This window comes from Linepithema humile, chromosome 2 (assembly GCF_040581485.1).
Source record: "Linepithema humile isolate Giens D197 chromosome 2, Lhum_UNIL_v1.0, whole genome shotgun sequence".
NCBI classification, from domain to species: domain Eukaryota; kingdom Metazoa; phylum Arthropoda; class Insecta; order Hymenoptera; family Formicidae; genus Linepithema; species Linepithema humile.
The window spans coordinates 14797941-14942119 of NC_090129.1; the positions used below are offsets into that span (position 1 = coordinate 14797941).

The window sequence follows — 144179 nt, forward strand, 5'->3', positions numbered from 1 at the left end:
CGATAGATCGTCTCTGACAATATTTCTTACAATTTGTCAGCTCACGAATAAATTGTCTTTGGCTCTCTTTTTTCTAAAAAAATGTCACCACTACAAACATATTTGTTTGTAGTGGTGACACACTACACCGACGTGCGGTTACGTCATCTGCGCGTCAGATGTTTTGTAAACAATGCTCGCGTTTTTTTCTTCGACTGAAATTCCGTAATAAGGCTACAATCAGTGATGCAAACTCGAGCCGGCCAGCACTCGAGCACCGCGGTAGGGGAAGCACGCACACAAACGAGAATCGTGACGTCACACGTACGTGTGCGCTTCGTCGTTCAGTTTGTAGAAGCGAGTGGACATACGTGTTCCGTCTCCTTTTTATCAAAGCGACGTTGCGCGCTTGTTGCGTATGACAACGTGAAATGCTTTTTCGAGATTTATGTGATCTTGTAAAAAGTAAATAATATTGATATTAATAAAATATCAGAACATTAAATGTTTATGAATTATTAATATGCGTTAATTGCGATAGTTAATACTTTAGAGTTTAATATTATGTTATACAGGGTGTCTCATAACTACCGCTTAATACTTTAATAATATCTTTTGGAGATAAAATAGAGTAAAGAATCTTAATACAAAAATATCAAGGCTACAATAGTTTTTAAGTTATAAACGATCAAAGATGCTAATGATGTCGCGTAGGACGCTCGCCTGGCACGCTCAGGTCCGCAATTACACGTACACGCGAACCGATCTGTCAACTGCTATTGATTTTTACAAGTCAGGTGATATTGATTTTTACTGCACAGCTGATTTTTCACGGACCTGAAATGCATGTGGATTTTCGTTACTCCAAATGTGAGAGTTGTGGCTGTTAACTACTCCTTCACGAGTAAAACGTGACTCGTCTGTAAATAAAATTTTATGGACAAAACCAGAATCTTTATTTTCATTTTCCAATAATCATGTTGAAAATGATGGGAGATTATACATGAACATTACGATATACTTATTGTATTTTCTGTATCAGATTAAAACGCTTACAATAAATACAATGTAACGCTTCTTTATCGAAAACATTTTCATCTAGAAGAATCTAATTTTATACATTGTTATTAGAGAATTAAAATAGAGATTCTGATTTGGTCATTAAAATTTTATTTACGGACGAGTCATGTTTTACTGGTGAAGGAGTATTTAACAGTCACAACTCCCATATTTCGAGTGACGAAAATCCACATGCATTTTGCGTCCGTGGAAAATCAGCTGTGCAGTAAAAATCAATATCACCTGACTTGCAAAAATCAATAACAGTTGACAGATCGGTACGCGTGTAGTTACGGACCTAAACGCGCCGGTTCTACACGATATCATTGGCAATCTTTGATCGATTACAAGCCTAATTTAAATCTCAAATAGTTTTATTATTAATTATTGAGTGGTCTTCCGCGCCACCCATGAGGTGCCACTTATAGCGCGTTAGGTTTTTCAACGTGGACCTTCGCCGGTAGCCCTATTATACCACATTGTATTTTAAATAGTAATATATATTATATTATGCCCCAATGTCTCGTCCGGATGGATATATAAAACTATGTAGTCGTGCCCCTGCACGCGCCCAGACAACAGAGTTCAAAAAACCGCGCTATATAAAACAAAAATTGGCTATGCGCGCGGTTCGTCTTTTCCTCACTGCTTGCGCTGCGCGCGCCCTCCACTTCATTGTGTTCTGTTCGTTCACCCAGACAACGTGTACTTTTTTTTTCACCTTCCTTTTTCAAGTATTTTTTGACTTCTTCTTCGCTATGCCAAAACATAAGGCAAAAAAGAAATATTCGCGACATTCACGCGAGAAAAGATCCCGGGATTCGTACGATCGAGGGCGAGATATTCACGAATTCTCGCGTTCCCGATCGCGCGTTCACTCGCCGGCCCATGGATCAAGATATCGACGGCGTCAGGCTCACTCTTCGGCGGATTCAAGATCCTCGAGGGACACATCTATCGGAAGATCGAGGTCGAGAGACGGGCTCTACGAGATGCTCGATCATATTCGAGCGCTCGTTTCCAGTAGAAACGGTAATCATAACCTAAATTTTCGTCGAACCAAGGAGGTTAGATCGCCTTTGCGCGACGCCACGCAGGTAGAGGAGGATTCGGCCTCAGTCTTGGTCGACTCTCTGACCTCACCTCAGAGCATTAAAGGACCGACGGTCATAATAAATGACCGGGGCGTTGTACCAGGTATGTCCTCTTGTTGACCCAGACGATTCTCTATTCCTGGCAAAGAGAGGACGTAACCGACGGTTACCTTTTGCTCTATTTTTTCTTTTTTAGTGGTGGCGGAGGTCAGAGATGAGGACGTCCCGTCCGCCCACAGCGGGTCCTTCATCGCTCCTCCTACCGTTGAGAGCGCAGAACCCCCCCTCTTGACTATCGACTCTGAGGCGCAGACCCTGGCCAAAGAACTATTCGGTGAGGTTAACGCACCAACGATACCCTCTACCTGGAACCAAACGGTTCTGAATTCGATCCAGTCCGACTCCCGCACAGGTCTGAGTCAGGATATTCGCGCCCATCTTTTATCAAAATACGAGGTAAAAGAGGCGCTAGCGAACTTGATTCCACCAAGGCTTAACAAGGAATTGGCCGCTGTACTGACCCCATCTGTTGTCAAGCGAGACGAATATCAGTTCCTGGCACAAACACAAGTCAGTGCTTGCCTTAATGCTTTTGGTTCAGGAGTATCCATCCTGCTACAACCTGAGATAGCGGAGGGTCTCAACAGTGCCTTACGATCAGCTCTGACGTTCTTTTCGGAGGGAATTCATTTGCTTGCTGACCACCAGTATCGACTTTCATTAGCAAGGAAGGCCTTTACCAAACCCTCCTTAAATATTATTGGAAAAAATGCAGCCGACTCAGCAATCATCGACGATTTCCTTTTCGGGCAGAATTTCGCTGAGACGCTCAAAGCCGCTCAGGCTTGCGAGAAAACAGGGCGCGAGGTATCAAAATCTCTACCTCAGATGGGAAAGAAATCATTACAACCCGTTCGCCAGTATTCACAACAGCGAAAGCAGCCTTACAATTCAAAAGCACGCCAATCGGGAAACCAGAGGACTCCTGCTCGCTCATATGCGGCTCGCCGGACAGGAGATCGCCTTCCCAAGAGCCGCTCCTATCGAGCCCAGTCTCGATCTCGGGCAGGTTGCCGCCCCTAAACGAGGTAAAGTCAGCGGGTCGTTTGAGAAAATTTTACACTCAATGGGCAGATCTTACTACAGATTGTTTGGTGCGGGAAGCGATACAAGGTTACCGTATTCCCTTTATCTTGCCGCCCCCTGCGAGGTTCTCCCTCGCCGAGCCAAAATTTTCTCCAGCGGATGCGACACTTTGCGACAGAGAGATAGAACGTTTACGAAGCAAGGGAGCCGTTGCCCCAGTAGAACCTCACGTGTTTCAATTCTTATCACCATTTTTTCTTATCGATAAATCGTCAGGCGGAAAACGCTTTATTTTAAATCTACGGGATTTAAACAAATATATTGTACCTCCTCATTTCAAATTAGAGGATTGGCGAACAGTCATTCGTCTCATGCTCCCAGGTTTTCACATGGCTACCCTTGACCTCGAGGACGCTTATCTTTTAGTCCCAATATACGAGAATCATCGAAGGTTTTTACATTTTCAGTGGCGTAACGTGACGTATGAATTTTCAGCATTGCCGTTCGGACTCTCCACGGCCCCATATATTTTCACGAAGATCCTTCGACCGGTGGTCACTTTTCTTCGTAATCAGGGCTACCAATCGGTTGTGTACCTCGATGACTTTCTCCTCTTGGGATCCTCCGCAGATGAGTGCAGAGCTAATATACTTGCATCTGTGAATCTTCTACAATCCTTGGGCTTCGTAATAAACTTTTCAAAATCTCATTTAGATCCATCACCTAGATGTAAATACCTAGGTTTTATCTTCAATTCCATTAAGCAATCTTTGTCAATTCCTGACACTCGTCGAGAGAATTTATTACATTTAACAAGACATTTGGCACAAAAATCTAGATGTCGCATTCGAGAAATGGCTAGCTTTATCGGATCACTCATCTCCGTTTGTCCAGCAGTCCAGTACGGACTTCTTTACACTAGAGCGTTTGAAAGAGAAAAATTTTTAGCGCTTCGCAGAAATAACGCGGATTATTCCACATTTATGGATATTCCCCTCGAACTTCAGATAGATTTTTCTTGGTGGATCAATATATTTTCTGACTCAAATCAATCCAACAAAATTCGCTCGAACAACTTTGTTAGGGAAATCTTCTCCGATGCCTCTTTAAACGGTTGGGGAGCAGCTTGTGGAGACTTACGCACACATGGATGGTGGTCCGAGTCGGATCAAGTCCTGCACATAAACGCCTTGGAGCTTAAAGCAGCTTTTCACGGCCTGCGATGTTTCGCGGCCGACCTTCGCGACTGCGACATTTTACTCCGCGTTGATAACACAACGGCCCTAGCCTACATTAACAAATTTGGTTCTATCCAATTCCCCCACCTTTCAGCTATCGCCAAGGAAATTTGGCAATGGTGTGAGGACCGGAATATATTTATTTTTGCCTCCTATATAGCTTCCATTGAAAATTCTATCGCGGATACGGAATCTCGAATCGCGGATCCTGATACAGAGTGGTCTCTCTCTGAGGGAGCTTTTCAGGAGGTGCTCAAGACTTTCGGGCCTTTTAATGTGGATCTATTTGCATCTTTAATCAACAATAAGTGCGATTCTTACGTATCCTGGTTCCCGGATCCGGGTTCGATCGCCGTAGACGCCTTTACTCTCTCATGGAGAGACTTCTCCTTTTATGCTTTTCCACCTTTTATTCTTCTGCCACGAGTCTTAAGGAAGATAGTGGAGGATGAAGCAACGGGTACTGTAATAGTACCGTGGTGGCCCTCACAGGCTTGGTTTCCGTTATTCCGCCGCTTATTACTAGCGGAACCTCTAATTTTGTCACCTAGTCATTCTCTGCTCTCTTCTCCTTTCAGGACCCAACATCCATCGTGGAGAACGCTTTCCCTGGGGGTCGGGAAATTATCCGGGAGGCCTTTAAGGAACGTTTAGTACCACCGGGGGCAATTCCAGCTTTACTAGCCTCCTTATCTGAAGCAACAATTAAACAATACTCCTGCCCTCTGCGGATCTGGTGGAATTTCTGCCAACGTCACCAAACGCCTCTCTTTTCTCCGTCGGTGTCGCAAATGCTGGAGTTTTTGGCTCACGAGCTGCCTCACATCTCCTCCTTTTCCAGTTTGAATACTATGAGATCAGCAGTCTCGTTGATTTCCAACAATGAGATCGGTAACCATCCTATGGTTAGAAGATTCTGCAAGGGCGTTGCGGTGCTCAAGCCGCCTCGTCCGCGGTATGACTACGTTTGGGACCCGGCACCAGTACTATCGAAACTTGCCTTGATCTACCCATACGAATCTCTCTCATTGAAGATTATCACCAAGAAACTGGCTCTTCTCCTCGTCTTAGGCTCGGGCCATCGAGCTCAAACCTTCGCCTCAATAAGACTTTCTCAAGTCTCCCTCAAGGAGAAGCTAATTATTCGTATTCCCGACCGTATTAAAACTTCAGCGCCGGGACGTTACCAACCACTTCTCTGCTTTGCACGTTTTCAGGATCATGACAATCTCTGCATAGTTCTGCTGATGGAACACTACATTAACAGAACTAGAGGATTACGTTCACCATCGTGTGACTCGCTTTTCATCTCTTATCGCAAACCGTTTAAGGCGGTATCCTCCCAAACTATCTCCCGCTGGATTAAACAGATACTAGAGGAATGTGGCGTCAACACCGCCGTGTTTTCGGCACATAGTACTAGACACGCTGCGACGTCGCGTGCAGCGGATAAAGGTGTCACCCTTGACATTATCAAGCGGGCCGCAGGTTGGACCGGGGAGTCACGAGTCTTCGCCAATTTTTACAACAGACCGATTGTCAATCCCGAGGATTTTAGCAATACGGTTCTTTCACAATAACAGCTTTTTTCTCAGGCCTACTACCAATCGTTACGTTTCTTTGGCCTTTTCGACTTACATATATATATATATATATACACTCTCTTAATATTAATCTTTTTATTTAGTAAGATACTTTATATAGCCTCGATTCTATGCGTATAATCTCTCTAATGTAATCTTTATAATCCATTATAAGTTCATGGCTTTAGATATCTTTCATTTTGTCAGTCTACATTTCTCAAAGTTATGTCTTCTCCCCAGGTCCTCTTCTGGGCAAATCACTTAGATTTGAACATCTACATAGTTTTATATATCCATCCGGACGAGACATTGGGGCATAATTGTGAGATTGAACGAACTTACCTAGTGAAGTTCGATCTGGATTATGCCCCTTGTCTCGTCCGGATGGAGCCTCCCTCCCGGGCCTTTTTTAGCCATTCCCTCCCTGGAGTTAGTGATTTGCCCTCCCTTTATTTGAACGAATGAAGTGGAGGGCGCGCGCAGCGCAAGCAGTGAGGAAAAGACGAACCGCGCGCATAGCCAATTTTTGTTTTATATAGCGCGGTTTTTTGAACTCTGTTGTCTGGGCGCGTGCAGGGGCACGACTACATAGTTTTATATATCCATCCGGAGGAGACAAGGGGCATAATCCAGATCGAACTTCACTAGGTAAGTTCGTTCAATCTCACAATTATATACTATTATATACTAACACTAATACTTTTTACAATTAGATTTACGATTGTATACTTGTATATTAATTAATAATTGTATTGTATGAAGTAAATAACTTACTAGCTTTATTTTTTGGTTGCTGCTGTTGCGGCTGTTCCTGTTGCTGCTGTTGCGGCTGTTCCTGTTGCTGCTGCAGCAGCAGCAGCTGCTGCTGCTGCTGTTGCTGCTGCTGCTGCTGCTGCAGCTGCTGCAGCTGATACAGCTGTTGCTGTGTTTCCAGCTGTCGTTGTTGTTGTGCTTGTTGCTGCTGCAGTATTTGCTGCAGCAGCTGATGCAAGGATGCATCTTCTTCTTGCGTAGTATGTTCTGTTAAAATAAAAAAGAAATATATATTTTATCAATTAGTAACATAAACATACAAAACAAATTATGACGTAGTTTTTTTAAAACATTTTTACGTCCGTTTTATAACAAAAATGAATAATAATAATTTTATTTATTACTTACGAGACAAATTGCCTTCCATTGCAAACGTTTTGCACTTTTGTCAGCAGGACACGGGTGCGGCTGACATGTAACAATAGTAAACCGCTGCGCGGGGCCGCGTCTGTTGTTCTATTGTTTGTTAAGAAGCACGGTTTATTTTTACTTCTATACTCTATATGTCGTTAATTTTTTTGACGTTCATTAGCCTGTGTAGTACTCTTGTTGGCTTATAATTGCGAGTAAACGTATTTCTTACACGTTTTATTAAATCGCAACGTTGATGAGAAAACTGAGACAGTCTCGACTGTAAGTTTTTCAGTATATTTCCATATATTTTCTTGTTTTTTCTTCTTTTAATTTTCGTCTAATTTAATTCTTCGTCTTTGTTTCTTTTTTCTTCTATATTAAAATGTGCGATTCTGTACAAAAAAAATCTAAGCGAAGCTTTTTTGAAGGCTGGCTTAGCAATGATCGGTATAAATCTTGGATACGAAAAGTACCGTTAAATGACAGTTTTTTTCATTGCACTATTTGTAATAAAGATTTTTCTTGTAACACGCGCATTTCTAGACATGCGGATTCTATGTGTCACAAAAATAATATTAAAAAAAAACACATCTGTTTTGTTAAATAATAATAATGTAAGTTTTAAAAAAAGTACTTCTAATATACTTAAATTTCAAAAAGAATGGTTAGAAATGGAGCATTTTCAACGATGGTTACGTGAAGCATCACATGATGAAAAATTATTTTTTTGCTCCATTTGTGAAAAATACATGTCTGCTAAATTGTCGCATATTTATGATCATGCAGAATCCGTAGCACACACTACAATAGCTAAGAAAAAGAATTTAGAAAAAAAGAAAACAGACGAAGATGTTAATATGACAGAATCATTTTTATCATTTGATGAGCGAAAGAAAACAGCAGAAATTCGATATGCTACTTTCATCGCCGAAAAAAACATTTCGCATCAAACTGCGACAGACATTCTAACATTTTTCCAACAAATAGGAAAAGATTCTGACGTATTACAAGATATGAAAATGAGTCGGACTAAGTGTCAAAAGATTATTTCGAACGTGTTGTGTCCGGTTGAAACGGATCGTGTAGTCGATATTATTCAAAATACTAAATTTACTATTTTTATTGATGAAACGTCTGACATTTCTAATCAAAAATGGATGACGTTTCTTGTTCGGTATGTTGATCCTGCAACATTAGACATTCGCTCACAATTAGTAAAATTAATAGATATTGATGCAAAAAATAGCAGTGCGGATAAATTGTTTGATGCTTTTAAAAATGAAATGTATAGACATCAAATTCCATTTTTAAATATTATTGCTTTGTCAAGCGATAATGCACCCGTCATGACGGGCAAATATTCATCATTTAAAAGAAAGCTTGAGGAAAAATGTAAAAACTTAATAACATTTCCATGCCCATGCCATTCCGCTGCACTTGTTGCACATACAGCATGTGGTAAAATTCCAGAGTATTGCGAAGAATTCGTAAAAAAATTAGCTAATTTTATTAACGGTAGTCCAAAACGATCTGCTATTTTTGAAGAATTTTGTGAATGTTTTCAGGAGACAAATCGCAAAATTCTAAAGTTGTCCGACACACGATGGCTTTCTCGGCATTCATGTATTGAAAGACTTATAGAGTTTTGGGATACTGTCGAGCATTTTTTAAGAGAAATGGTAATGAGTGAAAAGACAAAATCTGGAGAAAATTTATTATCTGTAATGCAAAAACCTGATGTAAAAGCATATTTATTATTTTTAAAACATATTTGGAATTTTTTTAACTCTTTTAATGCATTTTTCCAAGCTCTGGAAACAAGAATTCAATTATTGCAACCAAAATCATTTCAGTTCCTTACCATAATTTGTAAACATTTTTTAAAACCAGAGCTTTTACAAAATATAAATAATAATTTTGAGTTTTCAAAAAAAGAAAATCAAAAATCTTTAAACAAAGTATATTTAGGAGGTGAATGCGAAAAATATATTAACGAATTGATAATAGAAGGACACGCAGACGTAGTTGCAACAGTTCAAGAGAACTGTTTGCAATTCTACGTAACTGCTGCCCAAGAAATTTGTAAGAGATTACCAATAAATGACAAATTTTTATTAAAATTAAAAGTTTTTGAATCGGACACTGCTTTACGTGATATCAACAGAGAAACTTCATTCAATGATGTTTATTTTGTCGCTCAGACCATTGGCGGGTTTGACGAAAACGGTTTAAGAAAAGAATGGTTTGCTTTACAAAGTTTTACAGAAGCAGAAAAAGATAATTTGTCAATGTCAAATTTTGATGACATGTGGAAACAAATTTTAAAACATTCTCATCAATATCCCAATTTGAAGTCTCTTTTGAATGCTGTAAGATCGCTGCCAAATTCGAATGCCGATTCAGAAAGAATCTTTTCCTTGTTGCCGGACTTAAAAACGAAAAAACGAAATAAACTTTCGTCTGTTAGTGTCAATGCTACTTGCGTGCTTAAATCTGCATTGAAAGCGAGAAGGGAAACTGCTGTAGATATAGAAATTAATGAAAAGCATTTGTCTCTAATGTACACGGACAAATTGTATTCTGCATGTCCTAAGAAACAGAAAAGTCATCTAACATTATATGCTGCAAATGTTCATGAAATTGCTGGTCCCTCCTCGTCTAATGATATGCAATAATAATGTTTAAAATAAAATTTATTATTGCATTGCTCATTTCTAATGCTTATGCTAATGCTTCAAATGTTTAGAATATCATTTCTGTTACAGACATGATATCATGTACATTTGAACATTATGTCTTACATTAATGTATGTAAGACATCACACTTATAAATAATAGATATGTGTTAAAAATATCTTCCTAGATAGACATACGATCGCATCTTGAATACATAATTACAGTACTTATTAGCAGCATTAAATAGTGATTTGCAATTGATTATAATTGTATGTTATTATAATTATATAATAATATGCTAATTATTTAATTTAATTTTTGCATATTCTGTATTTCTATTTAATTTAAATTTCTACATATTTGTCTATCTAGGTTGTCTGCAAAAGATCACATTTGTGACCTACTAGTGGATAAAAAATACGTTGTCAGCAAAAAACCCGGTCATCACACCCTAGATTGCACATGTTCGCTTCATTTACATTTCCTAATCGTATCCAATGTTTTCATACAAACATGTGCTACTTGGGAACTGTGAACGACAGGTAAAACAGATAAATCTTGTCTGCAAAAAATATGAGGCATATATATATATATATATATATATATATATATGTGTATATGTCTCTTTTTTGCAGACATGAGACATATAAATATGTCACTTTTTTGCAGACACGAGACATATACATATGTCTCTCTTTTGCAGACACGAGACACACACACACATATGTGTGTGTGTGTGTGTGTGTGTGTGTGTGTGTGTGTGTGTGTGTATGTGTGTGTGTCTCTATTAAATATAAGTCTCTATATATTTATATATATACAGACACATATTCATATATATCACCCTTTTGCAAACATAAAAAAATATTGAAATGTGGTATAATAGGGCTACAGGCGAAGGTCCACGTTGAAAAACCTAACGCGCTATAAGTGGCACCTCATGGGTGGCGCGGAAGACCACTCAATAAATAATAATAAAACTATTTGAGTTTTAAATTAGGCTTGTAATCGATCAAAGATTGCCAATGATATCGTGTAGAACCGGCGCGTTTAGGTCCGTAACTACACGCGTACCGATCTGTCAACTGTTATTGATTTTTACAAGTCAGGTGATATTGATTTTTACTGCACAGCTGATTTTCCACGGACGCAAAATGCATGTGGATTTTCGTCACTCGAAATATGGGAGTTGTGACTGTTAAATACTCCTTCACCAGTAAAACATGACTCGTCCGTAAATAAAATTTTAATGACCAAATCAGAATCTCTATTTTAATTCTCTAATAACAATGTATAAAATTAGATTCTTCTAGATGAAAATGTTTTCGATAAAGATGCGTTACATTGTATTTATTGTAAGCGTTTTAATCTGATACAGAAAATACAATAAGTATATCGTAATGTTCATGTATAATCTCCCATCATTTTCAACATGATTATTGGAAAATGAAAATAAAGATTCTGGTTTTGTCCATAAAATTTTATTTACAGACGAGTCACGTTTTACTCGTGAAGGAGTAGTTAACAGCCACAACTCTCACATTTGGAGTAACGAAAATCCACATGCATTTCACGTCCGTGAAAAATCAGCTGTGCAGTAAAAATCAATATCACCTGACTTGTAAAAATCAATAGCAGTTGACAGATCGGTACGCGTGTACGTGTAATTGCGGACCTGAGCGTGCCAGGCGAGCGTCCTACGCGACATCATTAGCATCTTTGATCGTTTATAACTTAAAAACTATTGTAGCCTTGATATTTTTGTATTAAGATTCTTTACTCTATTTTATCTCCAAAAGATATTATTAAAGTATTAAGCGGTAGTTATGAGACACCCTGTATAACATAATATTAAACTCTAAAGTATTAACTATCGCAATTAACGCATATTAATAATTCATAAACATTTAATGTTCTGATATTTTATTAATATCAATATTATTTACTTTTTACAAGACTAGAACATCATAAGCGCGCGCTTCGCGCGCGCCATTGAGCTTTTCATTATAATACCTGGTCTACAATAGAATCGTAATTAAGTTGCAAGTTATAAGAAATTGACCAATAATTTAAATTAATTGTAATATATTAATCAATTAATTAATATGTATTAATAACACGAATAATATGCAAAGAACAATGACGTGGTTCGAGGACTCTCTTAAGGATGATGCAATTGTTGTTATGTTGCTCGGGTAACAAAAACAAGACACATCATCGCAGTCAACTAAAATCCGCTACAGACGACGCATTGAAGATTGAGATTAAAGATTGAGAATTTAGTCAATCAATAAGAAGCAATATTTGTTTGCTTCTTTCTGATTGGTCAAATACTCAATCTTTAATCTAATAGCTGGTGTCAAGAACTTTCCAAATTACTATAATAAAATATTTTTTCATTGAGTATTTTTCAAGTTATCATGAAGATAATACATGGTTACTTTTTTAACAAAAAGTACATTATAAATTACACATTTTGTGTTAAAGACAACTAAGCATTTGCTTTACATCAATTAATTCGTTTTATTATTCTGTGCATAAAAGTATTAGGGTAAGATTATCGAAAAATAAATATTTTACGAGATATTTTATATTTTATATCAAAATATGTTAAATAAGGGATAATGATAACTTGAAAAATACTCCATGAAAAAATGTTTTATTATAGTGTTTCGGAAAGCTCTTGACACCAGTTATTAGATTCTGGAATCAAAAATAGAGTGTTTCATTTAAAATTTTAGAGTTAACTTAATAGAAGTTTTCAAGATCACTGAAAGATCAAATGAATATCAGCATTATCTGTCTCCCTTCAAACCCTATAACTGTTGTTTAAAACATTTTTTCGTATCTTGCATATTTTTCGAGATATTTTGCCTGCGACAATTAAAATGGGATATTCTGTATAATCTTTTTTTAAAAATTTACAGGAAAAGAGAGATCAAACATATATTTCTTTATATACATAATTTTTAACTTGTTTATTTTCGCGTTGATTACCAAGATTAACTTTCAATGCTTGCCAAGAACGTACTCGTGAAAAGGCAACATAAAGTTGCCCATGATTAAAAACATCTTTGCGAAGATCTATTCCTACTTTGTCAAATGTCTGTCCCTGTGATTTGTTAATTGTCATAGCAAAAGCTAATTTTATTGGAAACTGTCTTCTTTTAAAAGTAAAAGGATATATATTTTCGCAATATAGCGTTATACGATTCAAAAAAACAATATCTCCTACTTTATCGCCTGTTAAAATTTTACATTTCAATAAATGATCAGCAAGTTCTATAATCATTAATCTAGTGCCATTGCAAAGACCTTCATTAATACTAAGATTTCTAATCAACATAATGATACAATTCGGTTTTAAACGCAATTCATAAGGAGGAAGACATGACGGAGATAAAGTATTTAAATATTCTGGTAATAAAATTTCACTAAAATCGCCATTATCACAATTTTCAGTACTATCTATACTTGTATAAATTCGTTCTTCAAACGTATCTAATAATTCAACAACTCTTTTATTAATTTCATCAACATCGACATTTCTTGCAGAAAGTATTGCACATTTCGTCATTTTATTAAATTCTTTATTGCGTATTAAATCACCATATATATCTTCTACAATATCGGCATTAATGTTTGTAACACAACAATCTGGAAGTTGTATATTATCATTAGAATCATTTAATATACCATCTCCCATATTTAATAAAAATTGTGCAAATTCAGTTTCTTCTGGAAGAACTCGCATATTTTCTATTAAAGAGAAACTTGTAAAATGTTTCCAAGTAGAACTAAACTTGATCGAAAGATTCACGATTTCACTTCGAGTACCATGTATTTTAATAGGGAGAAGTTGTCTAAAATCACCACCTAACACAATAATTTTTCCACCAAAAGGTAAATTATTATTCATGATGTCACGTAATGTTCGATCCATAATCTCTAAAGCATATCGTGGTGCCATTGGCGCTTCATCCCAAATAAAAACATCTGTTTTTTTTAAATATTGAGCTTCCTTTGATTGGATTTTAATGCTAGATGATGAATCAGCGAATAATGGTATTGGCAATCCAAATGTTTTATGAACCGTTTTTCCTAACGGCAATAATGTTGCTGCAATGCCTGTAAATGCCATTGTACATACTCGTTTATTATGAATTTTAGCTAAATAATAAATAGTTGTATATGTGAAAGTTTTACCTGAACCACCTGGACCATCGATATAAAAACAATTATTATCGTTATTATTATCTAATCTATTTAATACAAGATCTACTATTTCTTTCTGCTTGTTATTTAATTGTTGATATTGTTTGGTACCAACTTCCATAGCTTCTTCCAGTGTTACATAATCTTCTAGTTCATAATTTTCTATTAATTGTTCCATTTGTGGAAAATCAGCAAAACTTTTACCTTCACCAGAAAGCATAACGCCAATTTGTGTATAAGCTTTTTTTTGTCCTTCTATTATACCAAAATGTTGAACATAATCTTCAGACATTGCTACTTTGAAATTTTCCCAAAGTTCTTCAGGATGCAATGGTTGACAATGTAATAATATACGTACAAATAATTTTCGAAGTTGTCGGGGCATCATCCATTCAACAGCTTCAGTCATAGCTCGTTTCCATTTATCATCATCTTCAATCAAACCTAAAGCTAAACATGCTGTTGAAAATGATTGACATACTTCTCCATTTACAGTTCTTATATCATCAAAACTCGTAGCTCCTTTTACGGTAAGTAATAATAGACGTAAATGAAATAATTCTGTTTGTGTTGGACTAACAGAATACATTCGTCCTATACAATTATAATGACTTTTGCGTTTGACCCAACGCGATATATTTCTTCCATTAATTTTTTCTTTTTTAAAGGTATAGTAACGTGGAATTTCTATATATAAATATTGTCTTGCTTTTTCGTCGTGAGAATTTAAAGAAAAATAATCAATTAACATTGTAACTTGATTTAAAACATTAGTCATTGCTCCTTCAATATCTTCATTTTCAATTATAATATTTTGTTCATTAGGAAGATGGACTGGTAAACGTACTATTGTATGACTTTTATCTTGTAATTTTTTTTCAAGAATACGCCAACTGGCTTCTACAGGTCCAACATATCGAGTTTCTATAAAATTGTGTATCTCATCATGATCAATAATTATATTTTCTGTTATTGGCTCAATTGTTATAGCAGCAACATCATGTCCCTTATAAATATATTTATATAAATATTTAACCGATTTAATACTTGAAACTACTTCTACATTTATGTGACTATTAAAAATAATTGATAAAATAGGACAATATGGAACTACATAACGATTATCAACTATATATCCTCCAGGTCGTTCAAAACTCCTGCCATTATCTCGTCGACGATAATAAGGATAAGCATCGTTATCCATTCTAGTCTCCTCAATATATGGTTTAGGATAATTTTTTGAGCATTTTTTATTTACCAAACACCAATCACCACAAGGTCCATGAATCATATGTCTCATAATTATGTCATGTAAAGTACGATTTTCACATGGATCAGGAATTTCAGCAGAAATATATTTATCAACAATTTGTGGAGTTGTTATTTTGCAATTATATTTTAACGTAACTAATAAGTGGACATGTGGTAAACCGCGTTTTTGAAATTCAATGACATATACAAAAGCTACTACTTCTCCAAAAAATTTTTGTTTTACAATCAAATCAATTAAATAATCCTTTTTAATATTAAAAACACGAGCACAGATATCAGGTCTATCAGAAGCTTGTTGACCAGGTAAAAGATTTTCCTCAATTTCACGCCATTTTGGATTGCAAGTCATTGTTATAAAAAGATCTGGTTTCCCGAATTTGCCAACAATTGCCATTGAATCTTGATAATTTTGTAACATATTACGCGGTGATCCGATAAAAGTAGATGGAAGTATAACCATCTTTCCAATACGCCCATTTAAATTATTTGCCATAGTTTGTAAATAATCTCTTAAACCTTGATATGTTTCAGTGCGTAATTCTTTTTGATGATTTTTGCAATAATTTATTCTGTCTTTTTCAATTTTTACATAATTGTCTACAAGCCACTGTTGAAATAGACGACGACCCAATAAAAAACAGTTACATTCCTCACGAATAGCCATACGATATTTAATATATTGACCTCTTGTTATTCGTTTATTACTATTTAATTTTGTTAAATTACAATGCCATCCTTGAGTTCCATATGGATAGAATAATGGATATATCCATGGTTCAACATTTTGATCCATAGAACTAACCTTTTGCAATGTTTTAGTACTTCTGTTACGTATTATTACGTGTGATTCTGGAATTTCTCCATCAGCTGTTGTACGAAAAACAGCAGCAACTTCATTAGTTCTTTGAGCATTATATCGACGTCGGTCCATTCCTGGTTTTAAAGTGAATAATAATTGTAATTCTGGTAATATTTCTCCAGATTCCATTTCTAAACGTTGTTGATTTTCTAATTCTTCACCCATCATTTGATAAGATTGAGCAAATATATTAGATTCTCGCATTATATGTTCAAGATTGTGTACAATTTCTAAATCTAAATTTGAATTTTCATTTAAACGATAATTTATTGCTTCATTAGGATCTATAATAAAAAGCTGACCATAAGATGGATTTTCATTTTGAGTAGCATATAATGCTGTATTTATTTGGTAATAAATTTGTCCTTGTATCTTGAAACAATATGGACCTGGTCGTCTATTTTGAAAATTAATTAAATTGGCGTTAAATGACGCGAATGAAAATGAACTATTATAACTACGAATATGTTGTAAAAAATTATTAGATTTTATATGACTACCGTCAAATAAATTACAAAGAAATTGTGGAGGTTGAGGTAATGATTCCAAAGATACCGCACCATGATTACAACAATCATGAAATGAGGTTCCTTTATTAGATACTTTTTCTGCTACAAAATGCTTTGCATTACAATGGATACAAACTATATCCATAGAACCAATATAGTATTCAACTATTTCATTAATTGGCGTTGTACTGCTAACATTTAAACAAGAGTGTCGTATTCTTCGAGATCTAAAATGGAGTTGATATTCTATACACCGTTGATTAAGTAATATATTATTTGCAGAATTTTCTCCAACAATGTCATTATTTAATTCTATTGTACTATTATTATATATTGTGCCAGTCATGCAAACAGTAGTTTGATTAGTTGCTGTTTGTGCAATTTCATGACGACGACGTTGATTTTCTCTTTTTCTTTCAAGACGTTGTTGTTGAAATTGTTCTTCTTCTTCTAAAGTGCGATTTATTTTACGTCTTGGCATTTTGTTAAATTAATATAAAAATGTTTTACTTATAAAATAATATATATATGTATTTATTTATTTTATTATACGAATCTTATTTTTATTTCTTAATTAATATTTATTATATTAATTTTTTACGTTTAGGTATTAAAATAATTAATAAATAATCAATTAGTAATCAATAATCACTAATTAGGATAATTTATCAAAAATAATTAATAATCAATAACCAATAATTAATAATAACAGTAATAAATACCCAATCAATAATAAATCAGTAATCAATCACTAATTAACAATCAATCAATAATCAATCAATAGTCTATTATCAATCAATTATTAACCAATAATAATCAAATTAATATCCAATTAATAACCAATAATCAATCAATGACCAGTAATTAATTAATAACCAATAATCAATCAGTAACAAATAATTAATCAATAATAACTAATATTATCATCATTATTATCATTATCATCATTATCATTGTCATCATCATCATTATCATCATCATTATTGCAGTTATCGTTCTCATAATCATCACTTTTATTATTATTATTATTTTGATAAAAATCAATCAATAATCAATCAAGAATCTATTATCAATCAATTATTAATCAATAATAACCAAATTAATATCCAATTAATAACATATAATCAATCAATGACCAGTAATTAATTTATAACCAATAATCAATCAGTAACAAATAATCAATCAATAATAACCAATATTATCATCATTATTATCATTATCATCATTATCATTGTCATCATCATCATTATTGTCATCATCATTATCATCATCATTATTGCAGTTATCGTTCTTATAATCATCACTTTTATTATTCTTAATATTTTGATAATTTTATTGAATAGTAATAATACAGTAATAATATAATATTAATAATAATAACAATACAATAATATTAAATAAAAAGTAATTTTAATTAATTTTTAATTAATTTTTATTTTTCTAAATATCTTGAATCTTGTTTTCTCGATAATGTATTCGATTGTCTTGAACATTTTCCTGAAACAAACAATAATAATATATGTTAATATTATATAATTTGTTTTGATTTTAGCTTTACTATATACAAAGTATCTCATTTAAATTTCATATTAAAATATCGTGACATATATGAAAAGTTTTGAAAAATGTTTCAAACAAAAGTTATAGGGTTCAAAAGGGAACATAAGATGGTATCATTGAATTGACCATGGGTTGTTTTGTTAAAATCATATGAAGATTATTGCTATTTTTTTAAATAGAATTATTTTGGTTGGAAAACTTTTGGTTATATATAACAATGTATAATGCACTTTGGTTTAAAAACACAATAACCTTCATATGACCCCATCGCAATCCAAGATCGAACCAATGGTACCTTAAATTTCAAGATAACCAAGTTTGTCGAAAACAGATTATGCCAAGTGTTTGCTATCAACTATTGTCAGCAAAAAAACTACAAAGAACAATATTAAAATTAGGCTATTTTTTACCTATTAATGCACGTAAAAATCATAGTGAATTTTATAGATTATGACCTGCTGAATACGATAATGCTATTACTTTTTATTAAAAATGTGAGGAACATCGTCATTATTTGGTTGAAGTTTTATTCTTCACCATTTCATCCATATTGCACAATTCTTTTCTAAGAACCTCGTGAACCTGAATATTTGATTGTGATAAAACTTTAGACATATGTACGGGGAGTAAATATATGAAATTAGAAATTACTATATTGACCCAAATATGTTTTTAGGGGATGTGATCACCCCTCATATATAGAACTGCTTTTCTCGAAATATCTCAAAAACGTTTTATAGCAAAATTATTTCTATTTATAACACTAATAAAATTTTTACAAAATAATTGTTTTTAATTTTTTGGAAAAATTTAAAAAAATGTCTTAAAATTTTTTTAAAAAACATTTTTTTTTAATTTTATTATTGCGATTAAATAGAGATAATTTTATTATAAAACTTTTGTATGAAACATTTTTTGATATTTTGAATAATTTTGAAATATATCGAGAAGAGCAAAAAATAATATGCATATGCAGAATTGGTTTTTGCTTTTCTCGAGGTATCTTAAAAATTATTTGAGATATCAAAAAAATGTTTTAGACAAGTTTTATAGTAAAATTATCTATTTTTAATCAGATTAATAAAATTTTTAAAAAATAATAATTAAAAAAAATTTTTTGTTTTTTTCCAAAAGTTAAAAAATATTATTTTTAAAATATTTTATTAATGTTATTAAACAAATTAAACAGATAATTTTACTATAAAATTTGTATAAAACATTTTTTTAGATATGTCGAGTAAAGCAGTTCTATATATGATGGGTGATTTCATCTTTTAGAAACATATTTGGATCGATACTAATAATTTCTAATTTTATCTATTTATTCCTCATACATGTGTGTAAAGTTTCATCATAATCAAAATATTCGGGCTGACGAGGTTTTCTTGTTAGAGAAAAATCGTATAATACGAAGATGATGAAAAATAGAACTTTAACCTAAAAAATGACGTTTCTGACATTTTCAATGAAAACTAATAGCACCATCATATTCAGCAGTTTAAAATCTATTAAATTTACTATGATTTTTACGTCTGCATTAATGGGCAAAAAACGGTCTATTTTTAACATTGTTCTGATACAGAAGCAGTGATTACCGATTTAATCGACAGATTAGTGTTAAAAAACTGAGCAGAATCTGCTCACAAAGCTGACAGTAGATTGACAGCAGAATCTACTAATATGACATAATATCAGATTGGTAGCAGAATCTGTATGCGCGCGTAATATGGTAACAGATTGGAAGCAGAAATCAAACAGAATCTACATTTTTATTCATTTAAATAGAATACTATTTATTTCGATAGTTCTTTTGCTCATCGCTATATGACGTATTTCCTATAGTCAATTTCCTGTTAGAAATGAATATAAAATCAATTATATATATATATATATATATATATATATATATATATATAAGCACAGTTACTATATAATATAAACCAAAAAACGTAGCAACTTTTTATCGGTTTAATTTCTAATTATACGGGTGATCCACCTAAGACCGGCCACCTAAATAACCCACAGCTTTGGAGATAGGAAGAAATGCTTCATATAAAAATTGGTTTGAAGTGACGAAAAAGATAGGTATATATTAGTTTGATCTTGAATAGACATGCTTCGGAGATTTGAAGGTCATCGCAATTTTTTTTAATGGAACTACTCTCATTGTTTTACACAAATGGATTCCTTGTAACATTTTGCATAAAAAGTTATAAGGGTCACATGGCCAAAAATTGCATCGTTTACGAGATATTTAATATCTAAAAGTGACATATTTTTATATAAAATATAAAGTATCTCGTAAAATATTTATTTCTCAATAATCTTACCCTAATACTTTTACGCACAAAATAATAAGGCGAATCAACTGGTACAAAGAAAACAAATGATTATTTTTAACAAAAATGTGCAATTTGCAATGTACTTTTCGTTATAAACAACCATGGATTTTTTGCACCAATTGATTCGCCTCATTATTCTGTACATAAAAGTATTAGGGTAATATTATCGAAAAATAAATATTTTACGAGACTTTATATTTTATATAAAAATATGTCACTTTTAGATATTAAATATCTCGTAAATGATGCAATTTTTGGCCATGTGACTCATAACTTTTTATGCAGAATGTTTCAAGGAATCCATTTGCATAAAACAATTAGGGTAATTCCGTTTTAAAAAATGGTGATGACCTTCAAATCTCCGAGGCGCCTCTACTCAAGGTCAAACTAATATTCCTATTTTTTTCTTCCCTTCAAAGCAAACAACTTCTATATGAAGCATTTCTTCCTATCTAAAAAATTATGGGTGTTATTTAAGGTGTGCAAGTTGCGTGGACCACCCTGTATATTAGGGTGGTCTTTAAAAGTCAAATTCTATGAGCAGACTCTCGTAGCAAATCATAAACCTAATGCGAATATAACGGAAGCCAATCTGCTAGCAACATTTGCAGTAATCTGTTGCCAATCTGCTAATATATTACACGCATTTTGCTTATTGGTTTTATTGGAAATTATATAAGTAGGCAGTCAGTTTGGATACACCATTGAAAAACGAATTCTTTCTAAGACATAAAACTAAGGAAATAAGAAAATTTTTTTAAACTATCGATAGCATATTAAAGTTCAAATTTTAAGTTTTAAAATGCTTTTTTAAATTTTTGTCTACCATGATTTTTCATAGAGTATTGACATCATCTTAAAAAATTTTAAAAAATGCAGGTTTAACTTCAAAGTCGCATAATTCGGTCCAAAAAAATCATAGGTCTTTATCTTTGACACTTTGTAGCTCAATAAAAAATTTTTTCTCGAAATATTCAAATAAAGCTTCATAAACTACAACATTTGCCTACAAAATACTTTTTTTAAATTTCTCTACGATTTTTTTAAACCGAGTTACGCGACTTTGAAGCTAAAACATTTATTTATTTATTTATATACATACTTTTTCTAAACGTCTTTTCCTTTTTCTGCTTATTTCTTCTTTATATTTCTTTTTTTTTGTTGTTCCACTTTTATTTTGTTCCTCACTCTCTCTCTCTCTCTCTTCTCTCTCTCTCTCTCTCTCTCTCTCTCTCTCTCTCTCTCTCTTGTCGTTTTTTTATCCTTCAATAAAATTTAATGATTTTATGCTTTGACTTATGTATAATATTTTTTTTTACATTGCCTGGATAGCTTAATATTGAGCTAATAATTATAATTTGATACTCTATTTACTATTTTAATGCTGAAACCGTTTTAATATTAAGCTATCCAACCAATGTAAAAGAAAAATATTATACATAAATCAAAGCACAAAATGGTTAATGCTGAAATTATTTGCTATCTTCTTGTTATTATTTATACGTACATTATTTAAAATGTTTAGAGAAATTAATTTTAACACATATCATCGAGCAATTGCGAATATCTTTCAAAGTCGATCTCTCAAATAAAGATTCTTATTTGTATGAAATTAAAGTACATTGATGATTTAATTTCATACAAACAACAATCTCCATTTTAGAGATCGACTTTGAGTGATATTTGCAATTGCTGGATGATATTTGTTAAAATTCATTTCTTTAAAATTTTTAAATAATGTAATTAAGTACTTGAAATTTTAATCGACTTTGAGAGATATTTACAATTGCTGGATAATATTCGTTAAACTTCATTTCTTTAAAATTTTTAAATAATGTAATTAAGTACTTAAAATTTTAAAAAATTATTTATAATAATTATTTAAAAATTTAATAATTATTTATAAAAATTATTTATAATAATTATTTAAAATTATTTATAATTTTAAATAATTATTTTTTACATTTTTTACATTTATTTATTTATTTATATACATACTTTTTCTAAACGTCTTTTCCTTTTTCTGCTTATTTCTTCTTTATATTTCTTTTTTTTTGTTGTTCCTCTTTTATTTTGTTCCTCTCTCTCTCTCTCTCTCTCTCTCTCTCTCTCTCTCTCTCTTGTCGTTTTTTTATCCTTCAATAAAATTTAAAAAATTAATATATATTAATATAGAAGCGCGAAATTTATTTGAAAATATCTTTTGCTTAAAGGTACACTTATATAGAAACATGTTTATGCAATAGAAATGTTTGGATTTTTTAAAAATTTATATGAACATTAAACAAATATTCATTCTGACATTAATTTCTTGCTACATAGTGTAAGAAAACAAATGTTACGTTAAAAAAATTGTTTATCTACATTTATTTCCTTTTACATATAACTTAAAAATTTTTAAATCGTCCTTTGAAAAATTTGCTATTAAGATATCATAATTCATTGAGTTAAAAAGGCTGGCTCTATCTGTTTTACATGCATTTATTTCACAAAAATATATTAAATAATAAATTCTATTATTTCACCATTTTTAATTTTTGTTATTACATAAATTGTAATAATACATGGGGAAATAATAAATATTATTGTTATTGAATAAATTTAGGAATCATGTAAATCCAGTTATGGTATGTAATTACCACAAGTTCTATATGAAATGTCCAATTTATGTAATAACAAAAATTAAAAATGGTGAAATAACAGAATTTATTATTTAATATATTTTTGTGAAATAAATGCATGTAAAACAGATAGAGCCAGCCTTTTTAACTCAATGAATTATGATATCTTAATAGCAAATTTTTCAAAGGACGATTTAAAAATTTTAAAGTTATATGTAAAAGGAAATAAATGTAGATAAACAATTTTTTTAACGTAACATTTGTTTTCTTACACTATGTAGCAAGAAATTAATGTCAGAATGAATATTTGTTTAATGTTCGTATAAATTTTTAAAAAATCCAAACATTTCTATTGCATAAACATGTTTCTATAATAAATTTCGCGCTTCTATATTTCTGCAGGATAATTGTAAGATTTCTGACCCTATGGAGGCAAGTTACGCCGAAAAGTTGTTGAATAAATTTAGGAATCATGTAAATCCAGTTATAGTATGTAATTACCACAAGTTCTATATAAAATGTCCAATTTATGTAATAACAAAAATTAAAAATGGTGAAATAACAGAATTTATTATTTAATATATTTTTGTGAAATAAATACATGTAAAACAGATAGAGCCAGCCTTTTTAACTCAATAAATTATGATATCTTAATAGCAAATTTTTCAAAGGACGATTTAAAAATTTTAAAGTTATATGTAAAAGGAAATAAATGTAGATAAACAATTTTTTTAACGTAACATTTGTTTTCTTACACTATGTAGCAAGAAATTAATGTCAGAATGAATATTTGTTTAATGTTCGTATAAATTTTTAAAAAATCCAAACATTTCTATTGCATAAACATGTTTCTATAATAAATTTCGCGCTTCTATATTTCTGCAGAATAATTGTAAGATTTCTGACCCTATGGAGGCAAGTTACGCCGAAAAGTTGTTGAATAAATTTAGGAATCATGTAAATCCAGTTATGGTATGTAATTACCACAAGTTCTATATGAAATGTCCAATTTATGTAATAACAAAAATTAGAAATGGTGAAATAACAGAATTTATTATTTAATATATTTTTGTGAAATAAATGCATGTAAAACAGATAGAGCCAGCCTTTTTAACTCAATGAATTATGATATCTTAACAGCAAATTTTTCAAAGGACGATTTAAAAATTTTAAAGTTATATGTAAAAGGAAATAAATGTAGATAAACAATTTTTTTAACGTAACATTTGTTTTCTTACACTATGTAGCAAGAAATTAATGTCAGAATGAATATTTGTTTAATGTTCGTATAAATTTTTAAAAAATCCAAACATTTCTATTGCATAAACATGTTTCTATAATAAATTTCGCGCTTCTATATTTCTGCAGGATAATTGTAAGATTTCTGACCCTATGGAGGCAAGTTACGCCGAAAAGTTATTGAATAAATTTAGGAATCATGTAAATCCAGTTATGGTATGTAACTCAATGAATTATGATATCTTAATAGCAAATTTTTCAAAGGACGACAAATATAAAATTTACTATACTAAGCCATACATGCGCGCTTTTTTTTCTGTTCTTTTGTATCCATTTAATTGTATCTGTTTAATATCACTTATAATATTATATAATATAATTACTTACCTTTTTCCCTTTTATCCCTTCCTTCTCCTTTTTTCACTTCTTCGCTCTTTTTTTCACTCTTTTTACAAAAATACTTTTTTGAAACACGGAATACGTCTATACTGTTTGACAGCTTGAGGAAATGTAAACAACTGTCATAGAAACATTAATAAACTAATCAATAAATTGCTAATCAATATTGCCTTGACAACTATCAAAATATATTTTTTTAAACTGTCAAAATAAGTGCAATAACAGTTACGCAGATACGTGAAATCAGTATAAAAAGAGAGCCAATCGGCATCGCGGAAAAGAGGCAACAATACTTTCGAGATATGCGAGAATCGATGTCATGCACTTTTAAATAATTATTATATTATATTATAAAGAATTTAATAAAATGACGAAATGTGTGTGTGCAATACTCTCTCTTTCTGCAAGAAATGTCGATGTTGATGAAATTAATAAAAGAGTTGTTGAATTATTAGATACGTTTGAAGAACGAATTTATACAAGTATAGATAATACTGAAAATTGTGATAATGGCGATTTTAGTGAAATTTTATTACCAGAATATTTAAATACTTTATCTCTATCGATATATTCGAGTTAGAGAAATCATACTTTTTTAATAAATATAATTTTATTATTTTGTTTATTCACTATTATTTAGTAATATTTTTAAAATTTAAATATAAAATTATAAAAATTAATAAAATATAATTAAATAATTAATAATATTAGATTAAATAAACACTGAATTGGAGTTTATTTATATAAACTTGAAGAAAAAAAAACTTTATTAGAAAGAACAGAAATATATTAATATCAATATTAAATCAATTAATGAGAAAAAATAACTTCAATATTATTAAAAAATATAAAGTTAATTTAAATTTATTATTTGTTTATTAATAATTATCATTTATTTATTATTTATTTTTATTTAATAAAATAAATAAGTTTGACTTTTAAAATTATTTGTAACTGTAAATAGATATAATTTTATTATTTTATTAACTCATAATTTATTAATTTTGTAATATTTCCTAAACACAAATTTAAAATTATAAAAATTAATAACATAACATATTAAATTAATTAATAATATAAGATTGAATAAACACTGAATTAAGCCCGTATTAGACTATACATATATTAAAGATTGAAGATTAAAGATTAAAGATTAAAATTTGACCAATGGAAACAAAGGAAACTAAAAGTTCTTTATTCTGATAGGTAAATTTCAATTTTCAATCTCAATTTTTAATGCGTTGTCTGATACGGATTTTAGAGTCTATTTACACAAATTTGCCTAAACACATAAATAAATACATGCGATATTTGATTAATTCATTTTGTTATGCCTCCATATTTACTATTATAATTTAAAGAACTGCCATTTCAGCTCTACCATCTTACTATCACCTGCTACAAATAAAACTTCTACTAAATAAAAACACACAAGTAAATGAAAAATGCAATGTCCAAACTTATCAACACTTACCTTGAAAATCGTAAAAATTATAGAAAATTTATGAAAATTTTTGAAAATTAGTTTCAAAATTGGTTTCCTAGATCCAGTGACAAATATTTATATAAGTATTTTTTTAAAAGTATTTATAATTATTAATTATTATATACACATATATTATTATATTTATATTTATATTTAATAATAATATTAATAATAATATTATTATCATTGAGAGAACTAATAAGAATTATTAATAAATATAAAGTCAATTTAATTTATTATTAATTTATTAATAATCATTATTTATTTATTATTTCTTTTTTCTTAAATTTTTAAAATATGATTATGATATTATTTGATTTAAAAGTAATAAATATATTTATCTAACAAATATATGTAGACACACACATTTTATATATATGTATATGATTGAGCAAGAATTAAATTTTTATTGTACAAAAAACATAATTTTGTATTTTATTATTTTTTTTTAATTTTATTTATAAAAGTTTTTTTTATATAATCTCATATCATTATCTCAATAACTATTATATATAATAAATATTAATAATAAGAAAATGTGCAAGTATTTTTATTTTAATTTAATAAACATATTTTACATTAATAATTATAAAATGATAACAATATTATTAACACCAAAACAATTAATATATGAAAATAATGGAACAAAAGTAACTAATATATGATAATAATAATAAAATGATAATATATTTAATGAATAATTTTCTTATTTTGCAACTCTTCTGTTTCTGTAATAAAATATTATATATTATTAATATTATTTATTAGAACAATTATTAATATTGTTTATAAAAACAATTATTAAAAATTTAAGAAAATATAAAAATCTTTAAATTATATTATAATTATAAAGCATTTATAATTATAAATCAATATTATGTTTAAAGTAAAAGAGTTGTATTTTTGTAATATATTTTTACAATTATATAAAGTAAAAAAATTATTGAAAAGAATTAAATATATAAGGATAAAAAATATAAAATATAATTAAATTAAAAAGTAATTTTGTTGCTAAAATATAAAAATATAATATAATTAATTTTTCCTGTAAATTATATTAAAAAAATATTTTGTATAAAAAATTCTAAAATATAATTTTTATATCTTATATTATTATCTTATATAATTTTTATATTATTTTTAATTATATGTTTATTCTTAATTTAAAATTATATAAGTTTATTATATGTATATACCTTCCAATTTTCTTTTTTGTGGTGTATTCACACCTTTTAATAAAAGTGGTATAGACATTCGTCCTTCCATTTTAATAATATCATCAATATTATTGACGAGTAAATATGGTGGATCAGCTACAAAATATTAATGTTATATATAAAAATGAATGTAAACGTACATATATATATATAAATAAAAATAAATAAATACTTTATAAAAATAACTAATTATTAAAAATATATTATTATTACTATTACTATTATTATTATTATTATTATTATTATTATTATTATTATTATTATTATTATGGATATTACAATATTTTTTATTAAAATTGATAATTTAAAAAATATACATATTATTACCGTTAATTTGCATAGTTCCTGTTATACAGATTTTATCGCCTTTGTGTAAATCTAGCTTGTCATAATAACTGTCATCAGAAAAATTTAGAACATGTACTTGCAGTTTGTAAGAACCGTCTGTAATAGATCCGCACCCAATAATTTTATTCAATTTGTTATTGAATACTTCAGAGAAATTTGTTTTTATATATCCATCTAAAACTACATATATAAATTTATTATTATTATTGTTAATGTTGTTGTTGTTGATTTTTTATTTATAATTATTTATTTATTTATATATATATTGTAGTATTATTATTAGATTAATAATAATAAAATATATATATTTTAATATATTAGATATAAATACTTTAGCATTTTTTTAAATTTATATATCTAATACAATTTGAATTTTATATATATTTATATATAATTTAAAAAATATAAAATTTATAAAATATTAAAAATTTGAAAATATGAAATTATAAAAAAAATATGTGAAATATTTTATAATATTAAAGTATTTTAAAAGTATTTTAAAATTATAAAATATTAATAAATAAAAATATAACAACATAAAATAAAACGTTTTAAATTTTTCGGACTTTTAAAATACTATACACAACTTAAAACTTTGCTTATAACTTACCGGCACTACGTGGCAAAAATTTCATATAAAAAATTACTATGTACAGTAGTAACTATGGATCATGAAGAAATTATAAAACCATTATGGTCCGCAATTACTGCTGTACAAAGTAATTTTTAATATAAAATTTTCTCCGTGAATATATAACTTACTAATTTGTCCAGAGGTATTTAATATATCGTTTAATGTTGTTTGTTTTGGTTTAATGTTTGAGGTTTTTATCGGTTCAAAATATCCCAAATTTGAAACAATAGTATTGCTTTTTATCAATAGCTCATACTGCAAATTTCCATTATTAAATTGATTATTCTTTGGCTTTCTTGCCTGAGCACCATCTATATGTATTATCTATTATACATAAAAATTATTAATTATATTATTATATATATTATACATGTTTTATATATATATATGTATAATAGATAATGCATATAGATGGTGCCCAGGCAAGAAAACCAAAGAATAATCAATTCAATAATAGAAATGTGTAGTATAAGCTATTGATAAAAAATAATACGATAGTTTCAAATGTGAAATATTTCGAACCAAAAAAAATTCAAACAATAAATCAAAAAAGTAAAATTGAGCAATATATTAAATACTTTTTGACAAATTAGTAAGTTATATATGCACGGAGAAAATTTTATATTATTTTTTAATTTTCTTATCTGAACACCATCTATATATATTATCTAATATACATAAAAATTATTATTTATTCATTATACAGGATGTTTCAGACCTACCGTCAAACCTTTTCAGGGTAGATTCCTGATGTTATTCTGAGATGAAAGTTTTTTTGGCAAAATGTCATAATTTTGGCGTTATAAAGAGTTAAAGTAAAAATAACGTAAGTAAGTATAGGTCTGGGACACCTTGTATATATTATATATAAAATATTATTAAAAGGTTATTATTATTAATATTATTACTACTACTATTACTACTATTACTATTATTAATACTGTTGTTATTACTATTATTATTTAAATTAATTATTTAATTATTTAAAAATTATTTTTTCGAATGCTTACATGATTCGACATAACATGATGCTCGACATCTTTAATATCGTCGTTCCAAGCTACGACTTGAACACGTCTGCCCTTATTATTATTTAAGTAAAATTTGTAAAATTTATATTGCTGGTTATTACCAACCAGTCGAGGAGATTCTATACCATCCACATATCCTATTATTTCACTATGAAGAATAATAAAATAAACGTAAAAAAATGTAAGACATATATTTAATTAAATTATTAAATTAAATTAAATATTAAAAATAAATAAACTTATAAAAAATAAAAATTGATTTCAATATTTTAATAATAAAAGAGAAAATTTATTTCGGTGGGTTTTACACAAAATCACAAAAATGTAATAAATTAACTGTAATGATTAAAAACGTATTTTTAACCATTTGTAAGCGCCTGTAAAGAAATAACAAAAGTAAAAAAAAATTTTTTAATGTCGAATAGTATAAATGTATAATATATACTTACACTGTTGAATCATACATTTTTATGTTGTCCAAAACATCGTTTGGCGTTAATAAATCCTCAACATTTAAATTATCCTTTTTTAAATCTGCTTCTATTTGCTGCATTTTATCTATTTCAGTAAAATTAATAAAATAAATTAATAATAATGAATTTTATTTTCTTAGCTTTGCTTTTTATGTTTTGATATTTTTTTGTTCATTTTATAACATAATATAATTATATAACACACATACACACATACACATACAGGATGTCTCACCTAAGATTGATTATCTGAATAACATCCACCATTTTGAAAATAGAAAGAAATGCTTCAAATAAAAGTTGTTTGGTTTAAAGAGAAGAAAAAGGAATATTAGTTTAACTTTAAGTAGAGGCGCTTCAGAGATTTGAAGATCATCAGTAAGAAGGTAATTTTCTTAAATGAAACTACCCTAATTATTTTACATAAATTGATTAATTGCAATATTGGGTATAAAGTTATTTAGGATTGCCAAAAATCGAATACTTTATGAAATATTTTATATTTTAATTTTACATAATTTTATATGAACTGAAATATCTCGTTAAATATTAATTTTTTAATTAATCTTACACTTTTATACACTTTTATACACAAAAATATTACAAAGAATCTTTATTAAACTCTACTTAAAAAAAAATACATGTATTATGTAATAACTTTATCAAAATTTTACAATTTTTATTTAAAACACTTCTTTTTATTATTAAAAATAAGAGTTATTCAGATATCTTGTTTTAGATGTTTAACATTGTTTTGTATATATAAGATACATATATCATCCAATATAGTTCATTATGCACTAATTATAATTTATTTATTTATTTATATACATACTTTTTCTAAACGTCTTTTCTTTTTTCTTCTTATTTTTTCTTTATCACTCTCTCTCTCTCTCTCTCTCTCTCTCTCTCTCTCTCTCTCTCTCTCTCTCTCTCTCTCTCTCTCTCTCTCTCTCTCTCTCTCTCTCTCTCTCTCGTCTTTTTTTTATCCTTCAATAAAATTTAAGAAATTAATATATATTTATAGTGTAAGTATAAGCTGTATTATAATGAATATTTAATTATATATATATATAAATATTCCGGTGAAGCATCCGAGAAAAAAAGTCAGTTTATATACAGGGTGTCCGACAATTGCTGAATCACCTCTCGGGTGTAGGTAGAGCGAGTTAAATCGAGTAGAAAAGTCCTCTACCGTTTTGCGATTTTCGCAATAATTAATGGGGAATTAATTAAAGAAGATCGGCCAATTTCCGCGAGTCTAAGCGCGCAGCAAGAAGAGACAGCCCACTGTTACGTAGTCGCTAGGACACAAAAATCTAGCGTTCAGCACCGCTCGTATGTTGCCATTCTCAATTGTAGAGCGCTCCTCCCAGCGCTTCATCGCGTGCCTAGTAACCAAATAACAGTGGACTGTACCGCCACGGGTCTCTTCTCGCTGCGCACTTAAACTCGCGCGAATTGGCCGATTTTCTTTAATTAATTTCTCATTAGTTATTGCGAAAATCGCAAAACAGTAGAGGACTTTTCTACTCGATTTAACCCGCTCTACCTACACCCGAGAGGTGATTCAGCAATTGTCGGACACCCTGTATATATATACATATATATATATATATATATAAATTAATTTAATTAAATTAATTTCTCAAAAATTTAATAATAATTTTAACAAATATCAGCGAGCAATTGCAAATATCTCTCAAAGTCGATCTCTCAAATGAAGATTGTTAATAATAATTTATGTATTATTACAAATGAAGATTGTTAATAATAATTTATGTATTATTACATAAATTGTAATAATACATGGGGAAATAATAAATATTATTGTTATTGAATAAATTTAGGAATCATGTAAATCCAGTTATGGTATGTAATTACCACAAGTACTATATGAAATGTCCAATTTATGTAATAACAAAAATTAAAAATGGTGAAATAACAGAATTTATTATTTAATATATTTTTGTGAAATAAATGCATGTAAAACAGATAGAGTCAGCCTTTTTAACTCAATGAATTATAATATCTTAATAGCAAATTTTTCAAAGGACGATTTAAAAATTTTAAAGTTATATGTAAAAGGAAATAAATGTAGATAAACAATTTTTTTAACGTAACATTTGTTTTCTTACACTATGTAGCAAGAAATTAATGTGAGAATGAATATTTGTTTAATGTTCGTATAAATTTTTAAAAAATCCAAACATTTCTATTGCATAAACATGTTTCTATAATAAATTTCGCGCTTCTATATTTCTGCAAGATAATTGTAAGATTTCTAACCCTATGGAGGCGAGTTACGCCGAAAAGTTATTGAATAAATTTAGGAATCATGTAAATCCAGTTATGGTATGTAATTACCACAAGTTCTATATGAAATGTCCTATTTATGTAATAACAAAAATTAAAAATGGTGAAATAACAGAATTTATTATTTAATATATTTTTGTGAAATAAATGCATGTAAAACAGATAGAGCCAGCCTTTTTAACTCAATGAATTATGATATCTTAATAGCAAATTTTTCAAAGGACGATTTAAAAATTTTAAAGTTATATGTAAAAGGAAATAAATGTAGATAAACAATTTTTTTAACGTAACATTTGTTTTCTTACACTATGTAGCAAGAAATTAATGTGAGAATGAATATTTGTTTAATGTTCGTATAAATTTTTAAAAAATCCAAACATTTCTATTGCATAAACATGTTTCTATAATAAATTTCGCGCTTCTATATTTCTGCAAGATAATTGTAAGATTTCTAACCCTATGGAGGCGAGTTACGCCGAAAAGTTATTGAATAAATTTAGGAATCATGTAAATTCAGTTATGGTATGTAATTACCACAAGTTCTATATGAAATGTCCTATTTATGTAATAACAAAAATTAAAAATGGTGAAATAACAGAATTTATTATTTAATATATTTTTGTGAAATAAATGCATGTAAAACAGATAGAGCCAGCCTTTTTAACTCAATGAATTATGATATCTTAATAGCAAATTTTTCAAAGGACGATTTAAAAATTTTAAAGTTATATGTAAAAGGAAATAAATGTAGATAAACAATTTTTTTAACGTAACATTTGTTTTCTTACACTATGTAGCAAGAAATTAATGTCAGAATGAATATTTGTTTAATGTTCGTATAAATTTTAAAAAAATCCAAACATTTCTATTGCATAAACATGTTTCTATAATAAATTTCGCGCCTCTATATTTCTGCAGGATAATTGTAAGATTTCTGACCCTATGGAGGCAAGTTACGCCGAAAAGTTGTTGAATAAATTTAGGAATCATGTAAATCCAGTTATAGTATGTAATTACCACAAGTTCTATATAAAATGTCCAATTTATGTAATAACAAAAATTAAAAATGGTGAAATAACAGAATTTATTATTTAATATATTTTTGTGAAATAAATACATGTAAAACAGATAGAGCCAGCCTTTTTAACTCAATAAATTATGATATCTTAATAGCAAATTTTTCAAAGGACGATTTAAAAATTTTTAAGTTATATGTAAAAGGAAATAAATGTAGATAAACAATTTTTTTAACGTAACATTTGTTTTCTTACACTATGTAGCAAGAAATTAATGTGAGAATGAATATTTGTTTAATGTTCGTATAAATTTTTAAAAAATCCAAACATTTCTATTGCATAAACATGTTTCTATAATAAATTTCGCGCTTCTATATTTCTGCAGGATAATTGTAAGATTTCTGACCCTATGGAGGCAAGTTACGCCGAAAAGTTGTTGAATAAATTTAGGAATCATGTAAATCCAGTTATGGTATGTAATTACCACAAGTTCTATATGAAATGTCCAATTTATGTAATAACAAAAATTAGAATTGGTGAAATAACAGAATTTATTATTTAATATATTTTTGTGAAATAAATGCATGTAAAACAGATAGAGCCAGCCTTTTTAACTCAATGAATTATGATATCTTAACAGCAAATTTTTCAAAGGACGATTTAAAAATTTTAAAGTTATATGTAAAAGGAAATAAATGTAGATAAACAATTTTTTTAACGTAACATTTGTTTTCTTACACTATGTAGCAAGAAATTAATGTCAGAATGAATATTTGTTTAATGTTCGTATAAATTTAAAAAAAATCCAAACATTTCTATTGCATAAACATGTTTCTATAATAAATTTCGCGCTTTTATATTTCTGCAGGATAATTGTAAGATTTCTGACCCTATGGAGGCAAGTTACGCCGAAAAGTTATTGAATAAATTTAGGAATCATGTAAATCCAGTTATGGTATGTAACTCAATGAATTATGATATCTTAATAGCAAATTTTTCAAAGGACGACAAATATAAAATTTACTATACTAAGCCATACATGTGCGCTTTTTTTTCTTTTCTTTTGTATCCATTTAATTGTATCTGTTTAATATCACTTATAATATTATATAATATAATTACTTACCTTTTTCCCTTTTATCCCTTCCTTCTCCTTTTTTCACTTCTTCGCTCTTTTTTTCACTCTTTTTACAAAAATACTTTTTTGAAACACGGAATACGTCTATACTGTTTGACAGCTTGAGGAAATGTAAACAACTGTCATAGAAACATTAATAAACTAATCAATAAATTGCTAATCAATATTGCCTTGACAACTATCAAAATATATTTTTTTAAACTGTCAAAATAAGTGCAATAACAGTTACGCAGATACGTGAAATCAGTATAAAAAGAGAGCCAATCGGCATCGCGGAAAAGAGGCAACAATACTTTCGAGATATGCGAGAATCGATGTCATGCACTTTTTCAGATAGGATCACATAAATCTCGAAAAAGCATTTCACGTTGTCATACGCAACAAGCGCGCAACGTCGCTTTGATAAAAAGGAGACGGAACACGTATGTCCACTCGCTTCTACAAACTGAACGACGAAGCGCACACGTACGTGTGACGTCACGATTCTCGTTTGTGTGCGTGCTTCCCCTACCGCGGTGCTCGGGTGCTGGCCGGCTCGAGTTTGCATCACTGGCTACAATTTTATGTACGAAATGAAATAGGCATACACCAGATGTCTGATAAATTAAAAAAACTAGTACAGTAAAAATTAATATATTTGACATACATGTAATACTTTAGACTATATATATTATATATAATAAATAATACGCTTTTCTTATTTTTACCTTTATGTAATTTATATAAAATTAACAAATTATTGTATATTGAATGTTCATATATTGTTATATTTATTTTGTACTTTATACAATAGTAGTATGTTGGCAGGTATGGGCCGTCACAACAAACCCCCACCACCTACCCCGTCTAGGCCCCCCGCGGTGGGTCTGGCGCCAAAACATTCCCCCACTCCTCTCTGACGGGATGGGAAAAAAAAGATGGCGGCTACGGGTAAACAAGATGGCGGATGTTGACAAGATGGCGGAAATTTTTATTTTTCCGAATTGAGAAAATCCAAACGGGGTTCGAACCTGGATCGCTGGATTTCTAGTCCTGGTCCTAGTCTGCTGGGCTACCTATAGATCTAATGAAATAAGTCGTAGGGTCGTATTTATGGCAGGCGCGGGATGACGTAAACTTTTTATTTTTTTCCGAATTGAGAAAATCCAAACCGGGTTCGAACCTGGATCGCTGGGTTTCTAGTCCTGGTCCTAGTCCGCATAGCTACCTATAGATCAAATGAAATAAGTCGTAGGGTCGTATTTATAGCTATGGGGCCTGGCAGGTATGGGACCTGGCAGGTATGGGGTATCAAAACAAACGACGTCACACAGTCGCCTCTAGTCCGTGAAGGGAAGGGACGTATTTATGGTGGAGCCGCGTCTACATGAGGTACCCCGGACTCTCAGGCAGGTATGGGACATCAAAACAAACGACGTCACACAGTCGCCTCTAGTCCGTGAAGGGAAGGGACGTATTTATGGTGGAGCCGCGTCTACATGAGGTACCCCGGACTCTCTGGCAGGTATGGGACGTCAAAACAAACGACGTCACACAGTCGCCTCGCGAAGGGTCGTATTTATGGTGGGGCCGCGTCTACATGAGGTACCCCGTACTCTCTGGCAGGTATGGGGCGTCAAAACAAACGACGTCACACAGTCGCCTCGTGAAGGAGCGTATTTATGGTGGGGCCGCGTCTATATGAGGTACCCCGGACTCTCTGGCAGGTATGGGAAATGTAAACAAACATCGCCAAGGTGTCGAGCGGGGGATGATAGAACTACGACCTGTGAGCGGGCAAGTATGGGAGAACAAAAGAACGACGGAGTCAAACGGTGGATTCTGCTAGACCGATATTCGACGAGATGACGGCTAAGGGGGTGCAAACGGTATAGAGCGTGCGCCGGTATAGCGAACAAAAGAACGCAGCGACGAATGATCGGACGACTTTTAGTCTGATATTCGGCATGCTGGTTAAGGTGGCAGCGATATCTCGTGAACGGAATGAGCCACCCCGCGGATTGAGCGCGCTGTAAGGATTGTCGAGTGCAGGAACATGCGAAAAGAGGAAGGAAACAAACACGAGAAATGGAATACAAAATCGTTTATTTGGAATTTTTTCTTAAGAATACATAATTGAACTGACAAAATAAAGTTTATACATTTTATGATTTTCAATAGAATCAAATTTAATTATAAATGATAAAAGTATACATTAATGTATGAATTACAATTTTCGTTGAAATCTAATTATATGTACAATTTGATCGAAGTAAAGAGCAATTAATTCTAAAAATACAATTTCAAATTGATCGTCGAGAAATGTTAAATCTTTTAGTTGCGTACGTACATTAGTTTGTATTTCGCGACAATTAGATTTGAACGCGAGTTTTATAATATCGTTTTCGATATAACCCACGATAGGTAGTCTTATTTGTATTTCATTAATAAGATATTTAGCGCAATCATTGGCACTAGTGGTGATTATATTCAGTCGATTCAAATTAGCGTTTACACATTCGAGTATATTTTCTAGTCCCAGAAAACTAGCTCTCTGCATTGCTATAGCGAGCGAATAAGTCCGGCGTTTCTTTGGAGCATGAATTTCTTCTTTAGTCGTGGTATTTTCCAAAGGTTGAACTTCTTGTCCGTTTTCTCGATATGTCAATAACAAAGCTCTTGCTCCATAAGCAGTGGTGAAATTTATAATTATCTTGTTGATAATAATCGAGTTTGTCGTAATACTATTTCCATTTAAGTAATCCGACATTTGCTTCATATTTTCTTGAAATTTTTGCCATTCCGCCATGTTGAAGCAAATACCGTCGGCTCCCTTGGATGAAAATTTAACGAAAGGTTGAAAATCAAACTCGTCGCTGTTGATTGAAGTTTGCAGCCCAACATGAATTTTCTTCGTATAAGAAAAATTCAATCCATATGTTGTAGATAATAGCATGCAATTCTGCACAATTTTTTCGGTGATGTCGCATCTTGCTTCGGAAGTGTCGCTGCACTTTGTCGGTTTTTCGGATTTCACAATTTCCCGGCGTTTATCCATGACACTGATTTTTATACGCAGACGCAAAACGAAAACACGAAAACTGAAACTTGTTCGCTGTTGATCTTGCAGGTTCGAATGCTAGGAGACGAATGAGAAAAATGTTACAATTTTCCGCGTAATAGAAAATCGGAAAAACGGTGGGGGAAATTTGAACACATAAACTTTTAAGCACTATGATTGGTCGCAAAGGCGAAGCATTGACAAATATTACTTTTCCGAATTCCCACGAAAATTCTACTAGATAAAAGAAAGTTTCGATTTTCATGTCACGACATGTTACGGAATAAATTTTCATGATTTTACAACGGAAAAATTTTTGCACTCTATTGTGGTTTTTACTACGTGATTGTTATATAGAGGATTATTCTTATTCAAACAACAGAATTTCCACCCGTTGCGTATTTCTTAACAAGTAGTATTTCTTAACAAGTTAAGCGTCGTCGGAATTTTTACTACGTGTTCAATACTATAGGATTATTCTTATCCCGATTCGATTATTTGTTATTTTTATTTTTTCCGAGGCGCCTCGCTCTCCTATCTTGAAGTACCGTTCGTTGAATAATAGGATTATCGTGAAAAGCACGTGCGAAACGTTGTACGACGAAAGGACCTGGACCGTTGTCCGGTTTCAAAGGAAGTGTAATAAAAATATTTGAAAACAAACAATGCTTTTTTCCCTAAATTTTCTCAAGGTGGGGAAAACTGGTATAAAACGGGAAGACGCTAAAAAATCGCGCAGTTTCACATTTTCTCGCGCATTCGGGATCATAGCGATCTGTATTTCCGTCTTCGTGTGATTTCACCGCGTATCGAAGCCACGTTGAATTAAAAATGTCTAGTTTGCGGGAAATTATCGAATCGTGTTTGCGATTGACGCGTAGTTTAAACGGGCTCTGCATCGATAATTATTTATCGTCGTTATCCGACAACGACGATAATAATTATGTCGTATTCGCAAAGTTTGCGGGTGCGTGCCCTACCGCGGTGCTCGCGGTTTTATTCCGTTTGGGGCATTTCTCGATTTACCTCCAGCTTTTGATTATTGCCGGCGAAATAATCGAGATGAGACGTGTGTTTAACGACAACGAAGAAGAGGATGCGGGAGGCTATATCGCCGGCCTGCTGAATTACTATCGTGGTGCGGTAAAAAATGGTAAGTTTCTATTTTTTATTATGAATATTTAAAACAAAATTTAAAAAAATTAAAATCATTATTTTTTAGGAACGCTACAATGTCACGAGCCGAAAAAAGTCATGGTGGTGGAGGGTGTGGTGCGTAGCGAGCGTCAAAATTATGTCGAAGAGCGAGCTACTCAACGCCGCGGGGTAAGACGACGACGAGACGATACCTCGCCTGAGGCTGGACCTTCGTGTAAGTAATAGACCTTCGTAAAAGTAATTTATATGAAATAACAGCATTGATTTAATATTAGGAAATTTTTCAAAAAATTTAATGTTTTAGCTCGCGCGCGAATTATTCTTACGCCGGAGCTTGTCGATCTTGTGAGCAACGAATCGACGAGTCAGTCGGCTCCTCGCGAAGTGAGCTCGTTCGATGAGGAGGAAATATTCAGTCCTTTGTACAGTAAGTGATAAAAAAAGTTATCTTAGCAGAAGCATAAAATAACTAAAAAATTTGAAAAATTAATAACGTAAATTTTTAGATAACGACCGTCAACAGAGTGTAATATTACCCGAGGCTGACGACGAAGAGGAAGAGCAGGAGGAAGAGCAGGAGGAGGAGGAGGAAGAGGAAGAGCAGGAAGACGAAGAAGAAGAGCAGGAGGAGGAAGAGCAGGAAGAGGAATTACAGGAGAGGAATTATGAAGGAGAGGATGAACAAAGCCACGACGGATGGGGAATGGGTGACAGAAGTAAGAAAGATTGCAAATTTTTACAGTTGCTTTTATGCTCGAATTTTATTTTTTAAACATTAAAATTAAACATTAAAATTTTCACAGGATACAGTCCCCCTGTGATTTCTTACTCTCCCGATTACAATTATCAAACGAGGGTGTAAAATAAAAAAGAAGAAAATCTAGAGGTGAGCTGATTTAACACTTTTTCGATTTTTATTGCAAATAAAATTCGAGCATGAAGATATAAAATATAATATTTTATCAAATTTTTAATTAATTCGCTAATTTTTTAATTTTGACTTTTGCAGTTCAAACAGGTGACGGTAGAGAAGAAGAAGAGTCGGAGGAAACTCGGTCGGGCGTGGAATCGACTGGCGAAACCGACGAAAGAGCGCCGCAGGAAGAGGAAAGAACGGAGGAGGAGGAGGAAACGAGGCGAGCGGAGGATATCGATGCAGCATCGGCGGCGGAAAGGAATAATAATCAGGTCGGCGATAATTTTAATTATATAGAATTAGTATCGGAAAACACGCGTAGATTTAGAAATTTCGGGATAGAGGGTAGAGAAGCTAGATTCCGTATACTTCCGTTTCCCGAGGGAGGAGGGGAGGTTTACACGCGATTGGAAAACGCGTTTCGCGAAATTCACTCTTACGCGATATTTTCATGCGTACCGGGAGATTATGTTGGATTGTCTTTCGACTCTCCGGCTCTTTCTCACGGCCCCGCTGGAATATCGTTCCGTCCGGCGAACGATTTGACTCCCGAGAACATTTGGAATCTCGTGAGTTTATTAGCTCAAAGTTCAGGGGGGTTAAACGTAGCGCAAGAGTTTAATATTCGCGTTTTTCGTATTACCCCTCCCACGGGACGTGGATATAACGCTCTAGATATTGTTGGTAAACGTTCGATTTTAACAATAAACAACAACGATAATCTGTGTTTTCCTCGCGCGCTCGTGACGGCACAGATTTATAACGAGCGTGGAAATGTGCGTACGGGCGAGTTGCATGCGAGATGGAACGCGGTGAGAAAACGAAATTCGTCGTTGCAACGCGAACTCGCCGTCGAGTTGACGAAAAAAGTCGGTATCGCGATTCCGGAAGTCGGCTGCGGAATTAGGGAAATTGAACATTTCCAACAATATTTAGCCGCGGAAAATGTCGCGATAATAGTTTACAATTCCGACACTTTTGGTCGCGGGGGTAAACCGTTATTCGACGGAACAGCGGTGCTAGCCTCTCTACATCGAGAACCTATATCTCGATTAAATATTTTATTTGTCGCCGAATCGCGTCATTATAGCGTGATTTTAAATTTAAGAGCCGCTGCTGGAAGTAGAGGGTATTGCATTCCGTGCAACGTAGCTTATCGCAGTGACGCGAAAGGGCATCGATGCTCTAATAAATGCCCGCGTTGTAACATGGTTCCAACTTGCGAGAGATTCGAACATGAGCGAATACGCTGCACGGAATGTAATCGCGAATTTTTTAATCGCGCGTGCCTCGAGCGTCATCGCGCGCAAAAATCGTACGACGGGCATTCGCTTCAAAGCGTTTGTAGCGTTATACGATTTTGCGGCGAGTGCGGTCGTGTAATCGAACGAAAGAAACAGCACGAATGCGGCGCGGCTTTCTGTTTCACGTGTCGTTCTCACCAACCGCTAAATCATTATTGCTGCATGATGCCGATCAATCGAGCTTCGAGTAGCATCGTGGGTCGCTCTTCGGAAGAGCATTTCGAAGATCAAAATGAGGATGAACACGAGTCGAAAACAGAAAACCGCTCCGCATTCGTGTTTTACGATTTCGAAACACGACAGGATGAAACGCTTCGAGGTACCGCTAATGTAAAAATTCACGTGCCCACTCTCTGCGTCGCGCAGCAGATTTGCGAATCGTGCGCGGAAATAGAAGATATGTCGGTGCGGTGTCGTTGGTGCGGTATCCGCGAATTTACATTTCGTCACGATCCTGTTAAAGAATTTGTAAATTTCGCGACGCGTCCGACGACATATTTTAAAAAAATAATTTGTATTGCTCATAACGCAAAATCGTTCGACGCGCAATTTATCCTCCGATATTTAGTAGAAAGCGGTATTTCGACAGAACCTCGTGTAATTTTGAGCGGTACTAAAATCATAGTACTAACGGTAGGAAATACGAAATTTATCGACAGTGTTAATTATATGCCGATGCGGTTATCCGAATTACCAAAGGCTTTCGGGCTGGCGAATACTTTGGATAAAGGCGTCTTTCCGCATTTATTTAACACGCTCGATAATCAATTCTATGTAGGACCGTTGCCGGGCGTCGAGTATTACTCTCCGGAAACTATGAATACGAAAGAACGCGAACAGTTTTTAGCATGGCACGACGAGTTAACCCGGGCGAATTATATTTTTGATTTTCAACTCGAGATATCGCGCTATTGTCGCAACGACGTGGATATTCTTAGACGAGCGTGCATGGCTTTTAGGAAAATTTTCCTGAGGCGCGGAAAAGTGTGCCCGTTCGAGGAATGTACAACAATCGCTTCCACGTGTATGAGGGTTTTTAGAAAAAACTTTCTGCGTGAAAGCGAGATTGGTATAATTCCACCGGGTGGGTACAGACACGCGAATACGCAATCGCGCAAAGCACTGCGTTGGCTGGTGTGGATGGAGCGAGAGCTCGGACATCCTATTATTCACGCAGGGCGTACCCGCGAATATCGCGTACTCGACGGCACACTCGTCGACGGATATTACGAATCGTTAGAAAACGGCGTAACGCGACATCACGTGTTTCAATTTCACGGATGTTTTTGGCACGGTTGCCCGTCGTGCTTTAGAATCAACCGCGACAGTAACCTCTCCGTAAACAGTGAACGTAGGGATACGATCGATTTGCGTTATGAGCATACAGTCGCAACGACATATCGTCTTAGAAAACGCGGATACACGGTGACGGAGAAATGGGAGTGCGATTTCGATCGTGCGATGGCTGTAAATAGCGTAATGCGGGAATATTTACAGCACCATCGAATGGTTGAAAACGAACCGCTCAATCCGCGCGATGCGTTTTACGGCGGCCGTACGGGGAATGTCGCGACTCGATATGAAATTACGGGTACAGAGAAGATACGATACATCGATGTATGTTCTCTGTATCCGTATGTTTTAAAAACGGGTACTTTTCCGATCGGACATCCCACGGTGTATGTCGGGGAGGAATGTTCGGTGCTAATCGGAGAAGGCCCGAATTACAATTTCGACTCCGTCGAAGGCCTCGTACGTTGCAAAGTACTCGCACCGCGCGATCTCTTTCACCCCGTGTTACCGTATCGCGTACGCGGAAAATTGTTATTCGCGTTGTGCCGCAGTTGCTGCGAAACATTTTCACGCGAAGATTGTACACACAGGCCTTCCGAACGTGAATTTACGGGTACATGGGTATCGTGCGAATTGCGCAAAGCGCTTGAAAAAGGTTATTTCGTGTCGGAGGTTAGCGAGATTTGGCAGTACAACGCAACACGCTACGATCACGGTACGCGGCAGGGTGGGTTATTCGCCGAATATATTAATACATTTTTAAAATTAAAACAAGAAGCCAGCGGGTGGCCGAGTGAATGTACCGATGACGAGGCTAAAGAACGATATCTTCGCGATTACGAGGAAACCGAAGGTATCGTTCTCGAAAGTAACAATATCGCGAAAAATTCGGGATTACGTTCGGTCGCGAAGTTGTGTTTAAATTCTTTTTGGGGGAAATTCGGCCAACGACCCAACCTAACGAATACCGAAATCGTAAAAACTCAGCAACGATTAGCGAGTTTGCTCACAAGCCCCAAACATGAAATAACCGAAATACTGCCGGTAAACGAAGATGCGATGTATGTTTCATGGCGACTGCGGGAAGAGGCCGACGTTCCCTCGCCTCTTACCAACGTCGTTTTAGCGGCGTACACGACGGCACTAGCGCGATTAGTGTTGTATAAATATTTAGAACGCTTAGATCGACGCGTTTTATATTACGATACCGATTCTTGCATTTATGTAAGCAGCGATGATCCTTCCGAATACGAGCCGCGTACGGGTAATTTTTTGGGCGATATGACGAACGAACTCGAAAGCTATGGGTCCGGTAGTTACATCGAGGCGTTTGTATCCGGTGGTCCGAAATTTTATGCTTACGTTGTTCGCACACCGGAAGGACTCACGCACGAAGTTTGCAAAGTAAAGGGTATAACCCTAAACTTTGCAAACTCATGCTTAGTCAATTTTAATAGTATAAGAGAATTAATATTGCAAAAAGAGCGAGAGGGACGAGAAGAGGAAAGTGAAGAAGAAGAAGAAGAAGAAGGAAAGTCGCATAGAACATCGATAAATCTACGTTTCAGAGCAATTCGGCGTACGGCTTTTCACGAGTTAATAACTCGCGACGAAGTGAAAGCTTGTACTCCCGTGCTATTGAAACGTAGATTTATCAATAGTCGTTGTTCCGTTCCTTACGGTTACGCGATTCGATAATTTTTACAGAATTGTTCTTTCGCTGTCGACGGTTAGCGTGTGTTTTCCGACTTTATATAAATAGCTTTAAGTAGATTTATAAATTTTTGTAAAAGTATAAATAAAAAATTTTTTTTATTTAATTTAAGAAAATATTGCTAGTTTTAAAATGTAAAATGTATAATTGTATAAAAACCATGTAAAAACTATGAAAAATTTAAGAAATAAAAACGAATATTTTTATTTTTCTCAAATCATGTACTTTTATTCGTAAAAATAAATGTTTTCTCGCATAATTTTTCTTAAAGATTTTTCTTCCTCCTAACTTACTTTCCCGTATAAAACCCTCATTTTTTCCGAGAAAAAAAAGCGTTTCATCGCGCGAAGTAGCGTTTCCACTCTTGGACGCTGGCGCGAGCAATTTCGGTGGTTGCGCTTGTCCAGCGTCTCCGCGGACCGAATCAGCTTGTTCGAGTCCGCGAGTTGTACGCTAGCGCGGTTGCGCTTGTCCAGCGTCTCCGCGGACCGAATCAGCTTGTTCGAGTCCGCGAGTTGTACGCTAGCGCGAGCAAGCGGTCGCCGCCGCCGCCGCCGCCGCCGCTGCCGTCAGTGGGCAGTAAGCTTATCGCGTCATAGTGTTTCGCTGATTTTTTTCGTTTATGAAGGCGCGAGCGAACGGCGAAGAGTTCATTTCGCAAGATGGACATACGCTGGAAACATCCTTGGACGTCTATCGTCAGCGGTCCCACTGGATGCGGCAAAACGGTCTTTGTAAAAACTTTTCTCAAATATCTATCCGAAATGGCCGATGTTTCTTTCCAAAGAGTTTTATTTTATTACGCCGAATGGCAGGATGCTTATCGACAACTTCAATACGCGTTTGAGAAAAAAGAAAGGAACGCTGCGGGAAAAATAAAGAAAAATGCAATCGAGTTTCGCGAGGGGTTGCCACAAGCGCATGATTATTCCCACGATCCTCTCACACCAAAGTTGGTGATAATCGACGATCTTATGAGAGAATCATCCTCGTGCGACGTCATCGTGGATCTTTTTACAAAGGGTAGTCACCATAAGAATCTCAGCGTTATACTTATCACGCAAAATCTATTTCACCAGGGACGCTGTCAGCGCGACATATCGCTTAATACCAATTACATCGTCGTCTTCAAGAACCCGCGCGATCGCGCTCAAATTCGTCATCTCGCGCGACAGGTGTACCCCGATGACCCAAAGTTTCTAGAAGAAGCATACTTTGACGCAACCTCGCGCCCCCACGGATATTTATTACTCGATCTGAAACAATCGACTCCGGACAAATATCGATTTCGGACAAGCATCTTTCCCGACGATGCGTTGCGTTACGTCTACGTACCGCGCAGATCCAGCGTATAAAAAGTATGCACCATCGCTCGCGAGACGACAGTTGCGAGTGACTTTCTCACGATGAAAGTAGCGGCGTCGGACGCTGCAACGAAAACCGCTAGACGTTCGATCGGAAAGAGAAACGTTTGTCTTCTAGAGGCGCTGTGTCATCTGAACAAAAATCAACGCAGCTCCTTCCTGCGAACCGCGGACGAAAAATTTATTCGCTGTATTTGCGAATGCGTTTTCAACACGCTCAATGGTAACGTTGCGCTCGAACGACGCGAAAAAAATCGTCTGAGCAAATACAAAACGACGCTACGTCGTATCGCGTCAAAGCGCGGAAATTGGAAGAATAAAAGAAAGCTATTGGTACAACGAGGTGGATTCTTATCCTATATTATCGTTCCTCTATTAGAGGCCTTATTTTCGCGAATCATAGACAAGGTGACGGCTTAAAACACAAGAGAGAAAATAATATCGAGTGTTATGGAAAGAGCGAAAAAAATGGTTTTAATTTCTACGGAAAATCTCGAGAGAATGCAGCGTCAATTGCATCAACCGACTACCGACTACGGCGCACCGCTCGTGGAAAACACACCGGACGAAAGCGTTAATAATAATAATAATAATAATTATAATTCCGTACGAACACCCGGAACCGCTCTATCCAGACTCGATGCGGAGATGAGTCGAATTCTTAATTCACCCTATCCGAACGACGAAGCCGAGAGATGGAAGATGTACAAAGAGGCTCTTTGGCGATATCTTCACTTTGTACGAGTAGCACACGGACGACGAAATCAAGACGCGCGTAACGCCGAGGAAGAAGAAGAGGAAGAAGACGCGATGGACACTCGCGAAGAAGAAGTACCGCCGAGCGATCTCTCATTCGCTCCGGGCTCTAGTCGTGCGAGAAGCCTCCCGAAAGAACACGACGCGAGTCTCGGGGTGATGAAAAGCGTCGAAAGAATAGTGGAAAGCGTACCGAAATCTTACCGTGCCGAAGCTCGCTTACTGACGAAACGCTTGCTCGATAAAGCATCGTCGACTAGAATTAACTGGGACGAGTACGGAGTCGTGACCATAGACGGTAACGTCGTAAAAGATTCAAATATCTCAGACCTGATAAACGAGGCGATGCGCGATAGAAAAACCGTGAAAGCCGCGGGAAGAGTTCAGTTCGCGCGATTACTTCACGACTTGAACATTCCCTCCGCACTAGTGAGAAATAAAAAATTATTAACAGCCGGTTCTTCGCAAAATATCGCGAAACTTACCGGTCCTGCGGCGAGTTCCACTCCTCAGAGAAACACGGATTCTCCACCAGCGAGACGCCTGTTCGAATGGAGTAAATTGGAATGATGGCTCTTGAAAAATTGTACTACGATCCCGCGCATTATGCCGGCTATTCGGCTGTCGATAATCTGTTTCGCGCGGCGAATTTGCCCCGTAACAATGTCGAGCGATGGCTCGAAGCGCAAGACGCCTACACGCTGCATCGTCCATTGCGACGGAAATTTCCGCGAATGCATTACAACGTAACGAATATCGACGATCTGTGGGAGGCAGATTTGATCGAACTCCGAAATCTCAAAAGTTACAACGAGGGATATTCGTATTTACTCGTGATTATCGATGTACTTAGTAAATACGTCTGGGTAGAACCATTGCGCGACAAAACGAGTAATTCCGTAATGAGAGCTTTTCAGAACGTGCTCTCGAGAAGTAACGGACGCGCGCCCGTATACCTACAAACGGACAAGGGTAAAGAATTTGTCGGGCGATCGCTACAAAAGTTTTTGGAAGAAAATGACATTCGTTTTCGCGTAGCCCGCAATCCGGATGTCAAAGCAGCCATCGTCGAGCGCTTCAACAGAACGTTGAAAGAACGAATGTGGCGTTATTTTACGCATAAAAATACACGACGCTACATCGATGTTTTGCAGAATATCGTAAACGCCTATAATCACACCCGTCATTCGAGCACCAGAATGCAACCGTATGCTGTTACGAGAGAAAATGCGCGTATCGCGTGTGAAAATATAACGCGCCGATGGAAGAGCAACGGCGAAGCGAACGAAAAACGCCGAAAGGCTAAATACCACGTCGGTGATCACGTTCGTATCAGTAGAGCAAAGGTCGTCTTCGAGAAAGGATACGAGGCGCGGTGGAGTGAGGAGATATTTCGAATTCATCGCATACTCGATTGGCGAAAACCACGTGTGTACGAGCTGAGCGATTTAGCGGGAGAAGTCATAGACGGTATTTTTTACGAACAAGAATTGGCTCGGGTTGAGAAAAACTTGCAGGAGGAGGAGTTTATCGTCGACCGTGTGATAAGAAGCCGGGGTCGCGGTAATAATAAGCAGGTGCTGGTTAGCTGGCGTGGTTATCCCAGTAAGTTTGATTCTTGGATCCCTGCTTCGAGTTTAACCCCGCTTGTTCAAAATGAGGACGGATCAATTTCTCTTGATTCTTCCCAGCAATAGCAGTATGCGTTATTTTCCGCACAATGCAACCACTTCCTTCACCACGGAATTACCTCAACCTATACACTTACACGGCGAATGGGAAGTCGCGCTTAACGAGATCCAATTTCCCACTACTTTTTTACACATAAACCACGTTGAAAATGTCATTAGATTCGTCGATATTGAAAATGGACACGAGACGAGGAAAAACGGGGCGCCGTTAACGTCGACGGAAGGCGTAATACCGAATGGTATTTACAAAAATATCGAGGAACTTATCTCCGCTATTAATTCGTCTTGCAAAGATGCGAATTCGCATATTAACTTGAAACTAGAAGACGCTAGCGGCGGTAAAATCTTGTTCAACATTACATGCGATGAAAATAAATGCAATCTGATTCATCATATGAACGTTTCCGATAATCTACTACGAATACTCGGCTGCGGCGGGGCCATACCAACGCCTAACAATCGCCTACAAACCACACATTATACCACGCTCACTGCGACTAAACCTAATTCCAAAGATATTTTTACAGCGCCTTTTATTAAACTCGGGTTTAAAACGGAACAAGGAGTGCGCGCTGGAAGTTTCTATACCGTCGAACCGCACGGATTGCTGCGCGGTATTCCCGATAAACTCTTTGTTTATTGCGATATTTGCGAACCTTATATAACCGGCGATGTGCAAACTCCACTTCTTCGAATAGTACCGGTCGAGCTGCAACATTACGGACATTATTACGCGTACGGCGCGAATCAAGTGAAACATTTCTCCGTCCCGCATTATATCCCATTACGACAAACGTATTTCCGCAGGATTGAAATAGATATAAAAGATCAATTCGGAAAAAGAATACCATTCCAATCGGGAACGCTAACGGTGACGTTGCACTTTAGACGTTTCCAGTAAGAAAAAATCAGTCGGAAAAGCCGCTCGCTATGGCTAGACCGGAGGACCACGAATATTACGATAGCGGAGGTAGGAGCGGAGGAATCACGAGGGTTTTCGTCGGAGCACCCTATCAACGAGGACACGGAATCGGTAGTTTTCTCGGAGGATTATTCAGGAGGGTGCTTCCTTATCTGAGTAAAGGTGTACGAGCGGTTGGTAAAGAAGCTTTACGAGCCGGCGTTAACGTGATGGAGGATGTCGAAAATAATACGCCGTTCAAGGAGGCGGTCAAATCTCGTCTCAAGGAATCGAGCGGAAATCTCAAAAGAAAAGCCAAAGAAAAAATAACTAGCTTGATGAAGGGAACAGGTTATAAAGTATCCGCGAAAACAGCTGCGCTTCAGTTTCCTTTCTTCAGTCACGTAAGACGCAACGCTGCTTCTAAGCGCCGTCGTCGTCAGACGAACAAAAAGAAATCGTCGAAGAATAGCAACGCGCGAAGAAAAATCACGAACAAAAAAAGGGCAACGAAGAAAATACGCACGGCAGGTAGAAAGACCAACAACAAAAAAAAGCCATCCACAGGACGCTGCCGTCGAGTCAAGAAACGCAGTGTAGCCGACATATTCTCTTAATCGACGTGTGAATTAGGAATTTACGGAGCATGTCCTTTCTTCATACACATTCAAACGAGTGCTTAAAGAGTGAACTCGATCTCTTTTCTTTACCGCCTACACAAACCAGCATCGAGAGATCGCAATGGATTTATTACAAACCCGTAACGTCGCTCGCGGACGACGCGCCTATAGAATTCGTCATACCCGGCCATGGGGAAGATTATCTAGATCTCACACACACCATGTTGAGTCTTCGCGTACGCGTAGAATCTTCCCCCTAGCAGGAGGCGGTACCGCCGCTGGCACCCCCGAGTTCAAAGTAGGCCCTGTAAATCATTTACTGCATTCCATGTTCAACCAAATCGACATATATTTCAATCAAAAACTCGTGTCACCCCCAAACAACGCTTACGCGTATCGGGCTTACATCGAGGCGTTATTAAATTATTCTTCACCCGCAAAAAACTCCCATCTGACCTCCTGCTTGTGGGACGCGGATACCCCGGGCTTAATGGACGCTCTCCTAGAGTCGCAAGCCACGAATCAGGCACTCGTGAGACGCTCGCGTTACATTCGAGACGGACAGGCGTTAGATCTCATAGGGCATCTTCACTGCGACGTTTTCAATCAGGATAAATTCCTAATCAACGGGGTGGAAGTTAGAATGAGGCTCGTTCGCTCGAAAGATTCGTTTTGCCTCATGGAATCTAATTCGGTGTCAAAAATACGTCTTCTAGACGCTAGTCTGCTCGTTAGAAGAGCAAAGATAAGCCCCGGTGTGTTACTCTCGCACGCGAGAATGTTGAGTAAAACCACCGCCAAATATCCTCTCACAAAAGTCGAGGTTAAAACATTTACGATTCACGCCGGACTCGTAGGAGAATCGATAGATAATGTAATACTCGGACAACTGCCGAAACGTGTAATAGTCGGCTTTGTCGATAACAGAGCGTTTAATGGCGATAGAAAATTGAATCCGTTTAATTTCAAAAACTACGGTATAAATTTCTTTTCTCTGTATGCCGATGGTATGCAAATTCCCAGTAGGCCGTTACAACCGAACTTCTCGAAAGACGAAAAGCTTTACGTCGAAGCCTACCACACGCTCTTCTCGGGAACCGGCATTCACTTCTTGAACGAGGGAAATTCTATAAGTAGAGAGGATTATGCCCAGGGCTACACTCTTTTCGCTTTTGATCTTACCCCCGACTTGTCCGCTCATTGCGCCGGACATTGGAATCTCGCGAAACATGGTAGTTTGCGATTAGAAGTGAAATTTGATAAGGCGCTTACCACGACCGTTAATTGTATCGTTTATGCTGAGTTCGACAATATTCTAGAAATAGACTCCTCTCGACAAGTTATCGTCGATTTTGGCGGTTAGGTTTTTATAACGTCAAACCCCCCACCTCTACTACTACTACTACGTACATTTTTCCCTAACGTCTGTTTTCTTAAATGACGTGTAAAGCAACGGAAAGAGATTCAGTTTTGTTCGAGACGCGAACGGCGTCGCTTCGTTTGAAAAGAAAGAGCGAGTACTTGGACATAACCATGGATATAGTCATCGATATACAGGGTTTCCGCGATGCCGACGAGAAGTTTATTCCGAAAGAAGTGGCTGTTGTCGCGCTTAACTCCGCAATCATCGGACACTGGATTATGACGCCTCCCTATCCCTTTGACGATTTACCTGAAAAATCGAGACGAGAAAACAACTGGCTTTCGCGAAATTATCACGGAATCGAGTGGTTCGATGGCGAAACCGATCTTAAATGTTTCGTAATACAACTGCGAGAAATAACACGTCGAGTGCGCTACATCTATAGCAGGGGGCAAGAAAAGGCCCGCTATCTGAGGCGTCTACTTTCCAGAAACGTATATAATTTAGAAGGAATTTCTCCGGCGTTTAAAAATTTGCCGGAAGACAAAGAGAGCGGACATCGGTGCTCTCACCACGGTTTTCGATTTTGCTCTACAGACAAATTTCTTTGCGCGTTACGCAACGCCGGCAAATTGAAACGTTGGATAGGCGCTCAAAACACCAGCAGTGAGTGTAGCATCGTTTCGAGCTGCGATGATCTTTCTCGTGAAAATTGGAGCATAAGCGAAAAAGCTGACAGCGGCGTTTTTATGAAAAAGAATAAAAATCTCGACATAATTCGCAATATCGAGGCGTGGCGTACGGAAAAAAAAGAAGAAGAAGAAGAAGAAGACAAGAATCAATCACGTAATTACATTGCAAAAGATATATCGTGTGTGAAGAAAGAAGAATATCCTACCGATAGCAACGCTCAACAAACCATCTCCGCACAATCATTCGAGAACGTCTACTCTACGCGTAAGGAGATAAACCCCTGCGACTCTACTATACAAATAATTCCTCGCGCACGAGCACCGTCTTGTTACGCGACAAATGAATTCGTTGGAAATCTTACACGCGTTGCGTCGTCTCAATGTCAGATATGTGGGAGTCTATCCTGCCGACAGACTACCGAGGGTGTGGACGAGGTCGACAGCCATTGTCGCTAATACAGACGAGCATGATCGCCCCGGAAGACACTGGGTCGCCTTCTACATCGACGAGCACGGTACCGGCACATATTTCGATAGTTACGGAATCCCGCCACACTCGGATCAACGATTTCATCTGCGACTTCGACGAAATTCCACCATGTATCGATGGAACACCGTGCAGCTACAAGGATTTTTTTCGCAAACATGCGGCCAATATTGTTGCGTGTTTCTTTACTATTTGTCTCTTGGTTACAACCTTGAGCAATTTCTTCGTCTTTTCACCGATGATTATAACCAAAACGACAGACTGATAGTATGCTTATATCGCAAAATTTTTCATTGTAAAAAAAATGAGCAAACGAAAGTACGTACAAGTACTTGTTGTAATATTCAACAATGTATTTTTAAAAATTTCAAATAAAACATTTTATTTTATATATTTAACATTTCTCGATGCATGCTTTGAAATAATATTTGTAATTCATACATTAATGTATACTTTTATCATTTATAATTAAATTTGATTCTATTGAAAATCATAAAATGTATAAACTTTATTTTGTGTGTCAGTTCAATTATGTATTCTTAAGAAAAAATTCCAAATAAACGATTTTGTATTCCATTTCTCGTGTTTGTTTCCTTCCTCTTTTCGCATGTTCCTGCACTCGACAATCCTTACAGCGCGCTCAATCCGCGGGGTGGTTCATTCCGTTCACGAGATATCGCTGCCACCTTAACCAGCATGCCGAATATCAGGCTAAAAGTCGTCCGATCATTCGTCGCTGCGTTCTTTTGTTCGCTATACCGGCGCACGCTCTATACCGTTTGCACCCCCTTAGCCGTCATCTCGTCGAATATCGGTCTAGCAGAATCCACCGTTTGACTCCGTCGTTCTTTTGTTCTCCCATACTTGCCCGCTCACAGGTCGTAGTTCTATCATCCCCCGCTCGACACCTTGGCGATGTTTGTTTACATTTCCCATACCTGCCAGAGAGTCCGGGGTACCTCATATAGACGCGGCCCCACCAAAAATACGCTCCTTCACGAGGCGACTGTGTGACGTCGTTTGTTTTGACGCCCCATACCTGCCAGAGAGTACGGGGTACCTCATGTAGACGCGGCCCCACCATAAATACGACCCTTCGCGAGGCGACTGTGTGACGTCGTTTGTTTTGACGTCCCATACCTGCCAGAGAGTCCGGGGTACCTCATGTAGACGCGGCTCCACCATAAATACGTCCCTTCCCTTCACGGACTAGAGGCGACTGTGTGACGTCGTTTGTTTTGATGTCCCATACCTGCCTGAGAGTCCGGGGTACCTCATGTAGACGCGGCTCCACCATAAATACGTCCCTTCCCTTCACGGACTAGAGGCGACTGTGTGACATCGTTTGTTTTGATACCCCATACCTGCCAGGTCCCATACCTGCCAGGCCCCATAGCTATAAATACGACCCTACGACTTATTTCATTTGATCTATAGGTAGCTATGCGGACTAGGACCAGGACTAGAAACCCAGCGATCCAGGTTCGAACCCGGTTTGGATTTTCTCAATTCGGAAAAAAATAAAAAGTTTACGTCATCCCGCGCCTGCCATAAATACGACCCTACGACTTATTTCATTAGATCTATAGGTAGCCCAGCAGACTAGGACCAGGACTAGAAATCCAGCGATCCAGGTTCGAACCCCGTTTGGATTTTCTCAATTCGGAAAAATAAAAATTTCCGCCATCTTGTCAACATCCGCCATCTTGTTTACCCGTAGCCGCCATCTTTTTTTTCCCATCCCGTCAGAGAGGAGTGGGGGAATGTTTTGGCGCCAGACCCACCGCGGGGGGCCTAGACGGGGTAGGTGGTGGGGGTTTGTTGTGACGGCCCATACCTGCCAACATACTACTTACAATTGATTAATGAATAATACATTTCTTGTAGTATTTTATATATATATACACACAAAGTGTATTAAAAGTTCCGGAACAGTAAAATATGTCAAAACAAACTTATTTTAGAGAAAAATGTTTGATACAAAAGTTGTAGGATTTAAAATGTACTATATACTGATATTATCAGTTTGATCTTGAATGGAGGCGCTTTGGAGATTGAAAGGTCATTTCCACTTTTTGAAATGGAACTATCCTAATTTTGTTGTACAAATCGATTCCTTGCAATATTCGGCGAAAAATGTTATAGAAATAGTATAGCCGAAAATTGAGTAGTTTACGAGATATTTTATACTTTAATTTGACATCATTTTATAAAAACTATAAAGTATCTATAATAATTTTTCAATTATCTTACCTTGACACTTTCATGCACAAAATAATGAGAGCAATCGACAGATGTAAAAAAAACACATCGTTGTCTTTAAAAAAAAATATGTTGTCAAAATGATCAATCATATATTTTTCTTAAAAATAACTATGTCTCTTTTACATCTATCAATTCCTTTCATTATTTTGTGCATAAAAGTGTTGAAGTAAGATAATTAAAAAATAAATATTACGAGATATTTTACAGTTTATGTAAAATTATGTGAAATAAAAGTATAAAATATCTCGTAAAGTATTAAATTTTCGGCTATACTACTTCTATAACTTTTTACGCCGAATATTGCAAGAAATCGATTTGTATTACAAAATTAGGGTACTTCCATTGAAGAAAATGAACATCACCTTGAAATCTCCGAAGCGTCTCCAATCAAGATTAAACTGATAAGATCAGTATATAGTACATTTTAAATCGTACAACTTTTGTATCAAACATTTTTCTTCACAATGATTTTTTTTTCGACATATTTTACCGTTCCGGAACTTTTAGCACACTCTGTATATATATATACTGAGACATATGATTGAATATTATAATATGTATTATGGCTCCTGGGTAGTCACCGCAGCCATATTAGATTCGTGACGTCAGAAGCGAGAAATGACACGCCGAGAATTCTTGCGTGCCATTTCTAAATAAAATGATAATTTAACAAAGTAACACTCTAGATCGCTTTAAGACACCTGTAAAATTGTCCGAAAACTATGCTTTTTCCTTGACAGGTTATAAACAATCGTTAAATCAACCGTGAAGCGAAGCCTAATTATGCGAGAAAACACACGGTTGACAGCTGTCTGTATGAGTAGAAAATACTCCTTCTACGTTGGGCTTTCTCTGCTAATCTTAGTTTTCGGATAATTTTACAGGTTTCATGAACACGTCACATATCACAGCACTAACATTTAACGAATATTAACGAAATGGCACGCAAGAATAAATTGGGTAGTCAACATGTCATTTTTTCACGTCTAATAGTTCATCGATTCTCCACCTAAGACGCTGCATGAGAATTTCTGTCATATGGACATGTCGGTAACGGTACTAAGCTATATATATTCTGTATTTATCGCGTTTATTTTTTTGTAAACAAATTTTTGAATTATAAATTAGCATTTTGTATGTTATTCAGTAATTTACTTTTATCGTATCAATTGATTAGGTCAAACTGTTACACTATTTACTTATACAATAAATCGACTAGGTAAATTCGACTAGGTTTTTATTCCTACCACAATTATGTCGCCACTGTCAACGCGGAGTTCACGGCTACGGGACCAGGAGCCTTATTGTTTCAGTTATTATTTTATAAAATCTTTAATAAAGATAAATGTATATGAAATAGAGAGATGTGTGCATGCTTTAATAAATTAACAATTTTATTTATTTATTTTTTATTTTTTATTCATTACATAAGGAGAAAAAGGAAAGAATAGCTTTCTTTTTTACTGTACAGTATTATATATATTGTTGCGCCCGTACTATTTCGCCGCTGATGCTGTGTGTGTTACAGCTGACGGACCGATCGATAATATCGATATTATCGATCGGTCCGTCAGCTGTAACACACACAGCATCAGCGGCGAAATAGTACGGGCGCAGCAATATATATATATATATATATATACACCGTATACATATGTATACACCATATGTTTAATTGAAATTAATAAACTTAAAAAAGAAAGCCATTCTTTTCTGTTTTTTCTTATGTAACGAATACAAAATAAAAAAATAAGTAATTTAATAGTTAATTTATTAATTATAACATACACACACCTATTTCATATACATTTATCTTTATTTAGGATTTTATAAAATAATGACTGAAACAATTAATACATATTGTAATATTCAATATGTGTATTCAATATATATATAAAACATTAAAACAAATGTATTAAATAATCTTAATCGTTATTGTATAATGTACAAAATAAAGATAATGAAATGTTTCATATATGTACATTAAATATACAATAATTAGCTAATTGAGTATTAATTACATACGGATACAAATAAGGAAAGCATATGACATTTATTACATGTAATATAGTCTATAATATTATATGTATGTCAAGTATATTTTCATTTTTACTTTACTACTTTTTATCACAATTTATTAGACATCTGGTATCATGCCGATTTCGTTTGGTATATTAAATTGCAGTTTTGTGACGGAATTTCGATCGAAAAAAGTACGAATATCTGTTAACAATTTACACCATAACACAGATCAATGTAGTAAACGAAAGAAAACGTTATAACAAATTGCCAGCTCACGTTACATCGTCTCTGGCTTTATTTGTATTTTTTTATTATTATTATTAATTAAAATAATATAGAATGGGCCCCATCCGCCGCCCATTCTTGTGAGACGCAATCATTATTCTTATTCTTCGTCTCTCCGATTTTGCACACCAACTGTGTGAATAATAAAGCATTTTTTAAGTGTGGAAAAGCACAGATCGAATATTATCGATATTACATTAAAAAATGCTACTTTTTAAACTATATTGCTTTTTTTGAATGCCATGTTGCGGAAATCACTTATTGTGAAGGAAAAAGCGACAGCTTGTTCTTTTCTATTATATTCATTAAATGACGTCTCATGCGCTGAACGTCATTAGAATATTTTTCTTCATAAGGATTTTTTCCTAAAACTACAGCTGTTGCGAAAGCAGCTGCATAAATTCCGCAACTTGTGCTGTCCGGTTGTGATTGAACTTTTGGAAATGTTATATCACTCACGTTTATCGTTGGATAACGTTTGCAAATATAATCTTTCTGTTTTTCTGCCAATTTGTCGTATGTACAGTTAGGTAAACTGTCATACACGTGCAGTTTGGAGCCATAAAAAAAAAATGCATCGCCAGTGATCAGTACAGTTGCCTCCAATTATTTGTAAATTGTTATCGCTATCACTGGCTGTTATTAGTTCAGGAAATTGCAAATACTGAACGCTTTGCGTTTCGAAACAAGAAGTTTTTCTAACGATGCGTAAGAATGTGTCTAACGATTCATCGTTTAGTTGGTTCTGTACAGGCAAAACATTGTTTCTCACCAAAGAAAGAGGAACAATTGTATCATCTAGAACTTTCTTACGTTTTGCTATTTCATCTTTAGTCAGATTTTTTCTCTTTGTATAACTGACAAAGATACAATCGCTATCTTGCTCTGCATTCAGATCAGCAGTAACATTTGTCGCGTCTGTTAGCAAAATGTTCCGTTGTAATTCTTTCTTAGCTTGTACAATATTTGTCTCTTGTACTTTGTTATTTTCTTGCACACTTAATTTGTGACTAACTTTCTTTTTAGATGCTTTCTCTTGAGCATCTACAATATATTGTGGATTTCTAATAGGCATATGTCTGTTATGCCGACTGTCTAAGATTTCTGGCAATATACACTCGTAATAGAAGCGTGTTAAGATAGGTACCATTTCTTTTTCCCAAAAGACATTATCTCTATCAACACGCACGGTTTTTATACTTTTTGGGGTCCATATTACGAAAATACAATAACTGCGTTGCGTTATATTCAACTGACTCTGAACTTGATAAAAGAATCGGTGAATCCGATTCATTTTATCTGTATTCTTTTTGTCATATATGCCTCTTAATTGAGGCAATTTTTGTAGTGCTTCATCAGCTGTTAAATTCTCCGCTGATAGAGGACATTTAATTTCCACCAGACCATCTTCATCAATAAGTCCATCGGGAGAAGCACCCAAGCATGGATTTTCATTATCTATGAACAATCCGCATGGCTCATTTTTTTTATTCAATTTTGCAGCCAACTCTATTCCAGCGACTTCCTCGCTATCACGACCATATTTCATGGCTGCAGTGTCAAGATGTGGAGGAAATAAAATGCTTTTTACTGTCGCTGCACAAGACGTTGTTAGTCTCATGCGACATACGGTTCCAAAATTGGATGCCGTTAGCATTTCACGTCTCAATGAATGCCATAGTTCACATTCACTTTGGCCTCTTGCTTCTCGTTCAATTTTTTTCCTGTTTTCAGCGTTTTCCACCAACTTTTCTATGTGATTTTCTTCAAGTTGTTGGTATACGTCAGACGGAAGATCTGGCTTTTCTGATTGTGGGCCATAATGACAATCTGTCCCTGGCTCTCGTTTGAATTTTTTTTCTCTGCCGTGCACTTCTCGAGATTTTTTGGTTCTCGATACTTTTATTTGTCGCCGTATTTCTAAATTTTCAACAACCCGAGGAACATCCTTACTCATGCTTTGATACACTTGCGTGAGCACTTGTTGAGTATTATGCTGCACAACTGCTCCCGCAATTCTAGCATTGTAAGAACCTCGTAGGCCGAAATTTATGCGCTTTCCACCTATTTCTTTGCAGATTATCGAATTGAGCCATTCTGCAGGATTGTTTGTTACATTTAACAACAAACTATCTGAATAAGCGCTCAAGTGCATTACAGCATTTTGAATTTTCTGATATAAACCGTGGAATTTCAAATACGGTACATAATTTTGTATTTTCTCACGGTTTTCTTCACATATACGGCCGCGTTCTTCACATCTTCTATGCTCACCAAAAATATGGCTAGAAATATTCAAAATATCTTTTTGCAATTCCGTAGCCTTTATATGATGAGGTACTTTTTCTTCGTTTCGTTGAGTGGCTGCCTCTACCACTTCTTTCCGTATTTTTAAAATGTTGTTTTTTACAACATTTCGTAGTTCTACAAAACCGCGTTTTCTCTGCTGTTTTGGCAGAACTGTCTGTGCAACAGCTTTCAACTTTTTGCAAAAATTGCGAAGCAAATGATTGGTACACTCTATTTTTTTAACAGTTACCATTTGTTCGCGATACGGTGCATTATTTTTTATGGACTGATATACACTGCTGTCGCCGTCAGCAATAACTGTTTTATATATCAGTCCATGCATTTCTAGGCTGTTTTGAAAACCTTCTACAATGGCATCACTTTCCATTTTTGTTGAGCTAGCGTTGCGGTCAAAATTTTTATAGCATTTATGATTTTTTGCCTTCAGACCGTTCCGCTTCGCTATATCACACACCGTGCAAAATTTGTTGCAGATACCAATAAAGAGAACTTTCCTTGTGCGGTAACCAATTATAGCACCAACACCGGAAAGTGAATCGTAGGCGTTACCGTACGATCTCTTCATCCAACTACCATCCGCTACAACGGTGATATACGGAATGCCATTAATAGTTTCATTCCTCTCGAGAGCAAATTGTTTCTCGAGCTCGCCTGCCATTTTCATACTTTCCATGGCTGTTTTTTGAAAATCATCGACTATATCTTCTCGATTTTTAATATAAGTCTTTTCAGACATACAAGGGATATTTATACCCGCACAGAATTCTTCCAATTGGGCATAACTATTCCCAACTGTTATAGTTGTAGCTACAGTAGCTTTATTGAGATCCAGCTTCTTAGGCTCTATAGGTTCTGACCATATGTTGGCTTCATAGTGGCACATTTGGCACTTGAAGAATAATTGAGTCAGTAACCCACGGCGACGAGAATTGACGTGTTTCCAATCTTTAAATTGGCACTCAATTCCTCGTGCATGATCATCAAACACTCTGTGGATCTCTTTCAACATAAAAGAAATGTCGACAATACTACGATTTTCGGGCATGCTTTCTTCAATACAATTTGTATCCAGAAGGCCCTTCTCGATAACAAGTTCATTGTTATCTTCATAATGTTTAATATCTACATTACACTTATCTTCTACCAGACATTGCATTACTTTTGTACTGACATTCGAATCTGTAACATCGTGAAATTATGAACACGACGATTCGTCGTCAATACTGTTAGTAAGCATGCCATTTTCTTTACCTCTCAAATTTTGCAATTCTTCAACTGCCTCCAAGTGTACTTTTTGCACTTCTTTGCTCTGCAGCTGACGTCTGTAAAAATTAATAAATCATTAATATATTTTTATTACATTTATTATACATATTTATGTTACTAAAAAATTGAATATATTAAAATATTATATATAAAAAATATGCAACAATATAAAAATGGAAAAAAGTTGCACGTACAAAGTTTTAGCAATCTTTTCTTTATTTTTATTTTACTTTTATTATCTATATATCTAATCGGATAGGCAATCGTAACTTTCAATTTTATTTCAAGTATTATAATAGCCTCCGATTTTGATATTAAAAGTTACCAGTCTACGAGAAAACCGCCTCTGGCTTATCTTATTCTATATTGCCAGTCCACGAGAAAACCGCCTCTGGCTTATCTAATTCTATATTGCCAGTCCACGAGAAAACCGCCTCTGGCTTATCTTATTCTATATTGCCAGTCCACGAGAAAACCGCCTTTGGCTTATCTTATTCTATATTGCCAGTCCACGAGAAAACCGCCTCTGGCTTATCTTATTCTATATTGCCAGTCCACGAGAAAACCGCCTCTGGCTTTATAAATTATAATTAACACTATGTACTATTAAGTAATATAAAAAATTATTTACATAACAATAATCAATCTATGTAAATGTGTTAATTTTTCAGTTTTAAAAAGATAAATAAAGAAAAGATTGCTATCATGTATATCATATTTTATTAAAAGTTATATTAAAAACATTTTATTGAGTGTGCTTAAAGTTTCGATATAATATCTCGAAGATAATTTATTTGACGGGAAAATGTTTTGTACAAAAGTTTTAGGGTTTTAAATAATCTATATACTGATCTGTTCAGTTTTACCATCTCTGTGAAGTTGGCCCCCCATTTTTCAAAATTAAAAAAAATTATTAGAGTTCTGGATGCCCCCTGAAGAGTTCTAGAGTTCTCAGACCATTTTAGAAAGAGTTCTGCCATTTAAAGTAAAGAAAACACCAATTGAAAAATCGGGGGGCTAACTTCACGACGCCCCCCATTATGTAAAAAATCCAAATTTTTTTATAGTTCTGAATACATTTTAAATAATTCTTTAGTTGTAGATAAGTTTCAAAAATAGTTCTGCTCGAAATACTACGTAAATTAAATTTGAAATTCTCGACTTAGAAAACGAAAAATAGCGAGAACTCATTCAATTTTGATTTTAGCGTTTCAAGTCTTCAGAATAATCGTTAGAACTCGTGAGGGGCTATACAGAACTCTCAACAGAACTGCCGGTTACCGAGAAAAAATTTTTTTTCTGTAGGACAGAAATTTTTCGAATCCGAAACTTCAACCATCGAGAACTTTTTTATTTCGCCTCTGAGCGCTTCGAGTGTTAATAATTATCGTTAGAACTCTTCGGGAGGCGTCCAGAACTCTCAACAGAACTGCCGGTTACCGAGAAAAAATTTTTTTTTCTGTAGGACAAATTTTTCGAATCCGAAACTTCAACCATCGAGAACTTTTTTATTTCGCCTCTGAGCGCTTCGAGTGTTGATAATTATCGTTAGAACTCGTCGGGAGGCGTCCAGAACTCTCAACAGAACTGCCGGTTACCGAGAAAAAATTTTTTTTCTGTAGGACAGAAATTTTTCGAAACCGAAACTTCAACCATCGAGAACTTTTTTATTTCGCCTCTGAACGCTTCAAGTGTTAATAATTATCGTTAGAACTCTTCGAGAGGCGTCCAGAACTCTTAACAGAACTGCCGGTTACCGAGAAAAAATTTTTTTTTCTGTAGGACTTAGAAATTTTTCGAATCCGAAACTTCAACCATCGATAACTTTTTTATTTTGCCTCTGAGCGCTTCGAGTGTTAATAATTATCGTTAGAACTCGTCGGGAGGCGTCTAGAACTCTCAACAAAACTGCTGGTTATCGAGACAAATTTTTTAGAAATTTTGTTAAAAATTTTTCTAATTAGAAAAAATTTTTCTCAATAACCGGCAGTTCTGTTGAGAGTTCTGTATAGCCCCTCACGAGTTCTAACGATAATTATTAACACTCGAAGCGTTCAGAGGCAAAATAAAAAAGTTATCGATGGTTGAAGTTTCGGATTTGAAAAATTTCTGTATTACAAAAAAAAAAAATTTTTCTCGGTAACCGGCAGTTCTGTTGAGAGTTCTGTATAGCCCCTCACGAGTTCTAACGATTATTCTTAAGATTCGAAACGCTAAAATCAAAATTGAATGAGTTCTCGCTATTTTTCGTTTTCTAAGTCGAGAATTTCAAATTTAATTTACGTAGTATTTCGAGCAGAACTATTTTTCAAACTTATCTACAACTATAGAATTACAGTAGAACCTCGTTTATCCAAGCTTCGATTAACCGACACTCCGCGTAATCCGAGGCACTGAATTCATCCGAGCACTCCGCATTAACCGAGGCGGTAGCTCGGATAATACGGAAAAACTCGGATAATACGGAGCAAAGCCATGTAGGCGCGCGAAGTATGTGTGTATAGTTCGTTGTTGCTATTTTGTTTCAACATGCATAAACCTGTACAAGCTTGTGTGTTATAAGCCAAATGCAGCAGTTCCGATCCTAGAGTCGTGATGGCTCAGAAACGGAAAAAAATTGTAGTGAGTGTGGAGCAGAAATTAGAAGCAATAAAAAGATTGGATAGTGGCGAAATTATTCGAAAAGTCGCGGCTGATTTAGGAGTTGGAGAGACCACCGTAGGCGATTGGCGTCGGAAGCGAGCCGATTTGGAAAGATTTGCAACTAAATCATGCAATGCGATGACAAATCGTAAAACAATGAAAACTGCAGAGTATGATAAAATAGACAGAGCTTTATTCTTATGGTTCACTCAACTGAGAGAAAAGGGACTACCCATATCAGGTATGCTTTGAATCAATGTTTGATAAATTTGATGGAGATTCGCGAATTTCTGTTCCATACAATACTATGCCAATGAATACTTGCAGAAATTACCCTTCTTTCTCTTTCTCCTCTCCAGGCCCAATTTTACAGCAAAAGGCTATGATGTTTGCGAAACAGTTTCCTAACGAAAGTGAGACTTTTACTGCAAGCAGTGGATGGTTGGATAGGTGGAAAAAGAGGCACGATATTCGTCAGTTAAATATTTGTGGCGAAAAATTATCAGCTGATGGAAGTGGAATGAATCAGTTTAGAGAAGAATTCAATAAGCTTGTTACAGAAGAAGGTTACACGAGAGATCAAATTTACAATTGCGATGAGACTGGCGTAAATTACAAAATGATGCCTTCCAAAACACTGGCTGTGAGAGAAGAATCAACTGCTCCGGGATACAAAAAAAATAAGGAAAGAATTACTATTTTAGCGTGTAGTAATGCATCGGGAACACACAAACTTCCATTAATGTGTATTGGAAAATCAGCTAAACCTAGAGCGATCAAACACAAAACCTGATGCTTTACCAGTGTACTACGCTCATCAGAAGAATGCTTGGATGAGTAGCGATCTTTTTCAAAAATGGTTTTTCGACGAATTTGTTCCTTCAGTTGAAAGATTCTTGAAAAAAAAATGGACTTCTCAGAAAAGCGATTCTTTTACTCGACAATGCTCCATCTCACCCAAACGAGTCAATTCTGAAAAGTGGAAATATCGTTGTGAAATTTTTTCCACCAAATGTGATTTCCATTGCACAACCAATGGATCAAGGAGTATTAGAAACACTCAAACGTCACTACCGGCGTTTCTTACTTCAAACACTTCTAGAAAATAGCAGTAACAACAAGACATTTAAGGAGTGCTTACTTGCGATTAACATGAAAAATGTGATTTACTGGTCAGCTCAAGCTTGGGATGCTATTCAAAGGTCCACAATACAGAAATCATGGGCAAAAATTCTGAATTCTGACAGCCAAAGCGATGAAGTTCTAGACAATATAGATTTGCATAGCATGATGCAGCAAATCCCTGGTTGTGCAAACGTCGAGAAGAATGATACTGATGAATGGGCTAATGGTGACGATTGTGAACATGAGCTTACTGACGATGAAATTTCCCAACTCGTTAATTCTGAAGAGGAAATTGCAGATGAAACTGGAGATAACGAAATGGAAGAAAGTCAGTACGTCAGTCATGAAGAAAGATTAAACGCTCTTGAATTAACTCTTAAATATGTTGAGGAACAATCAGAAGCTACTGCAAGTGACCTCTTATTAATAAAAAGATGGAGAGATATTGCAGCTAAAAAACGCATGAGCAAATTAAAACAGTCTTGTGTTACTGACTTTGTTAAGCCAGTGACGCATAAAAATAATGTGCATTCGTTATAATTCTTATATCTTTATACATATGTATGTATGTATATCTGATCATATTGCATTTTTTCAAATTCATACATACATAAAAATAAAAAAACCTTTTAATTATATCTGTGTTCCGTATTATCCGAGATTTCGATTATCCGATGTACGCTCTCCCCACATTACCTCGGATAAACGAGGTTCTACTGTATTTGAAATCTACTCAGAACTATAAAAAAATTTGGATTTTTTACATAATGGTCTGAGAACTCTAGAATTCTTCAGGAGGTATCCAGAATTCTAATAATTTTTTTCAATTTTAAAAAATGGGGGGTCAACTTCACAGAGGTATACCTTCAGTGGAGGCGCTTCGGAGATTTAAAGGTCATCTTCATTTTTTTAAATAGGACTACCCAAATTTGTTTATACAAATCGATTTCTTGCAATATTCGGCGTAAAAAGTTATAGAAGTAGTATAGCCGAAAATTGAATACCTTACGAGATATTTTATATTTTTATTTTACATAATTTTACATAAACTATAAAATATCTCGTTAAATATTTATTTTTTAATTATCTTACTTCAACACTTTTATGCACAAAATAATGAAAGAGATAGATTGATGTAAAAAAGACACATTGTTATCTTTAAGAAAAATATTATATGATTGATCATTTTAGCAACATATTTTTTTTTAAGACAACTATGTTTTTTTACATTAGTCGATTCCTCTCATTATTTTGTGCATGAAAGTGTTAAGGAAAGATAATTGAAAAATTATTATTTAACAAGATATTTTATAGTTTTTGTAATATAATGTCTAATTAAAGTATAAAATATCTCATAAAGTATTCAATCTTACGCCGAATATCGCAAAGAATTAATTTCTATTACAAAATTAGGATACTTCTGTTTAAAAAAATTAAGATGACTTTCAAATCTCCGAAGCGCCTCCACTCAAGGTCAAACTGATAAGATCACTATATAGATCTTTTGTAATCCTATGACTTTAGTATAAAACATTTTTCTGTAAAATGATATTTATTCCATAAATAACTGTTATTTTTATTTTGTTTGTTGTTTTATACAGAGTGTCTCGTTTTAACTTTGGCATCGAAATATCATGTAAATAACATATTTTTATATAAAATGTTTCACATAAAAGTACTTTGAAGGGAAAGAAAAAATGGGGACATTATGTTCACTTTGGATGGAGACGCTTCCGAGATTGAAAGGTCCTTTTTAAATGGAGATCATCCTAATTAGTTGTTATTAATCTATTCCTTGCAATATTCGGTATTAAATGTTATAAGAGTAGGGTGGCAAAAAATAGAATTGTGTACGAAATATTTTATACTTCAATTTAACATAATAAAGTATTTAATGTCTCGTTCAATATTAATTTTTAAATAATCTTACCAAAATACTTTTATGCACAAAATAAGGAGAGGAATCAATTCGTGTGAAAGAAAACATTGTTATTTATGAAAAGAAAAAAGTAATAATATTTTAGCTGCATATTTGTTAGACAACTGTTTTTTTCACACGAATTGATTCCTCTCATTGTTTTGCGAATAAAAGTGTACAGGTAAGATTATTGGAAAGTAAATATTAAAATAAATAAATTTTAGTGAATAATAAGTGAATATACTAGATATTTCATGTAATGAAATCAAGTTAATGTAAAATTATGTGAAATGTTAGTAAAAAATATTTCGTTATTCCATTTTTGGCCACCTTACCCTTGTAACATTAAACGGGTGCTAAGTTCACATAGGTTCAAAGCGCCTCCATCCAACATAAAAATAATATCCTTATTTTTTTCTCCTATTCGAATCAAACAACTTTAATGTAAAACATTTTCCACCCAAATGTGTCATGTACAAGATATTTTTATGCAACAGTTAAAATGGGACGCCGTGTATATTCAATTTTTAAATACAAAAATTATTGCATGTTTTTATAACTGATATTGGAACATGTTCCAAATGGTATCAGAAAATTATTTTTTTAAAATGCTATTATTTCGAAAATAGTTTAAGATCTGTTATAAGAACATGCACTACAAATGAAATAATGGCTGAACAGATTTAATAATGTAACAGTATTTCAACACTTCAGAGACGAAACTTGTTTTTCATCTTCAATTTAACAATAGTAAAAATACACAGTCAATAATTAAAATAAAGAAAAAAATATCATGTCACTTGACTGAGTAATAGTAACAATAATATCAAGAGACACGGTAGTGTCTCGCGCCAAGTTCACGCGCAGCGCAAGACCGACCGTGTATCTTTACGCGAGCTGTTACGAGCGTATAGCTACGTAATAGATTATTTAGAATAAGTCGGGACACGTTTGTGGAAAAAGTCTTTATTCGGTGTTGCTGGTTTGAGCTTTGATCGAGAACTGAACTGGCGAGAATGATCTTCGTTTAAGGTGCTGTAGGAAAATCGTAGCGGCGGAATGTTTATTGGAAGGAAGCGGTTTTGTCAAAAGGAAAATATACGTTAGGCATAGGGACAGCGTTTATGTTTATTGCAGTCATCGAAGGGTCATGTGTTTAGGATCAAGAAGGAGTAAAGATAAAAAAGGTTCAAAGGTTCGAATAAAAAGAGTAATATAAGAAACTATAAGTTGCGGCACGTAACAGAGCACATGAGCTGATAGGAGTCGAGATTTTCATATCTCAATAATGCGTGGACCGATCGAATTTATAATAGGCTCAATCGATAGAGCACATGCGATTTACATAATAAAAGTATCTTTACTTTTTTTGTACATGCTTTCTAAAAAAATATATTAATTGCCAAAGTTTGCCAAAGTCGAAATATGCCGAAATCTATGTAAGTCTTGGTCGTCGTCGTCGTCGTCGTCGTCGTCGTCGTCGTCGTCGTCGTCGTCGTCGTCGTCGTCGTCGTCGTCGTCGTCGTCGTCGTCGTCGTCGTCGTCGTCGTCGTCGTCGTCGTCGTCGTCGTCGTCGTCGTCGTCGTCGTCGTCGTCGTCGTCGTCGTCGTCGTCGTCGTCGTCGTCGTCGTCGTCGTCGTCGTCGTCGTCGTCGTCGTCGTCGTCGTCGTCGTCGTCGTCGTCGTCGTCGTCGTCGTCGTCGTCGTCGTCGTCGTCGTCGTCGTCGTCGTCGTCGTCGTCGTCGTCGTCGTCGTCGTCGTCGTCGTCGTCGTCGTCGTCGTCGTCGTCGTCGTCGTCGTCGTCGTCGTCGTCGTCGTCGTCGTCGTCGTCGTCGTCGTCGTCGTCGTCGTCGTCGTCGTCGTCGTCGTCGTCGTCGTCGTCGTCGTCGTCGTCGTCGTCGTCGTCGTCGTCGTCGTCGTCGTCGTCGTCGTCGTCGTCGTCGTCGTCGTCGTCGTCGTCGTCGTCGTCGTCGTCGTCGTCGTCGTCGTCGTCGTCGTCGTCGTCGTCGTCGTCGTCGTCGTCGTCGTCGTCGTCGTCGTCGTCGTCGTCGTCGTCGTCGTCGTCGTCGTCGTCGTCGTCGTCGTCGTCGTCGTCGTCGTCGTCGTCGTCGTCGTCGTCGTCGTCGTCGTCGTCGTCGTCGTCGTCGTCGTCGTCGTCGTCGTCGTCGTCGTCGTCGTCGTCGTCGTCGTCGTCGTCGTCGTCGTCGTCGTCGTCGTCGTCGTCGTCGTCGTCGTCGTCGTCGTCGTCGTCGTCGTCGTCGTCGTCGTCGTCGTCTGTTCGTCATCCTTCTCTAATATATAAGTTTTTCCTTTGTCAACTAGAAGCATCAAAATGCGACATCGTTGTCCTTTTCTAGATCCCGTGAAATGTCGACTCCCGCATAAGAGCGTCTTTTTTCTTTCCTTTCTTTTTCTAAAAGATGTCTGTCCTTTTCCAACATGGCGGCGCTCAGACCTGTCAGCTCGCAGCTTTGATCATACTAATCACATTGATATAATTAATATCGGTCGTAAAATGTATATGTAACGTGTTGTGGAGACGAATAGAGATAGTGTATATCAAAATAATAGTATTCTTTATAAAAAAAATTTTCTCGTCTTGAAGTGCAGAAGTGTAGCAACACACATGCTGACAACACTTTTAAAGGGATCGTTCACAAGTGTCCCCTCCCGATTTGATTCTCCTTGAAATATGTTGTAAAACATACAATTTAAACATACAATTGTAAAACATACAATTAAAACATACAAACATACAGAGAAGACACGTATTTTTTTATAGCTGCCTAACTCAAATTTAAAGGGTGAAACACCCTTTTAAAAAAAACGAGTTTTTTCTTTGTGTGTAACTATCGCCAAAACCGTAGGAGATATAAAATGTTTCAAGTAGAAGTTGTATGGCTTGTAATGGGCTTTATAACTGTGTAGTTGGATTTTCAAAAAATGTAATTTTTTTAAATTTACTTTTACCCCTTGGTATTATTTTTTCGAATTTCAAAATTTTTGTAATGACAAAAGTTGTAGCATTTTTTACGCTGAATTCAACCATATATGATTTTATTATGTTCCGAAATCGCATCTTTCAAAAATAAGTTATCAGTATCATATTATATGCGTCGCGCTGCATGACGCATTGTTTATACCGCACTTGTGTTGCGCAATAGTCGTTAAATAAATATAAAAATGACATGTTATCACATATTTAAGGAAGAAAAGTTAACTAAAATTGTTGCTAAAGCATCCCTTCCACATTACACTCTTATAGATAATCGCTGCATTTCGTATGCAGCGCGTTGTCATATACAAGTTAGCTATCAGCGCATATTACACTTTGAAGTTTTGCTTGCAGTGACCACGGGAAAATAATTTATGAAACGAAAACAGTGAATGAATCAATCTATTCAACATATATCCACCCTGACTCTACTCTCTTGGCCCGACTTGACTGACAATGAATAAAATTCTGTACATACTCTTTTTCAATAATTTTAATATACTGCGATATATTCTACATACTATTACATTCTATTAAATTATTACGATTTTTTTAAACTATGGTATATAAAATCTTGAAATATAAAATGTATATTATAAGTATAATTATAATATATTGATACAATAAATAAGCTTTTATATATATATAAGCTTATTTATATATATTATAATTATACTTATAATATACATTTTATATACCATAGTTTAAAAAAATCGTAGTAATTTAGTGGAATGTAATAGCATGTAGAATCATAGTATATTAAAATTATTGAAAAAGAGTAAACTGTACAGAATTTTATATTTTATTTCATTCTCAGTCAAGTCGGGCCAAGAAGGTAGAGTCAGGGTAGATATATGTTGAATAGATTGATTCATTCACTGTTTTCGTTTCATAAATTATTTTCCCGTGGTCACTGCAAGCAAAACTTCAAAGTGTAATATGCGCTGATAGCTAACTTGCATATAACAACGCGCTGCGCACGAAATGCAGCGATTATCTATAAGAGTGTAATGTGAAAGAGATGCTTTAGCAACAATTTTAGTTAACTTTTCTTTCTCAAATATATAATAACATGTCATTTTTATATTTATTTTGCGACTATGCACAACACAAGTGCGGTATAAACGGTCATGCAGCGCGACGCATATAATGTGATATTGATGACTCATTTTTGAAAGATGTGATTTCAAAACATAATAAAATCATATATGGTTGAATTCAGCGTAAAAAATGCTACAACTTTTGTCATTACAAAAATTTTAAAATTCGAAAAAATAATAACAAGGGGTGGGGGTAAATTAAAAAAAATTTTATTTTTTGAAAATTTAACTACACAGTTATAAAGTCCATTACAAGCCATACAACTTCTATTTGAAATATTTTTTTATCTCCTACGGTTTTGGCGATAGTTACACACAAAGACAAAAACCGTTTTTTTTTTTCAAAGTAGTGTTTGATCCCTTAAATTTGAGTTAGGGCCGCTATAAAAAAATACGTGTCTCCTCAAATTGTATGTTTTACAACATATTTCAAGGAGAATCAAATCGGGGGAGGGGACACTTGTGAACGTTCCCTTGTTAGTATTCTGTAGTTAGTGGACAGAAAGTGTACTTTGTGCACATTGGTGGAATCGGCAGGTATGTAATGTTTATAGAGAAGAAATGTCTAACACTTGGATTGAAGCTGACGATACGCTAATTAAAAAAAGACAATGGCCTAGAGGTGCTAAAGATGTTTTTGTCATTCTTACAGAAATTTGATCAAAAGTAATCTGTTTTTATATATGAAAAAAACGCAATAACTTAGAAATACAGATGGTTTTTTATACCCTTTTTATGATCACTAATAATTTTCTTATAAAACATGTTGTAAAATATAAAAAAAAATTATTAGGTTTGTATAAATTAAGATTTCTATAATCAAAAAGAGGATCGTCGTATTGAAAATATGACGGGAGTGATGGTGGGATATTATTACCATTATTTTTACTAAAAAAAAAAGAATCATATTTATTAAAATTATTTTTACTAAAAAAAAGAAATGATATCTCACAAAAAAACATTTCTTTTAAAAAAAGGTAAAAAAAGGGCGCTAAGTACACGCCTTGTTATATTAAAAAAAAGTTTTCCTCATAAAAAAACCTTTCCAAAAAATTGTTTTTTTAAAAAAAGTTTTCCTCATAAAAAACCTTTTCAAAGAACTGTACTTTCAAAAATATATTATATTAAAAAAAAGTTTTTCTCACAAAAAACCTTTCCAAAAAAATTGTACTTTTAAAAAAAGTTGTATATATTAAATAAAAATTTGCTACATATTCTGTCTATAAAAGAGGTGATATCAGAAAATGACGCCAAGTTTAAATAAAGAACCTTTCAAAAAAAGTTGCATGTATATCTAATTATTTATTTAAAAATGATATTTATGTTTATATCTAGTTAATTCTTCTTAAGTATACTTTTTAAAATAATTGCATCTGTATCTAGTTATTTTTTTTATATCTGTATCTAGTTAAATAAAAAAATTTTTCAAATTTAATCAAAATAAAAAAATATTACAAAATTTCGCAAAAAACTTGGCGCTGCTATAAAATAGCCTTAAAATATTATTATACATCTTAAAATATTATAGAGCAATGAAGACTATTAAAATATTATTATACATCTTAAAATATTATAGAGCAATGAAGGCTATTTTATAGCAGCGCCAAGTTTTTTGCGAAATTTTGTAATATTTTTTTATTTTGATTAAATTTGAAAAATTTTTTTATTTAACTAGATACAGATATAAAAAAAATAACTAGATACAGATGCAATTATTTTAAAAAGTATACTTAAGAAGAATTAACTAGATATAAACATAAATATCATTTTTAAATAAATAATTAGATATACATGCAACTTTTTTTGAAAGGTTCTTTATTTAAACTTGGCGTCATTTTCTGATATCACCTCTTTTATAGACAGAATATGTAGCAAATTTTTATTTAATATATACAACTTTTTTTAAAAGTACAATTTTTTTAGAAAGGTTTTTTGTGAGAAAAACTTTTTTTTAATACTATATTACTTTTTCTATAATATATTTTATTTTTTGACAAAACATCATTCTATACTTTAATCACAATAAAATTGTTTTAAAGATGAGAACATCTTATGATAAACAAGTAAAAAGTTATTTTATGGTATACAATAGAAGTGAATCAAGTAATTAGATAAGCAGATACATGTATTGTGTGCATGTATTTTTGGAACAATATTTTAACAATGATAATTAAACCATCTTCTGTGAAAGTACAAAATTTATGATAGTCTCAAGAAAGCTGTAAATACATATATATGTAAAAAAATAGATATATATCAATTTTTGAAAAATTATAAAATAAGTTTCCACTCTGAAGCTTTGACCTATTGTAATAAAAAACATATAAACATATCAAAATTGCTTCAAAATCGTTTTGTCATACAAACAGAGAAATTAATAATTAATATAACATTGTTCTATAATTTTTTTCACACTTTATAGAGTAATAAATAAAAAGTATTAATTGATGCTGAAGCAATTCTTGTAAATTATTAAAAATTATAATCTTACCTTTTTTTATATCCTTTTTTTAACGATAATCTGCGTAAGCTGGGAACTAATTTGCCTCTCTGCAAATATCTCCCCATCTTGTATATATGACACAAAAATCACTCAAAACGTCACTGTATATCACTACTAACACACTTTCCACAGCATCGAGACAATCGGTTGCAATCACTCACGCTGTGCAAGAACAATACATGTTTATCCGCGCTACTGTCTTTTTAAATTCAGTAACGGATACAGTATTGTGCGGTGCCCCAAAAACGGGAACACGACTGGAATGTAACTTGCTGTCATAATTTTGCATAATAAAATTAAATTCGTACTTATAAAGTCCACAAAACAAAATGTTTTATGTTTGAAAAACATAAGTAATGTTATAATACTATTAAATAATTATATTATACGTAATATTTTATAATATTATATTTGATAATATTTTTACTTCGTAATTAATTGTAGGTACTTAGTACAAGCAAATTTTTTTAAATATCTTTGCAATAGCCAAATTTTTTCCTGTTTTAGTAAAAAAATAATGAGTTGAAACAATGAAGTACATAACATTTCTTTAACATGGTCATCTCCTTTGCTCTATGTACACAATTTTATATATTTTTTTACTTGTTCGTTCTCATTTCTTTTTATTCTGGCATGTTTACTTGCTCGTTTGCACATTTAGCAAATCACTGTAATTCTCTCACTTTTTTGCATTTAGTCATCTGATATTTTGGTAAATGCTTGCAATAATGTTATGGTATTATTTTTTATTATTAATTTTTACTAAAATATAGATAAATGTTTTTGCATAGAATTAATAATATTGTATAATGAAGTTTCTTGTATATGTGATACTACATACAAATAAAAGAGAAGCAAGATTAGCATCAAACTTGATATCATTATATTATCATTGCAAGTATTTACCTAAGTGTCAGGTAAAATAATGCGAACAAGCGAAAGAACACGAGTGATTTACTAAACGTGCAAAAGAGCGACTGAATATGCGAAAAGCAAAAGAATGAGAACAAGGGAGTAAAAAGTAATAGAAAAATTGTGAAAGTAGGCTAGAAGAGAAAATCGCGCACGAAAATATAATGTATTGTTACAATTTAATTGTTTAATCTTATTTTTTCTTTATTTCAACATAAAAAATTTATCTATTAATTTTGCAAAGCTATTAAAAGAAATTCGCCTTAGAAACGCTTGCTTTTTAGCATTTATCGTACGCTGTTGTCGGCTGATGTTTGAAAGCGTTGGTAAAAGCGAGACAAACGATATTTACTCGCTTATACCGAATCGATTGGCTGAGCGTAAGAACGCGTGACGCGATTCTCGCTTGTTGCGTGCCTCTCCTACCGCGATGTTGTTAGTGCGAGTGTCCTTCCCGCTCAGTTCTAACGACGCCATTGGGATGGAAAGACGTAACGTGCGAAGAAGTAAGTAGGAATAAAACATATATATATATATATATATAATATACATATTATTAATTTAATATCATGTATAATTAATTAAATTTTTTTGCAGGTAAAACTGAGGGCCATTCCTCATCGCCCATGATATCGCCGGCACGTGAATCAGCACGTGCGTTGGAACCGGTCCACGTACCGGCTCAGGCGCCCGTCCAGGCACCGGCGCCCGTCCAGGCACCGGCGCTCGTCCAGGCACCGGCGCACGTCCAGGCACCGGTTCAGGTGCCCGTCCAGGGACCCGTCCAGGCACCGGCTCAGGCGCCCGTCCAGGGACCCGTCCAGGGATCCGTCCAGGCACCGGCTCAGGCGCCCGTCCAGGCACCGGCTCAGGCGCCCGTCCAGGCACCGGCTCAGGCGCCCGTCCAAGCACCGGTTGAGGTCTTCTTTCAGACACCGGCTCAGGCGTTCGGCCGACAACCTCTTCAACCAATGGGAAGAAACGCATTAGAAAAAATAAGTTATAAGAAAACTTTTAATATCGTATGTGCGTGAGTGTATGTGCGTGTATGAGCGTGAGTGTATGTGCGTGCATGTATGCGTGCGAGTGAAGTGTATAAAAATGAATGCGAGCGAGCGAGAAAACGAGCGAGAGAACGAGCGAGAGAACGAGCGAGCGAGCGAGAGAGCGAGCGAGAGAATGAGAGAGCGAGCAAGAGAGCGAGAGAGCGAGCGAGAGAGAGAGGGGGGGGAGGGAGGGAGAGTCATAGGCACGCATGCACAATTACTTAATGCAGAGCTCGGAATTATTTAAGCATTTTAGCAGAATTTTGCAATTGATGCCTCCTTTTCTCTCCTTATCGCACATACCGCAGTTGCTTGGGCCAGCACCGCCGAGCGTTAGGAGCGGTGCTGGCTGCGGCTGCGGCTGCGGCGTGCGCGGTAAGTAGAGAAAACAAGGCATCAACCGCAAGATTCAGCTAAAATGATGAAATAATTCCGAGCTCTGATTTAACAAATATAGAATCTCTAATTGAGTTTATCTTCTGTTTACAGCGAATTAATAATCTGATACGTAAAAAATTACGCACGGTGCAGAAAAGAGGACAGGGTTTCAAACAGGAAGCGTTTGCACCACCACAAGCACCACCACCACCATCATCATCAGCAGTGGCACCTTATTGGCATCCGTGCAGATATGCTCCATCAGCATATCCAGCATATCCAGCATATCCAGCATATCCACCACCGTGTCCGCCGCCGTGTCCGCCGCCGTGCCCGCCGCCGTGCCCGCCGCCGTACCATCATCCATCGTACGGCTCTGCGTATAATCAGCCGTATAATGGATACGGTTCATCGTATTATTGGTAACCAAGTAACAAGTAAAGATATTACAATTTTTCGACTCGAATTATTCAAAATAAATGACAAACAAGCTTCAGAGCCACAGCTAGTTAGACATGCTCTATTAATTACTTTATATCACATAACAATTAATTAGACGTTTCGACCATTCGGATGTGGTCATCTTCAGTACAATACTTAAAACTATCTTGTAAAACATATTACAATAATTTAATCCTATAACCGTTTCTTTTGAAACATTTAACCGGTTATAGGATTAAATTATTGTAATATGTTTTACAAGATAGTTTTAAGTATTGTACTGAAGATGACCACATCCGAATGGTCGAAACGTCTAATTAATTATGTGATATAAAGTAATAAATAGAGCATGTCTAACTAGCTGTGGCTCTGAAGCTTGTTTGTCATTATTTATTTTAAATAAAAAGTAATTTTTATTTCTTTGTTTCTTTGAAATGTAATGTAGGTCTAATCTTTTTCATCGCATTAATTGTAGTTATTTTGGTTTTTTGGTTACTTTGGTTTATTTTTGCTGCGTTCGGTTTTATAAATCAGAGACATCCGTTTGCTCTTAGTAATAAAAAGTATTTTTTATTTCTTTGTTTCTTTGAAATGTAATATAGGTCTATAATCTTTTTAATCGCATAAATTGTGCTTATTTTGGTTTTTTGGTTTGATTATCAAATATTTCTTTTTTGCACCATGCGCAATTTTTGTCTTATAGTTTATTTGCTGCAAACAAAAGATATATTTTACACTATGTATACAAAATAATGCGATTAAATAGAAGTTAGACCTATAATTTGTATTTTTATATAATAAATATGTTTTATAAAATTATATTTTATAAAATTTATAATATATATTTATAAAATATATATTTTATAAAATTTTATTCATTATATGTTATATATTAACATTTATTAACATTATATATATTAACATTATATATTAACATTTATTTTGTTATGTATAAAAAAATATTTTTTTTCAATAATTTTTTTACGAATAAATAAAAAATTATTGTACATGTATTCCAATGTGTGTATGTACATCTATGTATTTGTATGTACATGTATGTACATCTATGTATTTGTATGTATATGTATTTTGCATTAAAATGCAAAAATAAAAAAATTTTATATCTAAAAAATTGTGCATTCTTTTAATCCCATCTTCCTATAAACTTCCTATTCATAAACCCTAAATTATAATTACTATATTTGTGTTTGGAGCACATTCAAAATTAATTCAATAATAAAATTTCTGCATACTCATGTAGTGTCGAGAGAAAAATCATTGATTAGTTATATGCATATAGAGATATAGTAAAATTTAATATAGTGCAAACAAAGAAAAAGTGTACATTATTATATAATATAAATTATATATATAAAGTCTATATTCATACTTTTTTATAATATTATTTATACACTTTTCCTCCCACTGTATCTTACACAATATAACATTTTATTATACCTTTATATACTTATATTAAGAACTAATCAATGATTTTTCTATTGACATTATACATAAGTGTACATAAATAGAATTATTAAATGAACTAGAAATGGTACAGTGTAAAAAAATCAAAATATGTCTATTTTTTTAAATTAGTAGTTCAATATTACATTTTACTATACCTCTATAACATTATTTATGTATGCAATATATGTATATAGAGGTATAGTAAAATGTAATATTGAATCATTAATTTAAAAAGATAGACATATTTGGATTATGTTTTTCACTGCACATTCCAAATTCATTGAATAATTCTACACTCACCCGAAAAAAAAGCGGTACACTGAAAATGTGGGAAAAATTCATCAAATTTCAACTGACGATAACTTCGTAAATAATAAAGATAGAAAGTTCTATAAAATATGGAAATGAAGCTAAAAATCTCTACTTTAAGAATCAATTTATTTCAATGTTGCAAAATAAATTTATTGAAAATGGCGGATGACAAAGCGCGAGCATGCAAAATTGAAAAATAATGGTTCGAGTTTGCGACGGTGCACGGTATAAACAAAAAATTGTAGCTTATTGGGATCAAAAGCGTACGAAAGTACAGAGTCTCCTCTTTAAAATGCTTTTTTATGCATCTCGATACGATGATTTTTCGCCGAGAGATTCGCATTTGAAGAAAAAGGCAGATTCTTACTTCAAATGCGAATCTCTCAGCGAAAAATCATCGTATCGAGATGCATAAAAAAGCATTTTAAAGAGGAGACTCTGTACTTTCGTACGCTTTTGATCCCAATAAGCTACAATTTTTTGTTTATACCGTGCACCGTCGCAAACTCGAACCATTATTTTTCAATTTTGCATGCTCGCGCTTTGTCATCCGCCATTTTCAATAAATTTATTTTGCAACATTGAAATAAATTGATTCTTAAAGTAGAGATTTTTAGCTTCATTTTCATATTTTATAGAACTTTCTATCTTTATTATTTACGAAGTTATCGTCAGTTGAAATTTGATGAATTTTTCCCACATTTTCAGTGTACCGCTTTTTTTTCGGGTGAGTGTATTTCTGTACACTTATGTATAATGTCAATAAAAAAATCATAGATTAGTTCTTAATATATGTATATAGAGGTATAATAAAATGTAATATTGTGTAAGATACAGTGGAAGGAAAAGTGTATAAATAATATTATAACAAAAGTATCAATGTAGACTCTATATATATATATAATTAATAATATTCAATAATGTACACTTTTTCTTCTAATGTATCTTGCACTATATTACATTTTATTATATCTCTATATACATTTATTAAGAACTAATCTATGATTTTTCTATTGACATTATACATAAGTCTACAGAAATAGAATTATTTAATGAATTTGGAATGTGCAATGAAAAACATAATCCAAATATGTCTATCTTTTTAAATTAATGGTAAAATATTACATTTTACTATATCTCTATATACATATATTGCATATATAAATATATATAATAGAGGTATAATAAAATGTAATGTGTAAGATACAGTAGAAAGAAAAGTGTACAAATTGAACATATAAATCATTTTTGTACGTAAAAGCAGAATCACTATTTTTAAAATAAATATATTTTGATTGTTTTACACTGCACATTCCAAATTCATTAAATAATTGTATTTCTGTACACTTATGTATAATGTCAATAGAAAAATCATAGATTAGGTTTTAATATATGTATATAGAGGTATAATAAAATGTAATATTGTGTAAGATAGAGTTGAAGGAAAAGTGTATAAAAAATTATCAATATAAAGACTACACATACAAGTAATATTATTCAATAATGTACACTTTTCCTCCTACTGTGTCGTACACAAAATTACATTTTACTATACCTCTATATACATAAAACTAATCAATGATTTTTCTATTGATACAACACAAGTATGCAGAAATTTCATAATTCTATGAATTGGGAATGTACAGTCTAAAATACAGTGTGTAGGTATTGTAAAATAAAATATTACACACAAAAATGTGTAAAAAAAAATTTATTTATTAAAAAATTATTGCAAATTTGCAATATTTTTCTTTCATAAAACACAATTACACATACATAACATATAATACACTGTTGTGGGTCCAAAGAACCACAACCAATTATTAATAATAAAATATATATATATTAATAAAATATAAGAAAATATCTATTGCATATCAGATTAAGATATCTAATATTCAGTTTCCGGCTCATGCGAGACACCGGATAAATCGCGCAGCGAAAATTAAAACCTAATTCACTTTTACGCGACAATGCTGACGAACGATCGAATTTCGTCAGCAAGTTAGATCGTTAAAACTGCAATCAAGTGCAGTTTCACGTATATAAAATCGCCGTCGCGAGATCACGACGGCGGGTCTAAAACTATCATTCACAAGAAACGGACGTATGTCCGTTGGGACCACAAATCTAGAAGAATGCGAATTATAACAATTCGCTAAAAGCGAATAAGAATAACTTGGGGCTCCGTGATACTACACTAAGGCAAGGATTCCTGACGGAACCTAGATTACATAGAAGTAAGGGAACTTGTAATAAATCAAGAAATCAATAAATATATGGGAGATTGTTTTTTTTATTAAGAAGAACAAAAAAGGATTATTCCCGGATTCCCGGCCTAACTCCTCGGCAGATCCCGAACCCGTGCCCTATCACCAAGGGCACAACAAATATCTGGTGGCAGCGGTGGGATCTGCCTCTCCTTCGGGACCAGGAACCCGGAACGTCCAGAGCCTGAAACAAAAAGAAAAAAATTTAAGTGAGTGAAAATTAGTCGGCGGACAAGTTCCAATACGGAGATTATTGAAACGAGAAGACCCCGACCAACGCAGCAGTAAGCAGCCGAAAATTAAGTGCAAAATAGTCGGCGGACAAGTTTCAATACGGAGATTATTGAAACAAGAAGACCCCGACCAACGCAACGGTAAGCAGAGTAGCAGCGCAGCAGCAGACTATCCAGAGCCAAGCAGTGCCGAGCGGAGTCAGCGAAATAGGAGCCAGCCGCAGAAAGCAGCCGAGCGACCTACACCTACAGCCTACGATCTACAGCCGGACAGCGAACCGCAGCTAAGGACGAGGCAACATGCGAGCGATCATACTACTACTACTGTAAGTCCGAACCATTATATAAAATATAAAAACGCGTGAATGTACAAAAGCGAAAGCGACCCCGGTCCCATACGAAATAGGTCGTGGCTATTTAGCAACCAAGCGCGACACGCAATCCGCACAGCGTTAAACCCGATACGCGTTATCGAAGACGCGACTCGCGACATAAGCGATAACGTACGCCGTACATTACAATACACAAACTCGGACGGTGATACCGACGACGAATTGGATGCAAACATAGAAGCTAAACGAGATTACACTTTCGAAGATATCGATTCGAGTTTAATTCCCGCTCTTAACGATACCGTGATAGAAGTAAAAACTAAAAAGACTAGACCTTACATTAGTAAAACACCAAGCCGCGTGTCAGATTACAGCGAGTTTGAGCTAACATCATACGATAGTAGCATATTTGATCCGGACGAAATCCGTGAAAGAAGAAACGAAAAAATGTCTCAAAGAAGGAAGAGTGAGGCAGATATCGAAATAGAAAACGAAATATCCGCGTTAATGGAGCAAAATACAAGAGAAAACGAAGCCAGCGGACTTCGAACGGGAACACGCCCAAAAAATAAAAATCAGATTTCAGCACTAGAAGAAACAATGCACGAAATGCGCGAACAGATCGCGACATTATTTGAGTATCTTCATGCGCATCATCACGAACGAAATCCGCGACAAGAACGCGAAACCGACATTTCATACGGTCGAACTACTGAAGACATATGAAACAGACAATCCACTGACGCACAACGCTACATGACATCAAAAAACGCGATAAATTTAATACCTATTTTTGACGGTACGTCACGAACGAACTTAAAATCATTTCTAAGCGCTTGTTCATGTGCAATGAAGTATGTAAAGCCCGAGTTCGCAGACGAGCTACTCGACGTCATAATGTCGACTAAATTGCAAGGCAGAGCATTAATAAATTTTGAGATCAAAGATATCAGATCGTTTGAACAGTTAAAAAACGAACTGGAAAGCTTTTACTACCCTAAGAAAAATCCTGCATCGATTCAAATTGAATTTAATCATTTGAAACAACGACCCGGAGAAAGTGCAGTAGAATATGGGGCACGAGCAGACCATTTAGCGATGCAGCTATACGAATCTCTAACAGACAGTCCAGGAAAGACACCGCAAGATAAACGCACTATATTAGATACAGTTAAACAGCAAGCGCTACAAAACTTTGTGTATGGACTGCGAGGATATACGAATGATAATACGCGCGCAACGATATACAACCCTGCAAGAAGCCATCGAAGGGGCCAAAGCAGAGGAAAAATTAAAGAGACCACGTGATTCCGCGTACAACGCGAATAAAAGTTTTAATAATCCTAAGGCAATTCAATGCCATAAATGCGGCAAGCAAGGACATTACGGTCGCGATTGCCGAACGAGCCGCTACGGTAATCAATTCACTTTGCCTAAACCGAGCGGATCAAGATTTAATACGCTGGATAAACATTGTAATTATTGCAAGAAATCCGGACATAACCGTACCGAATGTTGGATATTAAACGGAAAACCGGAATATACTAAAAATAAGAAAATAAATGAAGAATCAAACACGCGAAATACCATAAATGAAACTAATAAGCATCGCAAGACTGAGGACGACGATGCAGAAAGGAAAACAATTAAAGCAACAGCTAAGACAGTACGAGAGCATAAGGTACTAACAGCTGATGAGATAAATCCTGCACACACTGAGCTCGATCTGATTTCACTACCCATGAATGAAGTGATTGACGATAAAATAAATATGTTGATCGACACAGGAGCTACCATGAGTCTAATAAAATTGAATAAATTGAAAGATGAAACCATAATATACGATAAAAAGGTAACAAATCAGACGCCGAACGAAAACTGATGCACAGTAGCACTCGCACAAACCATAAGACCCTTTCAAAGGACAAAATGCAGAACACGCACATATAAAAAATTATCGTAACACCCTACACTATTGATATAATATAACACGTAGCATAAAACTTCCAGGTACGCTATACTAGAGGATAAACTAATCAAGGTGAGAACTGAAACAATATCCCCAGTCAAGATAGAGTACTTCTCACAAGAACCAGGGCTATATTATGAACAAATAGGAGAACTAAATCTCATCGAAACAAAATGGAAACTAGTAATAAAATTAGATATTACGGCAATAAATATAAGATTTAAACGTATTAAGGAAAAAATACAAGATACGGATGAAATTTGTAATGAAATTAATAATAAATCCACTAAACAATCATGCCGAAACATGAAGTTAATAATCGAAAAAAACATTAATCAATTGACGGAATCGATAAAACAAATAAATACCATTTATAAAAAACCTTCCGACAGACGACGCGGATTAATAAACGGGATAGGTAGTATCGCTAAAACTCTATTTGGAACCATGGACGCAGATGACGAGAAAAATATTAATGAACAATTACACTTGATAAAAAATAACGAACAAATAACACAACACGCCGCAAAAACGCAAATAAAAATATTAAACACAACGCTTACACACATAAATAAGCTAGAAGATACACTAGAACATAATAACGAATTATTAAAAAACGCTACGAAAAATATTTACAATCGAATCTCAGATGAAATTAAACGAGAAGATATATTAGAACACTTTCTAATAATAAATGCAATTCTAACTGATCTACAGCGAGACATTCAAGATATTATGGATTTTCTGACACAAATACAAAACGGAATATTAAATCCAAAAATAACACCAATAGAAAAAATAATTTCTGAATTAAAAGAAGCGACGCCTCATTTGCCTCAAGGAACACAATTTCCCTTTGGACTCAAAATAGAAGAATGGAATACCATCAAAAAATTAATTACCACAAGCGCATACTATGACAATACAAATATTTATACTATACTACAATTCCCTTTGATAACATTTCCTAAATACAAAATAATAAAAATAATTCCTTTACCTATACATGACCATGACAACATTTTCGTTTTCACTGAAGTAAATCAACATATAATCGCGATAAGTACAGACGGACCGACATACATGACTATAACAAAAGAAAACTTAAATAAATGTATCAATGTACACAATACATATTTATGCGAACCTTATAGTCCTATTTATATTGTAAACACAAATTCTCTTTGCGAAATACAAACGTACTCACATATAACAAAAAATGCGGATAATTGCGATAAGCGTTATATTAAGAGTAATCAAACTTTATGGATAGCATTAAAAACACCAAATACATGGTTGTACTCTACACTTAAGGAACAACAAATATATATACATTGTAAAAATAATAAAGAAACTGTTGTAGTAATTAAGCGAACAGGAAAAATAACGTTAAAAGAAAACTGTAAGGTAATTGCAACAGATATGACAATAAAAACAAAAAACGTTGAGCAAATCGCGAATATACAAACTTATTTACCAAATTTTAATTTAACATTTAGCAAAGATCAGAATACACAAAATAAGAAAAGTCTATTGCAAGGACTAAAATTTAAAAAAATTATACAAGATCCGAAAGAATTAATGGACCTCAGTAATAAACTTGAGGAAATAAATAAAGATGTTAACGACAATCTAAAAAATCCATACGCAGAACAAGCATTTGTCTATCCTATGACAACAAGTAGCATAGCTGTTGTAATTGCCATAATACTTGCCATTATATTAGGAATAAAACTATGGAAAGAACGAAATCCATTTTAGAATAAATAAATGGAGCCTCAAGGTTACGAAAACTCGTATCTCCTCGTTTTCTTTTCTCAACGGGGGGAGGATGTTGTGGGTCCAAAGAACCACAACCAATTATTAATAATAAAATATATATATATTAATAAAATATAAGAAAATATCTATTGCATATCAGATTAAGATATCTAATATTCAGTTTCCGGCTCATGCGAGACACCGGATAAATCGCGCAGCGAAAATTAAAACCTAATTCACTTTTACGCGACAATGCTGACGAACGATCGAATTTCGTCAGCAAGTTAGATCGTTAAAACTGCAATCAAGTGCAGTTTCACGTATATAAAATCGCCGTCGCGAGATCACGACGGCGGGTCTAAAACTATCATTCACAAGAAACGGACGTATGTCCGTTGGGACCACAAATCTAGAAGAACGCGAATTATAACAATTCGCTAAAAGCGAATAAGAATAACTTGGGGCTCCGTGATACTACACTAAGGCAAGGATTCCTGACGGAACCTAGATTACATAGAAGTAAGGGAACTTGTAATAAATCAAGAAATCAATAAATATATGGGAGATTGTTTTTTTTATTAAGAAGAACAAAAAAGGATTATTCCCGGATTCCCGGCCTAACTCCTCGGCAGATCCCGAACCCGTGCCCTATCACCAAGGGCACAACAACACATATACACAATTTAAAGAAGCACATACATAAAAATACATATATATGTTTTACAATTAAATAATACTAATTTTCTACAAACTAAAATAAAATTATAAAACGAAATGTGTGCGTGTGAACATATAACCTAATATGTGTATAAATGCTGTCAACACTAAGAATTGTATGGCGCCTCTATGCCAAAATCCGGGAACTAATCTACTGCTCTTTTTAACCTTATTATCGTCTATATTGCTCGCATCCTTTGCATAATCGTAATTCGCGACGCATTTTAAAATTACATTTCTGAACTCAATTTGAAAGGTTTCCTGTTAATCTTTGATATACTCTTTTTCGGCAAGCACACTCGTTTTGCATGTACAAACTGTATAATTTTTATAAAAAATTAATATTTATATGCATCGACAGCTTGTCGGTAAAATTTTCAAATTTTTTTCTTTTTTTCGTTTTAAAACTAGTGCTTGCCGATGTATTAGAGTATGTACTTTAACCATATAAGAGGATTTGTAATTCTATTGAAGCAATAAAAAATGCCGTGTTAATTATAAAATTGAAACTCGATCGGTAAGAAAGTGTAAATTCAGCATCCTCTTAACATATAATTATTATTGATTGATACAAGATCAAAAATTATGATATGATGATATAATTGATTATGATAATATAAGTGATGACGTTGGATATTAAATGTATAAAAATGAGATAATTTTAATCTATCACTTTCTATTATGAAAGTATCATTATCAATTGTTCAGATATTTCATTAAACATAATTTTTTTCTATTTGTATTTATATTTAAAATAATTTTTGTATTACCTTTAGGAACGTTAATTTTGGAAATGTTAATGTTATTTTCTTCATCCACGTAACTTTCCATATTATTTTCTTCATTTACGTATGCAGCATTTAAGTCATTTGAAATTAGAAAGGTAATGTTTCTTACATTATTATTTCTCTTTTTAACTCACAAATAAATATAATAAAATAAATATATTCTTCAGAATGTTATATTGTCATTCAGACATAAACATATCATTAATATCACATGAAAATACAAATTTCAATTATACATTTAATATCGTAGACTAATTGCATTAAAATATTTTATAGATTTAGAATGAAAGTTGATTTCTAGAAACTTATATGTGCAAATTGAACCGGAATTATATATTTCATAATTATTAATATTGACTGTTTTGAAAGTCTGAAGTATTTATCTTGCAATATATTAATAATATGCTTATGCCTAAATTACAATGGAACAATTGTCTCACCTTGATCATTAAGTGAAATTACTATCGGCGCATTAGTGTTCATAGGTCCAGACAATAATTCTGTTTGTTTTTCCGAATTGAAATTGTCATCTGCATAATGATTTAAACAAATGATGGAACATATATGTATCTTTGACTCTATCAAAGGTATATGTATGTATATACATATATATGTACTACATATACAATCGAATTTCTCGACTATACATATGTTATGTGTCTACACATCATAATGATGTTTGCAATGTATATAAGACAAGTTGTGGTTTCAGTTAGTGAAATCAAATCATATCACATGACGCTCTTTTGATAAAACTTTGGAAAACATTTTTTACTATAAATATTTAAAAAAAAATTGAAGATATTAAAGGGTCCCGGTACAAAATATATGGAAAAGTGGTTTTTTGGTTAAATTAGTTGGATGTTTTTTTATATGTTGTAGATTCTAGATCATGGATTAACATAGATCAAAAGTTTCAATCAGCATAAGGTAAAAAAATGAACAATTTAAGCGCTACATTTTTTAAAGATAATTTTCAAAAATTAAAAAAAATTTAGCGTTTAAACTGATCATTTTTTTATCTTGTACTCATTGAAACTTTTGATCTATGTTAATGTACGATCTAGAAACTACAACATATAAAAACCAGCTAATTAAATCAAAACCACTTTTCCTTTTGTGCGAGATCCTTTACACTATTGCATGTATTGCATGTATTTACCTTTATGCATTGTGTTATTTTTGTCACAAGTTTTCTTTGTGACAAGAGTAATACATTCCGAAGTGTTGTTATTAATGACATTTTCAAACGTTGTTAATTGTTTTGATCTTGATACGTTATTGGAAATTGCATCCGATAACGAATCTGCAAAATATAATTTAAATAAAAATTTTGTTATAAATATATTTAAAAATCGAAAGTAATGTTTTTTTTACCAATAAATACAAAATTTGATGTTGATGGCAATGGTTCTAATAATTTAGATTTGGATGTATTAATGTATTTAGCCTTCATTTTTGGTGGATTATCATCTTTAAATTAAGCATACATAAAAATAACTGTGAAATAAAAAAAACATATTCCAATAATCCCTAACAATATATACCGTTTTACTGTACTTACAGTTCATACAGTTTACTGAATGTCGAGAAAAGTTAATGGACACTGGGACATTCACTCAATTTTCTAGATATTCAATAAACTGTGCTGTTATAGATAATGTCACTAAATCTAAATCTAATCTATTATATCATTAAATCTAATTTATGAATTATTATATAATTTTAAATATTGAAATAAAATTGTATAAAATGTGTATATTCTCCAAATATATATGTTAAAAAGTGAAAAAATAGTAACATTTAAATACTTACATACATATTGAGAAAAAATACAATTGTACTCAACTTAATAATATTTTTAAATCAATTTATTAAAAATATTTAATCAAATTTAATTTTATTAAAATAAAACCTAGTAAAAACATTTAAGAGTATACAGAAATAAAATTTTACAAAAGTATAAAAGTAATTTATATATATTAAATAATTATTCATGTACTAACACATTAATTATATAGATATTATAATATTTTATGTTGATATTAAAGTTTTTAAAATTTCATTCAATTTAATTCAATCTCGTCCAATTGAAATATTTGTTATTAATAATTATAGCATCAACACGCACACATACACACACATCCACATCCACAGAAAGCTCACATGCATAACATTATCTTCAGATTCTAAGAATTGTTTAGTATCAGTGTCATTGTATTTTGGATTTTTTTTTCGTGATCGTTTTTGGGACAGCTCGTTATTTGTGTATTGTTCATATATGTAGGATAAGAAAATAAACCGCAATGTATGTTTATAAGTGTGATGTAAGAGCGAGAGAGAAATTAAGAAAAGAGAGAAATAGCGTCCGACAGAGAAAATCGGCGGCATAACAAAAAGGTAGCGGCATCGTGCGGAAGACGCAGCGGTGTCGCGCAGTAGAGATAGCGGCTTGCTTTTAGATTATTCGGCGTCTTTTGAAAGCGGCACTTTTTGATGAACACATTGATCTAAGCAACTTTGGTTGTTTATAAAAACAAGTAGCGTAGTGTATGTAGTTTAGTGTCGTCGGTGTATCCCTATAAATTCGGGATACCACGAGCTCAGTTTCAGTTTGATGATCGTCGCCAACAAGAAGAGTTAAGAGTAAAGAGTTGTGCGCTAAGAGTTGTGCGTACAAAACAATATTTAATAGTTGTGCGAGCGAACAGTCTTGTTAGTTCTGTATGAGTGAGCAAATGACTGGCCTTATATTTACCCATTGTATTTTACTAAACTAAATATATACATTCTTATATCCTACATAATATTTTGGGGGCTCAGCCGGGATAAGGCCAGCTCAGTCAAAAAGTAGTAAACGTTGAGAGTGACAAGAAGTATTACTGCGAGACATTGTGAGATACTAAGGTCGATATTGAGATATCGTTTGTATTTTGACGATATGAGTGCTAGACATGCAAGTGATTTGACGGTGGTAGAGTTAAAGGAGGAACTGAGAAAGCGAGGACTGTCTTGCACGGGCAGCAAAAATGAGTTAATAGTGCGCCTAAATGAGTCAGTTCCCTCTGGTGTATGGATCGAGAAACTACCAGAAATGCAGACGGCGAAAAACACAGAGGAAGCTGCTGACACAAGGGCAGACGAAGGAAGTATCCACGGGTCCGAAGCGCGACCAGAATATCAACCTCGAGATGCACGTATGCTCGAGATGGAACTAGAGATATTGAGACGAGAAGTTGAATTGCTGAAGACTCACGCAAGGACAACCGTTCATGTGCCGGACGTACGCGCGGACACAGAGACCAAATTGATGCAACCTAAGATTAATATGAGCGCCATAGCCGAGCTTCTTGCTATATTTAATGGTGCGACGGATAATTTTGAGACATGGGTAAGCCAATTAAGACTGCTGAAGCGGACTTACCGATTGGATGACGAACACACGAGGATACTGATTGGCATGCGATTGCGAGGAAAGGCATTGGAATGGCTACATTCAAAACCTGAGTTCGTTGAAATATCTGTAGAGGCTTTGCTCATTGAGCTCAGAACTATGTTTGACCACAGACCTAGCAAGGTAATGCTGCGTAAAAAGTTCGAGGAGCGCGTGTGGAGAAAGGGTGAAACATTCAGTGATTACATGCACCAGAAAGTCATTCTTGGGAACCGCGTACCAGTCGAAGACGAAGAGCTTATTGAATATATCATTGACGGCATCCCTGATCGCGTACTGAGAGATCAGGCGCGAGTTAGTGGTCTCAAGACGAAGGCGTCACTAATGGATTCGTTTGAGCGAATTACGCTATGGGACAGAAAACATGCAGCGACAAAGAGTGGCGAGGAGAGATCACGACCGAAAACGGACAAGGGTAACGAGAACGGAAAGAATGAGCAGAAGAAGAGGAATTGCTTCAACTGCGGCCTGTCAGATCATTTCAGTAAAGACTGTCCGACGAAGGAGAGCGGCCCGAAGTGCTTCAAGTGTAACGAGCATGGACATATCGCGGCGAAATGTCCTGGAAAGCGAGCGGATGTAAAGGAAAGTTATATCACGACGCAGGTAACACAGACAAAAAGTAATAAAGAAGTCGCGGTAAACGGTCATAATATTGTTGCGTTGATTGATACCGGAAGCGATTTATGTCTTATGCGTGCAGATCAATATTCTAGCATAGGATCACCCCCGTTAGAACGAAGAGAAACGCGATTCCGTGGCATAGGATTGAGGGAAAACACAGCGTTCGGAGAATTTTGTGCAAAATTGACGGTTGACGGAAATTCTTACCCCATTCTTATTCGCGTTGTTGCTAATGATATAATTAGTCATAAATTTCTTATTGGAACTGATTTTCTGAACACGATAGAGTTGCATATTAAAAACGGTGATATATTGATTAATCCTGTCAAGAATACGGTTGCTGATATTCATACGTTGCCCGAAATTTTTCAAATAGATTTGGGATACGAAGAAAAAAAAGACGAAGTAGATTTAACGTATATTTCGAATGACGCGCACAGGTCGATCCTTGAAAACATTATAAGCAATTACAAACCCGTCAAGACTAAAGAGACTAGTGTTGAAATGTCAATTATTTTAAAAGATGAGGAACCCGTGTATCAGAGGGCTCGACGACTATCTGTAGAAGAAAAAGAAAAAATAAATAAAATTATTAGTGAATGGATTCAAGATGGTATTGTGCGACCCTTTTTATCCGATTACGCGAGTCCTGTGGTTCTAACCGCAAAGAAAGATGGAAGTACTAGATTATGCGTAGATTATCGACAACTTAATAAAAAGATCATACGTGATAGATATCCCCTTCCGCTTATAGAGGATCAGTTAGATCGTTTGCAGAATATGAAATATTTTAGTACGTTGGATTTGAAAAACGGATTTTTCCACGTACCGATAAATAAAGATAGTCAGAAATACACAGCGTTTATAGTACCAGATGGACAGTACGAATTTCTTAGAGTGCCGTTCGGGCTTTGCAACTCACCGTCAGTTTTCCAGCGATTCATAAATGCGACTTTTAAAAACGCGATACACGACGGAATAGTGTTAACTTACCTAGACGATTTAATAATTCCTTCTGTAGACGTAATTACCGGAATTAGAAATCTTGAAGTCATATTAAAAATCGCAAGTGAGGCGGGGCTAAATATCAATTGGAAGAAGTGCCATTTTTTACGAGCTAGGATAGAATTCCTTGGCCACATAATAGAAGACGGTCGAGTGTATCCATCTATGCAAAAAACCGAAGCAATACATAAATTCCCGGAACCGAGTAGTGTTAAACAAGTACAGAGCTTTCTTGGACTAAGCGGTTATTTTAGAAAATTTGTGCCAAAATATTCGATTATAGCGCGACCGTTAACTAATCTGTTAAAATCAAATACGAAGTTTCGTTTTGGAGAAAATGAAAAAAGAGCATTTATTTGTCTAAAAGATATTTTGTGCGATAAGCCTGTATTACGATTGTATAGAGTAAACGCTGCGACAGAATTGCATACGGACGCGTCAATCGATGGCTATGGTGCAATTCTTTTACAAAAAAGCGATGAAGATTGTGCGTTTCATCCTACTTATTACTCAAGCGGTAAGACTACACCTGCAGAGCGTCGATACACCAGTTACGAACTAGAAGTACTCGCTATAGTTAAAGCTCTAGTAAAATTTCGAGTCTATTTGCTAGGAATCCATTTTAAAATCGTAACAGATTGTCGCGCTTTTACGCTAACGATGAGTAAGAAAGATTTGTGTGTGCGTGTGGCCCGCTGGGCGTTACTTTTAGAAGAATTCGATTATGTTATCGAACACAGACCTGGCAAAAATATGATGCACGTGGACGCGTTAAGTCGTAATCCCCTTCCGATTTGTATGCTCATAGATGAACGCGATAGCCTAACTGTAAAATTCAAGCAGGCGCAACAAGACGATAGCCGCGTAAAGAAAGTATTCGATACAGTAAAAGAAGGAAATATAGATGGTTATATAATAAGAAACGATTTATTATTTAAAATACATAACGAAGACATATTACTGGTCGTTCCGAAATCAATGTGTACTCAAGTTATTAAGCGAACGCATGATCAAGGTCATTTCTCAGTAGCAAAGACAGAAGCGCTCCTGCGCAGAGATTATTTTATATCTAATGCAAAACCTAGAATCGAAAAAGTGATACGAAATTGCGTAACTTGTATTTTGGCCGAAAGAAAACAAGGCAAGCAAGAAGGATACTTGCACATGATAGAAAAAGGGGAATTATCACTTGATACGTTCCATGTCGACCATTTAGGACCGTTACCTACCACGCGAAAGAGTTATAAATATATCTTTGCAGTAGTCGATGCTTTTACTAAGTTCGTGTGGCTATACGCCACGAAAACCACGAATGCGACCGAAGTTGTAGATAGACTTAAAAAACAATTAATTATTTTTGGTAATCCGAGACGTGTAATATCAGACCGCGGCACTGCCTTCACATCCAAAGAGTTTGCAGATTACTGTGCGACAGAGAATATAAAGCATGTGTTGACCACGACTGGAGTTCCTCGCGCTAATGGCCAAATCGAGCGTGTAAATAGAGTTCTGATTTCGTTGCTAACTAAACTCTCAGATCCTAAGAAAGAAGAGTGGTTTAAACATCTCAATCTAGCTCAGCTGTATTTAAATTGTGCAACACATAGAAGTACTGGCACCACTCCTTTCCGATTATTATTTGGAATACATGCGCGCACGCGAGAGAATCCTAAAATTTTAGAATTACTACAAAAAGAGTGGATTGATGATTTTCAAAACGATCGAAATGAATTACGCGAGCAAGCGAGAGAATGTATTGCGAAAATCCAGCACGAAAATAGAAAAACTTCTGCGAAAAGACGAAAAGCGGCGAGACAATATAGTGAAAATGATTTAGTAGCGATTAAGCGTACACAATTAGGCCCTGGCTTAAAACTAGCTAATAAGTATCTTGGCCCGTATACTGTAACAAAAGTGCTGCGAAACGATCGTTATATTCAGTGATGCGCTATCGTGGGATTTTTTCCCATACGGAAACCTCCGTGCGCATGCGTAAGCTGACGTCACGGCTAGACGTCGGCTGCTACCACAGATGTATCTAGCTAGGTGTACTATAGGGGATATGATAGTTTTCCCGCGTTTTTAATGACACATGACATGTGTAGTGCATTATAATCTATAATAATTAAAATCAGCTAATATTGTGAAAGAAGATGGATCATCCACAACCATCATCAACATCAAGTGGCATCGAGAAAAAGAAGAGTAAATCAAAAATGAAAGTATTCCAGTATTCTTGGCTAAGTATTAACATTTTTAAAGATTGGTTAACACCACATGAAAATAATGAAAAAGCTCTCTGCACGGTTTGTAATAAAGTTCTTTTATGTGGCAAATCAGATTTAATAAAACATTCCAAAACGAACTTGCATGTTAGGAATATAGATAAAAGCCGTAATGTCGCATCATCTGCTTTATTACCTAAACTCAATAACAATATTAAAAATGAGGACCATGTTAATAAAGTTAAAAAAGCCGAAATAAAATTAGCTACTTTTTACGCGGAACACAATATAGCTTTTCAAACAGTAGATCACTTGGTCCCTTTATTGAAAGAAACTTGCTCTAATCCACAGGTAGTTCACGATCTGAAACTGTCAAGGAAAAAATGTGCACAAATAATTAAAAATGTTTTAGGAAAACGCGAAAGTGAAAAACTTGTTACAAATTTAAAAAATCAGAAATTTTCAATTTTAGTTGATGAAAGCACAACTATCAGTAATGATAAGTTGCTTTGTATTTTAGTAAAGTACGTATCATTAGAAAACAAAAAATGTGTTACGCAATTATTTGAATTAGTTTCTTTAAATGCCACAGATTGTTCCGCGGATAAATTATATGCTGCATTTGAAAACTCTTTTAAAAGTAAAGATATACCGTTATTAAATATTGTAGGAATAGCTTGTGATAATGCTTCCGTGATGACAGGAGTTCGACATTCTTTTATAAGTAATTTGAAACAAGAGGTACCGAACCTTGTTGTATTAAGATGTATATGCCATTCTTCAGCTCTTATTGCGAGTAAAGCTTGTACAAAATTGCCAGATTGTTGTGAAAATGTTTTACATGCAGTTGCAACATATTTCTCTGGCAGTGCAAAAAGATCAGCTATCCTGTGCGAATTTCAAAATTTTTTTGGAGTAGAATCACGTAAAATTTTAAAATTATCTGCTACAAGATGGCTCGTCTTGCAAAAGTGTATTACTAGACTTCTCGAAAATTGGGAAGTCTTGAAACACTATTTTCACTTAGAAACTGTAGAGTCTAAAAATAACTCGGCAATAACAATTTTTAATATTTTAAATGATAACAAAATTAAAGCATATATGCTTTTTCTAAAATATACGTTAAATTCTTTTAATGAGTTTAATGCTTTGTTTCAAAGTAGAAAAATTTTAATTCATAAATTAGCTGAGAATAGCGAGTATTTAATAAAGCAGATGGGACAAAACTTTTTGCTACCTAATGCGTTAAAAGAAATTGGTATAGATATTCTAAATCCGCAAAATTTTTTACCTATAACTTCTATATATGTTGGTCCACAATGTGAATTGTTATTAGAATCAGAATCTCCGGAATTTGTAGTTGAAATAAAATCCACGTGTTTATCTTTTTACACAACCGCGTTAGAAGATATGATACAACGATTGCCTTATAATGATAAATTTTTTCGCGAACTTAAATTTTTAGATCCAAGTATAGCTTTACGCGAGGAAAGTAGACTTACCTTTCCAGACTTGAGAAATTTAGCAAAACGTTTTCAAATTTCCGATATTACGGCCTTAGCTTATGAATGGAGAATGTTACCTATTGTATTAAATGACGCGGATAAAACTCTTTTGGCTAATTTAGAAATTGATGACATGTGGAAGAATATTCTAGAAAAAAAGAAATTTAATGATAAACCGTTTTTTCCAAATTTAGAAAATTTAGTACATATAGTTCTGTCACTTCCACATTCTAATGCCGAAGCAGAGAGAATATTTTCTATTGTTACAGATGTGAAGAATAAAAAGAGGAATCGGATTGATGTTACCTGTTTAGACGCCGTTTGTAAAGTACGATCAAGTTTTCAAGCTAATAATATTGATTGTCGCACTTTCCAAGTAGATTCAACACACTTGAAATTGCACAATTATAAGAATTTATTTTGTTCTGATAAGAATAATGATAAAGTTGATTAAGATTAATATAAAATAGACTTTTTTATATACTCATACTTCTTATTATAACTTTTCTTTGTTATGTGAACAATTTAACTTTATTCCTTCTATATTCTACAACTATTCATTCTATTCATTTTACAACTTCTTTGAAAATCTTTCTTTTGCTTTTATGATTGCTATTTATTTGTTTCGCCATTGCTTTTAATGTTTGAGCATCCGTATTCTCTTTTTATTCTAGTATTAATTAATAACTAATTTTATTCTATATATTTTATTCTATATATTAGTTTCTTCAATATTTATTTTTTTTTTCTGTGATTTTAATTCTGTGATCTTTTGTGCAATTGTTTATTGCAATTTTTTAGTTTTATTTTGTGTGATAAAATCCACATGCAGTGCAATATTTTCGTTTCTTTCTTAAATCTTTCTTTAACATTTCTTTACTTATGTTTGCTTTTCAGTTTTTCTGTGATCTATGATCTGTGATCTCCATGCATAAGTGCATGCATTTTATTTTATTTAAAGTATTTATTAAATATTTATTTTTATTTATTTAAGTATTTATTTAATATTAACATTTTAGATACTTTAATAATTAACGTTATAATTATAATTAAAAACTTGTTTATATGTTTCTATGTTGTGTATATATGTTGTTAAAAAATAATTTTATTCTGTTGCAGTAATCTGGGACCTGCATTTCAAGACGAAACTGCAAAATTTATATATGTATAATATGTTTTGTTTCGAATATTGGTAAGGTTTTCTGCAGTTTCCCTTACCCTCGCAACAAATGTTGATATTCGTGTAATAAATCGGCTGCAGACGTAAAAACATAACAAATAAATAAATTTTCTTATTACTATTTATATTTAATGTATTTTATTTCTTTCGTCTAAACTTTTTTCTTTCCCTGCAATTTCTTTTATATTTATTTTCTCGCTGGGATCTAACGATACCTTATATTTGACTGTCATATATACATTACTGAGGGTTCAAAGCGTTTGCTTAGTGCGCAGACGCAACTTTATTCCCACGATAGCGCATCACTGGTTATATTGTGCAGAAAATAGGCGAACATGAGGGACCGTTAAAAACATCTACGTCTGTCGATCACATGAAGCCGTGGATAGATTTATCAAGCGATGATTCGGAAGACGAATTCGAAGACGAATTCGAAGACGAGTTCGAAGATGAGTGCGAAGACGAAGACATTCGAGGGCGAATGCCCTTGCAGAATGGCCGAGTGTAGGATAAGAAAATAAACCGCAATGTATGTTTATAAGTGTGATGTAAGAGCGAGAGAGAAATTAAGAAAAGAGAGAAATAGCGTCCGACAGAGAAAATCGGCGGCATAACAAAAAGGTAGCGGCATCGTGCGGAAGACGCAGCGGTGTCGCGCAGTAGAGATAGCGGCTTGCTTTTAGATTATTCGGCGTCTTTTGAAAGCGGCACTTTTTGATGAACACATTGATCTAAGCAACTTTGGTTGTTTATAAAAACAAGTAGCGTAGTGTATGTAGTTTAGTGTCGTCGGTGTATCCCTATAAATTCGGGATACCACGAGCTCAGTTTCAGTTTGATGATCGTCGCCAACAAGAAGAGTTAAGAGTAAAGAGTTGTGCGCTAAGAGTTGTGCGTACAAAACAATATTTAATAGTTGTGCGAGCGAACAGTCTTGTTAGTTCTGTATGAGTGAGAAAATGACTGGCCTTATATTTACCCATTGTATTTTACTAAACTAAATATATACATTCTTATATCCTACATATAATACTTCGTCCTGGGAAGAATACCCTGTACATTGTTTTTCGAAATTCTTGCAATTCTGATAATCTTCTGCAAAAAATTATAAAAATAATGATAGAAAGATTTATAAAAAATTATAGAAGAGTGCACATATTATAAGTTAATATAAGAGGCTCGAATTTATTTAAGAACAAAAGGGTATAGAGCCACAATAAGTTGTTTTTGCCAAAAAAATACTTTATTAACCATAATATCAAATGTTTCAATCTGATAACAGACCATCTTCAGTGATATAACATACAACATATAAATAAATTTGCAGTGGAACGTCTCTTAACGCAATATGAATTTATTTGATGTCACTGAAAATAGTCTGTTATCAGATCAAAACGTTTGATATTATTATTAATAAAGTATTTTTTTGACAAAAATAATTTGCTGTGGCTATGCTGGTTATTATAAAATTGAATTGTAAAATTTTTAGATTCTTACTTACCGAATGGTCCAAACAAACAATCGTAATTGTATTCTTTCCAATCTGATTTATATGGTATTTGTTTTTTTATCCACATTGTGAGTATTGAATTTTTTTCAGTAGGCCAATGGATAATTTTTTTTTCTTTATCCACCCAATTTTCTGGGATGGTTTGAAACCAATTTTCAACATGAACAACATAAAACATCTGCAATCATTTGTTAATTTTAATATACCATTCTTATACTTGCATATTGACAGAATAAATATATATAAATAATATACAGAATAATATAAAAAAAATTTCAGATTTTTTATATAATAGTTAATTACTAATTACTTTATTACTATGGTACTAGAAAAGATATAAATATTTCTTATTGTTGTTTTGTGAGTAATTTCCTTATTCAGGGAAATCAGAATCTTGTTTCTTTTCATATAGATTTGCTTTATTTCGGAACATTTCACATTTCAGTCTTAGAGCGCGTGTTCTTCTTCTCGGTTTTCATGGAAGAGAGCAAGCTTCGGCAGAATAGCCAACTTACATACTTACAAACTTAGTACTACCAACTTAAGTATATTGGACAAAACATTACTATCTCAACACCCTCTCTTAATGTTTTGTTCTAATTTCAAAATAGTCACACTTTCCGATAAACAAAATATTACCTGAGTACATCCAAAACTTTCCTTATATTTAGTCTTATAATCTATACCCTCTCTACAGTTGCAATCCTACAGATTTACAATTTTTATAAAACGACGGATTTGGTAAGCTCTTTGTTAACATATCTGCTTGTTGGGTTTCACTGCTGGTATATTCAACCTTTATAATGTTTTTCTTTATATTTTCGCAAACAAAATTATATTTCAAATCTATGCTTGACTCTACAATTGTTTTCTGGATTTTTAATTAAAGAAATGCACGCTTGGTTATCCTCATGTATATAAAAGTGATTAATCATTACATTTAAATCTGAAAGTAATTTCTTAAACCATAATCCATCCATAACAGAATTACATAATGCTATAAGTTCTGCCTCAGTCGTAGATAACGCAACACAGTTCTGCTTCCTAGTGACCCAAGATACTGTATTACCAAAAACCTTTATGAGGTATCCGGATACTGACTTGCGATCATGTAGATCACCTCCCCAATCTGAATCTACATAACATATTAAAGGATATTCCTTTTCCTTTCTGACATAAACTAAACTTAAGTCTGTCGTTCCTTTCAAGTATCTCAATACTCTTTTAAGATGGTTCCATATTTCATCTGGATATTTATCTTGATATCTACTAAAGAAATTAATTGCAAAACTCAAGTCTGGACGTGAGCCCAACATTAAATACATTAGACATCCTATCATTTCTTTTATTGGTTTATCTCTTTCATTCTTACTCTCAGATATGGTTAATTTCAATCTTGGTTCAATGGGTGTCAGACATGGTTTACAATTTTCAAAATTAAACTTTTTCAAAATCCCTAAAATGTATCTCTTCTGATTTATTTTTAGAATACCTTTCATCTTATCATAGACGATTTCTAATCCGAGAAAATTCTTGAGTTCTCCTTTATCTTTTATATCAAATTCATTAGTTAATTTTGTTTTGAAATACTCAATGTGATCTAAGTCTGGGCCAGTCAATATTATGTCATCAACATACAATAACAAATAAACAACTTCATTCTTGTGAACTTTAGAATACAAACAATAGTCGTTATTTGATCTTTTGAAACCTAAATTTAATAGAAAATCATTAATTTTATTGTTCCAACATTTAGATGACTGTTTCAGTCCATAAAGTGATTTATTTAGTTTAAACACGTGACCAGCTTTATGTCTTACTCCATTCGGTGGATATATATAAATGTCTTCCTTTAAATCTCCATTTAAAAACGCCGTTCTAACATCTAATTGCCTGAAATAGTATCCAAATTGGTTTCCTATAGATAACAGAGTTCTTATGGTAGTCATTTTAGCAACAGGTGAGTATAATTCCTCATAATCAAATGTTTTCTTTTGAGCAAAACCTCTTACAACTAGTCGGGCCTTGTATTTATCTAATTGATCAGTCTCGAGTGATTTATAACTATATACTCACTTAGTATCCAATATTTCTGCATCATTAGGCTTAATAACTGACTTCCAAGTATTATTTTTATTTATAGACTCTATTTCTCTATCCATCGCTTTTCTCCACGCATCTCTATCTTCTCTATCGTTTAACTCACTATAATCTTTAGGAACTTGTTCTATATAAGATAAAGCGTCAAAAGCCATATACATTTCATAATCATCAAATCTTTTAGGAACTTTCTTATTTCTTTGGCTGTTTTTTACATCTACTTGTTCTATCGTTTCTTGTAAATTATCCCTATCCAATTCTTCCTCACTCTCACAACTAGTTTCGTTTTCTACAATGGCCTCTTTGTCTTTGGTTCCATCATCTTCTTCACTACTAATTGCTACCTTCTTATTCATTTTATAATAGAACGCACTTTTATTGAATACTACATTTCTAGAAATTTGAATTTTTCTTTTCTCAATATTCCACAATCTATAACCGTTTTGTGCGTAACCCATCATCACACATTTTTCAGATTTCTCATCAAATTTATCTCTAAATTGCTCTGGTACATGTGAATATGCAATTGAACCAAAAACTCTTAAATTTGTGACATATGGTCTCCTATCATACCATAATTCCGCAGGAGTGACTGACTCTAAATTAATACTTGGACTGCGATTTAAAATGTATGCAGCTGTTCTAATTGCTTCGTTCCAAAAATGTTTAGGTACATTTGAATCGCTCATCATAGATCTAGCCTTTTCTACTAAACTTCGATTAAAACGCTCAGCTTTTCCATTCTGTTGAGGTGTATATGGCACTGTATAATCAATAACTGTTCCGTTCTCTTTACAATAATTTTTGAACCCATTAGAATAATACTCCCTACCATTGTCACATCTTAAAGTACATATTCTCTTCTTAAATTTTGTTTGAACCATTTGTGCGTATTCTCTAAAACAGTCAAAAACTTTATTTTTATTTTTAATTATATAAACACAAACGAAATTTGAATAGTCATCTATGAATGTCACGAAAAACCTATTATTATCATGTGATATTGGAGTTATTGGGCCGCAGACATCTGAATGAACGATCTCTAAAAGACTACTACTTCTGTTCCTTGTTTTAAAAGGTAATCTTGTCATCTTTCCATTTACGCATGACTCACAAAATTCAACTTTATTCAAATTCAGTTTTTTAATACCATCAACCATTTCATAATCTATTAGTTTCTTTAGATTCGCGTAACTCATATGACCGTATCTTTTGTACCACAGTTTTGTCTTTTCATCCTCTACTTCGATATTCAAGCATTCACTTCGTACAACTTTAAAGAATATTTCATACAGATTATTCCTAATTCCTATCCCAATTAAATTCTGACCACTAAATAATTTTACTTTTCCATTTTCAAATATTACTTTTATGATGCACATCTCTAGTTTCTTAACGGATAATAAATTTCTCCTTAAATTTGGAACATACAATACATTTTTAATAACGCATTTAACTGTTTTACCGTTTACATAACTAAGAACGTTAACATTTCCAATACCTATAGCCTCTATGTAATTTTCATCTTTGGCGATGGCTATTTTAATAGGATTTTTCAACATCATTAAGTCATTAAAGTGACGTTTCTCATTTATCAAGTGGTCGGTACACCCCGAATCTATAAAGAAAAACAATTGTATCATTACCTCTATCTTGAATAGACTTATTTCTATCGCTCATAAAGCAGACGCTGTCATCACCGGCATCCTCAGCTTTGACGTAGTTCCCTTTCCGTGTATCTTGATTTTGATTGTACCTTGAATTTGAGTGGTAATGTCCTCTTCTTTGGTATCTGGATCGGCCTCCAAAATTTCCTCCTCTTTGGTACCTGCCACCTCGGTTTATTTCCCCTCGGTATGCGTTGCCTCGATTTCCATTATAACTTGGCTGATTTTGAATTGGCTTCTTACAATCTCTCTTGAAATGTCCATCTTCACCACAATTGTGACATGTCAGTGAATTCTTTGATACGAACGCAATTGGTTTGACCATTTCATCTCGGCTTCCACTGACTTCTTTCTTCTTCTCAGCTTCTGTTCTCAGTTTCGCTTTTATAAAATCCATATTGAGACTTTCAATAGGTACATTTTCCAGAACTGTTACTACCGTTTCATATGACTTTGGTAATGCTAGAAGTAACATGCATATCGTGTCTTCTTCTCTTATCTCAGCACCAGATGTCTTTAGCTGGCATAAAACACGATCGAACTTTAAAAGAAAATCTTCTATCTTTTTATTTTTCTCCATTTTCATTGACATTAGCTTTCTTCTGAGAAATAATTGTCCAGATAAGCCTTTCTTTTCATACATATCTTTCAGACTTTTCCACATGGCGTATGCCGTATCCTTGTTCCGAACGATATCTATTTGCGTATCCTCGATGCATTGCACAATTATGGACTTACATTTATTATCCTTTTTCTTTGCTTCCTCTCTCCTATTATCATCTGCATATCCCTCAGCTTGATACTCTGTCTTTATCATTTCCTCCACATTTTGTTCTACTAATATTGTATTTACTCTAAATTTCCACGCTTCATAATTGTTTCCATTTAACGGATCAACGTTGTAATGATCGTATTTCACGTCTCGGGCCATTGCGTTCTCTTAGAGTTTGCGGCGTGACTAACCTCTCAGTCCGCTATCCGAATTTTTATCTTGTCAATCCTGTTCTTCGGCGCCCTGGGCCCATAACCTGTTGTTTTGTGGGTAATTTCCTTATTCAGGGAAATCAGAATTTTGTTTCTTTTCATATAGATTTGCTTTATTTCGGAACATTTCACATTTCAGTCTTAGAGCGCGTGTTCTTCTTCTCGGTTTTCATGGAAGAGAGCAAGCTTCGGCAGAATAGCCAACTTACATACTTACAAACTTAGTACTACCAACTTAAGTATATTGGACAAAACATTACTATCTCAACACTTATATTTAATTTAATCTTATTGTAGTATTAAAAAGAGATTATATATAAGGAAATATAAGAAATTTTAATTGTTACCTTCAAGTAACGATAACAAATTGCTTTTTAAACAAAAGAACGGTAACAGTAACATATTATTTTTATAGAATAACCTTTCCTTAACTCTGATTATTGTATATGTGTATTATGTATATGTAAATGTACAATATCACATGTGTAATTAATGAATTTTCAACTCTTTTATCTCTTTCATCAACATCTCACTATAGATTCATATTTTTTTTCTTCTCATAATATAAGAACATATTGTGTAAAATAAGAGATACATATCTATGTTGCGACGGTTTTTCCGTCGGGCAGAAGTACACCCGCCGGTAAGCGTGTCAAACTTCGTTGCTTTATTCAATCGATTTTAATAATTACTACAATACTTATAGTTGGGCGCCAGGCGCGGATTAACGCGCCGCACGAACAAATTACGTTAGAGTCAATATCTTTTCTTAATGAGCAACGGCGATAAGCGTGACTAGCCCACTCTACAAATGGCAGAGGGGCGAGGTTCTTGCGAGACGCGAAATACCGACTTGGAGAGAGGAGTCTGAAATAGAGGGTTATTAAGCACACATTCATTGATAACAAATAACATTTAATTCTAGTAATTCGGTGATATTGATAATTGAGTAATCAAGGGAGTTTGACGCCGGGTGATCGGCGCCTTAACAATTCCGCGGAGCGGAGACATAAATTACCTCGGAGAGAGGCTCTATGATTTTGATATTCGACTCGCGGAAATCCGCGTACTTCCGTTTCACGCGATATAATATATTCGACGTACCAGTTCTATACTTCTCATTGGGTACGGTCGTTGTTATTCACTCTACGTTAATTTTTCTTTATAATAGTCAGCGTACAACGCAATTCTTTCCTTACACGATTCTTAATTGTTCTTAGTATTAACGCTCGACAGAAGGTCGAGATGAGAAATACGCGACAGGCTAACTTCAAGAAGTTCTTACGCTCGGTACACCATTACAAGAATTGACGCGAAATTATCACTTATACAAAAGACATTATACTATACAAAACGACTGTCGGCTCGGCAGCTCCGAGGGGAAAAGGCATGGTGAAATCTTAGTCTACAGAAGCGGTAGTCAGCGGGGCCCGGCCAAAATCTAATCTTACATGATACCGCGAGACATCTCGGGATATGCTATACCCTTTACGCAAAAATATGCGGGTTTTTATTTCCGCGTGGCTCGGGCCGCCTACTGATACCGCTCTTATCGCGAAGTTGAAGTGGTGGCCTTACAAATCGTCGGTACGCCCGTTGTGGTCCTCAAGGCTCCTCTCAGGTTGCCGACTCGCCGAACAGTGACGACAGCGAGGCTCGCCGGACAGCGGTGACATTCCGCGCATCGTCCTGCGCATGTAGATCCTCGCTATCGATTAGCGCGTCTTGATCCTTCGATATTTCCTAGATCTTGCGATTCTCGCGTCGCTCCTCGATACATCGGCCCTCGGTGACGCTTTTCCGAGGTGACCCCGGTCTTTCTCTTCTGGCAGCTGCCGTTAACGTCCTTCGCGGCCTTTTCCGTTTCCGGATCCGAACCTTCTGTGAATCGGCCGGGAACTGGCCAGATTCCGACCTGATTCTGCTTTCCTGGCTCGTTACGACAGTTCCTTTTTCGGGTACTCCACCCTGGGTCTTTGGCGTGTGAGAGCGCGCTTCCCTCTCGGGCGTCATCTCTCTCGGTGCGTTCACCGGCCTCGATATGCTCTGTATCTGAAATGGTAACTGCGGTAGCGACTGCGTCTGGAATCGAATTATACAAGCAAGGGTATTTCTACTTGCCCTTATTCTGGATCTGTCTGCACGCCGTCCGGGCCTCCGTCGTCCTGCCTGCTGAGTCCCTCGCAGGTCCCACGAAGGCTGCTCCACTTCAATTCACAATATGGGAGTTTGGCCACTCACCACGACTCGCGCAATTCGCTACAACGCAAAATCTATAATCTCAAAAAGAGAGTTAGGAGGGAGAGGTCGTCGCCCCCCGCGGTGGAGTTTCCGACCTCAAATTTCCTTCCTCGATCGGGCTCTCTCGCCCTTGTGACGGACCTCAAAAATGTCACGTCACAATGTATAGGAGACAAATATACATATTTTTCAATATAAGAAGAGCAAATGATAAAAAATAATATAGTATATATACGTTTAAAGATTTTTTTATCTAGAATATTATATAATGTTTGTCCATTTAAGAAATCAAAGTAAACAGGAATGTATAAGTGGTAATACAAAAACAGAATTTTCTAACATTATTCTTATATTTTTTCCTTTAATATTGTCAACTGTAAATCTTTGTAATATTTTATCTTCATTTTTAATTAAATGTACACCAAATTTGTTTGATTCTATTGGATAAAAGGATACATCAAAAACTGTCAATTTATATCCTATACAGAAGATTTCCGAATTTAATGTGTGCGTTACGATATATTTTATAATATATATACTGTTGTCTTTTAAATAGCATATATTGTTTGGCGTTGTTGTACGTAAAGTAAACTTTTCGAAAACTAATTCTTCGTAATAACAATTATAATGGAACGGAATAATCAATTTAGCCTTATTTTTTTATTAATAATGGATATGTTTTTTTTTCAAAATTCTTGATATTTGAAAGTGCAGTTTCCTCCGATATTCTTTTAAATATTTGTGCTAATGGTTTATCGTTTTTGCGTAGGTACCTCTTTATTTTTTTTATTTTGTTTTCAAATGGAAAACAACTAAAATCATCCAATGGCATTCCAAATGTACCTACGTCATCAGCAAGATGTATCAAATTATGTATGCTATATACAATATTTTTAGTACCATTCAAGCGTTTAAAATTCTGCACAAACCATAATAATAATTTTTCTGCATAGTTTTTGTTCTGTATACAATTTAAGGGATCGCATAAAATTCTGATAGCACAATGAAGAGCAGAGAAATGTTGAATATAATTATCCGGTAAAACATACAAAATAAAAGGAGCCAAATATAAAAGAAAAAAACAAAATTCCGTGGCTTTCCATCTGTTATATTTATTTAAATTTGATTTCGGTTTCCTTGATATTTCGAAAGGTACATTTTGATTTAAACATAATCGCTCGTTCAATACTTTATAATTATGGCTATTAATGCGACATTCTTTGATACCTTTTGTCCACAATAATAATAATCTTTTCATTACACCAAGCAAGACTAAGTGCATATAATCGAGTGGAAAAGCACTAACCATTCCGATTCCAAGTCTTTCTACTGGAGAAATTTTAGTATGATGATAAGGATCAAGTTTATTCTGAAAACTATCGTCAGTTCTTCGTTCACAGTTATAATCTAAAAATACTATTTTATCGTCATATTCCCCTCTTATTGTACAACGTTCACATCCATTATAACCAGTAGAATATTTAATGCATTTAAAAAATGAACGAGCTGGAGCGTCACAGATTACAGCTCTAAGTCGAAGAAAATAATGTTTATCATTCCAATGGAAACCTTTGTCTCGCAAAATACAGTATTCATTAATAAATTCATTTAAAAATTTGTCAACAGAGGAAGGTTTTGACATGCCATGGTAAATTCCAATAATAAAAGGTTCTTCTGTATTGATGAATTTGCCTTGAATTAGCCATAATTGCCTACTTGTACTTTTAGAAATTGGTAGTCCATTAATGTTTATATTTATCGTTATAAAATTATTGATAAAATCAAGCATGTTTCGTTTAAAATGTTCGAATATAGCTTTTTGAAGACCATAATAAAGAAATTTTCCAACACCACATGTTTTAGTGACACATTCTCTCGGTGTATTTAGAAATACCCGGGCATCACTTGGAATATTTTTATTAGGATGATATTTTTTATATAATTTTAATAATTTTGACAAAGCATCATTAGATATATTATTTGTAATTGCCCAGAATTGTAGTTCTGATGAGAATGTTTCATTACAATCTACAAAATTGGTTGTTTTATTGTTTAATGTTTTTTCAATTAAATAATTTTCTTCTTGTACATCTTCATTAGAAGATGTAGAATCTTGTACATCTTCATTAGAAGATGTATGATTTTGTACATTTTCATTAAAAGAATTGCTTGAATATTTTAACATGTCACTAAAACCTGTAACTTGTGAATGAATAAAAGGATTTTCCATGGGACACTTTTCAATGGTTCGTTTTTCATTTGAGATTTTATCCATATTAATTTCTTTTTCAAAGTTATAATTTTTACAACTAGTTAATTTGTCGATACTTTGACGTAAACGTCTATTTCGTTGCCATCTCGATAATTCAGTGAATGGTTTCACTCGACGTTTCATTTTTATTTGCAAAAATATGTACAATAATAGAAGTACTTACCTCTATTTTTTGTACTCTTTTTTTTGTACTCTACGATATTGCTTTGTTTTTAATTTAAGAGAGTTTGATAAATCTGTAAAAAATAATATACAGGGTGATTCAAAATAACCTGATGTCCTTGTAATGCCATATTCTTGAGCGAATTCTGAGACGATTTTTCCTTTTACAAAATTTTGTCCGAAGCTTAGTTTTCAAGTTATAATTGAAAATAGGTAGCAACTTATGAGTTCGATACAACGGGCAGGCAGGGACGCGCAATGTATAATGAGACTGTCAAGTGTTTACTGTCGTTTCATGACGCATTGCACCGTCCCTGCCTGTCCGTTGTATCGGACTCGTAAGTAGCAAATTATTTTCAATTATAACTCGAAAACTAAGCTTCGGACAAAATTTTGTAAAAGGAAAAATCGTCTCAGAATTCGTTCAAGAATATGGCATTGCAAGGACATCAGGTTATTTTGAATCACCCTGTATATGAAATTATATAACATTATAATCGAGACATAGAGAAAGAAAGGAATACGAAATTTAATAAATCATAGAATTATATATAGATTATTAAATTCATTGTTCATTATAGATTATTTATTATTGTTAATAGTAGTAATGGGCGTTTAATAGATTACTGATCGATTATGTCGATTATCTAGGGGAGCATAATCGACAATAATCGAATATTGCAGAAGCAAAATTTAATCGAAATAATCGACTATTTAAACACTTAATCGATTATTGTTTTATTTTTTAATCCTATTTTAATTAACCAAGATTAACACTGTGTACAAAAGTCTTAAAATCGTAAGCAAATTAACCAATTATAGGCTGGTATTCATAGTCAGATCTTATATTTTATATTTAGATCGTCTTAAGATCTCATCTCACTCAGCCAATGAAATAACCATATAGCGTTATTTTATTGGTTGAACGAGATTTTAAGACGATGTTGAATGTAAGATCTGATTATGAATACTGGAAGTCGATCATTCTCATAATGTTATAAGAATAACTAAGTCTTGTTTATGGCCTTAAGAATGATGACGTGATACGCGACGCGTGATTGTCCAATAAGCGTACTGCTTTCCGCAGCTCACTGAGCAAAGCAGTACGTTTATTGAACAGTCGCGCGTCGCGTATCGCGTTTTGTCTGGTGTGCCCGATCTATATATGTATGTATACGTATCATATTGAAGTGCGTTCTACATATGCACGCATTTATCTATAGTACACGTTACGTATATTATAGATTATGCGCATGTTGTATGTAGTTTACGGAACGTTTGTGTTTTCTATTTGGTGGCACAAGTATCAGTTAACCAAACTTAACCTAACTAATCAATTTGACCGGTCATCTGTGTTTTTACATAAAAATGTTGAAAAATTGGCTAAAATCTACAGAAAATAGACGACAAAGATTAGATTAGAAGATTAGAAAATGAAAATGATGTGGACGGTAACTTTTATAAAATTAATATAAATAACACACAAAAAGACAGTTTTTATTACGTTACAGTTATAGTACTAATCAATTATTTTTTAAGTAATTTATTCTTTCTTTTTTTCATTCACTGCAAAAATAACATTGCAATTACATCAGAGATATCTTCAGAATCTGGTGAAATAGAAATTAATAGCCATTGTAGCGAATCAACTATATATAGTAGTAGTAGAGCATCTTCTTTTTCTCGGGCAAAACCGTAAGATATATTTTTTAATCCTGTAGATCATTATATAAATTAAATTTTCTGCACGCACATACACACTGTTATCTATTGTGATTTACAGTTTTAAAGCATCCTTATGTTTTGGAAGTACTTCTGATAATGATAATCAAGAATTAGACAATTCTAAGGAGAACTCTGAATGTAATACTAAGTTTGTAATTATTTATAATATAGATTTAATTTTTTATATTTATATTTTATGTTATATTTTAGAATGCTCTTATTAATATTGGTTAGTAATAGTTATACATAAATATTTTTTTGTTTTATAAATAATGATAAATTTTATGAAAATTATAGCAAGCAAGAAAGAAAAGACAAAAAAACTAATGGGTATGTAAAAATTAGGAAACAATAAATTAGTTTTGTTTAAATAGCAAATATATAAGTTCATTAATTATATTTACATTTTATTTTCAAGAACATTTCGTACAAAGTCTGATGCATGGCACTTCTTTATTAAACTTGACGAGAAAAGAGCTCAATGCAATATTTGTAAAAAGATATTTAAAAATTGCGGAAATACTACAAACTTTTTAACCCACATTAAAAAGCAACATAACATTGAGTTTGAACAATATTTAAATTCATCAGATTCTGATGAATTGTGTTCTCAAGAGAAAGTAAGAACATCCAAAAATTTAACAGGTTAGTAAAAAATAAATATAGTTATTTTTTCTAACAAAAAAAAATTATTATATTACATTTATTTTTATTATATTGTTATATTTATTATTTATCTTGTTTCTATATTACTCTTTCTTATATTTTCTTTCAATTTTTTTAGATTCTGCATCTGAAAAAAAATCATTTAAAAATTTATTTAAAAACATAATTCCATATGACAAAAATAGTAAAAAGAAAAAGGAATTAGATCAGAAACTCGTTATAATGATAGCTAAAAATTTCCAGCCTTTATCTTTAGTTGAAGATGATTCTGTAATTTTGTAAAAGCTTTAAATCCGAGATATAAAAAAATTCAAGAAAAACCTTAACTACCACTATATTGCCTGAATGCTACGAAATAGCAAAAAAAAATTTGAAAAGTTTATTGGAAAAGGCTCCTACTGTTTCCTTAACAGCAGATGGATGGACATCTACCGCTAATGACAGTTACCTCGGTATTACGTGTCATTTTTTTGAAGAAATTTCAGATTCCTTAGTCTTGCATTCTACTGCTTTGGATGTTATACTAATTGAAAAAGATGAAACCGCAAGGAATTTAAGTCAGCTAATCAGAAATTGTTTAACTGTGTAACAGCACGCGCTGTTACTAAGCGTCACGCGGGCTCCACGTGAGCACCCCCATTTAGGGCCGCATTCCGATCCCCCAACTCGAGGGTAAGAACTCGAGAAGGGGTAGCTGCCGGGTAGGGTAGCACCCCAAGTGGGGGTAGCGCGACCGGTATAAAAGCCGGCTCGCGGAACCGTTCGAGACCCATTCCCCGAGTACGACTCGGACAAGCCTCAGGGCGCACTCTGAAGCTCCGGTCGTACTCCCATCCCGATAGTCGTTCTAGGGGCAGGGCGTTCTCTGCCTCGGCCGGGTGTCTCGGCGTTCGACTTCCGATTCTCCGTCGTTCTAGGGGCAGGGCGTTCTCTGCCTCGGTCGGGTGTTCCCGGCGTTCGACTTCCGATACCCCTTGCACGAGAGAAGTCTCTCACTGTCTTCGGACACAGCGTACCGGCAACCGTCGATGACTCAGCAAGGCTCGGATATACACGGTATCGCTTATTTTTTATTACTTTGCTCCGTACCGTACGAACCGACCGATTAAATAATTTAATTTGTTTATAATTCAGCCAAAAGCGCACCAACGATTTACGCCGTTTATTTTCCGTTCATTATTCATTCGTTCGCAATTAGAATTATACACATGTACCGTCGCAACATTTACTCGTCCAACCGATAAGAAATTATTTATTTATTTCCGATAGTTAGATCCGATTATACCGTTCCAAAAATACACATGTACTCGTTGTTACTATTTTCTTTTATAATGCTCTATTGAATAAATAGTTATTTTTCTTTAAAATATTTTTTTTAGTTAATTTGGAGTCTCCCGATAAACCACACGAACAAACTCTGGCAAACCGACGAGTTATTCCGCGTCGTAAGAATCCGCTTCGCTAACTACGCACCGTCGTAATTCCGCATCGAAAATTCCGCATCATTCCGCACCGCCCGTGAGGCGTAAAAATACGCATCGTTACAACTGAATGGGAGATTTTTGGCAAAGTAAACCATATTGTAACTGACAACGCACCAAACATGAAATTGAGTGTTGAGTTACTTAACAAAAAGCATTTTTCGTGCTTTGCACATAGTTTAAATCTTGTTTTGCGTAATGCTGTTAGAAAATGTAATAACGATGAAATCCTATCAGTTATTACAAAATGTAAACAGTTAGTAACATTTTTTTATCACAGTCCTAAAGCTAACAGAATGTTAAAAGAAGCAAATAAAAAATTAGCTGAGGAAGGAGAAAATACTCCCGGCCCTGGCAAACTGATACAATATGTAAGTAACTAAGTAATTTGATTTAAAAATATTTATAATTAATATAAATTTTATTGATATTAATCAATTTTATTAAATAAAAGAATTTTTCTTTATTTTTTTTTGTATTATAATGTAGATCGATACAAGATGGAATACCTTACATCATATGATTAATAGTGTTCTTGATAATCTTAATGGTATTAAATTGATTCAATTAAATGAAGAGTACTCAGATCTTACAACTTTAACAAAGGAAGAAGTACAACTGCTCAGACAAATAATTATGATATTGGAACCTTTTGATCAAGCAAGTAAAGATATTTCTGGTATATTAATAAGTTGTTAAATTTTTATTTGATAATAATATATGTAAATCTTTTATTATAAATAAATATTTTAATTTTTATAGGTGCCAAATATGTGCCAATTTCGCTTGTGATTCCTTGCATAAAAGGAATAATGTTAAAATTGGAAGCTGTTCATAAGAAATTGTGTAATCCAGCAGCTTTTTCGTTTCATGAAAAAATTCTGCAATTTATTGAAGAAAACTTAATGCATTATGAACAAAGAACGATTAGCAAAGTGGCTACATTAATTGACCCAAGATTTAAAAAAGCAGGATTTCATTCGCAAGCAAATTATGAAGAAGCAATTAATATAATACAAAATCTTCTTGCTGCTCAAATAAGAAATGTGAACCAAGTTGGAACAAATAATGTTCTTACGAATCAAATTCAAGTTAACAATGATAGTCATAAGTCTACTGGTATTTTTAGTTTTATGGAAAATGCTCAATCTTCTGTGGTGAATGTAGATAATATCATTTTAACTAGAAATTTCTTAAGCTCTCTAAATATTAATTTATTTGAAGAACCTTTTCATTATTTGAAAACAAGACATCCGGAAATTTTTCAAATTGCTTTAAAATATTTATGTACTCCAGGCAGTTCTGTGCCAGTAGAACAACTATTCTCTGCCACTGGATATATAGTTTCTGACAGAAGAAATCGATTGTGCCCAAAAAATGTAAAAATGTTATGTTTCTTAAATAAAAATTATAAACTTGTATTTTAAAAATGTTTTTGAAAATATATTAAATTTTAGTTCAGTCATTTTCCTTCATAATAATATTTAATTATAAAATTAACAATTAAACGATTATCAATCGATCATGTTAAAGATTCAATCGATTATGATCGATAGCTCTTTTCAAAATAATCGACATGCTCGATTCCTTAAAACAACCGATTGTGCCCATTACTAGTTAATAGGAAGCCACTACAGATGACCTGATCTTTCAAATAAAATAAAATTATATAAAAAATAATACGAGCTTGTTTGGAAATTCGTTACATGTCGTGAAACGTCGGAGCTTTCAAATTATGTTGGTCAATCTCAAAAATATCAACATACTTTCAAGGCTTTGACGTTTCACGACATGTAACAAATTTTCGAAAGCTCGCATTATTTTTCATGTAACTTTTATTTGTATAAACACTGAGGATGGTCGTAAAGACAAGCCGAAACGTTTGTTTTGTAAAATTCAACAATTAATAATTATATGAGCAATTGAGAATTATATTAGCTCGGGCTTATTCAGCTTTCTTTCCTTTTCATTTGTTAACAAAAAAAAGTTTTATAAAATTAATGTATTTCGACGACGTGTATATATGTAATAAAACAATGAAAATAAAAAATCTTACTGCACGCAATTATTTTAAGGTTATATAGTATAATAATTCAACCGTACTTACATTCAATATAAATTGTCCGTTTTTATATATTGCAGTGGCACAGAACATACAAACGTGACTGCTCGGTAGAACACACTATACCACACTATACGAAATGAATCGGAAGAAGCATTTTGCGCTTTACACATGTAAAATGTAAGAAACGTTTCTCGCTTGTACTCGCGGAGGTCGCACAGTAACGAATGATCTAATAGCTCCATCTGGTCGAAATCAAAATAAATAATATACTTCCTCATGAATTCTCGAAGTATTCAAAATACTGAATCGCAAAGTATTCATTATAAGGAATTCTTGGGGAATATTTCAAGACAACTGATTGCAGTTAATTCTTTTAGAATTCTTCAGGTATTCATTTTTATAATTCTGTATGACTTCTTTAAAATGAATTCTTTATAAACTTCTATTCATTTCTGTGCTATCTGGGTTACTAATAGCTTCCCAAATTTTTTTTTTGAGATATTTTGCCAGAAGCAAAATCATCTTTTCGAATACGATACTCCTCGATAAGTAATAAGATAGCTTTGTGAGGCCATTTAAATGTTTTATTTGCATCAATTAATGAACAAGTTTCATTTTCTTTCTCTTCAGTTGCATCTTTTTTTCCGTCTTCAATAAGTGGTGATGATAATGCATTTTTGGCTTCGTTAAGCTTTTGCAACGCAAAATCAGCATCTGAAAATAAGAAAAAAATTTTATTTATATTAAATTTCTGGATATTATAAATAATTTTTTAGATAAATAATAAAAAAAACAATAAATATGATTTTTAATAATTGTAATTAGATAAGAAATACTAATAACACTTCTAAGAAAAGTTATTAAGAAAGGTTAACTAAGAAAATTGTAATATATTAAATAAAATAATTACCTTCTTCAAAACGTTTTACTTCGTCAAGTGTTAATTTAATCTCATAATTTTCTCCAGTATTGTGATCTGTTATTGAATACGTTTCCATTTTTTACTCACAATCAGATTCTTTTCCTTATAACCTTCTTTTCTCTATTTATTTTTTACTCGTCTTAACTGGCAGTGCTTCAGGATACGTTCGTCTTGGCTAACAGTGCTAAAGCTTTCGTTGCCTTACCTCATTTGAAAAAGCGAATTAAGCGAGGAATGATGACGTAAACGTACACAAACTATGACGTTATTATTATACTGACAGCGCTGTAAAGTGCAAAGGTGAACGGCAAAAGCGACGCTTGTGTACGCTTTCAGCACGAAAGCGAGCAAGACGAACGCACCCATTGTCGCTTGCATTTTAAGCAACTCACCGCTCGCCAAGCGATCACGTTCGCTGGGCGGTCGTATCTCGCCGTGCGCTTGCATTTGGCGGTGGGCTGAGCGGATACGCACTTATTTGGCGATCTTTAATAATTAATATCTCATTAACCCTTGCGAAAATTGCAAAATGGTAGAGGACTTTTTCATTCAGTTTATTCTTCTCTACCAGCATACAAGCGCTGTGTCAAAATTTTTGGGACACCCTGTATATCCATCCGATTATTCAAATTTATTTGGATTGATAACAGTATGGATTAGAATGTAATTATTTCGGATTAAAAATAATTTGCGAAAGCGATAGTAAAATCAATTACGATTCGTGTGGGATTAAAACTGATTACTTTTTAATCCGCTCGTGGATTGAATCGATTAAAACAGCTTAAAATCGATTAAAAAGGATTCCGTTTTAATCGGTTTTAATCGCACATTTTTGGCAGGGCTGGTAACTCGATTGTGATTGGTTGTGCTAACAGTCGTACCGATGGGCCCAGCGTGTACGAGCCTGTACTTTATTGTCTCGTGTTCGTCATCGAAGCAGCGTGAAGGCAGTGTGACGCAATATTGTGTGCAATATTTTGTATATAATATTGTATTACATGTCAATTATTACGTATTTTATGTGTATTATTAGTGTATTACGTGTCAAGAAGTGAAAGAAATAAATTCTAATACAGTGAGAACTTTTCTTGAAGAACTGAAAGTAGAAGAAGAAGTGATACAAATTCTCATTGGTAAGTAATATCTTTTTTCCGTATTATACAGCCTTGACAAACGTTATGAGGCACCCCAAAATAAAGTTTTCAAAATATTTTTTGTTATTTGTGTTGTTTTAAAAAAACTTTATTTTAATACGGTGTCTCATAATTTTGGTCAAGGTTATATATGTTTTTATGCATGTTTATCATTTCTAAATACCATTTCCTACACGCAATTTTTTAAAGGAAGATGTAACGATTCAAGATCTTGAAACTTTGAAAAAAGTAGATCTTGATGCTCTAATTAAAAAATATGGTGGGAGAAGGAGATTTGCTAGAGTTTTGATACAATAGATGTTAAAACGTAGTCTTCATGTAGACCCGAAACTTTTAGTGGTATACACATTTTTCTCTTTTTGTTTTCTTTTTAATTTGCTTTTTCTCTTATTTTATATTGCGGCAATATTTAAACAGTAGATATTGAAGTATACATTATAATAAAATTATAATTTCTCTACATTTCTTATTTCTTGTATAAATAATATAAAATATAAATTAATTAATAGATTTATTCATTTATTTTTGTTACATTATACATGATAGAAATTGCTAACATATATCAACAAAGAATTTCTGGAATCAGTATAGCTGTAAATAAAATACTTAAAATTAATCCATTTTACGATATATTTATATTTTTGTATTTATATAATTATTTTATGTTTGATTCATTTATATAATTATTAACATTTTCTGACTTCGTTATATATTTTTATAAGTGGTGACAAATGTTTGCGTTTTTAGTAACGTTGGTACACCTAGCAGAACGCTGTATTTTTTCTTTTTTTCCAGGCATTTGATGAAGTGCAACCTGCACAAGTCATTGGTGAACAGAAGAATCAGTCTTCTCTAGTGGAGAGCTCTGATGAAATCTCATTGTCGACTTCTTCTGATCAATTGTCATCTACATCTTTTAACACCGATGACAGCAATAGTATTACTTTTTTAACGACGGATTTGACATTTCCATTGCTAACCAGCCAGGAAAACAATACAGAAAAGCTTCCATTTTCTTTAGAAATAAATGTTGAAGATTGTTCTGATGAACATACAGCACTTGAGGAAGATTTAGAAAACGTATCAAAGCTGGACGACAAAATTTTAGATTTCATAGATGAACCAAAAGCTCCGTTAAAAAGAAAAAAACGTTCAGCAGTTGCAAGCGCAATCAGTAATTTCTCAAGAAAAGAAAGAAACAGAAGATTCGCAATCAAAAAATCCATTGTTTCTCCTATTACAAAAAAACGGACTCCGTTGCCGAGAACTTGTTAGTCATTCCCAACGCAATGATTTTGTGCCGGAATTGCGCGACATCAACTTAATTGCAAGAATTACTGCGAAGCATCTTCTTAACTCGGCCATTCCGCCAAAACGCAAAATATTGTCATCAACTCTAACAAGGTGGGCGCAGTATTTCAAGTGTCTTTTTCCAAAGACACCGACATCCTGTTTCTATGATTTTAAGTACGAGCCATCTCAACAGAGGGATGGAACTGTAATTCAGAAAAAAAGAGCAGAGGGAACATTACAAGCATGATGTAAGAATACAAGGTGTGCCATTGCGCATAATGGCGGTCTCTTGATGAAATAGCTAATCAAACATTGGGTCCAAATGCACCCGCGAAATACAAACACAAAATTAGTTAAATATAGTAACAATGTAAATAAAATTAGTCAAATAAATAAAATAAAATTAATTTAATTAATTTAATTTAATTAAAGAGAAAAGGAACTTGATATAAAAAAGAGATATACATTTTTATGTTTTTTTATTAGATAATCTGTACAATTTTTTCGATTTTTTTTTTTATGGCATTATTTGCCGCTATTTCTTTATTAATTTTTCTTAATCGTATATACGTTCTCGTACGAACTAGACATGCAATAACTTTTTTAGAGAAAGCGTTAGTTTTCTGACAAACGATATCGGTTAATTTATCAAAGATTTTCGTTTCTTTGCTAAAAAAATTGCCATGAAATTTTTCGAATTCGTCGTTCATTATTTTAGCTGTTTCCTTTTTAGAGAAAGCGTGCACAGGAATACATGCAATTTCCTCTAGATATGATGGAAAGCCAGTCATTGGGTACATAGGAAAGGGTCTTGGTTGGAACACCCAAATCGCTGTTTGTATTTCTGAACCTATGTGCCACATATCCGGCGATGTATATAAGCGCATTAGTCTCAATTATATTGCTAGCTTCAATTTGCTCAAAGTCCTCCAGTAATTTTATTTCTTCTGGAGTAGGCTCGTAGCTATCTAAATTTAACACTAGAAACATAAATTGACACAAATGAATGTTAAAACAGAAACCGGTTATATGTATCACAGTGGTGAATCATTTACTGCTATCAATGGCAGTATATTTTGGTAATCTTACGAGTACCAATGTTTCCAACATGGGATAGTTGTTTACTACTTCTGTAAATATTGATTATCATTATTCATAAAGAATTTGTATTTGCAAATAATGAAAAATGTCAACATTTACAAAAAAAGAACAATAATTATATAAAATATATGTTTAATAATGCAAAGTATAAAATAATTAAAGAAAACCTTTCACATTTCAAGTACCTTCTCTGTTTTCTTCTACTTCTACATTATTATAATCTTGTCCAGTTTTTTCATCTATTTCTTTATTTGCGGAAATTTCTTCTGAGACGTGCATTAACATTTCTTCTTCTTCTGCCATTATTTCATCTTCATCTAACGGAAAATGTGAGCACGGTTGATCGGTATCTAGACAACGTGTATCCTCAATGTCAATCAGAAGTGTAGAGTTATTGTCTTCTTCAATATTTTCCATTGGCGAAATTGCGTATCTTGAATGCTTTCCTAGGATGTACCACTTCAAGCGCTGTCGTAATTCTACAGGTGTCGGATGATCGTATCCTCCACCCATTATCCTTAAATAAGAAAACAAGTTTTCCAGCACATCCTGATTCAATCTGCTTGTTAGTAGATACTCTATTAGGAACGTTTCGGATGAGTATTTTTCTTGAATGTAACGAAACATTTTTTTTAAGGATTTGTTGCATAATAGAATTCCCTTTTGAAATTGCAACAAACTTGACCTCTGACCAACTCTCATTTCTTCAATAAACTGGCTTATATCATCGATAATTTTATTTTGATGTTGTAAATTTATTCCGTACGCGTGCGAACCATTGTGATGATATTTCAATTTGCTGTTTATGACATCAAACCAGTTGTTAAATAATTTAACTACATCAGAAGTCTGTTTCCATTGTTTTGAGACTAACAATCCTTTCTTTTCACACCACTGAATAGCCAATGCATTTTGATTTGAAAAAATTTGTGCTGCCATTTTCACGTTTTGGCGTTGTAATCCCTGTACATCCAGATGTGCTCTACTTAATTTGTGAGCTAATTTTAAATCTCCTGTGTTGAGTGTTAATAATTCTTCAAAACAATTCTTATCGATTAAGTTACCATTAACTCAAAACCCGGAGTCAAACAAATTGTTTCTCGCCAATTTTAATAGATAAGGAACGTCTGCATAAAAAAAATTTTTTAAAGAGTTATCTGCAGAATGGACACTGAAGCATTGCTTTTCGATGACCTCTTTTTTTGAGGAATGACTGGAAATATTAATTCCAATATTCAGTTCGTTCCACAATTTCATATTAGTTGGGCCCATATCACATGTTACTGCCACAACAATGTATGCAGCTTGATATAAATCATGTATTACATTCAGGAGAATATTTGTGGACATTGACTGATCAAATTGATAATACACAGGTTGTTTCCATCTTTTAAATAGTTCTCGAGCCATAATAAATTGGCATGTTTTATGAGGTCCATAAATCTTTTGCTCTTTTTGCTCCAAGTCCAATTTATTTGAGACGTACAATTCGTCAAAAGTTAAGACGGTAAGTTTTTCAACTGTAGAAAGATTGCGGCCTTTGTCTACCATAATTTTTAAGACATCTTTTAGAATACCAGGTGCAACATTAAAGACTCCACACCAATTGTTCAAAGTGGATGTACATGGCATCGGCATCTTTTTAACATTTCTTAAATATCGATAAGCCTTTGAGCTTAAGCTCCTAAGTAAAGCGATGGCAGACATAATATCTTTGCTTGACCATTTTATTCGAGTGACATTCGATGACAGCAACATTTTTATTTGTCCAGGCGTGAACACTTTGTGCAAGGCATTTGCAGCTATTTTTTTAGCTTCTTTTTGCTTGTCTATCGCCGCTTGTGCAATAGCAGAGGACTTTTGCAGCACATTTATTTGTAACTGTTCCACCTGTACATTTAGCAGCTCATTTTTTTGCATGAGTTGCTTATTTTCCTGAGTAAGCTTATTTTTCTCCATTAATATTTTTTCCTTTTCTTTTTCTGCTTTGTTAAATAATTCTAATAATGTTTTTGTGCAGACATCTTGGTGATCGTGTTTCGGCAATTCCACGTGTTTATTTCTTTAAAACACAAAATTGTATTTTAATATTACTATTATATACAATTTAAATATAATAGAGAGTAGGAGATATAAGTAGGGTTCGATTGTGATATTATTTGGAAAGACTATTCTGTTAATATAAGACACACAGAGTCAAAGATAATAGAAAATTTATATACCATTATCTGATATATTTTATTGATATAATTTAAATATATACTGATATAGTTTTAATATAATTTAATAAATTGAAAGTAACGTAAGTATTGAGATACATACATGTTTTGTTCAAGTGGCAATATCTGTTCATCCTCCTTAGCTTTTTCTGTGATTTTTCCTTCAAGATGATTTTTTTGCACAGGTTCGGTGTGCATAGGTATACTTAAAATCGCAGTGTTGGAACTGAGTTCAGGGACATCCTGTATATGACTACTAAATACAAGATAAATAAATATTCATTTATTTTTTAGAAATACAAGATATAAATAACAATTTATAGTTGATTTATAGTGCTAAAATTAAAAAAAATACTTACTCTACTTTCAATTTTTTTGTGTTCATTTGCAGTGTCTTTCATGGATATTTGTTATTTTTCTTTTTTCTCCCAAAATGAGCATTTTAGTAGGGATGGAACCTTTCTTGAGACGTCGTATCTGCTTAACAGCAACATTGCTTAATCGTGGCTTTGTAGATACCATTTCAAAGCAATCAGCATCAAAATGAACATCGCATATCCTTGCTAAAATTATATTTTATAACATATTTATTAATCTAACCAAATAATCTCATACTTTATATAATTATATTCTAAATATTTTTATATAGTTTATTATAAATATTCAACTTACTAGAATCATTTTTTATTTCCTCTTCATTCTTCTGACAGGCGTCAAGCTATTGTTGACGAATGTCTATTTCTTTTGGGAATCTGTGACATTTAATCCCCTTTATCTGATTCTTTTTAAATAAAAAATTGGGCGAGTCTGTGCGACTTGCACAATTTTTTATACAACACTTTGGCATGCTGCAAGTAAAAAAGAATATATAATATATAAATGACAATATCAAACTGAATCAGTTAAATAAATATATATGCAAGATACTTACAAAGTATTTTTCGCTCACTAAACTTTTTATTCACTACACATTTTATTCAAGTAAACGATTTTCTAACCAAAGCATACAGTAAAACACGACTAATAATAATAATGGCAGCCATATTGCTTTTTAGCATTTGGACCCAACTCCTGATTGGTCAAAAGCTTGGACAATTGCGCATCCACGGGAATGGTACACCTTGTATTCTTACATCATGACTACAAGTTCAACTTTTTCAAGAAAGAAGAAAATTAATTAAGGAAGATCGAACTGTTTTGCTGAGGCGTCCAAGTACATCAGAATCTATCGATACTAACAAAAGTTTAAGTTCTTCGAATGTACCTAACAAGACTTCATCACACGTTTTTATTAAAAATACTTGGAGATCTGTCGATCTACAAGAAGAAGGAGCGCGCAGTAAAATCTCAACAACAGGTAACTTCTTTATTATTATTTTTAATATTTGATTTTTATATTTTTATTATTTTTTATTTTTTTATTTGTAATTATTTTTTACTTCTTTTTCAGATAGTGATCCAGAATTACAACACCATTTACATTTTTTGTGCAATCAATTACACAACAAATTAACTTTACAATTAGTTACTTCTTGAGAAGTAACTTTCAATTACAGGTGAAATCTACTTGTCTACCAATCGGAAAATGTTTGGGATTACTTAAATCATTTCCCATTCTTAAAAATTGACGACATTGGAAAAGCTTTTGTAAGTTTTTTTTTTTAATTTTTTATATACTTTATTATAATACTTTTTTCTTTACTTTTTCTTTTTATAATACTTATTTTTCTTTAATTTTGATTTTGTATTAATTTTTTATTTGAAATAATACTTTGTCATCTTTGTAATAACTTTTTCATATTGTATATCATATTTTATTTTAAAATTATCTTTTTATAATATTTTTAACAAATATTTAATTGGCTAACTATTGAATTTTTTTTATTATAAATTGTTGCTTTAATTATTTTTTATTATATTTTACGTGATTTAGAATTATAGTATGTTTATTTGATTTATCGTTATTTCAATGAGAGATAAAGTGCATAATTGGACAATTGTTTTTCGTATGTTTCATATGAGATGTAATATTATAGTCAATTAATAAAAAGTAACTTTTTTATTCGTATTAGATTTGCAAAGATTTCGATCAACTACATATATCCCGACACAGATCCGATTATAAATTCAGGAGAGCAGAAAAACAGTAAATTGGCTGCAATTCTTGATGATCGCAGACTATATATATATATATATATATATATATATATATATATATATATATATATATATATATATATATCTATGTTTATGTGTATGTGTATGTAGGTTCAGATAAAGAAGAAAATGAACAACTTATTGAGCAGTTAGACAAAGAAAACGTAGCGCCAAGCAATTCGGACCAGAACACAGTGGCGACGGTTGACAATGAGATCCTCGAGATGCTTGGAGAAAATCCGCAAAAATCAAAAGCGCTAGATATCGTTTTACATGATTCTTTGAAACTGCGTTGGAATTACTGGGTTACACACGGAATAGAACAGAAGTCCAAGGAAGAGCTGACGGTCAAATACGCTCGTTCGTCGGAATTCGACGCACCTAAACTAAACCCAGAAAGAGTGACCCCAAAAAGAGGTGAAATTTCGCCCGATTTGCGGCCCTCGAATTTGGAACCAAATAGTACGCTAAATGATAGTTTATGATGAGACATTGATCACAGAAAATTTTTACATTGAGCCTACTTTTCGTTTTGAAGATAGGCGATGTCAAAGTTGCTAGGTCAGGTGCGGTATCATGACATATCTCACAAGTAAACTTACGGAACTGTCTGTCGGAACTCTCTGATTTTGATGGGATTTTGCACACTTGTAGAACTATGACAAATAATCGATATATATTTTTTTATATCGGTAAAGGTGCACTCTAAAGGGTGAAAACTACCCCTTAGATGTGAGTTTTAGCTAGAATTCATATAGAATCTGCGTTTGAAAAGATGGTAAAATGGATTTAAGGGGTTTCTGAGGACACTAATTACGAATCCGGGGCTAGAATTTCACAATTCAAAATGGCGGACATCGACTAATTAACAATTATAATTTGATATGCACAAAAATGATCATTTACACGTTTCTGGGATCGCTGATTACGACTCTGAACATAGAATTTCAAAATCGAAAATCGTAGATCTAATATGTTAGTAAACTGACAAACTCCTCTCCGATTCTAAGTTTGTCAGTTAATTACTGTATTGAACTCTCCCCTGCCCTGCTTGAGTTAGGTTAGGTTAGGCAAACGTGTAAATGATCATTTTTGTGCATATCGATTAATAATTGTTAATTAGTCGATGTCCGCCATTTTAAATTGTGAAATTCTAGCCTCGGATTCGTAATTAGTGACCTCAGAAACCCCTTAAATCCATTTTACCATCTTTTCAAACGCAGATTCTATACGAATTCTAGCTAAAACTCACATCTAAGGGGTAGTTTTCACCCTTTAGAGTGCACCTTTACCGATATAAAAAAAATATATGTCGATTATTTGTCATAGTTCTACAAGTGTGCAAAGTCCCATCAAAATCAGTGAGTTCCGACAGACAGTTCCGTAAGTTTACTTGTGAGATATGTCATGATACCGCACCTGACCTAGCAACTTTGACATCGCCTATCTTCGAAACGAAAAGTAGGCTCAATGTAAAAGTTTTCTGTGATCAATGTCTCATCATAAACTATCATTTAGCGTACTATTTGGTTCCAAATTCGAGAGCCGCAAATCGGGCGATTATTGGAGTCACTCTTTCCGCCATACTCTCTGAGTCAGCAGTTAAAAGGGACAATTTTATGGTCGAAAATCAAAAGCTAGCAGGATCAGCTCTCACAGCAATCGGCTCGGCGTTGACATTGATTATGATTGAGGAAGAAGATATAGATAAGCTATTATTCGTACAGAGACTTAACGAAGCGGCTAAATTAATAATGGCAATCCATTTTAACGAAACCGAGTCGCGTAAAGCTTTCATTTACCCCGGAATTAATAAACAATTTAAGACGACCCTTAAAGAACGAAAATCGGATACTTTTCTGTTTGGAGAAAACTTAGCAGATAAGATTAAAGAATCTAAAAGTATTGCAAGTCTAACACAGAACGTCAAAAATCAACAGTTTTCAAGAAGTCTGTCACAATATTCTAAGAAAAATTTAAACGCAAAGAGCCTGCAGGTGAAGAGGCCGTTCACCAATCGTGCAGGCTATCCCAACACTCAAGGCCACAACCGCTCTCGTCTGACCTTCAGGACGAAAGAACCATACAACTCGAGAGCACGAACACACCGGAGTTCCAGCAGGTCAACGAGGAAAACCAGATAAATGTATGTATCGCGGGTCGATTAAAAGTTCTCTTATCCGAATGGCAGAAAATTACGAATGATAGATTTGTATTAAACTGTGTGCAAGGTTACAAAATCAAATTCTCTTCCAAGATTTACCAAAATAAAGAACCAGTGGTAACGTTTAACTCTAAAACAGAGAGAGAGAACTGCAGAAAAGCTATTCTATCTTTATTGTCTAAGAGAGCGATTGCAATTTGTAAACCAGAGAGAAATCAATTTCTATCGTCGTATTTAGTAGTTATACTATGGGGGTTCTAACTCAGGGATCTGAGGGGGTGCGCGGGTAAAGAGGGGAAGAGGGGTATTGGATAACAGTGGAGGGGGTAATGACGTCTTCGTTTTTGGAGGAGAGGGGGTAAATGTGGAGTGGTGGGGGTATCAGATTACAATAATTCCCGGAAGATAAGGATTGTTAATACAAATCGCAAGATAAGGATTCCCGGAAAAGATAAGGATTGTTTATTGGAAAGAGAACTGTTTATTGGTGCAGGTTTTTTTTTCTACGCATCAAAGTAGAGCGCCATGTTGTCAGAATCATTATGTTTATAGTATGCAGGTTCGTGCAGATTTACGGATTGCGTCATCGCTGTATTTTAGAACAAAGAGGCAGCATTTGAGCGCCGTTTCTTAGAGGGTGTGATAAGGATTGTTAATACAAATTTTAGGCATCGCCATGTTGCTAGATGCGTCATCATGTTTGGAGGAGAGGGGGTAATTTTGGAATGGTGGGGGGTATCAGATCACAATAATTCCCGGAAGAGATAAGATAAGGATTGTTAATACAAATTGTAGGCATCGATAGTTTTAATCAATGTCGTGTGCAACAAGCGGGTATATAAGGTCCATCATGACCAAGTCGAGGTAACAGTCGAAATGTTCATCGCGCTATTGGACGAACGTGACATTCTGAGCTTGTCCGCGGAGCAATTAGAAATCGTGCCGAAAGTGATTCTTATAAAAAACTTTGCTCGGTTTGTGGATCACGTGTGGAATAGGCTACCGGATCATTTAAGAGCGGATCCGGCAAGGTTATCGTCGGTGCTCGTTGCACTACAACCAGTCGTGGCAGCGCGACCACATCGACGGGCCCCCACCGTACAGGAAAGATTGCACTCTGTGCAAACTGAAATAGGTAAAGTACACATTTTTAAAATATCTTTAATACACATTTCTCGAATGTGTAATAACTAATTGGATATTTTTATTTTAATAATTTTTATTTATTACAGAGATGGAAGACAGTCTCACCTTACGAGAGGAAAATCTGAGTACTCTCACAGATTGGTTAACAACATGTCGGGAATGTAGAAGGAAATATAAAAACAGTGAGAAAATAATTGAAAAGTATACAACATTTTCTGCATTCATTAAACCATATATTCCGGATACTATATTTCGCCAACAATTTATCGAATGGACGAGTGAAATTGACGACAGTGTACTAGAATATTCCGAGGAGGAATTTTCGACGTTTTTAATAGAATCTATCCTACCGATATTGATGGAAAAGTTGTGCCCGTTATGCGCTCAGGATAGTCTAATATCAAGGATCTCTTCACACTACTATAACTACATGTATTATATGATACCGAAGCAGTATAGATCAGCGATACTGGAAAAAATTAGAAAAATGCATCCAGAGAAGGTGCCGACATCGATACATTTGCACAAAGTACACACAACTCCTCAACATCAAACATCGATCGTACACATTTTGCAGAACCGGGAGAACGGAGTATGCAACACTTCAGTGCAAGAAAAGAATGAACAATGTTTTTGCAGAACCGGAATAACGGAGTATACAACACTGAACCATGTATGCGGAACTAATTATTTTTAATAAATATTATTTATCAATAAAATAATTTGAATTATTATTCCTGTGCCTCATCTTATCCACTGACCTATCCTACTGCGAGATAAGCGTGCGCGTCATGTTACACTACATGATAGAAGGAAACGAGCGAACCAGTGACTATCAATTTTTTTTTCTTTTTTTATTGTGGTAAATAATATAGAGTGAATTATTTAAGTTATGCATTTATTCTAAACACCAATAATATACTTCAAGTTTTCTTTTTAATACAAATTATTCGCGGTAAAATATAAATTTAATAGGAACTCTAATCTAAACTTAATATGTAATTTAAGAATGGTTAATCTAAACTTAATATGTAATTTAAGGATGGTAGGTGAAAGGAGAAAAAAAATCGTAATAAGATTAGTATTAACAAATTTTATTCATATTTTTTTTTTCATCTATACATCTTTTACAAAAAAAAAATTGTTTTAACCGAGCCTTTAACGCCTTTCACGATTACGAGGAGGGACGGGAGGCGCTTGAGTCGTCCTCGGACGAGGCTCGACCACAGCTATCGGCTTGTGGTACACTCCGCAATCCTTACACTTCTCGTATTCGGAATTTTTTCTATTCTGATCACGCTCCATTTTCTATACTTTTTTCTCCACCGCGTGCACGCTTTGAACTGATAAATTACTCTCTTCCGCACACCTTATATACAGCTCGACGCAAAAACGTCAATTTCGCTGTAGTAATAAACGTTAAAATACGTTCGATAGATGTACAAAAGATGTTAAAAGTTGTACGTAAGATGTTCAACAATACGTTAAAAGATGTTACATAGATGTTAAAAGTAGTACGATAGACGTTCAAAGACGTTTGATATACGTTCAATAAATGTCTGAAAGATGTACGAGATAAGCGATAGACCATATTATATGGTGGATTATGTGATGGGTAAAAGGTGGAATAAAAGTCATACGAGTGTGATATACATCATTTTATTAGCATAAATCATAGTTGTTTTACACATTTGTTACGCTCAAACCACCACTTGTACAATTTGCAAACATTCCGCATAGCGCAATGTCTCGTGTGATACGCGCAGCGCAAGGTTCCGATTACATCCAAGTTCGTCAAGCGTGCGATATCTTCGTAATCCGCATCTATTGTTTCAATCTCTACATCATCTTCCAAAATCTCGCACAGCCACTTTTTCTTCTCGAGTCCTTTCACGTATATCAGAGACGGTTCCGTACCAATGGCGTTGTTGATGAGGCTTTTCATCTGACTGTACGAGACGTGTCCATCTTCCCATCGGAAGCCGTGGTGGTGTATCCGTAACCAACACGCCAGCGATTTTTCCGATTTCGTCAACAGATACCACGGTACGTGTTCACGAAATACGTAATGAGATAGCGTTTCGCCATCTCGAAGTACCGCTGCCTCTTTCACGATAAAAATGTTGTTGAACGCGTAACCTTGCAAGTCGACGAAAATTGGTACGTCAGACATCGTCGTCGACCGTCGGAAAACTGACGTTCCCATTCGCACACGTCTAATTTATAACTTTTCACACGAGTCTGCGCACAATGTTGTTCAGTGGATTATATTCGATCATTCGATCGTGTATAATGAGACAATAGGCGGTGGTGTTGGCCGGTATATTTTCCTTACAATCAAATTCTATTCGCACGTCAACGGTGGCGCTCTTGACAGAGTCGTTTTGTCGCGAACAATCTATGACTACGAACGGACCGGCTTTCGAGAATTCATCGATGTCCAAATACGTATCGTCCTGTCCATAATAGGCTTTGCGGAAACGCGCATACATATTGTACAGTATAGCGTATCGACTCTTGTCGAAATCCAAATTCATGTCGTCGTACGGATAAAAATCTGAATTCAGATGCAGTCTCACATTGGTGAGTTTACAAGCGTCAAATTGCGTAGCGTTTTCAGACAGTACGTTTTTTCGACCGGTTTGGAGAGCAAAGATTATGTATCGCGGTTTTTCCAATTGCGTCGCAGCTTTGACCGCCCAGGAATGCTTCGTTGTATTCTGCAGCAGAGGAAACTCGTACAGATCCCACGAACGGAAGCACACGCTCAGATATCTTCCGCTTTCCAAAGTTCGAAGAAGAGACAGCTTGTTGACTTCGCTCAGAGATACATGCGGCATTCGCCACTGTATCTTGAGTAGTTCGATCGTTGGATTCGTACCGACTCGTCCAACGAGAGAATTATTATCGTTGCGCGATTGTATCAATACAAGTTCGTGACGAGCGTTGATTACAATCCGTTTGTAGTCCTCGCAGAATCCTAAAAGAGTATTGAGCGGAACGCAAAAATTAAAGTTTCCATCGAGCAACGAATTTCCATCCGGATTCCACGATGCGTATTTCAACGTCTTGCTCTTCTCCGTCGTCAGCGATACATAGTTTTTGGTCGTGCTCGTTATTCCAACGTTTCTGTTACGATCGATTTCAACTCCGTCGAGCTCGTATCGCATTTCATCAAACATGAACGCGACACAATTATTTTCCATTATACACACGTTATCTCTATTCTCATCGGCAGGAGTAACGAGTTTTCCTTCAATGTAGAGAAAACTCTCACACGGTAACGTGTACAAATCCTGTTGCTGTATCGGTATTCGTATCTCATCGCTGTGTCCCAACGTCGTGTTAGCGTACGGATTGTACGTGTGCATCTCATATTTCACGATACGCTCGTCGAAGACGGGCTCGTCAGCGATGTCGAGTATATCCATCTCTTTAAACGTTTCTCACAACGAATCCCAACGATTTTAAAAAGTTTACGTTCGTCGTACTGAGCCTCTTGAATGGTGATGTTTTCCCAATTTTCGTTGTTCTCTCAATCACTCGCTGTTCGTTCAACACGAGCATTTCCTCGCACCACGTCGCCGCAAGTGCAGTCTGATGGTAATCTCCTCTCCGCGAAAATCGATCAATCGTCCGTCTTGATCCACCACACGCAAGGTGATATCGGTAACGCTCCTCGCGATGACCGGAAGGTAAATGATTTGCGCCGGTGTTTCCGAGACTTTATATCCCGGAGGTACGTTCGGTGAAAATTCATGTATCGTGTGCACCGACCTGTCGTTGGCGTACGCACCCGTGGTTATGCTGCATTCCACTCGAATAATGTTTACGTTGACGATGTTTACCGAGGAATCTGATTCGTGCAACTTTTTCGGTTCCAGTATACGACCCGTCGAAAATCCAAAGCGGTCCGATGGTATTCGGTTTGGCGAAATTTATTCGAAAAGCGCACATGATTTCACTCTTCATGGTATTAACGTTGGGACGAAGTGACAATGGATAGACTTGCTCTTCACTTTTTCCTCGTTTTTGCAGTATTGCGCGTTTCAGATAAGAAGCAATGGCGTCCAATTCGTACGATCCTTCGGGAATTGTAATTTCTTCGTCATTGTCGTCGAAATAAAGTTTATTGTTCGCTACCGTCACGTTCGGAATCGTATTGTAGGTCTCCATCGTGGTTAGGCCGAGCTCGTAGTCCCCATCGCTCAAGTCTATCGGTGGAAAATAATCCACCGTGAGAACGCTGCTTTTACCGCTTAGAGTGAGCGTCAGCGACATTGCCGAGATTCCATCGACGACTGATGTCGATCGATGGCGGATCGATTTTTATATCTATTTTCTGGAGGAACAGGAGGTATAATTGTCCGCAGATCGTTTGATCGTACGTCTGGTAGACCGTGCGATTGTACGTTATCGTTGTATCGGTGTCTCCGAGGTAGCGTGTAAGCTCCTTCGGCGGTTGCAAATTGCCAAAGCTGTCAAAGTATACGGCGCGATCGCCTCTCTTGGCGTACGCCACCCAATGCGTGCCCGGCCCGTCGACATCGTCCAAATTCACGATACCGCTCTCATTTTTATGTATCTTGTCGGGTAAAGCGTTACGCATGTAGACACCTCGGAAATACGGTATTCGCATACGCTTCGCTATTTGTAACAACTGTAGATTGGTGGTGGCACCCGCGGGCATCTCTATCGTTTTTTTGACGTTTTTTTTTTTTTTCTTCAATCCTTTGCCCCGCTTGTACGGAGCGAGATAAATCCCCCGTCCTTCCATTGCTTTATTGTGACGTTTCGTCTCTTCGAGTTGTCGTCGCGCGGCCTTAGAGTCGTTCACCGCCTTTGCAACACCCGCCGCTCCACCGGCAAGCGAACCGATGACTCCCAAGAGCGGTAACAACGGTAACATACCACCGCGTTTTGCCGTCGGAAGCGTTCTCCTCTTGGTCTTCTTCTTTCTCTTTGTCATACCCATCCCCAATTTCGTCTTTGCTTTCATAGCAGCCCATACGGCGGTAGCAGCAGCCCTCTCACCGAGAGTCGCGTCCGCAGCGGTGATCCGCACCCGCGCTTTATCGGCGAGAACGCGATCGGCTGCGTGGCGGTCCGCTGATTCGCGGTCTTGCGAGTACGCGATGTCGTGATCGCGACACGCCGCGTCCAACGGATTGATACCTCGATCCCCTCGCGCGAGTCGTTTCCGCAGACGAGTCCCCGGCCCGCAAAATTGGTAGCCGGGTATATGCAGCTCCAACGGTAGTCGATTTATCACACTGTTCAGTAAACCGGCACCCTTGTATCGTTTCATAGAGCGCGAATTCTAACGTATCGCGTGTAAATCATATTTCCAACTGAGGTGTGTTTCGACAGCGCTCACCTATAAATAGGAGGCGCGTATCGATCATTAACCAGTAGAATATCAAAGTTTGTCGGACGACAAAGTACAATGAATAACCGGGATAATAAGAAGGAACGGAAGGAGGTGAATGTCGCAAACGTGTATTGCTAATCGTGTGTTTGAAACAATATTTTTTTTTTCAGGATAATGTCCGAATCATGTATGAAAATAGAGATATTTTAGATCTAGCGACAAATATCCGAGCACCGCTCTTTCCAACAACCGATGCTGCGCACTCGTCGCGTAATAACAAGGATGAGAAAGAGTCTGGTAAAAAATGAAATTTGTACAACAACCGTACACGATCCGTGTGAAAAACATGGATGATAAGACGCAAGGGGTTTGTGAGAAGGCGTGCAGACACGGTAAAATGTTGCCAAACACGATACGCGGTATTATTTGCGGTCCCTCGAATTGCGGTAAAACCAATGTAATGATTAGTCTGTTGGAAAGTCCAAACGGTGTACGTTTCGAAAACGTGTACGTGTACTCGAAATCGTTGAATCAACCAAAGTATCGATATCTCGAAAGATTGCTCGGATCGATCGATGAAATCGGCTACTTTACATTCTCGGACAACAACACAATTGTACCGCACAGCGAGGCGTTACCGAATTCCGTATTCGTCTTCGACGATATAGCGTGCGACAAGCAGAATGCGATACGCGAGTACTTTGCTATGGGTCGACATTCGAAGGTCGATTGTTTTTATCTGTGCCAAACGTATGCAAAAATACCGAAACATCTCGTGCGCGACAACGCGAATTTACTCGTAATATTCAAGCAGGATGGAACAAACCTTAAGCATGTCTACAACGATCATGTGAATACGGACATGACGTACGAAGATTTCGGTAATTGTGTCACGCATGTTGGCAGCACAAGTACGGATTTTTTGTGATAGACAAGGATAGTACGATTAACGATGGACGATACAGACGTGGTTTTAACGAGTTTGCGGTACCGCGGAATGGTTAGTTGTTCTCGAGACGTTGACGATGACGCTCGACATGAAAGATATCGACGAGAGGGAGAAGATCGCGAAGGAAATCGCTCGTACGAGCGAGTCGATTCGCAAGAAGCATCGGACGTTGAAGACGGGTAGAGTGGAGCAAGAGGTGCAATTGGAGAAACGGTTGAAACCGATCGTAGAGCCGTTGAAACGAATCGTCGAGAACATCAAGGGTGACGATGATTCGGTTGACGATCTCGAGATTAAAAACGAACCGGACATCAAACGAAAGCGAACAAGCTCTGAGAAGAAGAAAATCAAGCGTACCTCGTTGACGACACCGATACAGACCCCATTGACGTCACCGATACAAGCCTCGACTCCGTTCCAGCCGCAAAAATTGGTGTTTGAAGCGCCGACATATTTACCGACCGAAAACGTGTTCGAAACCACGGACCCGTCTTTCGTAACATCCGTGAGACAGACGATGCAAACGTCCGATGGTCGGGAAGCTCTGTACGGCCAAATGGGTCCGCTGGGTCAAGAGTACATCGAGGAGTTCTTGAGCGGTGACAAGAAGAGAGGGATCGACAACGTGTACGGTGTATACTTCAACGATGCGGGAACGTTTCTCGGAGACAAGGTCTTCGACATTGATAGAGACGACAATGTGATCGTGGACGGTGTGAAATACGCTGGCACACCCGGCCTGTTTGAATTAATATTCAAAAGACTTTCCGACGATACGCTGTGTACGGAGGATGACAAACAAAAGTACAAGAGCATACTATTCGCTACTAACGCTCACAGACGCGGTCATAACGCGCATTTACCTGTTTTGGGAAACAAAGGATACAAATACAAACATATCATCACACCTCTAATATCTAAGAAAGGTGGAGGTGCTGCACATCTCGACAGGAGAGGTGTGGGTCGCACGTTACCCAAGTGTAACGTACCACAGACCATGACTGTGACCGACAACGCGGTCGATTACGTGCACTGGGATGATCCGAACGAATTGGTGGATCGCCTTCGATTGCTGGACGCCTCCCGTCAGGCGGGAAACAACGCGCACGACAACGAGTTTCTCTCGATTATCGAGGAACTGCGCGAAGCTGGTCTGATTATAAATTGATCACAGCTTTTCAACTATCGCCAGTATTGCTCGTGTGATGCTACAGGAATGTCTATCAACAAATTCGGACTACAGTTAGGAGGAAGCGACAGGGTGACGAGACAGAGCGGCGGAGTCTCGAAGAATTACGTGCGCGAAAATTGTCTCTGCAAGGATGGTGAGGTTTTCAACGCCAAGTCACGCGTAATCAGACATCTCGCCGACCCTGAAGCGGACACCGACGCCGTCAACAAGCTGCATCTGGATCATCACCTCAAGCTTATGAGCGATCGTGAGAATCGAAATCGCTCTGTGAAAATTTTAAGCGAGAAGTACTTTCGAGACTCGAAGATTCGGAGAATACCGAGCGGACCTGGAAGAGAGACCACGACGATTACATCGAGACCAGATACGTGGCATTGGAACGACAGATTCACGATCTGAGAGGTCTCCTCGACGAGAGTGTAGCGCGACTCGATGGAAAACTCGTCGATCGCGAGCGAGAGACGAAGAGTCTTGTCGAGCGAGAGATTCACAATCTTCGTAAAGCTGTGAGAACAAATTTCATCGAATACTACGATGAGGCGATGAAGAAGAAGCAAAACGAATCGCAATGAGCGAGAAGGAAGCGGTGAGCCTGGAGAGGAGATCGCTCGTCGACGAGCTCCACGCACCGGCGAGAAGAAACTTTACGCGTAGGCCAGTCGTCGTGAAAAGATACGACGATTTGTGGCAGGCTGACATTGTCGAGATGAGACCGTACTCGCGATCCAACAGCGGCTGCAATTACATTCTAACCGTTATCGATGTGTTGAGCAAGTACGCGTGGGCTATACCCTTAAAGACCAAAGGTGGAATCGAAACGTCCAAAGCATTTTCCGCGATATTTAGGGAGAGAATTCCGAAAAATTTGCAGACCGACCATGGAAAAGAATTTTACAACAGAGATTTCCAAAATCTTGTCAAGAAACACGGCATCAATCATTATTCGACATACTCGGTTATGAAGGTTTCGGTGGTGGAACGATTCAATCGCACGTTGAAGAACGAAATGTGGAAGTTTTTCACGCTCACGGGATCGTACAGGTGGATCGACGATTTACCGCGATTGGTTTCGGAATACAACGGTCGTAAACATCGTACGATCGGTATGCGCCCGATCGATGTCACTCCCGAGATCGCAAAGGGACTCTTGAGCACCGTGTACGGTAATATAAAAATTGCCGCGCCGGCGAAATTCAGGGTGGGCGATTCGGTGCGCGTGAGCAAATTCAAAACTGTATTCGAGAAAGGATACACACCGAATTGGTCGACGGAGGTGTTTAAGATCGCCACGGTGCAACGTACCAATCCTGTGACGTATCTGATTAAAGATTATCGCGGAGATCCGGTCGCGGGAGGCTTTTACGAGCACGAATTGCTCAAGACCGCACAACCCGACGTTTATCTCGTGGAGAAGGTGTTGCGCGGAAAGGACGACAAGGTGTTTGTAAAGTGGTTGGGATTCGACAATTCGCACAACTCTTGGATAAATAAAGACGATGTATTGTAATAAACTATATTTATTGTACAATAAACAATTATACATATATATACAATGGTGTTCTTTATTACTACAATATATACATTTAAAACTAACAACGATAATAATACATAAAATATTAAATTATACATAAATATTAACACTAGTGTATAAACAATATAAATAATATAATGTATAAACTATATACAACATAATAATACTACAATTGTATCTTGTAATGTCCCCACGGTAGAGTGTCGGTGGAACCGGATACGACGTGCCGCTTATCGTCGTACGGACTGAGCGCGAGCTTCGACTCCGACACGGTGTACACCTCGTGCAACTTTGAGCGGATGCACGATTGACGCCGCGTCAGCTCGATTTCGTCGTTGAGACACCGAGTGTAATCGTCGAACGTTATCGTTCTCACGACTACGTTTTTCATAACGCCTTTAACTTTTTTGACATCTTTTTGTCCGGTGACTCTCAACGCGTACATCTTCGCTCTCAGTCCGACAAATTCCGTCATGATCGCGCCGTTGTTCTCGTCTTTCATCAGACCGGGTACTTTCTTGTTGGCGCACGGCATACCGTAAGCGTTGTCCTCGGAGTAGTCGCTCGTGTCGAATTTGGATATATCGCGTTTCATATCCCGATACGCGTCCTCGCAGTGCAGAAAGTATATCAGACTGTGGGTATCGATATACATAATTTTGCAATTGTCGCGATAGAGAGGCGCCATGTACTCGTAGTGAAACTCGTACAAGCAGGTTTTGGATATGTCGAGGATGCACATACCCACGTAGATCGGCTTGTCGAATTTCACTTCGAGTTTTCGCAACTCTACGGCGACTAGATCCTCCGAGAACACGCTTCGGCTGTGGAAATTCGGTTTCGCGATCATAGCCTCCGCTCCGTACCGACCATCCCACTGTGTAACGAGCCGGACATCCGTGTGATTTCGCACATTCTCCATGGTTTTGCCGAAAACCGCGTTGTTCATCAATTTGTATAAATTTTTCTCGAATTCATTACTCGCGAGTGTCCGAAACTGCGTATTTAGTTCTATGTATCCGCGGAGCCACGGAGATTGCGCGAATTGCAGTACGCGGTGAATCTTTGCAATTCGCAGGCCGTGTCGCACGCATTGCTGCAGATTACGGTAGTGGATGACATAACGCTGCTTATCGCACAGCGTGGCGAGTAACTTGATCTCCCGCTTGCCGGGCGGCTTATCGCGCGTCGGGCAGAACGGTAGGTCGGAGTGCGCGTCGTGAAGATTCACCGGATACTCGAGATCGACTTCCAGCACATAACCGGTAGCCGAATCGGATGCAACGGACATTACGTCAAAGCTCGCGACATCATCGACCCATCGAAATTTGGCATAGGGCAACGGTTGACACATTGCCCAGCCGTACAAGTTGTTTACATCATAGTACATTAGGTACGATGACGGTTCCGATGGATCGTACGATGGCATGTATTTGTTGTTGGCGGCGGCGTATCGGTTGGAGCATTGGCTGAGACCGCCGCGTATACCGCGCTCGACAAACAGCACCATATCGATGTCTGTGAGCAACTCGAACTTGATGCCCGTGTACTTCAACATATTGTCCCACGTGTACTCCGGTAATGTGTAATACTGAGCGGGATCTAAACCGTAACTCTTTATACACGTGTTTCGGAAATTTTCGAAAATATCCGCCAACAAAAGAACGTCTGTTTTCAAATACAAATCGCTGTATTGACCTAGATCTTCGATTGAAAATGTTTGCCAGACGTTTGTCGCGTGCGCGTAATCGCTCTCGGATACCGTTTCTCCGGTGAGTGAGCTGTAAAATGATTCGCGCGATGGCAGGCTTGTGTCCCGGAGCTTGTCGACGCTGTCGACGTACTCGTAGGGAAACACACCTTTCCGAGTAAGCAAATTGAAATGTTCCGCGGATAAATGATTGAATTCCGATCGTGAAATTTTTAATTCATCTACAGTTAAATATGATGCCAATTTGTCGAGACTTGTACTGAGAAATTTAAACGAATCAATAAACCGTAATTTTATACACAATTTTGATTTTTGATCCATGGTATCTTTAACATTTTTTGTAAAAGAAATGTATCGCTCTTTCGTCAGCGGTAACAATTCGACGTTGCCTTCAAAGGCATTGGCAACGTCTTTAATAATGAAATGCGCGTCGTAACCGGATAAATTGTGAAATATCACCGGGATAACGTGGGAGTCTTTGTAATTTAGATTGCACGACGAGTGCGCGGCACCGCGTTAACGCCCGGTGAGATGACAATGATCGCGCACCCGCGTATCGTCCGGTGTAAACGGTTTCTCGCACACGTGGCACATCGCGGTGCTACGGAATTTTTCCGATTCCTCCCGCGTAAGATCCGCCATGGGGACGACGGTGGTGAGGATCGCTTTCACACGGCGCGCCAAATCGTGAAGTTCGTTGACGAACCACGTTACGCAATCCTCACCGCGATACGACTTAAAACTAGATAAAGAATTATCGTACGTGCAACTTACATAAAATCCTACGCTAAAGGCTCTGTGATGTTGATAGGCGTAAGTAGTACCGTCCTGATCCTCCTTTTTCTCGAGCGTACATTCGAGATCGGCGTACACTACGAACGGGAGCCGCTCCTTCCAACTATAGTGGTGAAACGTCAACCACTTTTTGTCCTCGCTGGAGAGAACGACGGCGCAATCGTTTATCTTGCCGCAGTCGATGCTGTGCGCCGATAATTTCTCCTGTGTATAAAAGTAGTGTAGACACCTGTAATAATTTGTATGATTAATACTGTGAATAAAGTTTCAAATTATTCTATAAATGTGTTTTTACTTACCGATCGCAAATGTACTTTTTACATTTGTGCATGCTCAGTTGTGAGCTCACCAACCGCGGCAGGTTCTTTATGCACGCAAAGTGTGCATCGTTGTTTTTACGCACGTAGAGCAGGTTGACGTGCTTCTCCTTTTCGTTGTCGGCGAGCCGCAGAGGGATGATTTTTGAGTCTTCGGTGGTGAAGACGTTGACGGAGATGGTGTTGAGTTTCTCAAATTTTGTTATTTGTGGAAGCGTCATGGGGAACTCGATATCGCACAGGTTGAGCACCGTCGAGTAATGTGGGTATTCGATTGTTCTGTCTGAATTTTTTTTCGCAGGATACAAGGCTGCTACCACCGCCCACGCAAAGCACGCATTATCATTTGATTTAACATTGACTACCGCCTTTTTCAGCATAATTTTCCGCGGTAACTCGATGTGGCATCCCGCGCGCAGAGGATTGAACTTGTTGACGTTTATCATTAGGTTCAGGATACGTGACAACGCCCATCCGCTGTCGCGTTCCTGAAACTCCTCCAGGGATGTCAAGATGGCGTCAACTACATGCCTCGTGTACCATTCTTGTAGATCAGATGTTGGAAAGAGCTCGCAGTTCTTCGTGGCGATGGTCTTCACGGCAGTCTTGGCGCCTGCGGTGAATTCCCCGTTGAACGCGGTGTTGATTTTAACGTTCCCATGCTCCGCCATGACGCTCCGGATTCGCTCAATAACCGTATTTTTTACATTTTCGAAAAATTCACGAGGATCGATGTATTCGTGATTGACAACCACACCCGTCAGCACACGGTTCTTAAACGCCGTCTCGATCTCCTTCCACGTGTAGCCCTTCTTCTCGTATCCGCCGTGTCCGGCACCGACGGGTACAAAACGCTCGTGTAGAGCGTCCCTCACACCCTCCAGACGCGCGATTTGCGCCACCAGAGAGTTGACTACTCCGGTGCGTTGTCTCTTGCGACATTGTTCCTTGAGAGAATCGAGGTACTCGTTGCACTCGTAGTCCCATGGAAGGAACTCTCCCGTCGTTTTGATATTCGCTGCTCGTACGGTAAGATCGCGCTCCTTCTCCATTGCGAATGATTTTGAAGATTCATATTTTTCTCACTCGCTTTATATACCCGTTTGTTGCACACGACACTAACTATAAGCATAACGATGGCTCATGTTTGTATTAACAATCCTTATCTTTTCTCTTCCGGGAATTATTGTAATATGATATCCCCACCACTCCGAATTTACCCCCTCTCCTCCAAACATGTTGACGCAATTTAAACAGGCGCTCTACTTTGATGCGCGCGTTGTAGGATAAGTCGGTATAGCGGATAAGATGGCACGGAAAAATAATAAAAAATTTTAATTACAGTTGAAATAATATTTATTAATATGTATTGTTACAACTCCGCAAAAACCTGAGTCACCAGTTCACAATCAATTATATTATTCTTATCGAATAAATCGCTTTTGCGAATCGCCACGTGATCGGGGTCCTTCGCATTCCTCGCGATTTCTGAAAAGTGTGCGAACTTGACATCAACCGTACCGGTGATGTTGTTCAACGAATGATTGATACAGTCTACGCAATATTCAAGTGCAAACATGTTACACACGGTTCGGTTTGACATGATTAAACATAATGCTGATGTTGTCAGGCGCATTACTTTTAGGTTGTTCATTTTTTTCAAAACTTAACGTGCAGTGTCCAACGGTCTGAGACGGTGCTTCGTCCGCATCATTCTTAAAGAAGCTGGCGATGATGCTCCGTTGATTCATGAGTTCTTTCCATACGTCGTATGATAGACGTAGCTCCTTGCCATGGTTGTCACCGAGAGCGATTTCCACACGGCTCGGCGTTGAGACGTTGATTCCGATGTCGAGATATTTGTAACTGGTTTTTGTCAACGGGTATCTTCTAACCAAGATCCTAGATGATTCTTTTTCCATCTTTGACATATTACTTTTTTGTTTTCTGTGAAAAAATAAATTGTTAGTTTAAAAGTATAACAATTAAGTTTAAAGATGTGGCTAAAGAAACAACATACTCGTTGGGTAATTGCAGCTTCTTTGCACTCTGCTGTTCGTTGATCTGATTATTCACGGTTGACATGGTGCAAAACATCGTTGCTAGTAAACGTCACAGCGAACTAGTGATTTTCTCAATGATTTTAAACGACTGATGGTTCCTATTCTTTTTCACTTGCTTTATATACCCGCTTGTTGCACACAAAATTGATTAAAACTATCAATGGTTTATATTTGTATTAACAATCCTTATCACACCCTCTAAGAAACGGCGCTCAAATGCTGCCTCTTTGTTCTAAAATACAGCGATGACGCAATCCGTAAATCTGCACGAACCTGCATACTATAAACATAATGATTCTGACAACATGGCGCTCTACTTTGATGCGTAGAAAAAAAAACCTGCACCAATAAACAGTTCTCTTTCCAATAAACAATCCTTATCTTTTCCGGGAATCCTTATCTTGCGATTTGTATTAACAATCCTTATCTTCCGGGAATTATTGTAATCTGATACCCCCACCACTCCACATTTACCCCCTCTCCTCCAAAAACGAAGACGTCATTACCCCCTCCACTGTTATCCGATACCCCTCTTCCCCTCTTCACCCGCGCACCCCCTCAGATCCCTGAGTTAGAACCCCCATAGTATAACTACTGTATTTCTTAGTTAAAAAATCAGACGGATCACACCGCTTTATTCTCAATTTAAAGAAAGTAAACGAATTTATCGAAACTACCCATTTCAAGTTAGATTTACGTACGGCAATAAAATTAATATTTCCGGGAGATTTTATGGCTTCAATCAACCTTGAGGATGCATATTATGTAGTACCGATACATAAAGACAGTCGAAAGTACTTGCGTTTTCAATTTCTAGATACAATGTTCGAATTTGCTTGCTTACCATTTGGACTTTGTACAGCCCCCTTTGTTTTTACAAAGCTATTGAAACCAGTTGCAAAAATTCTACAGAGTAGAGGCTTATCCTCAGTCATCTATTTAGATGACTTTCTATGCATAGGAAGCACCTTAGAAGAATGTAGAATTAACGTCTTTGAAACACGAGAATTGTTATCTCGATTAGGTTTCATAATAAATAATAGAAAGAGTCAACTTGTTCCATCAACAAGATGTAAATTCTTAGGTTTTGTCATCGATTCTGTTAAATATTATATAGAGCTGACAGAACAAAAAAGAACAAATTTACGTAACATGTTAACCAAATTCATGTCACAAAAGACTTGTTTAATTAGTGATCTAGCACAATTAATTGGTAAACTAGTCGCAGCTTGTCCAGCCATAGAATATGGCTTATTATACACAAGACTTTTAGAAAGAGAAAAACTACTGGCTCTTATTATCAACGATTATAATTACGATAAGACTATAATAATCTCCCAGCACCTTCTTTCGGAACTAGATTGGTGGAGAGCCAGTCTAAAAAATTCAATTAACTCGATTAAATCGGGTAATTTTTAAATGGTAATTTACACTGATGCATTTACAACCGGGGAGCTGTGAATGGTAACGAGAGGATACATGGTTTTTGGAATGAATCTGAAAAAAGGAAGCATATAAACTATTTAGAACTTCTGACGGTATATCTGGCCTTATGTAAATTAGCGATAGATGTTAGGAATTATCAGATTCTTTTACGAATAGACAATACCACAGCAATATCTTACATTAACAAAATGGGAGGCGTTAGATATATGAAATATAATTTTCTAGCTCGAAAAATTTGGAAATGGGCCGAGGACAAGAATATTTTTTTATTTGCGTCCTATATAGCTTCCAAAGACAATGTAGAGGCAGACACTCTATCACGATTAAAAAATAACGATGGAGAATGGGAACTAGCATCGTTTGCGTTTAAGGAAATAGTTACCAAGTTCGGCAGACCAGAAATAGATTTATTTGCTACAAATTTAAATAAAAAATGTAATAGATTCGCTTCCTGGTATCCGGAGCCCAATAGTGAACAAATTGATGCTTTTTACTTTCTCGTGGTCCGACTTAAACTTTTACGCTTTCCCCCCATTCATCCTGATATTAAGGACTCTAGTCAAAATAAAGCAAGATAAAGCCTGTGGTATCGTAGTGGTGCCTGATTGGCCAAATCAGCCATGGTATCCTCTCTTTACTAGTCTATTAATATCTGACCCGATTTTGTTTAATGCACATCCTAATCTGCTTTTATCATCAAGCAGGTTGTCACAGCATCCCAGGGCACAACATCTCCGTTTAACCCCTTGCCGTGCCATTTAGCTCGACGAAACTCGGGTCCAAGTGTTAGGCGTCAACGCGTGGTAAACAGATCAGACTGATGCGCGAGAAAGGTCACAATACGAGCCGAAATGTAAATGCCTCTGATATAGACACTTTGCACAATACTGCTGTTGTGAAAATAAACTGTAATACCTTTTGTATTTATTATATATTTGAAATCGATTCATTACATTATAATTATTATACTATATTATATTTTGTAATCGATAACAGTTACAAAATTATATTTCACGAATTCAATAGAACAGTTTAACAGTTTAACAGAAATCCTTGCATCTTCAACTGTGGGTTTGTTCCAAAGAAAGTAATAATATCACGGCTAAAAATAAAACTTTAATTGTAATAAATATTCACCTTGAATCAATATCTAATAAGAAAATACTAACAAGTCTAAAAATCCTCTTTGGTATGATACTTCCTAAAACACTCTGGCAGATGTAAAGCTACTTCACATTTCGCACACTCCCACTTCGTTTCGCTTCGTATTTTATGCTTAGAACAAACTTTGCACGTCCTTGTTGGGTGCTTTTTTCGAGCCGTCGCATTGATAGTTTTTGGGAAATGAGCCCAATATTGTGCTTGAAGTCGAAGAGGTTCAATTGATGTAGATTTTCCACGCGTTTTGTAATCCGGTAATCGGACATTTTGTAAAATTGTTTCTGCTATATTTACTCGGTATTGACCATAACTCTCCTTTTTTCGACCGTGTATAATTTTATGCATAATATAGGTATTCAACAGGGCCATATCTGACATGTAAAAGAAAAGCTTTCGGTATCCTTTGATGGCTTTTCTCATGATTGGGAAACAGGATAACAGCTGATCTTGATAATCCACTGCACCCATACCTTTGTTATATTCCATGATACAATTAGGTTTCACTACTTTCTGTAATTTTTTATCACATTGCTCAACCATCTCTACACTTTCGTGTTTCGTTGATATCATATATACGTCGCGCTTGTCTTTCCATCTTAGAGCTATCAAATTATTGCAGCTCCTCCATACACATTCTCCTTTTTTCAAAACAGGCTTTTGAATATCCCGTGGCATATTTTTTCTATTTTTACGTACTGTCCCGATAACATTTGTCCTTTTCTGGTTTAATTCTAAAAAAAGTTCGGGTGAAGAATACCAGTTATCAAGGAACAAAGTATATCCCTTGTTTATTATTGATTTTGACAAATCCATCACAACGTTCTGCGACGCACTATCATTTACATTAATTTTGTCCTGGCCGGTATATATTTTGAATTTATAACAGAATCCGGAATTTGCCTCGCACAATTTATAAATTTTTAATCCAAATCGAGCTCTTTTTGACGGATTGTATTGTTTGTATGCTAAACGCCCTTTATATTTCATCAGGGATTCGTCTATGCTGATATATTCACTGGGTGTGTAAATTTCTTCAAATTTTTTATTCCAGAGGTTGATGATAGGTCTTACCTTTCGAAGTCGGTCATTTCTATTAGAAGTTTCATTATTAGAGAAGTGTAGAAATCTCGAAATTTGCCTAAATCTCTTAAATGGCATTGTTTTTCGAAATATTGGCGTTTCTATTACTGCTCTTGTAGTCCAATACTGTTGTATATTTGATTTTCTCACTTGACTCATCAAAATACATAATGCATAGTAGGCCTTTATTTCGTCCAAGGTAACAGGATACCAATTGTCGTCCACTTTCCGTCTTTTACACTCGTCGTTCATTTCTTGGTATGCGAAGCGATTTGTTTCCGTAATAATTATATCCCACAGTTTGTTATCAAATATAATAGAAAATAGTTCTAATATTGTTGGATCCTTGTTTAAATTAGTAAGAACAGACGCCTTTATACCACGAGTCTCAGAATACGTCCAAACTATTGGTGTGTTTTTTTTCTCCTGCCAAATCCATGTTTGACGCGTCGTAACTTCCTCTTCACTACTATCTTCTATAATCATAGGCCTTAGACGTTTTCTGGTTAGCGGAAGAACATCACTATCACCAGATTCATCATCACTGCTTTCATTTAAACCTCTTTTATTTTGCATTTTGTAAGGGTTTATTATTAAATTTCAATATAATAACATAAACTACTTTGTAACAGCAATTATGAGACTCGTGACTAACTCTGGTGGCGTACAGATAGAAACTAACATTCAATCACGACTCAGGCTCGTGATGTTTATGTTTGATCCGACTATCTGTACACGACCTCGGCTCGTGATATTTACGTTTGGCCCGACGATCTATTCACGAGCCTGGCTCGTCATATTCATGTTTGGGCCAAAATTTTCATCACGAGTCAGACTCGTTAAAGCACGGCAAGGGGTTAATTGCAAGGAGATTATCGGCAAAGCCTTTCTGAAAAAAGGTGTACCTCAAGAGTCATTAGAAATAATAGCATCGTTGGCAAATTCAACGATTAAACAATACGAATCATCTTTACGGCAGTGGAAAACATACTGTGAACGAAAAGACTTAAACCTTTTTGAACCAACGTGCGACAATGTGATACAGTTTTTAACGGAATGTTTTAGAACCGGTGCGTCATATGGCACATTAAATTCTCATAGGTCTGCGATCTCTTTAATCTCAGAAAATAAGATAGGGGAAGCTAGCTTAATCACTCGGTTCTTGAAGGGAGTTTTTAGATTAAAACCTGCACGTCCGAGGTATGCATTCACGTGGGATGCATCCATAGTACTTAGGCATTTAGAAACGCTTTCTCCTTTAAAAGATCTAAGTCTTAGAGTATTAACACAGAAGACTGCAATGTTATTAGCTTTATGTACAGCCCAGAGGGCACAAACGCTAACCAGTATTACTATTAATAATATTATTAAGTTACCAGGACGATTGGAAATTAGAGTTCCGGATATAATAAGAACGTCAGGACCTGGGAAGTTCCAGCCATTACTTATAATACCAGCCTTTATCGAAAAACCAGAACTATGTTTAATGCATTCAGTTATTAGATACCTAGAAGTTACAGCAAAGCTTAGAGGAAATATACAACAGCTCTTTATTACGACAAGAAAACCTTACAGAGCTATAAATACGCAGACCTTCAGTCAGTGGATCAAATCCGTTCTCCGAGAGCGCAAAATAGATACTTCTATTTTTTCGGCACACTCAACGCGACACACTTCCACTTCAAAAGCCTTTTGTAAAGGTATAAATTTGTCGATAATTAGAAAAACGGCGGGATGGTCAAAGAATTCCCAGGTCTTCGCTAATTTCTACAACCGTTCAATTACAGCCAATAATGATGTTTTTTCAAATACGATCTTAACTAAATAAAAAAAAAAAAAAAAAAAAAAAACTAAACTAAGAATGCTATATTAATAGAGATATATTTACAGATATATACAGGGTGCGTCAGCTAAATTCGGACAAAATTAAATTAGAATTCCTTGCTACGTGTGAATTTAAGAACAAATGATTGTTAATGTTCGCGTTAGTCAAATGTTTGTGTAAAATGTGTATAACCTTTAAAATGTCCGAGTTAATAAAATCAAGTGCGGAATACAATCGAAGAGCGGCGATAATTGAAGCGCTTCGCGCCGGACGTTCGCCGATCGAAATTATTTGGTTCTTCAAGTACTCGAGATCGACAAAAGTGAATCGAAGGAACGACCGTTGGCTCGCCCGTGATCCCGAGGATGTCCCCATAATAGGCAGGACGAAGTTTCCAGCCAATATTCACGTCTTAAGCGTCGTCTCTAATGAGGGTGATGTCATGCCGCCGTATTTCTTTAAAAAGGGAGAAACCATCACGAAGGAGGTTTACCTCCGGATTTTGAGGACTGTAAAGCCATGGATGGAAACTACGGCCTCCGGGAGGCCGTACATTTTTCAACAAGACGGTGCACCGGCTCACACAAGCCAATTAGTGCAAAATTGGCTTAACGATAACGTGGATGCGTTTTGGTCCAAGGAATTCTGGCCTCCTAATAGTCCGGATTTAAATCCCCTAGATTATTATGTTTGGGGCGTTATTGAAAGATTGTCTAACAAGTCCAGGCACCCCAATGTGGCAACTCTTCAAGCCGTTATTAAAGCAGCATTCGTTGATTTAGACAAGGAGCAGTTGAAAAGAG

The 144179-nt window shown here is 35.0% G+C and overlaps 8 protein-coding genes, 1 long non-coding RNA gene and 1 pseudogene across 12 annotated transcripts; 5 read left to right on the plus strand and 5 right to left on the minus strand.

Moving 5' to 3' along the window:
* The first annotated feature begins 1744 nt into the window (after nucleotides 1-1744).
* On the plus strand, nucleotides 1745-9741 carry LOC136997877 (uncharacterized). Its single transcript, XM_067349275.1, has 4 exons — nucleotides 1745-2235; nucleotides 2329-3207; nucleotides 3714-4921; nucleotides 5008-9741. The coding sequence occupies exons 1-4, from the start codon at nucleotides 1797-1799 to the stop codon at nucleotides 6034-6036; spliced, it is 3555 nt and encodes a 1184-aa protein (XP_067205376.1). The 5' UTR covers nucleotides 1745-1796; the 3' UTR covers nucleotides 6037-9741.
* A 12349-nt stretch (nucleotides 9742-22090) lies between these two features.
* LOC136997711 (uncharacterized) lies at nucleotides 22091-31067 on the minus strand. Its single transcript, XR_010888335.1, has 3 exons — nucleotides 29594-31067; nucleotides 24887-28907; nucleotides 22091-22775 (listed from the first exon to the last, which is right to left on the minus strand). It is a non-coding gene; the product is annotated as an uncharacterized lncRNA (long non-coding RNA).
* Nucleotides 31068-38562: 7495 nt separating this feature from the next.
* LOC136997713 (histone H3.v1-like) lies at nucleotides 38563-46672 on the plus strand. Of its 4 annotated transcripts, XM_067348774.1 has the most exons (3): nucleotides 38563-38969; nucleotides 39060-39182; nucleotides 39262-41027. In XM_067348774.1, exons 1-3 carry the CDS (start codon nucleotides 38852-38854, stop codon nucleotides 39525-39527), a joined length of 507 nt encoding a protein of 168 aa, XP_067204875.1. In that variant the 5' UTR covers nucleotides 38563-38851; the 3' UTR covers nucleotides 39528-41027. The 4 variants fall into 4 exon arrangements, with proteins under 4 accessions (XP_067204875.1, XP_067204871.1, XP_067204874.1 ...); XM_067348770.1 differs by having other exon boundaries at nucleotides 38563-39641; nucleotides 39765-46672; XM_067348773.1 differs by having other exon boundaries at nucleotides 38563-39182; nucleotides 39262-46672.
* Nucleotides 46672-47799, plus strand: LOC136997878 (uncharacterized). Its single transcript, XM_067349276.1, has one exon. The coding sequence runs from the start codon at nucleotides 46672-46674 to the stop codon at nucleotides 47797-47799; it is 1128 nt and encodes a 375-aa protein (XP_067205377.1).
* A 7979-nt stretch (nucleotides 47800-55778) lies between these two features.
* On the minus strand, nucleotides 55779-60130 carry LOC136997922 (uncharacterized; annotated as a pseudogene).
* A 2364-nt stretch (nucleotides 60131-62494) lies between these two features.
* On the plus strand, nucleotides 62495-64312 carry LOC136997879 (jerky protein homolog-like). The gene is made up of 3 exons (XM_067349277.1): nucleotides 62495-62888; nucleotides 63007-63429; nucleotides 63825-64312. The coding sequence occupies exons 1-3, from the start codon at nucleotides 62600-62602 to the stop codon at nucleotides 64310-64312; spliced, it is 1200 nt and encodes a 399-aa protein (XP_067205378.1). The 5' UTR covers nucleotides 62495-62599.
* Nucleotides 64313-73662: 9350 nt separating this feature from the next.
* Nucleotides 73663-77773, plus strand: LOC136997614 (cyclin-dependent kinase inhibitor 1C-like). The gene is made up of 3 exons (XM_067348486.1): nucleotides 73663-73705; nucleotides 73797-74194; nucleotides 74733-77773. Exons 1-3 carry the CDS (start codon nucleotides 73681-73683, stop codon nucleotides 74748-74750), a joined length of 441 nt encoding a protein of 146 aa, XP_067204587.1. The 5' UTR covers nucleotides 73663-73680; the 3' UTR covers nucleotides 74751-77773.
* Nucleotides 77774-133084: 55311 nt separating this feature from the next.
* Nucleotides 133085-133728, minus strand: LOC136998034 (uncharacterized). Its single transcript, XM_067349885.1, has one exon. The coding sequence runs from the start codon at nucleotides 133718-133720 to the stop codon at nucleotides 133145-133147; it is 576 nt and encodes a 191-aa protein (XP_067205986.1). The 5' UTR covers nucleotides 133721-133728; the 3' UTR covers nucleotides 133085-133144.
* A 48-nt stretch (nucleotides 133729-133776) lies between these two features.
* On the minus strand, nucleotides 133777-135010 carry LOC136997880 (uncharacterized). Its single transcript, XM_067349278.1, has 2 exons — nucleotides 133849-135010; nucleotides 133777-133802 (listed from the first exon to the last, which is right to left on the minus strand). Exons 1-2 carry the CDS (start codon nucleotides 135008-135010, stop codon nucleotides 133777-133779), a joined length of 1188 nt encoding a protein of 395 aa, XP_067205379.1.
* A 603-nt stretch (nucleotides 135011-135613) lies between these two features.
* Nucleotides 135614-137428, minus strand: LOC136997988 (uncharacterized). The gene has a single exon (XM_067349677.1). It carries the CDS (start codon nucleotides 136851-136853, stop codon nucleotides 135780-135782), a length of 1074 nt encoding a protein of 357 aa, XP_067205778.1. The 5' UTR covers nucleotides 136854-137428; the 3' UTR covers nucleotides 135614-135779.
* Between the last annotated feature and the right edge of the window lie 6751 nt (nucleotides 137429-144179).

Coding starts and splice junctions, on each gene's coding strand:
- LOC136997614 (XM_067348486.1), top strand. CDS start 73,681: ATGGAAAGACGTAACGTGCGAAGAA. Junction 73,706..73,796: donor AAGACGTAACGTGCGAAGAA/GTAAGTAGGAAT, acceptor ATTTTTTTGCAG/GTAAAACTGAGGGCCATTCC.
- LOC136997879 (XM_067349277.1), top strand. CDS start 62,600: ATGGCTCAGAAACGGAAAAAAATTGTAGTGAGTGTGGAGCAGAAATTA. Junction 62,889..63,006: donor AAAGGGACTACCCATATCAG/GTATGCTTTGAA, acceptor TCTCCTCTCCAG/GCCCAATTTTACAGCAAAAG. Junction 63,430..63,824: donor TAAACCTAGAGCGATCAAAC/ACAAAACCTGAT, acceptor TTTACTGGTCAG/CTCAAGCTTGGGATGCTATT.
- LOC136997988 (XM_067349677.1), bottom strand. CDS start 136,853: ATGGAGAAGGAGCGCGATCTTACCGTACGAGCAGCGAATATCAAAACG.
- LOC136997878 (XM_067349276.1), top strand. CDS start 46,672: ATGGCTCTTGAAAAATTGTACTACGATCCCGCGCATTATGCCGGCTAT.
- LOC136997877 (XM_067349275.1), top strand. CDS start 1,797: ATGCCAAAACATAAGGCAAAAAAGAAATATTCGCGACATTCACGCGAG. Junction 2,236..2,328: donor TGACCGGGGCGTTGTACCAG/GTATGTCCTCTT, acceptor TTTCTTTTTTAG/TGGTGGCGGAGGTCAGAGAT. Junction 4,922..5,007: donor AGGATGAAGCAACGGGTACT/GTAATAGTACCG, acceptor TTTGTCACCTAG/TCATTCTCTGCTCTCTTCTC.
- LOC136997880 (XM_067349278.1), bottom strand. CDS start 135,010: ATGGATCAAAAATCAAAATTGTGTATAAAATTACGGTTTATTGATTCG. Junction 133,803..133,848: donor GCTCGTTACACAGTGGGATG/GTCGGTACGGAG, acceptor GAATTTCCACAG/CCGAAGCGTGTTCTCGGAGG.
- LOC136997713 (XM_067348770.1), top strand. CDS start 40,880: ATGGTTCCAACTTGCGAGAGATTCGAACATGAGCGAATACGCTGCACG.
- LOC136998034 (XM_067349885.1), bottom strand. CDS start 133,720: ATGTGCATCCTCGACATATCCAAAACCTGCTTGTACGAGTTTCACTAC.